Below are 144,179 nucleotides of genomic sequence, written 5' to 3' on the forward strand. Positions count from 1 at the left end.
ATATATATATATATATATATATATATATATATATATATATATATATATATATATATATCGTATATATGAGAAAAGAGAGAAATAGATTATGAATTGCGATCAGAATTCGGTTGCTTTTATAGGAAAAGTTGAAATTTGGGGCTCCGCGACTCGCGGCAAAATCCTCTTCAAACTCCGCGAGTCGCGGAGAATGAATTTACAGCTCACACCCTTGGAGTCTTTCTCTGCCGACGGTTTTATAATATATATATAATATATATATAATTAATATAATTAATTATATATTATATTATATTTATATACATAGTTAACTTGTAATTTTTAGTCCGTTGCGTCGAGCGTTAAGAGTTGACTCTGGTCCCGGTTCCGGATTTTCGAACGTCCTTGCGTACAATTTTATATTTTGTACTTTGCGTTTTGAATCTTGTACTCTTGTAATTTTGAGACGTTTCTTATCAATAATTGGAACCTTTTTGATTGTCTTTTGTACTTTTGAGCTTTTTGGTCATTTTCGTCTTCAATTCGTCGAATCTGTCTTTTGTCTTCACCTTTTATTATTTAAACGAATATCACTTGTAAATAGAACAATTGCAACTAAAAGCTTGTCTTTCTTGAGGAATAATGCTATGAAATATATGTTCGTTTTTAGCATTATCAAATATTCCCACACTTGAGCGTTGCTTGTCCTCAAGCAATATCGTCTTGAAATACTAGAATCACTTCTTTATTTTTCACACTTTGTACATCAGTGATTTCTATATGGCAGTATAAACAATGGTAGTAACGATATGGTTTACAGTCCCACATGACTATAAAAATTTAGATCCATTAAGGAAATTGGATCTTTATGAAAACATTTGATCTTTTAAAAATTAAATCTAGTTTTTACCCTAGATAAGTTTTCCGGGATAACCCTTTACCGGTGTTTGCAAAATATTTTTGTGGGTTTGGTGGGTTTCAGATTTGAAAATTTTAGCTCAAACTTGCGGTTTTGTGTCACCCACTTGCTAACCTTGTATTTGGAAAGCAACACGTCCAGTTTACTTGTCCCGTATATTACCTTTTGGTAAACTACCGTCCGGTTGAAAGGAAAGCGTTGAACAAGCAACTGTTAAGGCAATGTCCCCTTACATGCTTTTAATTATGATCTATAACGTGTCGGACGCAATTACTATCCTTGGTAGGAGCAATAGTAAAGCTCACCCTTATAATTTTTCGGTATGGCACAAGGTCCTGTCTTTGACCACTATGCAACCACCGTTCTTACGGTTGACACCCGATTTAGTTCAGGTGACCTAATGAATTCCAGGTGAATTCCTAGGATTTTACGTTCAATGGTAATGAACGCATTGAAAATAGGGTTTTCAGAAAACAAATCGGTTTGTAATTTTGATCAAAATATTTTCTCGTTCAAGCTCGAGTTTAGATATCATTGAATTCCATGAGTTTGAATTCTCAATCTTTAGGGTCAATCTCTAGGATTGAGTAATATCAGTCTTAAAAGCTAATTTTTAATCTTTAAGGAGATTATCCTTTCTGGGGATCTGATTCATTAGTCTTATCCAGCTAATTTGCATGGTGCCCCCTATTTTACAAGATAAATCCTTCTCATGGTTAGGATAAATCTGACCACTTGGCGACCCTGTTTAATGCTGAGGTCCGTGGATTTCCAACCGATTTTAGTGATGACTTTTCTAGATTTTTCGTCAACCTACAGCTGGTCTGGACGACAACTTCATGACCTAAATCAAGAAGCGCGTGTCTTTTTCGGAAGACTTTACTTCCTTTTAATGATGGAATTGATTCATCGTGTAGATCCATCTCTTCTTTTCTTTCATCGGGTAAAACAGTTTAGTTTAGTCCAAAGCAAAAGTATTTTCAGTTATTTGTTACAAATATATGTGACATATGTTTAAGATAACTTGGTAAATTTTCCCACACTTGGCTTTTATTTTCCTTTTTATCGTCCTCTATTCCAGTTTAAATGAATTTTAACATTTTAGTTTGTTTCTCAATTTATGTCCTTTCCGAGGTAACAATAATTTCGGTGTTAAAACCTAGTTTTATCGTTCATAAATATGTATAAACATGATTTTGAATTCATTTAATTGAAAATTTTAAAATTTTTTACTAGAATTGGGTAGTCAGTATATAAGACTAGGGCTGTTCTTTTTTATCAGAGAGCATTAGATTCTAATACAACTACTGCTTTACTAGTATTTTTAATGGTAACCAAGTGTTAAAATCCGAAAGAATTTAACCCCTTCCCACACTTACGATCTTGCAATGCCCTCATTTGCAAGAAATCAGTAACAATTTAAATTATTAAGGGTGATTTGTGTGAAAATGATTAAATTTTACCAAAGTTTCCAAATATATTGGCGTTTGTTTGCTGAATGATAAATGGTGCACATCATTTGTTCATTCCGTCTTGTTGTTATTTCACATATATTTTGCATCTTGTCGTCAAAATTAGTTGCTTTTGCTGAACTTAATGCCAGTCTTTGAAAATGCGTTGTTTTACCCTGTTGTGTACATAAGATAAACTGCAAACATATATACATATTTTTGAAGTTTGGTATATTACCCCACATTCAAAAATTATTAAAATCTAAGAATAAAAGTTAGATAATTATAAAAATGATTACAATATTAACAAAAGTATTAAACGTATCAATAATTACAAATTACAAAATAAAAAAATAATAAGTAAACTAAGGATGATATTGGTACCAATAGGGGTTACAGGCATAACCATAAGTGCTATAGAATGCTTCGGCAGGGTCATACGTAGGATACGGTGGCTGCATCTCTATAGACCAAGGAGGGAAGATGGGTTTCGGTGTAGGAATATAGTTTCTACCTATATGTTGGCAATGAGCTATGATTTGGTTCTGATGAACTTGCCAATCTTTAAATGCTCTCTGTCTAGCATTTTCGTATTCCTGAGAAGCTATAAACCTATGCATTTCTTGCATCTCATTCCCCCCTCCTACATTACCTTGCTGCTGGTTTCTCTCCACCTGTGGATGTCTACCATGGTATCGTACTGCGGCGTTATTTCGCCTTTTCAAAACTTTCGCACCATGGTATACATTTAAACCTATAGTATCGCGGGGTTCTGGTTCTTACACTAATAATCCCCCCCGACTTATATCCACACCGAGATATTCACCAATCAAAGTAATAAAAATACCACCTCCTATTATGCTATGTGGTCGCATCCCCCGAACCATAGCTGATAAATAATAACCCACACAATATGGTATACTTACAGCGCTTTGTGGGTCTCGAATACACATATGGTAAAACAAATCTTGTTCATTTACCTTTTCTTTGTTTTTACCCCTTTGTGTAATCGAATTAGCTAAAAACCTATGTATCACTCTTAATTCGGCTCTATCTATATCCAAATAAGAGTAATTTCCCCCTTTGAAACGGTGATGGCTTGTCATTTGACTCCACACACCGTGTGTATCAAAATTCTCATCTATCTTTCTACCGTTTAGTATCAATCCTCTACAATCGGCAGACGCTAACTCCTCAGGCGTATATATACGTAAAGCCTGAGCCATGTCCAGTAAAGACATGTGGCGCATCGAACCGCCTAACAAAAATCTAATAAAAGAACGATCGGTTAAACTAGCTACCCGATCATTCAACTCTATACTACATAACAATTCTTCACACCATACTTTATATACAGGTCTACGTATGGTGAATAAACATACCCAGTCATTAAAAGAAGAATTACCATACCTCTGTACAAGTAATTCCCTAATTGGCCCGGCCAATTCTACAGCTTCTAAAGGTCCCCATTCTATGACCCTTGGTACCTCAACAACCTTAGAATGAAGAGTATGCAAACCCCTTTGATATTTTGGATAATCTATCCAAAGTCTGTCAAATCTCAGGTTCGGGTGCAACTCTTCCAAGTGCATATCGGAAAAGGTCATGACTGGATGAGGTATATCCTGCTTGTAGTAGTTATCCACCTCCTGTTGTTCCAAATTCTCAGCAGGAGCATTGCGGGCTTGGGATGAAGATTCACCCCTTTCATTCTGCAAAACACATCAAACACAATTTTTGTGCATCCAAATATGCATTAGTGTCAGCAAAATCATCAATCAAAATAATTACAATGACATTATCAATTTATATCAAACTTAAGCTCATTTTTACATTTTTATCAAATCTACACTTTTTCAAATAAGCATATACGAAAATGTTCGCCAAGTTCATAAGCATTCAACTCAAATAACATGTCAAAATAATCATTACTAGCAATCAAACAAGTCTCAAATGGCATTATCTTTCAAAAATCAAGTTCATGAATTTTAGACTTGAAAAAGTCCACTTTAATTCTCAAAATCATGTTTAGGCTCAAAGTTTGGATCATTTAACTACCTAGACATGTTACACTACTTATTTTAGCAACAATTCATGACAAAAATCGGCCATAACCTGTTTATATCAAAAAGCCCCAAATTTGCTCAAGAACACAAACCCTAGATTATTCAAAATTTGAAGTTTAAGGCTTCTAATCATGTTAAACAGCATCAATCTAGGTTATACAAGCATAATACATAAACAATTTAAGTCTAATTACACTAAAAAGCATCAAAATCAATTTGGGGAAAAAATAGCTCAAGAACACCAAATTTCGAATTAAATGGTGTTTAGGTGTAGAAATTTACCGTTTTTCTTGAGTAATTCTTAGATAGCATCCTTCTCAACATGATTTTAGCAAAAGATTTGGTGATTAACGGTTAAAAATTGTGATTTTGGGGTGTATTTTTCGGGTTTTTCGGGTGCAGTTTTTCGCAGTTATTTTTGAGTTGGGGGTTGGACTGATCAGTTTGCAGCTCTTTATTTTTTTTCTGATTTCCGACCCCTCCGCGAGTTGCGGCGAAATGCACTTCAAACTCCGCGACTCGCGGAGTTTGTTTGTTTTTTTTTTTTTTTTTTTTTATAATCATTAACTTTTGAAAACAATTAAGAAATTAATTTTAAAATTTTGTTTCCCTTATTATTTAGGACGAGGTCGTTTCGGATCGATGTCCTAGTCCGTCTCTCGACAAAATTTTAAAATTTGTCTTTTTGTAGCGATTGTTTTAAAAGCTAAGATTTTTGAGTTTTTTAATGTTTTTGGCATACTTTAAATCAATAAGATTAAAAATAATGATAATAAAAGTTCTCGTCCCTCCCTTGGGTAAAGCAATTTCGGTTCAAAGACCTAGTCTTCAACTTACGACGAATTTTAAAAATCATATTCTTAACTTAATGAGATAAAGTAAATTTTTGTTTTTAAATTCACACAACTTAAATATGAAATTCAAAATTAATATTAAAAATTCACACCAAACTTAAAATTTGAAATGCATAAAATTAAAAATTTATATTTTAAAAATTAAAAATTCACACCAAACTTAATTTAAAAATTTATAAATTCATATCAAACTTATATTAATTTTTCAAATATTTACAATTTTAAATATATTGTTTTTACAAAGTTTACAATATTAATTTAAGATTTAAATATTAATTTTTTAAAAACATGGTAAAAAATAAAATTAAAAATCTTTTTGTCTTTTTATCCCACTTTAATCAATCAAATATTATCAAAAATATGCGCCCCTCTTTTCGGTAAAGTAATTTCGGTTCCAAGACCTAATTTAACTCATGACGAATTTTTGAAATATTTTGGGTTGATTGATTAAAGATATTTATACCTTAAGAATAAACGTTAAATTTCGTAGTGATGTAATAAATTTTTGAATGATATCAATAATTTCGGTCGCCAAACCTAATTTTATTCAATACCAATTTAATACTTTTTAGCGAACAAATTAGCGTTTATTATCAAAAGGTTAAAAATAAAAATAAAAATAAAAACTGTACAGACATACCTGTGAAATAGATTTCTTAGTTATATGATCTATCCCATTCATAAGATAGTCGGTTTAATTGGTTTTCCATGGCTACATAGGCGTAACCTCGAGCATTCAGTATCTTTTCTTCTAAACATATGAACGGTCCGTCTCTGCATAAAGTAACAAATTCGGTATTTGAATAGGTTTGATTATTTGAACATTTACCTCCATGTAACCATTTTCCGCATTTGTGACATCGTTCTAGGTGTCGTGCTCTTCTTTTCGCTGCGGATTTTGATTTTCCTTTACCAAATTGTAACTTATTATCTTCGCATCTGGATTCTTTTCTAACTCCGTCCATTCTTTCTCTGATTACTGATACTATTTCACTCGGGAGTATGTCATTATTACGTTTAGTGATCAAAGCGTGTAGCATTAGACCATGGTTTAGTTCACAGGCAGTCTTCATTTTGTAAAAACCTAAAAAAAAATAAAAATTCAGAATGGGGGAAGAAGACTAGTTCTTTAGGGTCTGCTAGGGAAAGACCATTCGGGTTCCATTTTCGAGAACTACACGAAAACAGACAATCTAACTCTAACAGAAATACATATTATCCTTTAAAGACTTGATTCTCCCCACACTTAGTTAGCTGTGGTGTCGAAATTGTGATTAACTTCGTTGTCAACTTCCATCGGACCATGTATGTAATGTTTAACTCTGTGACCATTAACTTTAAATTCAATCCCATTTGAATTTATCAATTCTATCGTTCCGTATGGGAAAACTCTTTTGACTATGAATGGTCCAGACCATCTTGATTTCAATTTTCCAGGAAATAGCTTGAATCGTGAATTGAAAAGAAGAACTATGTCTCCTTCTTTAAATTCTTTTGAACTTCTGATTCTTTTATCATGCAATTTCTTCGTTCTTTCTTTATAGATTAACGAATTTTCGTATGCTTCATGTCTTAATTCTTCTAATTCGTTTAGTTGACTTAATCGTAGACGTCCGGCTTCATGTAAATCAAGATTACATGTTTTCAAAGCCCAAAATGCTTTGTGTTCAATTTCTACTGGAAGATGACATGCTTTTCCATAAACAAGTCTAAAAGGTGTGGTTCCAATTGGAGTTTTGTAGGCTGTTCTAAAAGCCCAGAGTGCATCCTCCAATTTAATGGACCATTCCTTCGGATTTGATCCTATCGTTTTCTCTAGAATACGTTTTAAAGCTCGGTTGATATTTTCAACTTGTCCACTTGTTTGTAGATGATATGCGGTGGAGATTTTATGAGTTACTCCATATCTTTTAAGAACTTTCTCAAGTTGATTATTACAGAAATGAGTACCCCGATCACTTATTAAAGCTTTCGGTGTTCCAAACCTTGCAAAAAGACGTTTTAAAAAATTGACTACAACTCGTGCATCGTTAGTTGGGAGAGCTTGTGCTTCCGCCCATTTAGATACATAATCAATGGCTACGAGTATATATAGATTATTATGAGATTTTGGAAATGGACCCATAAAGTCAATACCCCAAATGTCAAATACTTCACATACTTGGATGACATTTTGTGGCATTTCATCACGTTGACTTATTTTTCCGGCCCTTTGACATGCATCACAGGATTTGCAAAGAAGGTATGCGTCTTTGTAAATTGTAGGCCAATAGAATCCAGCTTGATAAACTTTTCTTGCTGTTAGTTGAGGCCCATAATGCCCTCCTGTTGGTCCTGTGTGACAATGGTTTAAAATTTTACTAGCTTCATCTCCAAATACACATCGGCGTATTATTCCATCGGGACAACTTTTAAACAGATGTGGATCTTCCCAGAAATAGTGTTTTATATCACTGAAGAATTTCTTTCGTCTTTGGTACGATAATCCTTTTTCAAGGAATCCACAAACTAAGTAGTTTGCATAGTCTGCAAACCATGGGATTTCATTATAATCTATCTTCAATAGATATTCATCAGGAAAGTTGTCTTGTATGGCTGATTCATTTAGAACTTCTAATTCGGGATTTTCAAGACGAGAAAGATGATCAGCGGCGAGATTTTCTGCTCCTCTTTTATCTCGGATTTCAATATCAAACTCTTGTAAGAGTAAGATCCAACGGATTAATCTTGGTTTAGCATCTTGTTTTGAAAATAGGTATCTAAGAGCAGAATGGTCGGTATAGACCACCGTTTTTGCTAGAACGAGATATGATCGAAATTTGTCAAAAGCAAAGACAATAGCAAGGAGTTCTTTTTCAGTAGTTGTATAGTTTGTTTGTGCTCCTTGTAATGTCTTACTAGCATAATATATAGGTTGAAATCGTTTTTCAATCCTTTGTCCTAAAACGGCTCCCATTGCAAAATCACTTGCATCGCACATTAGTTCAAATGGTAGATTCCAATTTGGTGTTATCATGATCGGCGAATTAGTGAGTTTCTCTTTAAGAATATTAAAAGATTTGATACATTCATCTGAAAAGATGAATGGAGCATCCTTTTCTAGGAGTTTATTCATAGGAGTGGCAATTTTAGAAAAATCTTTTATGAAACGTCGGTAAAAACCGGCATGCCCTAGAAAACTCCTAACTCCTCTAACATTGGTGGGATGTGGAAGTTTAGCAATTACATCTACTTTAGCTCTATCCACTTCAATTCCTTCTTTTGAAATTTTATGTCCAAGAACGATGCCTTCTTTAACCATGAAATGGCATTTCTCCCAATTAAGTACTAGATTTGATTGTTCGCATCTAATTAGCATTCGTTCCAGAATAACTAGACATGATTTAAATGTATCACCGAAGACTGAAAAGTCATCCATGAATACTTCCATGCATTCTTCTATCATGTCGTGAAAAATCGCCATCATATACCTTTGAAAGGTTGCAGGGGCGTTACAAAGTCCAAATGGCATGCGTTTGTAAGCAAAAGTACCATAAGGGCAAGTGAATGTGGTTTTCTCTTGATCTTCGGGTGCTATTGGAATTTGAAAATATCCGGAAAATCCATCTAGAAAACAATAGTAACTATTTCCGGCTAATCTTTCCAACATTTGATCTATGAAAGGTAAGGGAAAGTGATCTTTTCTGGTGGCGTCATTTAATTTTCTATAATCAATACATACACGCCATCCTGTTACAGTCCTAGTAGGAATAAGCTCATTTTTCTCATTTGTAATGACAGTCATGCCACCCTTCTTAGGTACGCATTGAACTGGGCTTACCCATGGACTATCAGAGATTGGATAAATTAAACCTGCATCTAGCAGTTTAATAATCTCTTTCTTAACTACATCTTGCATATTAGGATTTAGTCTTCGTTGGCGTTGCACATACGTTTTATGACCTTCTTCCATAAGGATTTTATGTGTGCAATACGAAGGACTTATTCCTTTAATATCATGAATCTTCCATGCAATGGCTGGTTTATGAGCTTTCAACACAGAAATGAGTTGTGATTTCTCATTTTCAGTAAGAGAAGATGATATTATTATAGGTAATTCAGATTCACCATGTAAATAAGCGTATTCCAAATGGTTTGGAAGTGGCTTTAACTCTAATTTCGGAGGTTCTTCTATCGATGATTTATATCGATATCTGTCTTCTTCTTTTAGCATTTGAATTTCTTCTGTTGTTGGTTCATATCCATTAGCTATAAGTGTAGCTAACATTTCAGCTTCATCAATTGGTTCATTACCTTCTCCTAAAGAACATTCTCCTGTTCCTTGTAATTCTGGAAATTCTTCTAATAATTCTGCATGTGCATCTATAGTTTGAATATAATAACATGTATCATCTGCAGATTGTGGTTGTTGCATTGCTCTATCAACTGAAAAGGTAACACTCTCATCCTCTATACTTAGGGTCAGTTTCTTATCGAACACGTCTATCATTGCTTTAGCCATGTTTAAGAATGGTCTTCCTAATATGAGAGGAACTTGAGAATATTCTTCCATGTCCAAAACAACAAAATCTACTAGAAATACTAAAGTACCAACTTTAACTAGCATGTTCTCCATTATCCCTCTAGGATATTTTATTGATCTATCTGCTAGTTGTATGCTTATTCTGGTTGGTTTCAATTCTCCAAGGTCTAGTTTAGCGTATAGTGAATACGGCATTAGATTTATACTAGCACCTAAGTCTGCCAATGCTTCTATTGAACTAAGACTACCCAGAAAACATGGAATTGTGAAACTTCCTGGATCAGATAGTTTTTCTGGTATCTTATTCAACAGCACTGCTGAACAATTAGCATTCATAGTAACAGCCGAGAGTTCTTCCATTTTCTTTCTATTTGAGATTAGATCTTTCAAGAATTTAGCATATCTTGGCATTCCTGAAATCACATCAATGAAAGGAAGATTTACATTTATCTGTTTAAACATATCCAAGAATTTGGATTGCTCGGCTTCAAGTTTTTCTTTCTTCATTTTACTCGGGTAAGGAAGTGGTGGTTGGTATGGTTTAACATAAGGTTTATCCTTAACTGTGTTATCTTCATTAATCTTTTCAACTACCGGTTCTTTTTCCTTATCTTTTTCAGGTTGTGGTTCTTGTGGAGTAGGAATGGTTTCATCAGAAGTTACAGGTATTTCAGGTGGTTTAAGTGTTGTACCACTTCTTGTGGTAATGGCTTTAGCTGTTTCATTTCTGGGGTTAGCATTTGTATCACTAGGTAGACTTCCCGGTTTTCTGTCACCTATTAACCTTGCTAGGTTACTCACTTCTTGTTCCAGATTTTGAATAGAAGCTTGTTGATTTCTAAATGCTTGAGCATTTTGTTCATTGGTTTGTTTCTGAGATGTGAAAAACTGTGTTTGAGTTTCAACTAGCTTCGTCATCATATCTTCTAAATTCGGCTTTTTATCATCGGTTTGTTGTGGTGGTTTGTTTTGAAAATTAGGTCTTTGCTGGTTGTAAGTATTATTGGATACTTGTTGATTGCTAGGACCTTGTTGGTTGTTGTATGGAATATTTCGGTTATAATTCTGGTTTTGATTGTAAATCGGTCTTGGCGGTTGATAATTATTCTGATAATTATTTCCAGGCCTTTGGTTTATGTATGAAATATTCTCTCTTTGTTCCATTGTTAATTCAATACTGAGACAATCTTTTGTCAAATGTGGTCCTCCACACTGCTCACAACTAATTCGTATTGAGTGAATATCTTTAGTCATCTTTTCCATTCGTCTCTCCACAGCATCTATCTTTGCGGAAATGGAATCTAAGTCATGGCTAGAATCGGCTCTAGCTGCTTTAGATGATCTAACGATATCTTTTTCTTGGTGCCACTCATGTGAGTGGGAAGCAGTGTTATCAATAATTTTGTAAGCATCAGTTTCGGTTTTCTTCATAATAGAACCACCAGCTGCTATATCTATGTCTTTCCTTGTAGTGATGTCGCATCCTTGGTAGAATATTTGTACTATTTGACAGGTGTCTAAACCATGTTGCGGACATCCTCTTAACAACTTTCCATATCTTGTCCATGCCTCATATAGAGTTTCATTTGGTTTCTGTGTAAACGTAACAATTTTTGCTTGAAGTCTTACGGCTTTAGATGCAGGAAAGAATTGTTTAAGAAATTTGTCAACTAAAACGTCCCATGTATCAATCGCCCCTTCAGGTAACGATTCCAACCAATCTTTGGCTTCTCCCTTTAAAGTCCAGGGAAATAACATGAGATATATCTGTTCATCCTCCACTTCTCGGATTTTAAATAGTGTGCAGATCCTATTAAAGGTACGTAGATGTTCATTTGGATCTTCCTTCGGCGCACCACTAAATTGGCATTGATTAGTTGTAAGAATCCGAAACTAATCCTCCCGGACGACGTCTTCAACAGTTGGTCCCATTGCGATGATCGACTCCAAGTAATGTCCTTAAAATGAGCAAATGCACAGCGGAAGACTTAATTCGTACCTGAGAATAACATGCTTTAAAAAGTCAACAAAAAGTTGGTGAGATATATAGGTTTGATGCTAGCAGCGTTATAACAATGGACCACAAGATTTCCTATATAAAAAAAAATATAATACACTCGCAAGTGTATAAAATCATTCTGCTTATGTTGAGGCCTCAGTAACCAACCTTAACAATAATATAATAAGTCATCTTTGCAAAGATGGATATGTACACTCGCAAGTGTATAAATAATCCTCGAAGTACTAAACATCCGCCCACTAGTTCTTATGTCTAGTGCAGCCTACTGGATGGGGGTGTTAAACCCGATAGATCTATCTTTAGGATTCGCGCTTACATGCTATTATAACATATAACTAAATTACCTAGCACATCAATCCGCAGAATATCATTTTTAAACATTTGTGTCCATAACGTAAATCATTTATAAAAACAGCGCATGTATTCTCAGCCCAAAATATTTAAAGTTTAAAAGGGACTATATACTCACCTAATGTATTTTGTAGTAAAAATACATATAACACCATTGGTAACTTATAAGGTTGGCCTTCGATTCACGAACCTATATCATTCGTATTTTTATATTAATATATATACTCGTAATCAACCAATTTCATATCTTAATACCGTATATATTAAATATTTAGTTTGTATATATATTTGAGTCTGTTATTATTTATATAGTTATATTAATATAACTGTAGTATATAAAATAAGTATGTTTTATATTAAAAGTGTTTATTTGTTTAAAACTAATGGTTTTGTTAGAAAAATAAAAATAATAATAATAATAATAATAACTTTATTAAAAATGGTAATTTTAGTAAAAATAATAATATTGTTATTAATGATACTTTTATCGATTTATAAGATTAGTAATACTAATAGTTATAAAAGTGATATAAATATGAATATTAATCACAATCATCATAATAATAATAACACTAAAATAACAAGATTTATAATAACAATATTAATTATAATTATTGGTTCTAATACTTATAAAGATAATATTTGTAATACTAAAATATCAATAATAATAATAATGTTTCTAGTAACAATACTTATTAAAGCAATAATAATAATAATAATAATAATAATAATAATAATAATAATAATAATAATAATAATAATAATAATAATAATGGATTTCAAGTTATACCTTTAGTTTATTAAAAAGTGTAAAATGCTTGGGACGGGACTCGAACCCCCGACCTTTCGTATACACGAGTCACCCTCTAACCATTCGGCTGTAGCCGGTTTTCTGTTTATTATTACAACCCATAAACTTATAACTCGTTAACTTGTTCCTTTTATCTTCTTCTTCTTCCCAAAACTAAAACGACCAAATTATCAATTACCCAGAACGTGATTCGTAAATAGATCCAGATAACATAAATCTATATCATATGCTTATAATTTGTTGAGATAAAAAAAATAAATAAATAAATAAATAAAACGTTTTTGCAGCTTTGCTGCTGCCGCTGAAAAATAACAAAAAAAATAAATATGGTTTTCAATTTTAGGTGCGTATTAGAATTTGATTATAACACAAATTAGTTTGGTAATCGTATATAGAAATTGTTGGAATCGTTAACTGCTCTTGAAACACAAACATGAACTCAAATTTTATGATGAACTCGTTATTAGACTTTTAAATCTATAATCTTGACTTCCAAAATTCGTGATCAATAAGAGTAATTAAAACACAAAATTTTTCAGAAAGATCCAGTATAAGATTCCTAATAAAACAGAATTGATGGATTTTTAAAATTCGTTCGAGTTGGGGTGTCTGGAAAAAAAAAATTGCCGGCAGAGGGACGGTTTTATTTGGTTAATTCTCTCTCTAATCCTTCGATTAATATCAGCTGATTGTAGAGTGTGATAATGATAATCGAGTGATTATTGCAGTGACATGAGATGAGATGATAGGCTGATGTTTAAAATGAAGGTGGGGATCGACAGTTCCTCACGGGTGAGCAGAGAATGGAAAAAAAAATGACAACCTGATAGAGATTTATCTGTACATATATGCGTTATCTATCTGTCTTTATATCCTTTTTTTTGTTCTTTTATATATAAATAATTATTATTAAATATTAAATATCATAATAATAATAATAATAATACTTGTTGATTAATATTATTAATATTAATAATCATAATAATAATAATAATAATAATAATCATATTAATAACTAAAATCATGATTTTACTACTAATTATAAAAATATTAATATTGATGCTGATAACAATATATTAATATAACAAATTAGATGTATCAACATATTTAAAATACTAATATTAATAATAATGTTATTTATTTTATTAATAACGAAGTGATAATAATAATAACAATATTATTATGATAACTTATAATTACATATATTAATATTACTATTTATATTTATGTGATATTTAATGATTATAATATGTATATACAAATAGATATTATAAATTTTGACACATAATACTTTTATCTTTCTTTTAATAATAATTTAATAATTTAGTTATTATATATGTGTATATATATTCTTTTTAATAATAACCTTATTATAGTATATATTTTAATTTTACTTACAAACGATTGTTCGTAAATCGTCAGGCATGGTCAAAGGGTATTTTATTATCCAAAAAAATAGATTTCAGACTTTCTAGACTCAACATTAGGGTTTTTGCTTATCGTGTCGGAAACATATAGAGATTAGAGTTTAAATTTGGTTGGAAATTTCCGGGTCGTTACAGTACCCACCCGTTAAAGAAATTTCGTCCTCGAAATTTGGTAGAGGTTGTCATAAATAACAATAGAAATGTTTTCATGACAATTTTGAGGTGATAATGAAGTTTTATCATTATTAATAGATGTAGATAAAACATTTTGATCATGTGAAGCGTACGAGCGAAGCTATCACAAAAGAGAGTGAAATGAGTAATATGGTATCGTTTTAATTGATGACGTGGTTATGAGTGATTTCCGAAATTTAAGAAAATCTTTTGTAATAAGATTTGATTCTTTGGTGATTTAAGAAACACGATCTCTTTTGAGTTAATGCGGCAAATCTGTTGTGATTTCTTTGTCGAATATTTCACTTATAAAACTACTCTTTCTCCTATTTGCTGCGATTTATACTCTAGTTTCTATTTTGAAGCTTTATTCTTTCATTTCCTCTTCCCGTTCTCAAGCCAAGCGAGTAATGGTTCGAAATTTGTAGGTATAAGATTTGGAATGAACATGGCTAATGTTCTCAGAAAGGAATGGTAATGGTACGATTTTAATTTGTCAAATTACCAGAATATTTTAGAAAAATTAGAGTTATCAGGGTGATACGTTCTAATATGTTTGGAGATTGGATAGAATGTAAGAGCCGTGTAACATGACACATGATGATGGTACTGTGAATCATCATGCTTTATTAGAAACTTAACATGGCTTACTATAATATAATGAAGTTGATCAAGTTTCATTATATTATACTAATTCATGCATCAGTTCCCAACACTGCTTCAAAACATTCATATTTTTAAACTTAGAGATTTCAGAATTTAGAAACTAACACAGTTTCTTTTATATTGTAACGCAAATGTTACAAAGAGTTAAATGATCGCAGATAGGAATAGTTGTGAGAATACCTCTAGAAATATGGAGAATATGTATAACGAAAGATATGAAGATATCTTATAATATCTAAGATAAAATGATGGTGAAGAATATCATCTTGAAAAGTTTAGAATAAGGAGTAGAATTCTTACTAACAGTTTCAGCAGGCATTGGATCATTTGGATCCTTTGAAGACAGGTTCTGTTTTCATGATTTGTTCACGGCCTCCTTCATACTTTGCTCAATCCGTTTTCTAGTTCCAAACCTTCTATTTTTCTCAGCTTTACCACCTTACTATTCTTTGTCATCAAACTTTTGACTGTTAAAGTCGTTTATGATTTTTGCTGCTTTATCAGCATTCCAAGAACTACTTCACAGTTCAGGGTGTTTTTCAAAAACTTCATATTCGAAGTATGAAATTTTCTTAAGGATAAATGTTATAGGTGTAACTGGGAGAATTTCTACGAGATTTTCAAAATACTGATTACGGGTTTCGTAAAGAGGTAACGAGTTGCTGGTACATTTGCTGATGCTGTTGTGAATTATAAAAGGTTCTCCGGTAACGACGGCGAAAGGACAGGGTATAAATTTCGAGATTTTAAGAAAAATAGTCTTTCTAGGGAGTCGAAATGGAGCTGTGACAAAATTAACTTCTTGAAAAGGAGTTGTAAGGTTGTTTTTACTAATAAAGGATAAGGAATTCGATGCGAATACGTTTTATCTATATCTTTGGTTTCGAATGTTTTTCAGGTGTATAACTGTATGCATAAATCTTTCTTTCGTAGACGAGGTCCGGCTGGTTCAACTTTTCGATCGAGGTGTTTTCAAAAATCACGAAAAGATTTGAATGCGAATTGTAATTGCTAAGATACGAATGAGGTTTAGAATAAAATCAAGTGGCAAACTTGAAGATTAGTTTAGTTTCATATGTTATAATCAATATTTTAATTTAATTCATTTTAATTGTCCAAAGTTAGCAGTCCAATAGTCCGATGGTTCAATGATTCATATATAATTTAATATATAATATTCGAATTAAATAATACGTATCGTGACCCGTGTACCGATCTCGGTGTCGATCACAACTCAAAGTATATATATATTTTGGAATCAACTCCGACCCTGTATAGCCAACTCCCACCTTCACATATAGAGTGTCTACGGTTGTTCCGAAATATATATATAGATGGGTCGATATGATAAATCGAAACCTTGCATACGTGTCCCGTTATTTAAAGTGCGTAAAAGTAAATAACAGAAATTAAATGACGATAAATAAAATTGCGAGAATGTAAATTGCGATAAATTAAATGTTAATCAGTTAGCTGGGAACAGTTAGCCGGAACAGTTAGCGTGAAATCCTATCACAATTCCAATTAATTAATTCGTTTGTTTCTAACATTTTTTATTTTTGTCCAATGTTTTCTTCGTTATGCCACTTGTTGGATTCTGATAGGTCAAAATCCAAATATGAAATTTGAATAGAAATGGTTATTCTGTGGTGAACGGATACGTATATCGGTAGTTGTAAGTAGGATAGTAAATGATCGTTGAATCAGATTCGAAGAATGTACAGTGTAACTTATTAATGTGAAATCTGAATATTTTTCGGGTACTACCCACCCGTTAAAATATTTTCATCATTAACAGTTTGTACGAAAGAATTTTTAATTACAATCTTTATGAAAATATACTTGCATATATATTTTCATCGAATGTAATCATGGATTTAATGAGTCGATAAGATATTAAACTCATTTGATTTATCGTTAATACTAGATTACATGATCTCTAAAATATTAGAGATTTCATAATCACCATGTCGAACGAAAATATATGAGGTAGAACGTTACATAAAGCGAAGGTAATCGATGTAAAACGATATATAGAATGAAGATTATACTTGAAGTACAGATGATGATATTGAGGCGCGTGATGTTGATATCCAAGATACAGATCGTGATGTTGAGATTTACAACGTGATTGTGGTTGGGTGTTAAGAGTATTGTCGGCGTTGATGATGATTATACAGATTATGCTGCAGATGCTGCTGCTGATGTTTGTAACCTTCGCACCGTGTTCTCCAAAGTCGTCACACGAGCGCGAAGTTCGTTAATTTCTGCTAGTACACCAGGATGATTGGCGGTTGGGGTGAGCGAATGATCAAGATCCGAAATATGGGAAAGGATATAATCGTGACGAGATACTCGAGAAATGAGAGAGAAAATGGTTTCTCGAACAGGTTCGCCGGTAAGTGCTTCAGGTTCGTCGTCAATAGGGCAATTCGGTGGGTGAAAGGGATCACCTTCTTCTTGTCTCCAATAATTTAGCACACTACGAACCCATCCCCAATTCATCCAGAATAGATGATGGGAAATTGGTTGATCCATTCCAGTGACGCTGCCTTCGGAGCCCGAATGAAAATCCATATCAGCGTAGCTGTCGGAGTCGGAGGAATTTGAACTGGACGCGGAGTTCATCTTGTATAGTCGAGGAATGAATTTTTGGTTTAGGATAAATTATAGGAGTTGGGTTTGATATTATTCAATACATAACTTACATATGTATTTAAAATACTCAAAATCCCGTGATTTGCGAAGAATCTTTGAAATTCGTCAGGCAATGTCTATAGCAACAGATACGCTAGGATACAAATTTTGTCTATACACTATCGATGCACTAAATGCAGTAAGACGTGTCTAGACTTAAGAATACTAAGCAGGCAATTCCTAAGGATAATAAGCAGATGATTTCCGACTAAATATGATAAGCAAAACTTTTGACATATAGACACGGTCAAAGTCCAGACTCATTAATGTATTCTAACAACTACTAGTCAGACACACTAATGCAAGACCTGGTTCACTAAGACCAACGCTCTGATACCAACTGTAAGAATCCGAAACTAATCCTCCCGGACGACGTCTTCAACAGTTGGTCCCATTGCGATGATCGACTCCAAGTAATGTCCTTAAAATGAGCAAATGCACAGCGGAAGACTTAATTCGTACCTGAGAATAACATGCTTTAAAAAGTCAACAAAAAGTTGGTGAGATATATAGGTTTGATGCTAGCAGCGTTATAACAATGGACCACAAGATTTCCTATATAAAAAAAAATATAATACACTCGCAAGTGTATAAAATCATTCTGCTTATGTTGAGGCCTCAGTAACCAACCTTAACAATAATATAATAAGTCATCTTCGCAAAGATGGATATGTACACTCGCAAGTGTATAAATAATCCTCGAAGTACTAAACATCCGCCCACTAGTTCTTATGTCTAGTGCAGCCTACTGGATGGGGGTGTTAAACCCGATAGATCTATCTTTAGGATTCGCGCTTACATGCTATTATAACATATAACTAAATTACCTAGCACATCAATCCGCAGAATATCATTTTTAAACATTTGTGTCCATAACGTAAATCATTTATAAAAACAGCGCATGTATTCTCAGCCCAAAATATTTAAAGTTTAAAAGGGACTATATACTCACCTAATGTATTTTGTAGTAAAAATACATATAACACCATTGGTAACTTATAAGGTTGGCCTTCGATTCACGAACCTATATCATTCGTATTTTTATATTAATATATATACTCGTAATCAACCAATTTCATATCTTAATACCGTATATATTAAATATTTAGTTTGTATATATATATTTGAGTCTGTTATTATTTATATAGTTATATTAATATAACTGTAGTATATAAAATAAGTATGTTTTATATTAAAAGTGTTTATTTGTTTAAAACTAATGGTTTTGTTAGAAAAAAAAAAATAATAATAATAATAATAATAACTTTATTAAAAATGGTAATTTTAGTAAAAATAATAATATTGTTATTAATGATACTTTTATCGATTTATAAGATTAGTAATACTAATAGTTATAAAAGTGATATAAATATGAATATTAATCACAATCATCATAATAATAATAACACTAAAATAACAAGATTTATAATAACAATATTAATTATAATTATTGGTTCTAATACTTATAAAGATAATATTTGTAATACTAAAATATCAATAATAATAATAATGTTTCTAGTAACAATACTTATTAAAGCAATAATAATAATAATAATAATAATAATAATAATAATAATAATAATAATAATAATAATAATAATGGATTTCAAGTTATACCTTTAGTTTATTAAAAAGTGTAAAATGCTTGGGACGGGACTCGAACCCCCGACCTTTCGTATACACGAGTCACCCTCTAACCATTCGGCTGTAGCCGGTTTTCTGTTTATTATTACAACCCATAAACTTATAACTCGTTAACTTGTTCCTTTTATCTTCTTCTTCTTCCCAAAACTAAAACGACCAAATTATCAATTACCCAGAACGTGATTCGTAAATAGATCCAGATAACATAAATCTATATCATATGCTTATAATTTGTTGAGATAAAAAAAAATAAATAAATAAATAAAAAAAACGTTTTTGCAGCTTTGCTGCTGCCGCTGAAAAATAACAAAAAAAATAAATATGGTTTTCAATTTTAGGTGCGTATTAGAATTTGATTATAACACAAATTAGTTTGGTAATCGTATATAGAAATTGTTGGAATCGTTAACTGCTCTTGAAACACAAACATGAACTCAAATTTTATGATGAACTCATTATTAGACTTTTAAATCTATAATCTTGACTTCCAAAATTCGTGATCAATAAGAGTAATTAAAACACAAAATTTTTCAGAAAGATCCAGTATAAGATTCCTAATAAAACAGAATTGATGGATTTTTAAAATTCGTTCGAGTTGGGGTGTCTGGAAAAAAAAAATTGCCGGCAGAGGGACGGTTTTATTTGGTTAATTCTCTCTCTAATCCTTCGATTAATATCAGCTGATTGTAGAGTGTGATAATGATAATCGAGTGATTATTGCAGTGACATGAGATGAGATGATAGGCTGATGTTTAAAATGAAGGTGGGGATCGACAGTTCCTCACGGGTGAGCAGAGAATGGAAAAAAAAATGACAACCTGATAGAGATTTATCTGTACATATATGCGTTATCTATCTGTCTTTATATCCCTTTTTTTTGTTCTTTTATATATAAATAATTATTATTAAATATTAAATATCATAATAATAATAATAATACTTGTTGATTAATATTATTAATATTAATAATCATAATAATAATAATAATAATAATAATCATATTAATAACTAAAATCATGATTTTACTACTAATTATAGAAATATTAATATTGATGCTGATAACAATATATTAATATAACAAATTAGATGTATCAACATATTTAAAATACTAATATTAATAATAATGTTATTTATTTTATTAATAACGAAGTGATAATAATAATAACAATATTATTATGATAACTTATAATTACATATATTAATATTACTATTTATATTTATGTGATATTTAATGATTATAATATGTATATACAAATAGATATTATAAATTTTGACACATAATACTTTTATCTTTCTTTTAATAATAATTTAATAATTTAGTTATTATATATGTGTATATATATTCTTTTTAATAATAACCTTATTATAGTATATATTTTAATTTTACTTACAAACGATTGTTCGTAAATCGTCAGGCATGGTCAAAGGGTATTTTATTATCCAAAAAATAGATTTCAGACTTTCTAGACTCAACATTAGGGTTTTTACTTATCGTGTCGGAAACATATAGAGATTAGAGTTTAAATTTGGTTGGAAATTTCCGGGTCGTTACATTAGTCACCATGTGTAGAATTTGTCCTTTGATTTCATAATCTGGTGCATTAATGTCTGGATGAGTAATTGCGTGACCTTGGCCAGTGCGTTTAGCTCTCATTCGGTCTTCCATACTTAAAGGTTCCAGATTCTCCATAATTGAATTTGTTGAATCGGTATCACTAGATGATTCTGATTTAATGGTTCGTTCCTCAACAATCTCTGTTTGAATGATTGGTGGCTCCGGAGGAAAGTTTAATGGTTCAGGATCTACGAACCGTTCCTGAATATTCTCCGGATTCTCAATTGTGAGGTCGGGTTCAAAAAATGGATTATCGGAAATTTGAACTGAAGTACTTGGTCGACTGGATGATGATTCTAAAGAAAAATCAACGACGGTTATATTTGCTAAATGTCTTGATCTAGTTACAGGTGGTGAACGTACAAAAGGTGGTGAACGTCTTGCTCGGTGCATTCACTGAATATCCTATTAGTTTTAAAAAGGAAAGAAAAATTATAATAAGTTATCCAATCAATAGACTTTTCTGATTTTGCCCACGTTTCGAATAGCCAAAAGATGCAGCAGAGGGGCAGGATTCGTTTGGTCTCAATATAATTGAGGACCGTTTGGCTCCAATAACCCGGTCCACGTACAAATCCAACTATTACTACGAACCAGAAAATTTTGATGTCTATTAATTTAACTACTTAAAATAAATTTTCGTAATTTTAAGAAAATTTAGATAAGAAGTAGAATAAAAATCTATGTCCTAAAAACTAGAATAGCGAGAAATAAGAGAGAAAAAGAGTTCGTCGAAAAAGGTCGAAAAACGAAAAATGGTTGAAAAATAAAAGGTGACGGAAAAATAAAAGAAACTTATAAAAACTTAAAAATACTTGACTAACCTAACCTTATTACTACAACTAACTTAAAATTATAATCGCAAATTGAAATTACTAATTGGAATGATAATTGATACATAGTAAAAGTCGTCTAAAAATATTAAAGCTTACAGGAAAAACTAAATTCCAAATGGAAATAACTTAAAAAGAAATTAAAACTTAAAAAGGCGTCGCAAAATTCTAAAGTACCTAAATCTTAGTCTAAATAAAAAGCACTTAAGGAATTCTACGGCAAAGCCTAAAAATCTAGGAGTAAAAATAACTATAGCAAAAACTAAGTTTAAAATTAAATATGAGCTAAAAATACAAATATTACGCTAAAACGATTAAAAAGGGACAAAATATAAAAATATACAAAAAGTTGTAAAAATTACAATTTTTATAAAAATATTATTTTTATATTATTTATTTAATAAAACTACTAATTTTACAATTTAATAAAACTAATTTAACTAAAGTATATAAATTAAATTAAAACTTAATTATAATATTAATAATAATTAGGGTTAATAATAATAATAATAATTAATAATCCGTAATAAATGCTGAATTAGGGCTTCTGTCCGTGTGTCAGGTACCCTCCGCGAGTCGCGGTAATTAATGCAGAAAACCCCGCAAGTCGCGGGGTTCAAAAATTCAGATGACAGCTTTAAATTCGACGCGTTTTTTTCTTTATTTATTTTTTTTTTATTTTCTGTTTTTAATTTTTTCTATAAATAAAAGATAGTTAATAAAACTTATATTTTTATAAACTAAAATAAAAATAAAGAAACTTATAAAACTTAAATATTTAACAAAATCTTAAAAATGCTTATATTTTTGTTTTTCTTTTTATATTTTCGAATATTTAAAACGAATTTTTAATAGAAGTAAGCTAAAATTTTTTTTTTTTTTTTTTTTTATATTAGCGTTGCGCTTCCGGCTTTTAAGATAGTTCTCCGGCAGCGGCGTCAAAAATACTTGATGTTATGCGAGGTGTATACGAAATAGTTTATATTTTACTAGGAAACACTATTAAATACGATACAATTTTACACAAGATATTTATTTATTTATAGAATGGATATACTTAAACCTTGCTACAACACTTATAGGCAGTGTACCTAATCGTACAGTAGTGTAGTTTTTAGTAAGTCCGGTTCGTTCCACAGGGAAATCTTTAAACAAAGCTCAACGCTATATTAGTTTACTTTTATAAAAATACAAATATATATATAAGTAATATTATTATTATAAAGGGGGGTTTTTTACCGTTTAATGACCGGTTTGTCGATTTTAAGACTTTAGTCGCAGTTAAAACCTAATGTAAAATATAAAATAAATACAAGACTTAAATTAAAGCGTAAAGTAAATAACGATAATGAAATTGCGAATAATAAAAGTGCGATAAAATAAAATTGCGATAATTAAAAAGTACGATAATTAAAAGTGCGATTAAATAACAATAAATAAAAGTGCGATAATTAGAAGTGCAATTAAATATAAAATAAAGGAAATTAAATATGAAATAAAAGAATTATGCTTATTTAAACTTCCGTAATCATGATGTTTGACGTGTTGATTTTAGTTTTATGCCCATGGGTTAATTGTCCTTTGTCCTGGATTATTTAATATGTCCGTCTGGTTTTTGTCCATAACAGTCCATCAGTCATAAATATAAAGTGCGAGTGTCCTCGTCAAATTATTATTATACCCGAAGTTAAATATTCCAACTAATTGGGGATTCGAATTGTAACAAGGTTTTAATACTTTGTTTAATGAATACACCAGGTTATCGACTGCGTGTAAACCAAGGTTTTACTACTTTGCTAACAATTACACCAATTACCCTTGAATGTAATTTCACCCCTGTTTTAATTATTCTAGTGGCTATTAATCCATTCCCGTGTCCGGTTAAATGAACGATTATTCGTACATATAAATACCCCGCCCATCGTGTCCGATCGAGTGTATATGGTAATTTATAGGGACGCCCAATTGTAAATCTTTATATTAACATTAACAAACTATCATTTAGTTAAACAAATATAAAGCCCATTAATAGCCCATAGTCTAATTTCCACAAGTGTCGTTCTTTTGTCCAAACCCCAATTATGGTACAAAGCCCAATTACTCAATTTTAGTAATTAGCCCAACATCATGATTACTTTGTTTTAAATAAGCATAATAATAACTTAGCTACGAGACATTAATATAAAAAGGTTGAACATAACTTACAATGATTAAAAATAGCGTAGCGTTACACGGACAGAATTTCGACTTACACCCTTACAATATTCGCTAACATACCCTTATTATTAGAATTATAATTAAAATTAAAATTAAAATATAAATTATATATATATATATATCGTATATATGAGAAAAGAGAGAAATAGATTATGAATTGCGATCAGAATTCGGTTGCTTTTATAGGAAAAGTTGAAATTTGGGGCTCCGCGACTCGCGGCAAAATCCTCTTCAAACTTCGCGAGTCGCGGAGAATGAATTTACAGCTCACACCCTTGGAGTCTTTCTCTGCCGACAGTTTTATAATATATATATAATATATATATAATTAATATAATTAATTATATATTATATTATATTTATATACATAGTTAACTTGTAATTTTTAGTCCGTTGCGTCGAGCGTTAAGAGTTGACTCTGGTCCCGGTTCCGGATTTTCGAACGTCCTTGCGTACAATTTTATATTTTGTACTTTGCGTTTTGAATCTTGTACTCTTGTAATTTTGAGCCGTTTCTTATCAATAATTGGAACCTTTTTGATTGTCTTTTGTACTTTTGAGCTTTTTGGTCGTTTTCGTCTTCAATTCGTCGAATCTGTCTTTTGTCTTCACCTTTTATTATTTAAACGAATATCACTTGTAAATAGAACAATTGCAACTAAAAGCTTGTCTTTCTTGAGGAATAATGCTATGAAATATATGTTCGTTTTTAGCATTATCAACTCCGTTATATGTTTATAACATCTTCCGTTAATACGCGTTTCAAATTATCTCGTTCAGGTAATTTAACGCACCCGACTACAACTTGAGGGACTTGTTTTGCCAAAACCCCAAAATAGTGACTAGCACTTGACTAGTCAACCATCTTCCACCTCCATTTTTCATTTTCTTTTCTCTTTTCATTCTCTACTTTCATATTTTCTTTAAATTCATCAAAAAGCAAATCATCATCCATACTAAATCGATCAAGCTTCGAGCCAAACAAATTACATATTTGAACTCCTCGTGATTTCCTCTTCAATTCCATACCAATCTCATTGCATTTGGGTAACTTTCTAAAATCACTAATTTTTGTGTTCTTGAGATTTTTTGAGTTACAAGGTTGTTAATTAGTGTCTATGGCTCTACTCTAACAAGATTATGTGTTTGAATTGCTTGATTTGTTGTTTGGAAGTAACTTGCATGAACTAGCAAAATGGGTGTGTTTAATCTTGAGTTTTAGATGATTAAATGTTGTTAAATGTTATAAATGCATGTATTAAATGTGTTCCTAGTGTTACTAGCTTCATTTTGATGTATAGGTTGCATGAGAAAACTCTAAGAACTTGTTTAGTGATTTTTGGTGGAATTGAGCTAGGGTTTAATGAACTTGAAATGATTATTTGATGCATTGATTGCCATGATTTGTTGTTAGTAAGTTGTTAGTTGTATTGTATGCTCAATTACCTACAAAATGGCATGTCATATGTATGCATTGAATGCCTAAATCATTAAATGTGCATTGGTGAGTTTGAAGCATTAATGTGTGCATTGAATGACCACTTGGTTTGAAAACTCGGTTGTTACAAATGAGGTTTTTGATTGATGAATTGTGTTTAGTTGCATTCTACGTCAAAAGAGCTTTCCAACGATATAAGGTGCGAGTCCTAAGTGTTAGCGGTTTGTGTTTTATGCATAAAAAGGTTTTGGATTGAGACTTGAACATTTGGGACTGGCCAGGCACCAGCACCCGGCCTTTGCCGCGGCGCGGCCCTTTCCTGTCGCGGCGCGACATATAAGGGGGCCAGGTTCTGACCTCCTTGTCCCAAATGTGAAAAATGTTTGGCCCGTTCTAGACCTCCGATTCACATGAGACTTGTTCTAACATGCTTATATATGAATACAAACCTCAGAAAAATAGTTCGGGACCCGACCCGAACGTGTTGACTTTCGTTGACTTTGACCGACCAAAGTTTGACTTTTTGTCAAACTTAACCAAATGATTATGCAACCTTCCTAACTTGTTTCTGTACTTGTATCTTGCATGAAACTTGACAATTTGATTCACATGCTACATAATCGAGTCGTAACGAGCCATAGGACTAATTAAACATCTTTGACCTATCGTATTTACCGTTATTGATACGACCTATTGGTTTAGGTCAAGACTAGCACTATCCTTCGCACACGTTACTTTGTGAAGTACTTTTCATACGTGCACTCAAGGTGAGATCATAGTCCCATCTTTCAACAACTTTTATGCTTTAAACTATGGGATGAGAAACATATACGTATCATACTTTTACACTTGAACACAAGTACGAAAACGAACATTCCACGTACGGGTTTGAACAAAAAGCCTCAATTCAATTATCATTAGTTACACTTGCAGGGTGTAAACGTGAACTTATATTATGTGATCACATGGGCTTGACGAGCCTCATTCGGACGGTTCGCTACCGTTAGCGGATGAAATATATTTTCGGGTCTAGTGTATGTTCTAACACTACGCGAAGGGTGCAAAACAGTTAAGTTTGATAATTGGGTGCCCGCGAAACAAATAACAACTTTGGAATGCAAATGATTTAGATAATCATATTATATTAAATCTTGTGGTTCAAATGCAACGTTTACTAAAACACCTATGATTTCACCAACGTTTTCGTTGACAGTTTTCTATATGTTTTCTCAGGTCCTTGAAAGCTACTTGATACATGCTTCCGCACTCTTTTTGATACTTGCTTGGATGTCGAGTATACATGCATAGATGGAGCGTCTTTTGACTACTTTAAATTGTGTCGCATAGGTTTCATTCGTACGTTAAACATTGTAATGTAACTAGTCTTTCGAACTACATTTGTAAACTTGAAACATCATTTTTCTTATAAAATAAATGCGACATATTTTGGTCAAAAGTCATAATAAAGACTTATGACCACGCAACGGGACCGAAGTAGTCGGCGCCGTCAAACATGATTTGGTCGGGTCGCTACAATATGGACCATCACCCTATTAAGTTAATAGATATCAAGAAAAAAAATGTGCAAGGATGGTTAGACGGTGCTTAATTTTGAAATTTTTAAATCCGAATGTTAGTAAACAAAATGGGGACAGTGGACACGTAAATAAGTTAATTAATTATTTGTTATTGTTAACTTTAATATGATATGATAGATCTAATTCAATTATTGAACTTAAAAGAATAGGCTTTGGTGAAGAAATTCAATCAATGCGAACCGATGGTGTTCACAACTAGATGGAGCTAATTGGTACAGTGAACACCTATCACTAATGCTTACCTTGTTTGCTACAGAGTATTTATTAAGTAGATCCTTAAACTTGTATAAGTGTTGTATTTTGTATGTTAAGTACAGTCTTTTACTAACTTAGCTTTGTTGTGCAACAGAGACTTTTACTAACTTGCCCCTCATAACTAAGTTCAAAGTAATGCAACGAATTTACAGTAACTAAGCAAACAATAACCACCTTGTGAAATTTCAATCGAACATAAACTTGCATTCAAACATTCAAATAGCATCTCAGCTTATAGTTTACTGCAGAAAAAAGCAAAGATTTGGTGGTATGTCTTCCCGAATGCTAACCCAAAAGAGTACGTAAATCCAGACTTTAGCTAAAAAAAAGAGTTAAAGCCAAAAATAGGCTACAAACTTACACAAATGTACCGATGTCGCCCACAAACCCATTTCTGTCCTACTGTCGCCTATAAACTTTCAAAAAATGTGCTAATATCAACATTTTATAGTTTTGACCTGTTACATACTAATTTTGACCCGATAATTTTTTTTTTTTTTTTTTTTTTTAGAATTAAGATCCAATATACGAATGACACGTGTCGATTTTAACCAGTTTAGCCGGTAGCAAGTCATTTTTGTTTACATTGGTACACTTTTTGAAAGTTTTTGTTTACATCGGTACACTTTTTGAAAGTTTGTAGGCAACAGTAGGACGGAAATGAGTTTGTAGACGACATCGGTACATTTGTGTAAGTTTGTAGCCTATTTTTGGCTTTAACCCAAAAAAAAACCCAGTCAAAATAGGTGTAACTTACATAGTGGAGGAAATGAATAACATATGGTTATTGAAACAAGCTGGAAAAGATGGGAACATAGACCAGCAATTCAGCAATATATCGGTTCAAAGCTAGAGGTTGCAACTTCGACCCATTTACTCACATAAATGAGCCAACTCAAAGTATTTTAATCTCTAACATGTCAATTTGGGTAAACACCAATAAAAACCTAATAGTACAATTTTCATTGACGGGGTTAACACCAACAAAAACCATATTTTTTAGTAAAAAAAAGTTTTTTAGTGTATTTTTTTTTTGTTTTTTGAAATCCAAATGGGACGGGTCCCGTACATGTTTCTACAATATTCCGCCTATGCACCCAACTCACAAAATATACACTGTTAATTCTATTAGCCACTTAATACAGATCAAACTCGATATAACCAAGCTTAAGTACAGGTGTTGGTGCGAATTATTCACCACCCATTGCAAGGATTTCGATGTCCTATCAATTCAAAATGGTAAATCAACAACCGTTGAACAAAACACTCCCAATGGTCTAAGGCAGATGCGGTTGTTAAAACTTGGATATATCAAACTATATATGAGAGCCTGCTCCAACGAGTGATTCAAACACAACCAAAAAGTGCTCATGATGCGTGGATGTTTTCTGCAAGAAGTCGTTCTTGATAACAAGCGCTCGAAAACAAACGAACTCCAGGCGGAGCTTCATTCTGGAATTAGGAGACCTCTATGTTGATGCCTATTCCAGAACAATCGAGTCGATAAACACGTCCGATCAAAGAAGATGAGATCGTTTCGTTCATTTCGGTCCAATTTTTTTGTATTGGGCCAGTAATTTATAAATATGGGCCAAGAATCTTGATCAGTCAAAGTAGATGTTAAAAAACAATCGGCAAATGAAAGACTTATAAAATTCTTAAAACATAGTAAACCCATATATTAAATGATTATAAAATGTAAATATTACCGTTAGTTCATGGTTTGTAAAACTTTTGCTACACGAGTTGGTGCTAACGAAGACAGGGATCAATATGCTCATAAGCATCAACAGTAAACGGATCCAAGCCAACTATTTTTCCAACAATCCAGTTATTACTTATTACTAGCTTATTACACTATCAAACTTTATATACTTGTAGCTATGAAATTAAACATCACTTACACATATCTTTTACATAAAAATAATTACTACATTACTTGACATGTACCACACCACTCCTTGATTCATTATCCTTAATTCCACCATATTTAAGAACATAAATAATACGTGCATCCAGGGAGCAAACTGAACCATCTTACTGATAACCTGATAATAAAACTATGTTAGAGAAAATTGTGCAGTTGATCCATGTGGTTTACATGAAATGGGGTGTTTGGTCCCTGAACTTAATTTTCGGGGTTGTTGGTCCCTGTGATTTTCAAAACACGTGTGGTTGGTCCCTGACAGGGACCGACTACACATGTTTTGAACTTTCATTTTCGGGGTTGTTGGTCCCTGACAGGGACCAACCACACATGTTTTGAAAATCACAGGGACCAACAACCTCGAAAATGAAGTTCAGGGACCAAACACCCCATTTCATATAAACCAAAGGGACCAACCACACAATTTTCTCACTATGTTATGATCAGATGCAGAAAATAAAAAACATGATTAAAAGGAGATGACAGAGTACCTTGAATATTTTGAAGGGCATCCTTAATATGGTGCAATTTACGGACAACATTTTCAATTTTCATACGCTGTGTTGGGGAATCCGTAGAGCAAGACAATCCAATCTTAAGAGTTGAAGCCAAACATTCCTCCACTTTCTTTACGTCTTCTTCTGTACTTTGCAAAGAAATTGCATCATTATCCGTCACATCAGTTACTGCATGGTTCACCAAGGCTATGGAAACAAATTTATGAAGGCTAAGGCCTTCATTAAAGATATCATGTGTCGGATTTTTCCCGGTCATCACCTCCAATAATAGTATTCCAAAACTGTAGATATCTCCGCTGCTACTCATCTCACTCCCAAGACCATACTCTGTAACTTATAAGCATTAATTTTTAAAACATGTAGTTTTACATATCGAATGTGAGCATATGGAAATACAAGAACTTTACCTGGAGGTGCATAACCAATTGTTCCTTTCACCACAGATGAACTGTTTAGATATGAATCTGTTCCAAGAAATCGAGCTAGACCAAAGTCTCCAACGTGGGCCAACATATCATCATCCAATAGAATGTTGCTAGGCTTCAAGTCACAGTGAATAATGGCCGGTACACAAAAATTATGAAGATAATCAAGTGCGGATGCAATGTCAATGAGAACATTTATTCTTTGAAGAATGCTTAGTCTGGATGCATGTACTTTTGAATGTAGCCAATCTTGCAAGCTTCCATTGGGCATGAACTCATAAACCAAAGCTTTGAAATCATTGCCTTGAAAGTCAACACTTGAACACGAAGTTATTATCTTTAATAGATTCCTATGTCGAATCCTTCGCCATGCTTCACATTCTCTTATAAAGTTTTTGTAAGCTCCTTGAATTTGGAGATGCAAGACTTTCACTGCAACAAATCTATCATCATGTTCAAGAACTCCTTTATAGACAGAGCTGGACCCACCCTTGCCAATCAAATTGGCTTCGGAGAAGCCATCAGTAGCCTTAAGAAGTTGATCGAAGGAAACTTTCATAAATTGTTCATTTGTCGTTGATTGAGACGGTTGGTCTTTTCTCTTCTTTTTAAACAAAACATACACAATACATGATACAACCAAAAGCATAGAAACAATCATTAAGACTATTACAAACACCGGAATTCTTCTTTTATGTTTATTCTTCCCCTTGCATTTTGGTAACCCAAGTTCTAGCAACCCGCCACAAAGCTTCGTATTCCCCGTGATAGAGAAGTCACTTGCATTGGCAAACACTCCTTTCGACGGTACTTCACCCTCAAAATCATTAAATGACAGGTTTAATGCCTGTAATGAAAACCCATCCAAGAATCGAGGAATTTGGCCTGATAAATTATTATGAGAAACATCGAGTTCCACCAATCCCCTCATGGAACTTAATGATGGTGGTAACGTACCATGAAATAAGTTGTCGTTGATGTACAAGTATGAAAGGCTATTACAACCACTAAGACTACTAGGAATGTTACCTGATAGATAATTATTAGATAAATGTAGAGAAGAGAGCATCTTGAGGTCTCCGACCTCTGATGGAAGTGAGCCAGATAAGTTGTTTTGAGAAAGAGCCAATAATATGGATAGAGATGGAAGTTGAAGAATTTGTTTTGGTATTTTTCCACTTAGTCTATTGTTATCAAGAAATAACGCCTGAATGCGATAACAATTTCCTAGACTTGATGGAATCACCCCTTCTAGTTTGTTGGAACTTAAAACAAGTACACTGATCCCTGACAAGTTCCCAATGGCATCAGGAATTGACCCTGAAAATTGGTTTTCATTCAACCATCCAGATTGTAAGTTTTGAAGCATTCCTATTGTAGACGGGATATTTCCAGTCAACCTATTAAAACCTAAACTTAAATCAGTCAAGCCAACTAGATTACCTATACTCGAGGGGAGGTTTCCATATAATTTATTTCCTTGTAAGTTTAGAAACGATAATTGATATGAAAGATTACCAATTGACCTTGGAATTGCTCCTTCAAAATTGCAATAGCTCAGTTCCAAAAACTCTAATTTGCTGCAGTTATTCAAAGAATCAATAAACTTCATTTCATCCATTTCTGCAGTTCCAAATTGATTATAATGCAAGGATATATAATATATATCTCTTAGTTTTGAGAAGTCGATTGTCAACTTCCCACTAAAACTATTGTTACCCATTTCAAGTATTGTTAATTTAGAACAATTAGATATGGAGGGAGGAAGAAGCCCAATTAGTTGGTTCTCTCTTAATTGAAGTTCGGTCAGATGAGGTAACATTGTACCTATGGCCGGAGGAAGACTGCCAGTGAGCTGATTCCCAGGCAAAGTTAATATAGTTAGGAGTGAAAGGTTATAAATGGAAAGAGGGATGGTACCAGTTAAGTTACAGCCACCTAAGTATATTTCTTTTAAGTTATTCAACTGGCCAAAGGTGTCTGGAATGCTTCCACCAACCGGATTTTCCACGAGGGAGAGCGCTTCCAATGATGTAATATTTCCTAAGAAAGATGGAAGTCCCCCTTCTAGACGGTTATATTGCATTACTAATATAGTTAGTTTCGGTAAGAGACTGATATACTTGGGTATGCTTCCAACTAGCTCATTACTACCAAGCACAAACGTTTCAAGGTTCAAACAACCTGACAAGTTAGCTGGAATGACTCCACTAAACTTGTTGCTGTCAAGACGAATAACACGTAACCTGAACAAACGACCGAGTTCATGGGGTATGGTTTTCTGAAAACTATTGTTCCTGAGCCAAAGCTCACGAAGGAAGCTGAGGTTTCCTACATGAGGAGACAATGATCCTTCTAGCCCTTGTGAATCCAACCGTAAAGCAGTTACTCTTTTGTGGCGCTTCCCACATGTAACACCATTCCAGTCACAGAAATGGAAGGAAGTGTTCCATGAGGTAAGAGCTCCATAAGGATCAAGAGTGATGAGTGACTTGAAAGACAACAAGGCCAGGTGATCTGTCTCATTTCCATGATGATACGAAGATGAGATGGTGGCATTAGTAGTAAGAAATATAACAAGACTATAATATAGGAAAACAATGAGAGAGGAAAATGATAAGCAAGTTGGTTGCCTTGAGTTCATTTTGGAACTAAATGAGCATAAGACTACAATGCTCGTTGTTGGCTTTTTATAGGCAAAATTAACACGAACCCTCAAAATTAATTAAATAAATCAAAAATACATATGTTAAAGCTAGATGTACAAGTATTTAAAGAATTAAACCATTAAATGGATTCGTGATGGAATATGCTGAGAATTAGCGTGGAGGTTGGCGTGCCAAGATTGATTGGGATGTAGACAAATAATAACTCTACTCGAGGGTTAAGAGACTACTCATAAAAAGACCTCCGACAAATAATTACCCTACTTGTAATATTTTAATTTGCTAAGAGCATAAGACCGTGATTATTTTTCATAATGATTTATTGATAAATGGAATTGAATTCTAATCCTTCTTGTTTTGCTGACCAAATACAAAAATGGAGTAGAGTCTGATTTCTAATTCTATTAGATTACATCAGAATCTGCCGATCAAACGCGCTTAAGAGTAGTAGTTTCCAACCACTATGACGTTAAAATGCAATTGAGTACATCTTATTTGGCTTTAGATCTCAATTTTAGTGCAAACAGATCTTAAATCTTAAAGGGACAGCAACATTTATTTCTAAGGAACGTTTTACGTGGGAAAGACGGTCGATATCGTTTTGGCTTATGAGTCAACTGAAAGTGAAGCTGAACCACAAGAAAACTATCTGTCTGAATAAAAACCAAAATGGAAAAACTTTGACTGGAGAAAAATTTATGTTTCCACATGTAGTGACAAAAAGTGTTTAAAGTTGTGTTCAGAAATGGAAGTCAAGTCAAAAAAAAAAAAAAAAAAAAAAAAAAAAAACTAGTCAAGTCTTCTGACCCCTGCTTGGGTTTAAAGAGTCTTGCTCAAAAGCCTTTCTCAATCTTAAACCATTATTAAATTTTTCATCCAGTCATTTTAAAGTAAAAAATGAGGATAATTTTAAGTTTCGACAAAAAGAGTTACTTACCTGTTTAAGTAGTAAAGAATACCACTTTGAACAACTTAACCATTCCAACCCATTAGTTAAGCTTTCCCCGCAATTTACACGATGTAGACATATAATTCAAACTTGTTTAAAGTTAAAATCAGTAATTTATAGTCAACACTCACTTTAGTTAATCATCTAACAAAATTAAGTAAATTATATATAAGCTAATTAACTTATTACACCATCTAACCATCAATTTCATCGCCAAGCATAAACCATCAACTTTGACTAAACTCGTCAACACTCATAGAATCCAAGCTCAGTTTTTTTTTTTTTTTTAAACGAAAACTCGTATAAAAACGAAAACGTTTTCCAACAGAAAACGTCATCAACCAAAGAATACAAGGATGGAACCGATGAGGCTCGTACCTAGAAAACGGTAAAACAAACTATATATACCGAACATCACCGAACGGAATCTAACCGAAACCGATCAAACTTACAAATATCAATCACAAATCCGAGACAAAAAACTCCAACCTAATCACAAAAACAATTAAAAGCGTCGAATGAAACAAAAAGAACGGGACCAACGCCATACCTTCTTATGTACCCTCATCATACCTTAAGTTAATTATCCTAGCTCAGTTATGTTAGAAATCATACCTCAAGTTTATTATTGGCAAACTTCTTATCTTCGGCAATTTAAGTCCCTCATCATTCCTTTATCACCCATTCACACCTAAAACTCAATTTGCTTGGCATTTTTTATAATTTTCATGAAACAATAACAAACCATGTGAAATAGTTTGTAATTATCTGTTGTAACCCATTACGGAAGAAGATTTCAGCATCATATCATCTTGTTCCCTCCATCTTTTGGTAAGAACCCTAATTTTTGAGATTCTTTGTTAGGGTTTTGAAGCTCTAGTGATTTTGGGTAAATTGTGTTTTAGTGGTTATAGATGTTTTGAACCATAAATATAGTTAAGATGAATAAGATATGGTTAGTGCAACAAGCTGGAAAAGATGGGAACATAGACAAGCAATGTATTGGTTCAAAGCTAGAGGTTGCAAGTTCGACCCATTACTCATAAGAGTTATCTTTCAATCTCTAACATGTCAATTTGGGTAAAATAAAATATAACTAAAAAGAAAACAGATTAAATGGAACAAAACTCACCCAAGATGTGGCAACTCAAGGTGGAACAATTTGTAGTCATTTGATCATAATATCTAAAGGTGGCAACTTTGACCTTTTTATGGGTCAATGGGTCGACTAACTTAAGATGTTATAGTTGGGGTTTTGAACCCTATTAAAGTTCTGGATGGTTGGCTTAAACTCTTTGTGTTATATACTTATATGTATAGAAATCATATGCTTATGATTAAAATAGTTCAATGGTGTTTTGGTTTCAATTTGGTGAAATGGGCTATGTGGAAAAAGATGCCATTTTAATTAGGGTTCCTAGTGAAACCCTAGTTACGTGCCAATTTATTTATGATAAGTTGAATTAGAAAGTTACATGAGGGACAAGGGAGAGTGTCTAATTTGGAAGAAGTTGTGACATGGAGGATTGAAAATTTAACTTATGTTTTCTGTCATATAAGATGGGTCATTCTATATTTTGGAAAATCAGGTGCGCAAGCTAAGTATTTAATGTAATATTTAAACGTGTTAGGTGTCAAATTGGGCGAACTTAAAAATATGTCAGGTAACCATAAGATTACGGTGTAATTTTTGGTGAAATTTTTCATGGGAGATTTTTATCAGGTGGAAAAGTTGATGGGATCGCATTTTACGAAGGGATTTCTATGGTGGGATTTCATCCACCGTAATTTTACGACGGCAATATTTTACAGTGTCACAAAATAAAAATTTTTAGGGGTTTCATTTACGATGAACAATCACGAATGCTTGTTTGATTAAATATTATTGTTGCAATCAAAAGTAAAAACTCAATCCCTTATAAGCGAGAGATCATGACTACTATGGTGAATAATGTAAACCTTAATTTTTTTTTTTTTTGGCATCATTTGACTTGATTGTCACAAAATTTTGTTAGTGTAAAGTTGTGAACATGCAGTTATCTTGTCCTGAGCTAAATATAGGTCATCTGTTTGAATAAAGATAATAAACTTGTATAAATGTTCTAATTTGTATCGCTTTTGTTAAGTGCAGTCTGTGTAGTTGCAACACTGTATATCCCCATATTTAACGAGTTCAAAGCAATGCAACGGAAAAAAGCACTAACTAAGCAAACAATAACCACCTTATGAAAATTCAATCAAGCATAAGCTCAAATTTAAACATTTAAACAGCATTTCAGACTAAATTTAATCAGCAGAAAAAGCAAAAAGATTTGGTGGCGTATCTTCCAAATGCCAACCCATAGAGTTAACGTAAATCCCATACTTCAGCTGAAAAAAACCAGTCAAATTAGGTGTAAGTTACAAATGGAAGAAAGAATAACATATGGTTAGTGCAACTAGCTAGAAAAGATAGGGACATAGACAAACAATGTATCAATTCAAAGCTAGAGGTGGCAAGTTCGACCCATTTACTCATAAACGAGCCCACTCGAGTTATCATTAATATCAAACATTTGGGGAAAATAAAAACTAACTAAGAAAACGGATCAAATGAATCAGAAGTCACCCAAGAAGTACTTAATAACTTACTAATCGCTTTAATGAGTTAGTCATAATAAATATTTAACAAACCTTGTACAACAACCACGGTGAAAAAAAAAATCAACAAAATGTTGTTCCAGGCACAAATTAATTAACGAATTCAATTATTTTAGCAGAACATCTAACGGATTGTAAGCAAAAACACCTTGAAATTTCCATTTCTCAAACTAACGATTGCACATATTAACAATGACGAAAAGGACCCACATACTAGGTGTCTTATATATCCATTCAGACCAATTGTTATGAAGTGAGGCATTTAATTGCATCTATAAGTTTCAGATAACTGCATGTTCCAAAGCAATTTCAAGCATAAAAAATTGTTTTTAATGAGGATGCAGCCGGTCCAAACATAATGTTGATTGGATATAACGCGATGAAAATTTACTGTCATATTGCTTGCTATAGTGCCAAGAAAATTGCCCGCTTATAAAACGACAAGATCTCCCATTTCTTTAAAGTGCATTCTATGTATACTTTATAAGGTTTCCTTGCTGCCTAAAACTTGAAGTAAATATTGCAATTCAAAGGGTTTCACTAGATCTCATTATTATCTTATAAATCTCATGTAACCATATTATTCACCTATTTTCTTTATGGATATATAATATGTATGACCAGAGCATGACATCTCATTTGCCACCAAAAGCCAACATATTCCCTGAAAAATAAACTGAGGTATTCATTTGCCACCAAATGCCAACATATTCCCTAAAGATGGTTAAGTACTAAGCTTGTTCTACTTCCAACTAAAAGAATAGCCATTAAAAAGTTACAAAAAGAGTCCAAGCTTCCAACTTTTCACAAGAAAAAACTTTCACACTTAGCGCATGCTCAAACAACTAGAAAATATCAACCATGTCACTGGTTATTATTATAAAATGAAAATGAATCAAAAAAAGAAACCATATAATTGCCACTAATCTAATGAATTATTAATATTAACACTGACAAATTACAATTCACATAAATCATACACCTGCTCACACACCATAAGAAAGACTATAATTTGATATCCTTAGATTACCTTTCCTTCTTAAAAATATTCTGTCACCTAGTAACTGTTACAACACATTTGTCATCCTTTCGCATCATAAAGTGGACGTTTTCAAAGAACGCATTGCATATTAAAGTATAATTGAACTAATCACATCCGGTAAATTAAATTATTCATGGTAGAACAATGTAAGCATTCTGAAATCGGTATACACCATCAACGATATAAAAGCCATATAATTTAAAAAACGAATCTATTAAAATAGATCTAAAAGCTTTAAATTGGGGAAGTTGACTTACTTCTTGTGCCTCTGAGCAAAAGTAGAGTTCTTGCGGTCTTCCTCTGAAATCATTTCATTTTTCAGGTAATCAGATACAATTAATAAATATAATAAATAAATACATATGATTATACACGTATATATATATATATATACATATATTAACCGTGATTAATTGATAGATACGTTAAATATGTTTGATTATTGACAATTTTAATATATAGAATATTACCGGTGAGACCGAGAGAAAACTTGGTGATGATAGTGCCGGTGACGGCAAATCCAACGAGGAACGGCCAGTTCCTTTCAAACTCCCGCTTGAAAAATACACCCCATGGATCGAACTTCCTCATTTTGTTTCGTTTGTATTGTAATCTCGCTTCCGTGCCCTAATTTGTGATTTGCAGAACGGCGTTTTTTTTTTCTCGAGTCTATATGGGTTGCGTTGGGTCCGGTCGGGTTTAGTTAATAAGGTTACGAAAGTAAACTAATCACTTGCATAAGTTTTTTGCTTTTACAACTGAAGTACCCAAAGTTTCTTTTATTGATAATAGACACATAACTAATCAACTTAGTTTTACCAACCAATTCAAAATGAAGTTAAGAATTTAGTGATATGATTTTTTTCGTATGTAAAATAATATTAAAAAACTGGTGCGCACATTTTATTGATAGCGTAAAGATAACATAAATTGAGAGAGTAAACAACAAAACAAAACAATAAAGTAGATATAAATTTAACCTATGAGTACCGTATATTCATAGTTATATTATTAGTTAAGAAGTGTGAAGGGAATTGAGTTTATTGATTGAGGCATGGATTTAGTGCTAGAACAATTGTTAATTTTTTTGGTAAATCAAAGAGGAAGAAATAAAGTTCAAGAGAAGATTTAGTGACGTTATAGCGATAAGAAAGAGAGATGAAGTACAGAAGCAGATATAGAGAAGACTGAAAAGACAAAATTATTCTCATGTGCCTTGCATGTGAGAAATTTTAACAGAAATATTTAACGATCGTTAGTGATATAAACTATTGGCATAATTTGTGCAAATTACTGTGACTAATCACATTTAAAAAGTACAGAGATCACTAGTATAGTTTTAAGTAAATGACTGAGACCAACCACATATATTTTCCAATTTATAGGGCGGATATAAATGGTCCATAAGAATTTGCATATCACGATGTCGCTTCTAAAGGAATTTATGGTTCGTTTAATAAAACTAAATGATTTATCGATGAATGGTTCTGAATGATTCACAAGTTCTAATTAAAGTTGTTTATGAATGAAAATAACCTGCTTGATAATAATCTTGATCGAATAATGTGAATGATGTAAAATTATCTTAATAACTTTTGAAATGAATAAAAACTACAATATAGTAGTTTAATAATTGTTCTTGATATAATTTGAAGAACATATTACATAAAATTTATGTGTTTAATGTATAAGAAATAGTTTCAGTTCTGAATGGTTCAACACCGAACGTTAAACCATTCAGCACTATCTGTCATTCAGAGGTAAATAATAAACCCGCCGAATGTTAAATATGATCATTTCATTCCACTAAAAGGTAACCAAACTCGGCCCTTCCATAATTTAAAATTTTTTAAAAAAGGAAGGGGTATTTTGAAATACAAGAAATTTGTTACTGCTCGATATACAATTGTTACAAGCGAGTCAAGCCACAAAATCCTGAACACTCGAACAGTGGGGTCCCTGCTCCGCCGTCTTCCGTCGTCGCTAGCTCGCCGGTCTCCGTCGGCCCCCGTCGGCCCTCCTTCTGTTTACCGCGTTGTATCGACTATCCAATTGTCTTTCTACACACTTCACACACTAATCGTGAGCAATCTTCTTCGCAGACGCCATACTACGATTTCTCGGTTTATTAGCATTACTATTTTCTCAATCAATCAATCAATCAATCCGTTGATAATTTAGTTTATATACTTTGAGCTATACAATACATGTTAGTGAATTGCATGCCATTTTTAAACCACTGGTCGATCCATCATCAGGAATCAGCATATTTCATTTTGTGTTGCAGTAAATGTCTGTTGTAGCATATAGTCAACTGGCTTTCACTCAGAGCCCTAATTCACTTTGTTTTCGTTCTTTACGCCAATCCACGGTTGGCCCCTTCGGAGCTCTAGCATCCAGGTCTCTCTCTTGTTATGAGTCGTTTCTCAATAATTGTTGCAATCTCATACTCTTCACACACTTTTTGTTGCTACTATGCCAATAAATTCCCAAACTCTTATTATATTTGCAGTTGTTGCTCAAATAATACATGAATTTTTCAAGCCCTTCTGTTTCTGTATCTTACTTGTATGTGTGTAGTGTGTATTGTATTGTTGTATAAATAACCTGAATCCTAGTTCCTTTGCTTTTATTTATTTTCAGGAAATTGTTATTTAACGGTCGCATACGTTTTTTACCAGGTAAAAAATGATGTATGCTAATACTACATAGGTTCTATAGAATACTATTACTGCTTATGTTGATCATTAATTTGGATCAGCTTTAATCTTCTTAAAACGCTAATACATTGGTTTTGATGCAGTGCCCCTTATTAAAACAGTTAATTGTGCAATGAAATCGTATAAGTTATGTGACCTAACACCAACAGAGGTTGATAATCTTAAAGCTCGGCCACGAATAAATTTCTCGTCCATTTTCAGTACGGTGAGTTGCTTTATTCTTAAGATGTCTTTTAGGCTTTTAATCTGCCTATATGTGTATTAATTATCTTATTGTTGTTGTGGTATTAGAACAGATAGGTGATGCTGAATAATTGGAATTTTTTTTGGTCTCAGGTCCAGCCCATTGTTGATGATGTTCGTAACCGAGGTGATGATGCTGTTATAGAGTATGTGCTTCTATTTGTATATATGTTAAAATTTATTGGTGCATCAGGATTCAATCTTTTTTCGTAACTAACTGGTGTTTTACATATCCGTTTGCAGATATACTTCACGATTTGACAAAGTTAAATTAGAAAAGATAATTGAAAATGTCAACGAACTTCCAGATCCAGAGGTATATGTTTGAATAAACCAATGTATTTCCCTGCAATATGATCAGCTTTGCAGTGCTTTTAGCAACACTTTCTCATAATTTTTACATTTTAACTTGAATATATATGAAAAAAATCTAATGACAACCCTTACGGTTGTCTTTAAGGAATTAATTGTGCTAAAATTTGTGGTACATTTTGTTAGTTATTTCTAGAGGATGGGTAGTTATTTTCATTGTACAAGAAAATATTGCATGTCATAATCTCTTAATGACAACCAAGGGTTGTCATTAAAAAAGTTCATATATTTATTTTATTTAAATAATTTTAGCTCTAACTTTATTTCAGCTTGATGAAGCTGTTCGTGAATCGTTTGATGTGGCATACAGCAACATCTATGCATTTCATGCTGCACAAAAACCAGTTGAGAAAGTTGTTGAGAACATGGAAGTAAGTTATATGTCATACCAATTTTGTTTTCCCTGAACTTTCGAGTTGATATTATTTTATTAATTTTATTATGTGTTGTTCAGGGTGTGAGATGCAAACGAGTAGCAAGGAGCATATCTTCCGTTGGTCTGTATGTTCCAGGAGGGACTGCAGTTCTACCTTCGACAGCTCTTATGCTTGCTATTGTAAGAGATGATAATTATCTTGATCACAATATCTAAAGGTGGAAACTTTGACCTATTTATGGGTCAATGGGTCGACTTGAGTTGTATTTTTTGTTCAGTCAAATAAAAAAGTTTTGATTAAATAGGAACAGGTCATACAGGCTGAAAGTTGCTCAACACCTCTATTCAATACATACAGCAGTCCTTAATCTGTTTAATTTGAACATTTGGATTTTATAGTAATAAAGTTGTTTTTGTAATCATAGTTGATGCATTAACGTTGTATTTTAAAGTCTACATTATTGGACAAAAGATTTTATCAGGTTAATACAGCCACCTGACCCGCCCATTGTGCCACCTCCAATTATGTCTAAGTAAGTTGGTGCAACCTAACGTTTTAGCTTAATGTGTATACCAGCCAGCACAGATTGCTGGATGTAAAACTGTAGTGCTCGCTACTCCTCCTTCTAGTGATGGCAGCATCTGCAAGGTATTTGCTTTAATCTGAATAAATAGTCGTTAATCGTAGATTAGATATTAAATTTGTTTTCAAAGTCTAATATGTGACATCATGTAGGAGGTACTGTATTGTGCGAAAAAAGCTGGAGTAACCCACATTCTTAAAGCTGGAGGAGCTCAGGTTTTTCATATTTCTAACTAGAAGATTGTGTTTCTTTAAAAAAAATTTATTTTTTATCTTTTGTTTTATTTATTTATTATTATTATTATTATCTATATATCTGCTGGTTTTGGTTATTTTAGGCAATTGCTGCCATGGCATGGGGAACATCATCTTGTCCTAAGGTATCACCTTAATCAAAGGATTTATTTAAAAAAAAAAAAACTACTGTTTTATTAGATAAATAAATAAATAAATTATGTCTTAATTGTGAACTTTATAATGTCAGGCTGAGAAGATATATGGACCTGGAAATCAATACGTGACAGCTGCAAAAATGATTCTCCAAGTACGTAGGTCTCCTAAACATTATCTCATGTGACGCATGTACACAATGTTGTGCACGAAAAATTAAATATAATATTCATGCTGTTGTGAACTATTCTTGTTTTCGCAGTTTATTTAAACCTATTTTATTTATTTATTTTTTTTTTTTTGACAGAACAGCGAGGCAATGGTCTCTATTGACATGCCTGCGGGACCCTCGGAAGTGCTTGTCATTGCTGATAAATATGCTAGTCCTGTTCACATCGCTGCAGATCTACTTTCTCAGGTGAAAGTTTGAGTTTTAATTTTTTAATGAAAGGTTATCATGACATCATCGTTTTTTTTTACTCAATTCCCATATTTTGATTTTCAGGCAGAGCATGGGCCCGACAGCCAGGTGGTTTTGGTGATTGCAGGTGACGGTGTAGATATTAATGCAATTGATGAAGAAATTACTAAGCAATGTAACAGTCTCCCGAGAGGAGAATATGCTTTAAAAGCTCTTAGCCACAGCTTCACTGTGTTTGCACGTGATATGGTTGAGGTTAGTTTTTTTTTTTGTTAATGTTCTTCATGCATCGTGCAGTTAAAATATAATATCTACATATTCCAACTGGTTTATATGCCTTTTTCTGTGCTCTGAACTCAACCTAACGTTACAAATTTCAGGCAGTTACATTTTCCAACTTGTATGCACCCGAACATCTCATCATTAATGTTAAAGATGCTGACAAGTGGGAGAGCTTTATAGAAAATGCAGGTAAATTTTAAATGTCATGTTGACACTTCAAGTTATGTGGGCCCTTCTATCTCAAGTAACCAGTGATACCATTTGCTTAACCAGGAATATATTGTATAAACTTATTATATTTGTTTGTTTATTTATAAAAAGGTGTAAAAATGTGTAGAAACCACCACACACAGACCTACATTTATCTCTCTCGTGTTGTATTTTTTGCAGGCTCCGTATTTTTAGGGCAGTGGACTCCTGAGAGCGTGGGAGACTATGCTAGCGGAACGAACCATGTTCTTCCAACTTATGGATATGCACGTATGTACAGTGGGGTATCTCTTGATTCTTTTTTGAAGTACATAACAGTTCAGTCTTTGACAGAAGAAGGGCTCGCAAAACTTGGTCCTCATGTGGCAACCATGGCTGAGGTTGAAGGTTTAGATGCTCATAAGAGAGCTGTAACTCTTCGACTTGCAGACATCAAAGCAAGACAGGTTGTGTGAGTGACTTTCTTGTACGAGCTCCCTATTGATTTGTGTGTGCAAGTGAACTAATTTGGTGTCATTTACGCTTGGAAAACTAGTAAGGTAGGTAGTGTTGTTTGTCCTTGTTATAAAAGAGTGTTCAATTTTGAAAGTTGCCAGGTTGTTGATCGGATTTCAGAATTCAATAAATTATGTATTATTACACTTGTAAAGTTAAGCCATATTGCTGACTTTTCTTTATTAGCCCATAATGAAAATTGACATTATTCAAAATTATAATTGTTTTACTTGAACTTTAGTATGACCGAATACTAATTACGGGTAAAATTAATCAAATTAGATTTCGATTATTGATGTAACTTCTATGATATCCCAACTAACAATTAGAAAAGATAATTTTGAATACTAAAATCAGGAAAATGGTTGATCAAAAAAATGAGGCAGTTATTACGTGGTTTCCATGTCATGTGTCAAGTCACTCATAAATAATGAAGCATATGATACACCATTGATTTCCATACACATGCTTATGCATCAATATCCTTTACATAATCATTCATAAACACTGAAATCCCAACTAACATGAACATGACCGAGAGAGGAGGTGATAAGAGCTACTAGTACGAATTTTGTAGATGGTGTTTTGAGTTTTAACCGCGAAAGATGATCAACAATTTAGTTCTGTCAAATGTATTGTATGTGACGTCCAAACTTGAAGGGGGCCAGTTTGTTCAAATGAATCTGAAAGCAGGCTCAAGTTTTCCAAACGCGTACTGATCCATCCACGGATGCAGTTATCATACAGTTATCTTTTGGATGATAACTAACACTTGTTACCTGCCAACAAGAAAATTGAATTGTTTGGTTAGATATCAACATGACAATAATCCACGTATTACACAATGTCTCTTTCGTTTATCAAATAAGATTCCAGCCCAAATTTACTTGCCTTTTGACTAGCAACTATCATATGAAGCTCATGAGTCATGACATTAATTTCGGTTAAGTACAGATTTATAAAATAGAAATAGAATCTAAAAGACGCTTACGACTGAGGAGTGAGCACGGAAACTTTTGACTACTGAAGCATCCACCAAATCCCAGAAATAAAGATTGCCATCTTCGGATCCACCGACAACATGAGCATCTGTGTTTGTAAGACAGCAATCCATTTTGAATGACTAGCCAACAAAAGCCAAGTGTTAGTTTAAAAAAATAATAGATACCAAATGAGTTTTGGGTTGAATAAAGATTTTTCCACTCATTTTTACAAATAAGTGGCAACTTTGGTGGGTTAGACGGTTAACAGGTCATTAGTTCTTATATATAAATAATATGTAAATGTAAATGTAAATGATTTATGTTCTTAACAAACTGATCTTACCTTACATGTATGGCCTTTATATTCTTGTAGTAATTCACCCGTAGTTCTGCAAAGTAAAAGACCAGTCAATAGTCAATACACAGTCGCATCTTTTTAACCAGATATGAATAAGAAGAAAAAAGAAAAAGAAAAAAAAAAACAATTTACCGGTCCAAAAGCCGCAATGTAGAATCCAGACAACTGGCTAATACACAGTTACCGTCATTTGACAGTGAGATACAGTTGACAGGTTGTCCCAAGTCATCAGATAATTCTCTGAAAAGGGAACACAAATAAAGTTATGAAACATATTTCAGTAAGAACTCAAAAGTCTCACAATGAACGTAGTGGTCTACTTTAGAGGTGGCAATTTCAACCCGTTAACTTATAAATGGGTCAATTTGTGTTAATTAGTTACATACCTACCAATTCGGATGTCAAATGTTCTTACAGTTCCATCAACACTTCCCGCAATGATTTCAGTTTTTGTTAAACAAACAGACATGACACTGTCTAAAAAGGTGTCAATGATCTGCAAAACAAATAGTACTCATTCATTCTTTCAGCACAAAAACGGACAAAAACTTTGGATTATCTCTAAACTGGAAAAACAAGAAACCTACTTGAATTGGCTCAGTGCTGTGAGATCTACAGTCCCAGGCACGCAAGGAACGGTCATAACCTGCTGACACAACTACAGATGAATATTCATTGAACTTCACAGCATTCACCTGATAAAAAAGGATTAATCAATAGCAAGCTTATAAAATCACAATCAATTTAAAATTACATCCTTTCTATCCAGTTATAATCACACTAACTTTAAAGTAAACAGATATGAGTTATTGATACAATAGTGTGATTATAGATATGGGATTCATAAAACTCATGGTACAGGTATCCATATGAAAAGGCCAACATAGTTCAGTGAACACAATTTCTTATCTATTTGCCTACTGAATAATTAAAGGTGATAAGGAACTATCTTTAATACCTCACTGTCATGGCCTCGGAACTTTCGAATCACGCGACCTGTTGATACATCCCAATAAAATACTTGACGGTCACCACCACACGAGCAGATTTTTGAATTATCACTGCAATAAAGCCACATAAGGTAAGTTATCTACAGCTTAAAACAGAACACAAAGATCCCCTGCTAAGTCACAACAAGAACTAGACAGATGATAACGATAACAAGATAAATAAAGATACATTTTTGACTATTTCATTGGTAAAAAATAGATCCAGATAACTGACATCAATTTTTCTTTTCTTTTCAACATCCTAAATGCTTAAACAACTTTTAAGAATTAGATTTGGATGATTTTCCAATCAAATTAATGCAACAAAATATTCTAAAACCATATCTGAACATACTGCTGAGAAGAAAACATACCCTAAAGTATGAATTCCTTTCTGTATGACCAATTGTTATACTTTCTTAACTCTGCAATGCAACTAGAGTCTACACTTTACAACTTTCAGTACACACGCTCATTGTTGGAGATGACCAATTGTATGTGCTTAGTATCATCTAGGCTAATAGAAATGCGAATTGCGCATATTATTGAACCTCTTGGCTGATTTACCATTAGCTATTGTCCAACTTTAAGCATTGTTTAGGATTATTGAATGCTGGACACAGGTAAAGTCAAATGCAGCAACAAATTAAGTCTACTAATAGCTGCAGCTTTGCTAACTATAATCAGATTCATATGTGTGTGTGTGTGTGTGTTGCAGACTTGCAGTTAGGTTTAAGTTTAACACGAGTTATACAATACAGTAACAAGATTTAGAAGAAGAGGGAACAGAGTCACCGGTTCAAATCACATGTACACATATGTATATAAATAGAAATAGTATGTATATGTATAGCTTACGATGTAACATGTACGTCACGAACTTCACGGCCGTGAGATTTGTAGGTTTTGATATGAATTCCGCGGTGTGGATTCCAAAGGCGAATAGTTCGATCTTTACCTCCGGTTAAACAATAATTACCATCTCCGTTAAACCTCGCCGTTAAAACTGCACCTTCATGTCCTTTCAATACGTTCGCTTCTTTCGACGGTAAATCGTTGGCGCTCATCGTTCTCCGGCAACGACCGTCTCTCCTTCAGTGATGTTTTATTTACCCAATCGATCAATTTGGACCGGCTGTGTGATCCTAATACAATTTGGGTTAGACCAGGCCCATTTTTAAAATTTGGGCCAATAACAAGTTAGTTCAACAGTAACCTATTATAGTAGTATATCCATTCGATCATGAGGGATTGTAATGGTCACCCCATCCAGTAAATATTCATTCGATTCACTCGATTAATAATGAATATGGATGAATGCAAATGAATATCGATAAGGATATGGGTAAACTTAAATGGATATTAATATTGATATAGATATTGATGAAAAGTTTATCCTTGAATATATCGTTTAACATCCGAAATGCATATATACAAATACATAAATATAGATATATGAATTATACATTTACTGCATAGTTAGAAGTTCAAACGAGAACCAAAAAGGACAAAAACTGCGAGAAACATTAAATTAGAAGAATTTTCACATGTGGCCATGTGGGTAGGTTGAATCACATATATATGTTGATGGAGAGTAAAATTGAACAAAAAGATAGTTTGAAAAAAAAACCTATAATTTAAATATATGATTAACTTAAATATATAATTTCTCGTTCACATGTGCAAAAACTAAAATGATTGTCACATGTGAGTAGGTTGAATCACATATAAATGTTGATGTGTTTGTGAACATGCGAACATTTCATATAATTCACAATTGAACATGTAATTTGTGGTTGTGAACATCTGTTTGCTAATAATATTATCATTTAGATAATATTTATATGTTACTTGTTGAATATAAATGCATATAAACCATGTAATTAAAAAGTTTTCGCACTTTTAACACTTTTTGTGGTTCTCGTTTAAACCTACCCAGTGTTGTAAATCTCCCGAGATCTCCCTCGAGATCTCGTTTTTAGAAGGCAACCGAGACGAGATGTTCATCTCTCGAGATTTCTTGGTCAACGGGGTCAAACTTAGTCAAAGCCACAATTTCTCGGGTTTTCTTGCTAATTTGTAAGATTTTCTTGTAAAATTCGTAATTTCTAAGATTTTCTCGTTCATTTCTTGAATATTTTTGTAAAATCTCGTAAAAACGTATTTAAATATACATATATTTATGTTTTTATGTATATTATTATTAGAAAAACTATAAAGTCAACGTAAGTCAACATCCGAGATCTCCCCGAGATTATTCCGAGATGCCGAGATCTCTTTAAAAAAGTCCAAACGAGATCTCTCCGAGATCTGAATTCTCCAACCTTGAACCTACCTCGTCATTTAATTTTATAAATCCATTTATCGCTATGCATTCTTATTTCTAACAACCACCGTAATGAATTAACGATGATATATTATAATAAAACACATATATCTAATAAAATTAACATACAAAATACACATTTAATTTGTCATAATATGTTTGATAGTAATACAACAAATTGTGTTCTATTTAGATTTTAAGTATGTCATGTTATAAACTTTTGTTATATTACGTTTTTGTTTTAATCGCATGTTTGGAAATATATCTATTTACATGGAAAGTTTTGATTGATGTTTCAAAGTATATTTAATAGTTAAATGAAAGTAAATACAATAATAATATAGAATCGTGTAAAAATCTGATTGTCGAATTTCTTCTTTGTCCATCATGTATTTGCTTGACGCCCTAATTTTGTCACTTTTAACGCCTCGTTAGGGGCATCAATAGTGTCAAAATCCGAAGTCCGCCACCTCGTTGTCAAAAAAATTAACGCTGCGCTGCAGATCGTCTTAGGGCTTTTATTTATAAATTTTATCCAGTTATTACTAGGATGATTAATGATTAATCATATAATGCACCAACACAACTTAATATCTTACAAGTTCCAACAGTTAATAAAATGCTTAACTTGTGACCATTATCAAACACAAAAGATCAGCAGTGACTGAAGAGGATGACACGAAACAGGGGATTCTAACTTGCCCAGTGCAAAACCTGACACAGAAACAAACAGTTGGCTGTCTATAGGCTGATTCAATTACAGTTTACTTGGACCAAAAAATTCAAAACGAAAGTAATTGTTCAATATCATAGATGCTAAAGTATGTCTCTCAAAATTTAGGTGTTTCAACTAATTGACAATGAAGTATACAAAATGCTAGATCTTAAAAGGATAAGCATAAACAGAAACCAATAGACCAATCTTAGTGTAGAGCAATACCACCACCTGAATACTCGACTTCATGTGCAGGTGGTAAAGACGAAACCCAATCAGACGCATGAGTCGGAAGAAGACCAAGTGTGTTCAGCTTCCAAACATACTTATTTCTAGCAACCATATAGTGAATTAGCTATGATATATTATGATAAAACACGTACATATAACAAAATACACATTTAATTTGTCATAATCTATGTTTGATAGTAATTCAACAAATTGATCTATGTTTGATAGTAATTCAATTTGATAGTAATTCAACAAAATGTGTTCTATTTTCGAAATTTTTACACCTCGATTCTATATTATTATTGTATTTACTTTCATAGGTGTAAAAATCTGATTTGAGTGTCGAATTTCTTCTTTGTCCGTCATGTATTTGCTTGACGGCCTAATTTCGTCACTTTTAATGCCTCGTTAGGGGCTTTAATACTGTCAAAATCCGCCACCTCGTCGCCAAAAAATTGACGCTGCGCTGCAGATCGTCCTACGGCTTTAATTCTTAAACTTTATCTAGTTATTACTAGTATGATCAATGATTAATCATACATACAATGCACCAACACAACTTCATATCTTCCAAGTTCCAACAGTTAATAAAATGCTTAATTGTGACCATTATCAGACACAAGATCAGCAGTGACTGAAGAGGATGACATGAAACAGGGGATTCTAACTTGCCCAGTGCAAAACCTCACACAGAAACAAATAGGCGCCTGTCTATAGGCTGATTCAATTACAGTTTACTTGGACCAAAAATTTCAAAAGGAAAGCAATTGTTCAATACCATAGATGCTAAAATATGTCTCTCAAAATTTAGGTGTTTCAACTAAAAAATACTGTAATTGATAACAAAGTATACAAAGGGCTAGATCTTAAAAGGATAGGCGTAAAACAGAAAGCAAGAGACTAATCTTAGTGTAGAGCAATACCACCGCCTGAATACTCGACTTCATGTGCAGGGGGTAAAGACGAAACCCAATCAGACGCATGAGTCGGAAGAAGACCAAGTGTGTTCAGCTTCCAAACACCAAGTAACATACCTCCTAAATTTAAGGCAATATACATTAACTTGGGTGCAAGTAGATCAACTTTATTATCCTTATAAGGTTCGAAAACCTTCCCAACCCCTTGAAGGGCACTTAACGGTTGCCAAAGAGCTGAAAATGTTATTCCAATGCTAAACAAATGAACAGTGCTTCCAGCCATCCACATCATGAACCCCATCATCATCAAATTCTTAAATGGAGCTTGGGCCACTTCCCATGCTTTCTGAGACTTCCAGTTTGATTCAGCGTCTTTCTTTTGACGACTCAGAGTTGAATCATCTTGATCATGTGACGCACGAGTGAAACCTGGTGGGTCCGGAATGTCACGAGACGAATGACCGGATGAATTGTCTGTGAAGTCAACAGCCCATTTTCTAGTTCCAATCACTCCTTTCCCCTTTTCCATCTGCAAAGGCAATTTTAATAAACAACGTAAGTGGGCAATGTATAACCATTGTTGTGGATGACAGACCATTACTTCAAATAAAAAATGATTACTAAATTATAGATAAAACGGGGTAGATGGTTTAGTTCGTTCACAATATGATGACTTTTGACCTGTTTACTTTTGGGCTAGTATAACTTCTTAAAAAACGTATTAACGCGTTAGAGACAGGACCAAACAAAACCCGGAATTGAATCAGTTAGAAACAATTGGGTCGAAATTGTATTTGTAATCTATTATAATATGAAATCTCTGCGCAATTCCTTGAAAAGCCAATAAAGTATGGTGATACAAGGTTTTTACTTCTAATTACAAGGCTAACAATACTCAAAAATCAATTTCACTTTCAGAAGCTGCTTTAAAAATATGTAACACCTGATAGATATCTAAAATGATGCACTGCACAAGTTGAAGCATTAGATTGTACGAGCAATTCACTGATCATGCTATTATCAATTCACTCCTAAAGAGTACTATATGACTACTTGTTACTGTTAGAATATGGACAAGAATACAAGTACAAGTGCAGGTCAAACAACCATATTGGGTTGTTTGACTTTTGGGATCAGATTTTGTCTTCATCACTTCCCATTTCTACAAGGCAACAAGAATAACAAGATTTCCTTAAATGTGTCTTAGGGGTTCCAAAAGAGAAATTGGAGCCAACCTAGTTAAAGAAATAGCTGTTACTAGATTAGGTGTATATATACACACATCACTTGTAAAACATCTCAATTCAATCTGTATCAATTTATCAATCAATACAAATATCAAAATATTTTACTTATCTTGTTCATTAAATTCATCATGGTATCAGAGCTGAAGGTTTGAGTCCTCAAACATCTTCATTAGCTTATCATTTACCATTTTCTAACTGGTCACCATGTCTCACGACGGCAGCCAATCACCACCATCAATTCAGTCCCAAACCAACCAAATCAGTGACTTAACAAGTCAAATTGCTGACTTGTTAAGAAATAGCATGAACCTGCAACAACCAAAAATTTCAGACACCTTGAAAATTGGTTCGAGTCTTAACAGCTCAAATTATGCTTTATGGTCAAGAATGATGAAGGTAGTCATTGGAGGAAAGTCCAAGGCTCTCCTAAATCACTTGACTACAAACCCACCAGATTCCACAGATGAGAAATATGATCAATGGGAGCAAGAAGACTTAATTGTCTTTTCTTGGCTTATACAAAACATAGAACCCAGCCTTGCAAGCAACCTTACCTCATTTTCAACATCAAAACTGTTATGGGAAGCCTTAACTACCACTTACAGCAGTGGTGTTGATAAGCTTCAGATTTACGATCTTTATGTTAAAGCTAATGAGATTAAACAAGGTAACATGAATCTTGAAGAGCTATGGATACTGAAATCAGAGAACAATCAAACAAGGGAACATACCTAATTTTGTAGTGTGTGTTACTTCTATCTCAGGAGCAGACAAACAATATATAGACAAGCAATATATAGATACATGAAGTGTAACCCTAGAAGTTTCTAGTGTTAACTATACATTAAATGCCCAACCATTACCAACCAACTGTATTTAACACTCCCCCTCAAGCTGGAGTATAGATATTGAACATGCCCAGCTTGCCACAAAATCGACGGATACAATATCCGGGTAATGCTTTCGTGAAGATATCGGCTAACTGTTCATTACTTTTGACATGAGATAATCTAATAATCCCTTCTTCTAACTTTTCTCGAGTGAAATGACAGTCAACTTCTATATGTTTGGTTCTTTCATGAAAGACAGGGTTGCTTGCGATATGAATGGCCGCTTTGTTATCACACCACAAGTCCACTGGCTCGGACTGAGCAAAGCCAATTTCGCCAAGAAGATTACGAACCCATATAAGTTCACAAGTGGTCTGTGCCATGGCTCGATACTCGGATTCCGCACTCGAACGAGATACCACATTTTGTTTCTTACTTTTCCAAGACACAAGATTTCCTCCAACAAAGACACAATAACCTGTTGTAGACCGTTTAGTTGTGGGATCACCATTATAATCAGCATCAGAAAAACCCTCAATGGTGTGATGACCATGATTCTGATATAAGATACCACGACCCGGAGTACCTTTTAAGTACTTTAAAATATGAGTGACAGCATTCCAATGTGAGGTTCTTGGAGATGATAAGAACTGACTAACAACACTTACGGGAAAGGCAATATCAGGACGAGTGAGGGTAAGGTAATTCAACTTCCCGACAATTCTTCTATACTTTTCTGGATTGATGAGTTCTTCTCCGTCATCTGCCTTCAACTTTACATTCGGTATCATCGGTGCTTCACATATTTTTGCATCAATCAAACCAGAATCACTGAGCACGTCTAAACAATACTTTCTCTGAGATAAGAAAATGCCTCTTTTGTTTCGAGAGACTTCAATACCAAGAAAGTATTTCAAAGGACCAAGATCCTTTGTTTGAAACTGAGTACTTAAGAATGTTTTCAACCTATTAATTCCTTCTTTATCACTACCGGTGATAACAATATCATCCACATAAACAACAAGTAAAATGCACCCAGAGTTCGATGAAGCGAAGAATACCGAGTGGTCATATGCACTTCTTCTTAAGCCAAAGTCCCGTACCACAGCATTGAACTTCCCAAACCAGGCACGAGGGGATTGCTTCAAACCATATATTGCTTTTCGTAATCTGCATACTTTACCAGACTCCCCCTGAGCAACAAACATAGGTGGTTGCTCCATATATACTTCTTCGTGCAAATCTCCATGTAAAAAGGCATTCTTCACATCAAGTTGATGAAGCGGCCACTGATACGTAGCAGCTAAAGAAACAAATAATCTGATAGATGTGAGTTTAGCAACAGGAGAAAAGGTCTCAGAATAATCTACCCCGAGCATAACCCTTAGCAACCAACCGAGCTTTCAACCGTGCCAAAGAACCATCGGGATTAACCTTTATCGTGAAAACCCACTTACAACCAATTGCCTTTTTCGAAACAGGTAAGTCAACTAATGCCCAAGTGCCATTATGATCAAGTGCATTCATCTCCTCAATCATAGCGGCACGCCATCCAGAATGAGCCAAAGCTTCACCAACAGTTTTCGGAATGGAGACAGAGTCTAGAGTAGCAACAAAAGAGCGAGAAGCTGCAGACAATTTATCATAAGAGACAAAGGAAGCAATAGGATAAGTACATGTACGTTTACCTTTCCGAAGAGCAATGGGTATATCAAAATCTGAATCTGACTCTGAAGATTGAGTGTCATGAATATCACTAGAAGCATTACTTGGTGACTCGACCTGAGGATCTACCGACGCTGATTGAGGTACAGAAGCAGGCTCTGATCTAGGACGGGGACGCCGACTGTATACATACTGAATGCGATCAGACTGGTCTGGTGGTGCTGGAATTGGAGGGAGTACTGGAGGGGGTACATCAACAATATATGCCAATAAGTCATCATTCTCTTCATAAGTGCGAGAGGTAGACACGGGAAAGAAGGGTAAATCTTCCTGAAATGTGACATCTCGAGAAACAACATAACGCTGAAGAGTAGGAGAAAAACATCTATATCCTTTCTGAAGACGAGAGTATCCAAGAAAGACACATTTAATAGATTTTGGATCTAATTTGATTAAGCGAGGTTGAGTATCTCGGACAAAACAAGTGCTACCAAAAATCTTAGGCTCAATCGGGAATAGACGTTTTGTAGGAAACAAGACACCATATGGGATGTCACCATTAAGAACTGTAGATGGCATACGATTTATAAGAAAGCACGCAGTTGAAACGGCATCGGCCCAAAATGGTTTTGGAACTTTCATTTGAAATAAAAGTGCTCGGGCCACCTCAAGAAGGTGTCTATTTTTTCGTTCCGCAACCCCATTTTGAGCTGGAGTATCAACACAAGATGACTCATGAAGGATACCATGTTGAAGCATATAAGATGTAAATGATTCTGAGAGAAACTCTTTCGCGTTATCGCTTCGCAAAGTTTGAACGGAAGTTTGAAATTGTGTTTTCACTTCGGCAACAAAAGAACAAAAATGAGTAAATACTTCAGAACGATTTTTCATTAAATAAAGCCATGTAACGCGAGAATAATCATCAATAAAAGTAACAAAATATTTAAAACCAGTCTTCGAGGTAACAGGACACGGACCCCAAACATCAGAATGTACTAACTCAAATGGGGACGCAGCCCGCTTGTTAACTCTAGGACTTAAATGGACTCGCTGATGTTTGGCAAATTGACAAGACTCACAATATAAAGATGACAAACTAGAAAACTCGGAACATAATTTTTTCAAACTCTGAAGAGACGGATGACCTAATCGACAATGCATAACGAGAGGAGATGATGATTTCGAGCATACTAACGAACGTGGTATTTTTGTGGTTTCAAGTATGTAAGGTCCATCAGATACCCGTCCTCTACCAATAAGCTGCTTCGTCGATAGATCCTGAAAGATACAAAAATCGGAAAACATTAAGGCAACACAGTTCAAATCACGAGTAATTTTACTCACCGATAGCAAATTAAATGAAAAGTTGGGAAGACTTAAAACGGAGGATAAAGATATAGATGGGGCAAGTTTGATTGTGCCGGAACCAAGGACTGGAGAGGTGGTGCCATTTGCAATCGTGACATAAGATGATTGGGTATTGAAGTCAGAGAAAAGGTGATGATTACCTGTCATATGATCTGAGGCACCAGAATCGATGACCCATTTGGAGGTCGATGATAACAGACAAGTGCTAGAGTTACCTGTTTCGGCAAAGGCAGCAGTTCCAGTAGCATCAGGTTTCACAGATTCTTTCAATCGAGCATATTCAGCATACTCATCCGCTGAGATCGTGAATGTAGAAGAGGAAGCAACGTGTGCGGAGGAATTCTTCAGATTTTGAGCAAGCAATTTCTTGCAAGCACGTTTAGTATGCCCAAGTTCATGACAATAGTGGCACTCAACATCAGAACTAGGGACCCGTACTTCAGTTGCCCTATCAGTATGACCACCTCTTCCTCGGTAACTTCCTCGATAACCTCCACGAGTCCTACCGAAACCTTTAAACCCTCCACGACTGACAAGAGCGGTGTTGTGATCAGAAATTTGAGGTGTATTAACACTCTCATGACGGAGAACTCGAGAAAACGTTTCTTGAAGAGAGGGAATTGTAGACTCGTTCAGAAACTGAGATTTAATAGCATCATGTTCTGGTCGCAGGCTAGTGAGAAAGCTCATGACAGCTATTTGTTCACGTTGAGTCTGCATGGTTTTAACATCAGTACTAAGAGGAAGCAGAGAGTTAAACTCTTCATATATTTTTTTTGAATTCCATAACATATGCAGTTAGAGACCGATCTTGTTGTTCACCGCGATGAAAGGCTTTGCACACGCTAAAGATTCTAGAGATATTCTTTTCCCCAGAATATAGAAAATCCAGATAATCCATAAGTTCTTTTACATACTCACAATGGTTAACCAAAGAAATAACCGAAGATTCAATGGAGTTCATAATCTGAAGAAATAGTCTAGCATCATTTTGTAACCAAATATCACGTGTATCATCATTAGGAGGTTCCGAAGTGAGATGAGAAGCTTTTCCCATACTCCTAAGATACACACGAATGGTCTTACTCCATTCAAAGAAATTAGATCCATTAAGTTTATTATCGGTCAATCGAGCCGCAATCGGGATAATCTCACTTAAATTACCATTTACTTTCTTCTCATCACCCATAACTAATAAAATAAGATCAAATATATACGGGGTTTTATTTTAGATATACCAGCAGCCAACACAAGCAAGGCAGTAGCAGAAAAAAAAAATTAGTTCACCAGAATACAAGACGGACACAAAATTTAAAGTACCAGTATGCAGCAATACTCACCCGGGGTATAACCGGAATTTTAAAACGAGTGTACCAGAAAAGAAACGGCAGCAAACGGAGGTGGCACGCGCCGGCGCGTGGGAAACCGTCGGTGAACAGTGGCGGCGCGTGGCGTGCGTGTGGTGGCCGGAGACCTTTTTTTTTTTTTCAGGTTATGCAATTCGGCACTTCCTGAGATGATTGGCGGTGGTGGTGAGACTTGAAAATCACTCGACGTGGGTGATTTGTAGAACCAGATGTACAGAATTGCACTCACAGGGTGCTTACTAAAACGAACCAATTGTACTCACAGGGTACAATACTCACAGGTACAGCTCTGGTACCATGAAATCAGAGAACAATCAAACAAGGGAACATACCTAATTTTGTAGTGTGTGTTGTATGTGTTACTTCTATCTCAGGAGCAGACAAGCAATATATAGATACATGAAGTGTAACCCTAGAAGTTTCTAGTGTTAACTATACATTAAATGCCCAACCATTACCAACCAACTGTATTTAACAGATACGTATGCAAGGGATTTGGGGGGATCTTGAAACTAAAGATCCAAACCCCATGGAAAATCCAGCAGATTTCACAAGGTACAACAAGATTCGTGCTGAACATAAGTTATTCCAATTTCTAAATGCTCTTGACAAACGGTATGACACAATCAAAAGAGAGCTACTCCGCCTGACGCCATTGCCGACGGTAGAGGAAGCATATGCAACCGTTAGAAAAGAGGCTGCTCATCGACAAATTCTAGGGCTATCACCGAATGACCCCTCAACCAATCAAGACATTGCAACCGGATTGGCTACAACTGATGGCAAGAGGCATTCTGTTCATCTAGCTCAAACAAATCGAAGCAAATACCCATCAAAAGTGGACAAATCAAAGCTAACATGTACCAAATGTGGTAAATCAAGACATACAAGGGAACAATGTTTCGAAATCAAATGATACCCTGATTGGAGGACAAAGCCAGGAAAAGCAGCGACGGTAGAGGCAGCCGGAGTAGCACCTGAGGCGGCCGGAGCAACCACTACCACCAGCAATTCTGACATCGGCTTTGGTGGCATCGTCACAAACCAACAAAAAGGTATCCCTTCTCCCTCTTACTTTTATCACGAATCAAACAAATCGACAAAAAAAAGATGGAAGGGAACACATAACCATCACCAATTTAGATGGTACAGATAACCAGATCTATTCTGGTGTAAACGTTACAGAAAGAGAAGAAAAGAGAGTTTCTCTCTCTAACCCTTCTCAGTGTTCGAATAAAATAGGCAGACAAAGGGATGGATTAGGGTTAATGTGATGACCCGGAAATTTCTGACCAAATTTAAACTTAATCTTTGTATGATTAACATTTCCGACACGATAAGCAAAGTCTGTAAAACTGAATCTCAAAATTTTTGAACTATTCAAATACCTTTCGGTTGTTCTCGACGATTCGCGAACAATTATATGTATATAGATACATATATATATACTATAACTTGAAAACATAACAATGTATTAATTGTTTAATACCGTACATGTAACATCCCGCGTTTTTCCGTTAAATTTATTTTTAACACCGTTTTTTTTTTTTTTATATAATAATATCTTTCGTATTTAAATTCGTCGACTCCGTTGACGAACGTTCATAATATTCTCGTTATTTAATTATAACATCACTCGTTTACTCTAACGTTTTAAAATATTTCGTTTGGTTAATTCCCGCACCCGACAACAAACTTGAGGGACTAGTTTCGCCAAGGTGCCAAACATTTGACTAGGTCAAATGGTCAACACCTCCTCTTATCCACTCATTTCACCTCCCACTTTCTTTTTTTCTTCTCTCCACCATTTTTGAACTCAAAACACCCATTCACTAAATTCATCATCTATTTCCATTCAAGCAATCAAACATCAAAACAAATTATATATTCGTGATCCTCTCTTCATCCTCTTCGATTTGGTACCAATTTCATCACATTTGGGTAACATTTCTAAATCACTAGATTTCTTTAAATTCATGTTCTTGACTTAAAAGTGTGTTAATTAGTGTCTATGGCTCATTGTGATGTTGTGTATGTAATTTGTATGCTCGATTTGTTGTTTTTGGTGTAACTAGCTTGAAAATGAAAAATGCATGCTTAATCTTTGATTTTGGATGATCATATGTTGTTTAATTGTTAAAGTTCATGTATTAAATGTGTTACTAGCATCATTAGCTTCAATTTGATGTGTAGGTTGATTAAGAAAACTTCAAAAACATGATTATTGATGTTGAGATGTTTGACTAGGGTTTGATAGTTCTTGACATGAATTTTTGGATGCTTGAATGCCATGAAATGTTAATTGTTAGTGTTTAGTAGTAATGTATGCTTCATTACCTTCAAAACGGCATATCACATGTGTGAATTGGATTCCCGAAACTTAAAATGCATTTGATGAACTTGAAACTTTGAAAATGGATTCTTAATGATCACTTGACGGAAAATCGGTTATTGAAATTGATGTTTTTGTTTGATGAAACGTGTTTAGTTGTTTTCCTTGTCAAATTACCTTTCCAACGATATATAGTATGCATTTTGGATGTTTTCGGTTCATAAAATATGTTAATTTGAGTTTTGGTTCGTGACTTAGGTCTATTTTTCTGCAAACAGCAAAAATTCCAGGTATGCGCGCCGTGCAACCTCAGCGCGCCGCGCAAAACAGAAATCCCAGATATTTGCCCCCTTTAGTTGAGTTCTGACCCGGATTTACACTAGGGTGCGCGCCGCGCAACCCATAGCGCGCCGCGCATATGCCCAGCTCATTTTTGTTTTTATTTTTCCTTTCACAAAATGTTTCCCGCTTAACCGTAACTCCGATTAACATGAAACTTGGCCATTCTGCTCATAAATGATTTCTCATCATGGGAAAATTGTCGGATACCCGACCCGACCCCGTTGACCTTGACTTTGACCAAGTTTGACTTTTAGTCAAACTTAACCAAACAATTATACGATCGTTCTAACATGCTTAATTACTTGTATCGTGCATGAAACTTGACTAATTGATTCACATGCTACATAATCGAGTCGTAACGAGCCATAGGACTAATTGAACATCTTTGACCGTTTGTGTTTACCGTTATTGATATAACCTATATGTTTAGGTCAAGACTAGCTTTGTCTTTGCACGCGTTTACTTGTTGAAGTACTTTATTAACTCTTGCACGCAAGGTGAGATCATAGTCCCACTTTTACTCTTTTTGAACTTATATTTGGGATGAGAAAACATAAACGATTCTTTTGAACTAAGTGAACACAAGAACGGGAAAACAAACATTCTACATACGAGTTTAGAACAAAAATCCTCAATTCGATTATCATTAGTTACACTTGACGGGTGTAAGCGAGAACTTATGTTATATGGCCATATGGGTTGACAACCCTCATCTCTGACGGTTCGCTACCGTCTACGGATGAAATATATTTTCGAGAATCAGTGTTTGTTCTAGCACTATGGATGGGGTATACAATGGATGGAATGTTAAGCTTTGATAATTGGGTGCTCGTGAATATTAACTTTTAGAATGTATTACTATTATTTCAACTTTGCAAACCTTGTGGTTCGACTTACTTACTTTTACTCACTTACTTACTTAAACCTATGATTTCACCAACGTTTTCGTTGACAGATTTCTATGTTTTTCTCAGGGCTTGCACGATATGTGAAACATGCTTCCGCTTACTATTTGATACTTGCATTGGATGTCGAGTATACATGCATTTCATGGAGCGTCTTTTGACTTTACTTTAAACCGTGTCGTCTAGATTTCATTTGTACTTATAACCTTGTAACTTAACTTTTGGTTGAACAATTCTTGTAAACTTTGGAAACAATCTTTATTTTGAAATGAAGGCGACATATTTTGGTCAAACGTTGTCATAAAGACTTATGACCAGGTGATGGGACCCATGTAGACGACGCCGTTACTTGACGATTTGTCGGGGTCGTTACAAGTGGTATCAGAGCCTTGGTTGTAGGGATTTAGAGTTCATTTGTGTCCACCCCGAGTCATAGGGTACATAGGTGAATCTAGACTACAACCGGCATATAGACTGAAGTAGGAATTACTTGACTATTTGTGCATTTATACTCGAACTCTTCTATCATATCTAACTCGTATTCGATCTTGATCTTACGTTGATAAATTTTGTTGACGCGCCACCTTGACTTTATAAAGTAATGTTAAATGCACATGTAAATCAGGGTAATATAATTTCCGGGATTATATTACGGTGATTCACATGGACGTTCCGACATTATGACGTAAAGAATTTAAGGCGAGTCAAGGAAAAATTTCCTCTCTATCCTTATTCCATACTCCGGTTAGTATTGTTGAAAATACTAACCAACGATATTCTTGTGTCATGAAGGAACAATGGCTCACCAAGGTCAACACAATACTCCTCTCGAAACCCTAGAACAAGCTCTTCAACGAATGATAACCACCGCCGTGGGTACGGCCGTGGCCGATCACTTTTCTAACAACAACAATCATGGAGCCGGTAATTCAATCGAAGGTTGCTCCTACAAGAACTTCATGAAGTACAATCCTCCCACTTTCGATGGAACCGGGGGACCGGTTACTCTCACCCGATGGTTTGAACAAATGGAGACCGTTTTTAACACAAGCGGTTGTCGAGACCAAGATAAGGTCAAGTTTTCCACCCTCACTTTCACCGGTATTGCTCTCTCATGGTGGAACACGTATGTACAATTAGTGGGAAGCGATGAAGCCCACACACTCTCTTGGACCGAATTAAGAGAAAGAATGATCACCGAATACTTCCCGCGCGACGAGACTCGAAGGCTCGAACAGGGTCTAAGGAATTTAAAAACGGTCGGAAATGACCTCGAAGCTTATAATCAACGGTTTACCGAACTAGTCTCGATGTGTCCAAATCTCATGACTCCCGAATCCCTAAGAGTCGAACTTTACATGGATGGCCTCCCTAAGAGCATTCAACACAGGGTAATGACACCTCGACCCACTAACCTACAAGAGGCTTTAACAATGGCCCGCCATACTTTAGACACGGCGAATGAAATGGAAACGTCGGCACCAATGGTCGAGAACCAATCGAGCGGCAATAAAAGAACATGGGAAGCCTCTCAATCAAGCAACCACAACCACAACAACCTCTCCAAGAAGCCTTTCGCCTCCAACGACAAGAAAGGCTATACCGGAAAACTACCTTTTTGTAACGAATGCCGCAAGCATCACTTTGAAGGATGTGGCAGGTTCCGCCACCGGCGCCAAGGAAGTGGTCACATCGCCAAACATTGTGGAAGTGCCACCCCCATCACTCAAAAGGGACCCAACCCACGAAAGTTGGTCACTTGCTACGCATGTGGCCAAACGGGTCATTTTAGGAATGAATGCCCAAATAAGAAAATCAACCCCAACGCACGCCGTTGAACTTTCAACATCAACGCCTAGGATGCCCGAGACGACGATGGACTAGTCACGGGTACGTTTCTTCACAACAAACCGTATGTTTCATACTTATTCGATTCAATTACCGCTAGACGTTTTACAACCAAGACTTTGACTTGTACTCATTACATTCCACCTTTTTCCCTTAGATACTACTTAGGCAATTTAAGCGACCAACGGAAAGATATTGTGTGTCTATAAATTCTATCGGAGGATATACGTTAAGAATATTGACTTGACACCTATAGAACTAGGGAGCTCAGAACCTATTCGTTAAGGAGAAATTGTTTCCCTACAACTAGGTATAGATTATTGTGAACTAAATAATTTTCGGTTGAAAACCGATACCCTCTTCCTCGTATCCATGACCACCTGATTACTTGCATGAATCCCGTGTGCATTCCAAAACGACCTCCGTTCCGGTTATCATCAATTGGGGGTTAAGGGAGACGATGTCTCCTAAGCCATTTCCGAACTCGCAACGTTAGTTGTAAATCTCTCTTAGTACCGTTTGATTTATTTAGGACTCCGTCCGTATTCATGAACCTCCTAAACCACGAATGCAACTTATCTAGACAAATCTGTTATCGTATTTATAGATGACATCTTAACTTATTTAAGTAAAGAAGGAAAACGAACAACATCACCATCTTACGCTCGAACTTTTGAGAAAAGAGCAACTTTATACCAAATTCTCCGAGTGAGAATTTCTGTTGAACGAAGTCCAATTTTCTAGACCATGATGTTAATGGTCAAGGCATTACAATCAATCTCGAAATCAAGCCACATGTAATCAGGAAACTCTCCCAACTCAGACTTGTATTCGTAAAAATCTTAGATCTCACCGGTTGTTACCGAAGATTCATTTCTGACTTTTCTCGTGTTACACAACTTTAAACCTCTTCATGTCTGAGCCTTGAACGTGATTCTTCACACCAACCTTCCTAGCTAAATTCGTATAGCACTAGATGGAACTCAAACATGGAAATATTTCTACTTGAACGCCGAAAGGCATACTCTCTCGACTCAAAATCAACGTAACTAAAATTCGTTATTTTGCGCGAAGAATTCGAATACTAAATTGTGGATCCGATCAACTTTCTCGTCATCACGTACCACACTACATACCTATGTTATTTCACCGTTACCGTCTGATATTACTGGAATTTAAGATAACACACAATCCAACGATACTTCACTCTTCTTTGACTTAACGCCCTTGCGTTGCTGATAATCGTCCAACCATTATTCAACCCCGAACTATACAATTACGTGTACTATCTCGTTTCTCTTTCAGACTTCATTTTTTTTTTTGACAACTAGAGGCACGTTATGGCAACCTCGAGATGTAAGCTCATCCTATTCTAAGTCCTCGTTTCACTCCTATCTTTATCGCTCGCACTTCCGTTTAAGGGAACTCCTTGTAACATTTCTCCATGGATAGAGAAATTCCTCATATTACCTTAGTATTCGCCACGAGGGTGAATAGTCCTAACGAACATTCTTTTTTCGAACCCTAACTGACTTGTTCAAACATATCTTAAGAGATCCTATTCTAACACGGTGTACCATTGCCAATTACCTCGGATCAAAATACTCGTATCGCTTCTAGTTTTGCAAGAAACCTTGGAAACCCACTTGGACATACGTACCGCGTATCTCCCACAACCGACGAACCGAGCAAACGAACGATTTACGTCTTGGAAAGACATGTCACAAACTCGTATTGTCACCTTTAGTAGATCACTCTTACAACAGTAGATACCACTCGTGTGTTCACACGCACTTTCCGAAACCCTATATGACCGCTAATGTCATACCCCTGTTCATTTAACCAAAGCATCAACCACCGAAATCTGAACTCCATCAAGAAACAACAATTGAGATCGTTCAAGTCCGAGAAGGGCTCGAGACAACCCATTGTCGCCAGAAGAGTTATACCAAACTTAGATGAAAACCTCACCAACCCCAGTGTGTAACCGCGTAATATTGAGAAACCGCACCTTGGAAGGGTGTAATCCATTTTGGGAAATCGAGAAAGGCTATATCCGCAATATTGAACCTTTTGAAACCTTGGGGCGTATTGGAACCGCTTCCTACCGTTTAGAACTTCCGACTCAATTAAGTTTCCGTTTACCCTACATTTCGTGTAACAAACTTAGAAACGTGTCCTGCGGAACAGGAACGTGCAATCCTGCTAGATACATCAACTATCGATGACAAACTACTCTTCATAGGAAAACCAGTTGAAACCAGGGATCGTAAAAACCAAACCTTAATACAACGTAAAATCCCGACTATCCGAAATCGTGAAAATGTCCAAGGACGTATCCTCACTTACTTATAGCATTGACAACGAAAGGTCTCGAGCAAGAGACATCGACTATTACTTCCAACTAAATTTCGGGACGAAATTTCTTTTGAGGTGTGGATAATGTAACATCCCGCGTTTTTCCGTTAAATTTATTTTTAACACCGTTATTTTTTTTTATATAATAATATCTTTCGTATTTAAATTCGTCGACTCCGTTGACGAACGTTCATAATATTCTCGTTATTTAATTATAACATCACTCGTTTACTCTACGTTTTAAAATATTTCGTTTGGTTAATTCCCGCACCCGACAACAAACTTGAGGGACTAGTTTCGCCAAGGTGCCAAACATTTGACTAGGTCAAATGGTCAACACCTCCTCTTATCCACTCATTTCACCTCCCACTTTCTTTTTTTCTTTTCTCTCCACCATTTTTGAACTCAAAACACCCATTCACTAAATTCATCATCTATTTCCATTCAAGCAATCAAACATCAAAACAAATTATATATTCGTGATCCTCTCTTCATCCTCTTCGATTTGGTACCAATTTCATCACATTTGGGTAACATTTCTAAATCACTAGATTTCTTTAAATTCATGTTCTTGACTTAAAAGTGTGTTAATTAGTGTCTATGGCTCATTGTGATGTTGTGTATGTAATTTGTATGCTCGATTTGTTGTTTTTGGTGTAACTAGCTTGAAAATGAAAAATGCATGCTTAATCTTTGATTTTGGATGATCATATGTTGTTTAATTGTTAAAGTTCATGTATTAAATGTGTTACTAGCATCATTAGCTTCAATTTGATGTGTAGGTTGATTAAGAAAACTTCAAAAACATGATTATTGATGTTGAGATGTTTGACTAGGGTTTGATAGTTCTTGACATGAATTTTTGGATGCTTGAATGCCATGAAATGTTAATTGTTAGTGTTTAGTAGTAATGTATGCTTCATTACCTTCAAAACGGCATATCACATGTGTGAATTGGATTCCCGAAACTTAAAATGCATTTGATGAACTTGAAACTTTGAAAATGGATTCTTAATGATCACTTGACGGAAAATCGGTTATTGAAATTGATGTTTTTGTTTGATGAAACGTGTTTAGTTGTTTTCCTTGTCAAATTACCTTTCCAACGATATATAGTATGCATTTTGGATGTTTTCGGTTCATAAAATATGTTAATTTGAGTTTTGGTTCGTGACTTGGTCTATTTTTCTGCAAACAGCAAAAATTCCAGGTATGCGCGCCGTGCAACCTCAGCGCGCCGCGCAAAACAGAAATCCCAGATATTTGCCCCCTTTAGTTGAGTTCTGACCCGGATTTACACTAGGGTGCGCGCCGCGCAACCCATAGCGCGCCGCGCATATGCCCAGCTCATTTTTGTTTTTATTTTTCCTTTCACAAAATGTTTCCCGCTTAACCGTAACTCCGATTAACATGAAACTTGGCCATTCTGCTCATAAATGATTTCTCATCATGGGAAAATTGTCGGATACCCGACCCGACCCCGTTGACCTTGACTTTGACCAAGTTTGACTTTTAGTCAAACTTAACCAAACAATTATACGATCGTTCTAACATGCTTAATTACTTGTATCGTGCATGAAACTTGACTAATTGATTCACATGCTACATAATCGAGTCGTAACGAGCCATAGGACTAATTGAACATCTTTGACCGTTTGTGTTTACCGTTATTGATATAACCTATATGTTTAGGTCAAGACTAGCTTTGTCTTTGCACGCGTTTACTTGTTGAAGTACTTTATTAACTCTTGCACGCAAGGTGAGATCATAGTCCCACTTTTACTCTTTTTGAACTTATATTTGGGATGAGAAAACATAAACGATTCTTTTGAACTAAGTGAACACAAGAACGGGAAAACAAACATTCTACATACGAGTTTAGAACAAAAATCCTCAATTCGATTATCATTAGTTACACTTGACGGGTGTAAGCGAGAACTTATGTTATATGGCCATATGGGTTGACAACCCTCATCTCTGACGGTTCGCTACCGTCTACGGATGAAATATATTTTCGAGAATCAGTGTTTGTTCTAGCACTATGGATGGGGTATACAATGGATGGAATGTTAAGCTTTGATAATTGGGTGCTCGTGAATATTAACTTTTAGAATGTATTACTATTATTTCAACTTTGCAAACCTTGTGGTTCGACTTACTTACTTTTACTCACTTACTTACTTAAACCTATGATTTCACCAACGTTTTCGTTGACAGATTTCTATGTTTTTCTCAGGGCTTGCACGATATGTGAAACATGCTTCCGCTTACTATTTGATACTTGCATTGGATGTCGAGTATACATGCATTTCATGGAGCGTCTTTTGACTTTACTTTAAACCGTGTCGTCTAGATTTCATTTGTACTTATAACCTTGTAACTTAACTTTTGGTTGAACAATTCTTGTAAACTTTGGAAACAATCTTTATTTTGAAATGAAGGCGACATATTTTGGTCAAACGTTGTCATAAAGACTTATGACCAGGTGATGGGACCCATGTAGACGACGCCGTTACTTGACGATTTGTCGGGGTCGTTACAGTACATTAAACTTATTGGTTTAAATATTTATTTGAATATATATGATAAGTTGGAATATTAATTATATGAATAACTTGCGACGTATATTTAAAACGTGTTTATAAATGTTGAATATATATTAACTTGGTCATAAAACGATTTGTTATTATATATATATTAACAAATAGCGAGACAATGATTTATAGAAGTAAATGACCAAAACACTCGAAAGTTTAAGATACACTTTGAATGATATAGTTTATTGATAATTTAAGACTATATTTTGACAAAGGTACGAGTCACAAAAGTAAATTGCGAGTTTTCTAAACGTACGAAAATGCGTTCGAGAAACCGGAACCGGGACATAAGTCGGGTGACAACGTACGAGTCATCGGAACGAAAATTACAAGTCAACTATGCACGAGAATATAATATAATATATAATTAATTAATATAAATTATATATATTATATATTAATAAATAAATATGTCGACAAACAAGAAAACAAAAGTTTGTGAGCTGGATCAGAGGGCCATGCGATCGCATGGCCTTGAAGCACAAATCCCATGCGATCGCATGGGGTGCTTTTTCAGAAAAGGTTCTATAAATTGCACGATTTCAGTTCAATTACACACATATATTTATCTATACTTCGTTTATAATTATTATTTATATTATTTATATTATTATTATTATTATTATTATTATTATTATTATAATTATTAAGATTAATATTATTATTATTAATCTTATTATTTTTATTAGTAGTATTATACATAAAATATTACGATGAGGTTATGAGTGTGTCACTTTCAAAATGGTTTTCAAGCGGGATAGAGCTAAGGAAATTATGGGTTATTGCCAAGGAGGTTATGGGTAATGTTCGGGGGTATATTTGTAAATCAAACTTAGTGTTTATCATCCCCGTTGCGTCTACGTACTTTCCTACAATATTGAATCTCAATATTGATACGTAAGCACTCATATTTTATCTTTTATATATTAATTGTGTATCCATGTCTAGTGCTCGAGTATATATATTTATACATGCTTGTATGCTAAATTTCGTCGTTAAACAGTTTATGATGAATCACGAATTAAATACATATATTACTGGTAAAAGGTATATATGATATGCATGTTTTTGGAAAGCTGGCGAAAAATCAATGACTTTTCATTTAGATATCGAATAGTTTCGATGAACGGATTAAAAGATATGATCAATTGAATTATGATTAACGTTAATTGAAATTGCTTTTGAATCTACAATTAAGATTTAAACAACCTGTTTATGAGATTGATAAAATACTACTAGCCAAGTAAATGAATCCTTATATAAGGCACGTCTCGTTTTGTTGAACAATTGTCAAAGTTGACTTTTTGAAATGACTTTTGATAACTTTTGTATGTCGATCTCGAGCATTAGGATTGTGATACACTATAACCCAACCTAGTTTATTAGACATGTATTGACCAACATATGTTCTCTAGGTTGAGATCTACGGTTAATCTTGCATTCCGAGTTACGGTCACTTTTTGATGAATGACCTTATGTGTTGCTAAGGTGAGTTTCATTTGCTCCCTTTTTAATTGCTTTTGCAATATATATTTTTGGGCTGAGAATACATGCACTTTATTTTAAACACAATGGATACAAGTACATACTAAATTCTACGCTGAGTTTGAACCGAAAATCCCTTAGCTTTGGTAACTAGTAACTGCCAGTTATAAGAACTGGTGGGCGCGAGTAGTAGTATATGGATCCATAGGGCTTGATATCCCCGTCCGAGCTAGAGCACTAGCCTTTTAACGGACGTATGCTATTTGAGAAGCGTACACGTTGGTTTGCGTGTATTATTAAGATGATTATACAAAGGGTATAAAATAGATATACGTTAAGTTTAGTTACCAGGGTGCTCAATTTCGTAGAATATTTTGATAAACGTTTCTGGATGAAACAACTGAAAACTTGTGATTCACCTTTATATACAGATTATGCGCAACATTAAAACTATAAACTCACCAACCTTTGTGTTGACACTTTTAAGCTTGTTTATTCTCAGGTTTCTAGAAGTCTTCCGCTGTTTGCTTATATGTGATACAAGCTATGTGCATGGAGTCATACATGCTTTATTCAAGAAAACTTTGCATTCACAAAATCATCACCGTGTATCTTATTTTGACTTCATTGTCAACGGATGTATTATGGTAAACTATTATTTATGGTGATTGTCTATATGTAGAAATCATCAAACGTTGAAAACCTTAGAAATTGATATTCATTTATTGTGTATCTTTTGAAAAGAATGCAATGTTTACAAAACGTATCATATAGAGGTCAAATACCTCGCAATGAAATCAATGAATGACGTGTTCGTCCATATGGATTTGGACCGATCGTCACAGTTGGTATCAGAGCGTTGGTCCTAGTGAACCAGGTCTTGCATGAGTGTGTCTAACTGATAGTTGTTAGGATGCATTAGTAAGTCTGGACTTCGACCGTGTCTGCATGTCAAAAGTTTTGCTTATCATTTTTTTGTCAGAAATTACCTACTTATCATTCCTAGTCTAAACACGTTTTACTGCATTGATTGCATGAATAGTGTATAGACAAAATTCGTATCTTAGCGTATCTGTTACTGTAAACTTTTCCTGACATCTTCCGAAAATTTCTCCGTGATTTATGAAATTTGGTATTATATATACATATGTAAATTATGTATTGAAGAATACCAAACTAAATTCTATAATCTAATTCATATCAAAAATCATCTCCCTAATTATACAAGATGGATCCCGTATCTAGTTCAAATTCCTTAAACTCTGACAACTATTCCGATATGGATATTCACCTGAATTTCGAAGACAGTGTAACCGGAATGGATCAACCAATTAGCCATCATCTATTCTGGATGAATTGGGTATGGGTTCGTAGCCTACTTAATTATTGGAGACAAGAAGAAGGCGATCCCTTCCATCCACCACATTGCCCTCTTGGCGAAGAACCTGAAGCACTTACCGGCGAACCTGTTCGTAATACCATTTTCTCTCGCATCTCCAGAATATCTCGTCATGATCATATACTCTCTCAAATTCTGGATCTTATTCATCCGCTCGTCCGAACCGCCAATCATCCCGGTGTAGTAGAAGAAGTCAACGAGCTTCGCGCTCGGGTAGTGGCTTTGGAGAATATGGTGCAAAGGTTACAAGCACCAGCAGAATCACCGGCATCAACAGTACCACCGACAACAACACCAACAGTACCATTACCACCACCAACAACATCCGCACCGCAAGCCTCAACATCACAACATGTACCTTGAACGTCAATGTCATACGCACCATAGATACCAAGGAGTACCAACAACAATAACCGATAAAGTATTGATTCATAACTTCATTGGAGAAATATTCTGCGGCGATTATGTAATCTCTAAAGTCTTAGAGATAATCTATTCCAGCCGTAACCGTAAATCAGATGAGTGGACCGAAATGATAGAAGGAATAGTAGAAACCCTGACCGGAATGGTACACGATTTACAAGCTAGACTTGTTTTACCAGCAGCATCAACAGTATCGTCAGTATCACCAACACCGGCAAAACCTGTAGCACTACAAGTTCCGCCAATTTCATAATCACCAACATCATCACAAATCAACAACGCGTATATTATATCAACGAGTTATGAAGTATTAACTCATTTTCCCTGAAGAAATTATATGTATATTTTAATTATATATATATGTATGTGAAATTTGAAAACAAAATAAATCTTTTCGTACTAAGCTATTACATGTGAATCATAACTGGTAGGTACTACTCGGTTAGTTCATGTTACTAATATGCTATACATCCTTCGTTAATAACTTAACAATCGTTAACTACAATCTCTGTTTCAACTCAATGAATTCCATTTCCTAATAAATCAAGTGTATTATTCAATTACATAATTGATTTTACATTTTTCATTTTCGATGTACTCGAAACTTTCTAGAAAACATCATCTGTGCCTTGTAAGGTTCACAAAAATTCCACGAGCATCAACATCCTTCACCGAGGAATATCAATAAGAATAAATAATGAAGAATTGATTTCATTAGTGAAATACTCCGCGAAGATTAGGTAATCTTTAATGTTTTGGAGATTATTCATTTCTAATTCAAGCCAAAAATCAAATGAGCTTAATATGATATTAACTCATTAAATCTGTATTACATCTGAAGAAAATATACATACAGATATTTTCATAAAGACTGTAACGAAAATTCTTTGTATAAAGTATTAATTGTGAAATTTTTTTTTTAACGGGTAGGTAATACCCGGAAAATATTTAAGTTTGCAATTAATATGTTACACTGTACATTCTTCAACTTTGATTCAAAAATTATTAACAATACTCACAACTATATACAATCATTTTCATACAAATTCAATTACATATTCTGATATTGACGGATCAGAATCCAAGTCATAACTCTGAACCGGTGACATCATTCTTAGATCTCTACATCTTTCAAAGCTATACTTTGACTTCAAATCTGTGCAAGATCCATTAGCATTGTTTTTACCGAAAATAACCTTGCAATTTCTTTTCAAAGTATCCATTATTATCAACCGTTCAACCAGTCAACGACGACCTTTCAGACTTGTAATTTGGCATATACGTTTTTTTTTTTGTTACTGGAGAACCTTTCATGTTCCACCACATTAACAGTAAATGTACCAGCAAATTCATTAATCTATGACTTAAAGTCTCTCCGAAAAACCATTATAATTGTTCATTGAAACCCTATCATGTACTCATCCACATCTTGTAACGGTAATTGCCATACCAACTACCGGGAATTAGCAATCAGTATTTCGAATTTCGCAGCAATTCTACGCCAACAGTTATATATATACATATAATGTTTATCTCCTAGACTTATTTACTTCGAAGGTGAAGTTTCTGAAAAACACCCAAACTGCGAAACTAGTTCTCCGAATTTTGGAAAAATGCTGATGAAGCAGCAAAAACTGTAAACGACCTTAACAGTCAAAAGTTTGATGATAAAGAATAGTATGGTGGTAAAGCTGAGAAAAAGAGAAGGTTTGGAACTGGAAAACGGATTGAGCAGACCATGAAGGAGGCTGTGGACAAATGATTCAGTATCTACTGAAGTCATTAACGAATACAAATGATTCAGTATCTACTGAAGTCATTAACGAATACCTTGCTCCTGACTCAAAATCTGTTACGAACAAATCTTCTTAATCATCCTTCGATATTAGAAATTCTAAGATATTATCATATCTTTCATTATAAATATCTTCGATATTTCTGAAGACATCTTCATAACTATTATCATCCGAAATTATTTATCTCTTCACGCTATCTGTGTTACATCATAAAAGAAACTATTTTAGTTCTAATTTCTGAAAATTTCGAAAAATGGATGTTTTTGAAGTAGTGTTGGGAATTGAAGCATGAGTTAATATAATATAATGACATTTGATCAACGTGATTATATTACAGTAAGTCATGCTGAGTTTCTAATGGAACGTGATAAAGGTTCAAATATCATACCATCATCATGAACCATGTTACATAACTCTTTCATTCTATTTAACCTCTAAACATATCAAGAAAATATTTTTCTTGATGATTCGGTCTTTTTCGAGGTATTCTGGTAATTTGACAAGTCAGATTGTGCCATTACCGTTTCTTTCTTAGCATATTAATTATGTTCATTCTGAAATTCATACCTACGAATTTTGGACCATTATTCGCTTGACTTAAAGTCGGGAAGAGAAAACGAAAGCATGAAGCTCCGAAATATAATGAAAAATATAAAGCCCGAAAACAACCCCGAAATTACAAACCGTGTATATCAATGCGTATAGCAATATAAAGACACGGGAGAATGAAAAACAATATAACCCCAAGGTAATAGTAGAAGAAAATAACCTCCTCTGGTGGCAGATGAAAAAGAAGAATGAATGATATGATAGCCAAGAAAATATCAAGAATCAGAACTGGATGAAGCATTTTCACAAATCTTTTGTAAGTATGAAATAAGGAAGAAGATTATAGGAGTGGTGAAAATAAATGAAACGGAAGAGGTCAATTTATAGAAAAATATCAGACATAGCAATCGAGGCAAATTACGCATTTAATCAAAGGAAATCCTAATTTCCTTAAATTCCGAAGAATCAAATCTTATTTAAATTATGAAGATATTCTATTCCTTAAATTCCGGAAATCAATCGTTACTACGTCAAGAGATAAGACGAATCCCTATTCTCCATTTCACTCTATTACGATAACTTCCCTCATACGCTTCGAGTAATTGGATTTTTTTTATCCATATTATTCAACGGTGATAAAAATTCTATTTATCAACACATATTCGTCATGAAAACATTTTTATTGTTAGTCATGACGACCTCACTCAAATTTCGGGACGAAATTTCTTTAACGGGTAGGTACTGTGATGACCCGGAAATTTCTGACCAAATTTAAACTTAATCTTTGTATGATTAACATTTCCGACACGATAAGCAAAGTCTGTAAAACTGAATCTCAAAATTTTTGAACTATTCAAATACCTTTCGGTTGTTCTCGACGATTCGCGAACAATTATATGTATATAGATACATATATATATACTATAACTTGAAAACATAACAATGTATTAATTGTTTAATACCGTACATTAAACTTATTGGTTTAAATATTTATTTGAATATATATGATAAGTTGGAATATTAATTATATGAATAACTTGCGACGTATATTTAAAACGTGTTTATGAATGTTGAATATATATTAACTTGGTCATAAAACGATTTGTTATTATATATATATTAACAAATAGCGAGACAATGATTTATAGAAGTAAATGACCAAAACACTCGAAAGTTTAAGATACACTTTGAATGATATAGTTTATTGATAATTTAAGACTATATTTTGACAAAGGTACGAGTCACAAAAGTAAATTGCGAGTTTTCTAAACGTACGAAAATGCGTTCGAGAAACCGGAACCGGGACATAAGTCGGGTGACAACGTACGAGTCATCGGAACGAAAATTACAAGTCAACTATGCACGAGAATATAATATAATATATAATTAATTAATATAAATAAATTATATATATTATATATTAATAAATAAATATGTCGACAAACAAGAAAACAAAAGTTTGTGAGCTGGATCAGAGGGCCATGCGATCGCATGGCCTTGAAGCACAAATCCCATGCGATCGCATGGGGTGCTTTTTCAGAAAAGGTTCTATAAATTGCACGATTTCAGTTCAATTACACACATATATTTATCTATACTTCGTTTATAATTATTATTTATATTATTATTATTATTATTATTATTATTATTATTATTATTATTATTATTATTATTATTATTATAATTATTAAGATTAATATTATTATTATTAATCTTATTATTTTTATTAGTAGTATTATACATAAAATACTACGATGAGGTTATGAGTGTGTCACTTTCAAAATGGTTTTCAAGCGGGATAGAGCTAAGGAAATTATGGGTTATTGCCAAGGAGGTTATGGGTAATGTTCGGGGGTATATTTGTAAATCAAACCTAGTGTTTATCATCCCCGTTGCGTCTACGTACTTTCCTACAATATTGAATCTCAATATTGATACGTAAGCACTCATATTTTATCTTTTATATATGAATTGTGTATCCATGTCTAGTGCTCGAGTATATATATTTATACATGCTTGTATGCTAAATTTCGTCGTTAAACAGTTTATGATGAATCACGAATTAAATACATATATTACTGGTAAAAGGTATATGATATGCATGTTTTTGGAAAGCTGGCGAAAAATCAATGACTTTTCATTTAGATATCGAATAGTTTCGATGAACGGATTAAAAGATATGATCAACTGAATTATGATTAACGTTAATTGAAATTGCTTTTGAATCTACAATTAAGATTTAAACAACCTGTTTATGAGATTGATAAAATACTACTAGCCAAGTAAATGAATCCTTATATAAGGCACGTCTCGTTTTGTTGAACAATTGTCAAAGTTGACTTTTTGAAATGACTTTTGATAACTTTTGTATGTCGATCTCGAGCATTAGGATTGTGATACACTATAACCCAACCTAGTTTATTAGACATGTATTGACCAACATATGTTCTCTAGGTTGAGATCTACGGTTAATCTTGCATTCCGAGTTACTGTCACTTTTTGATGAATGACCTTATGTGCTGCTAAGGTGAGTTTCATTTGCTCCCTTTTTAATTGCTTTTGCAATATATATTTTTGGGCTGAGAATACATGCACTTTATTTTAAACACAATGGATACAAGTACATACTAAATTCTACGCTGAGTTTGAACCGAAAATCCCTTAGCTTTGGTAACTAGTAACTGCCAGTTATAAGAACTGGTGGGCGCGAGTAGTAGTATATGGATCCATAGGGCTTGATATCCCCGTCCGAGCTAGAGCACTAGCCTTTTAACGGACGTATGCTATTTGAGAAGCGTACACGTTGGTTTGCGTGTATTATTAAGATGATTATACAAAGGGTATAAAATAGATATACGTTAAGTTTAGTTACCAGGGTGCTCAATTTCGTAGAATATTTTGATAAACGTTTCTGGATGAAACAACTGAAAACTTGTGATTCACCTTTATATACAGATTATGCGCAACATTAAAACTATAAACTCACCAACCTTTGTGTTGACACTTTTAAGCTTGTTTATTCTCAGGTTTCTAGAAGTCTTCCGCTGTTTGCTTATATGTGATACAAGCTATGTGCATGGAGTCATACATGCTTTATTCAAGAAAACTTTGCATTCACAAAATCATCACCGTGTATCTTATTTTGACTTCATTGTCAACGGATGTATTATGGTAAACTATTATTTATGGTGATTGTCTATATGTAGAAATCATCAAACGTTGAAAACCTTAGAAATTGATATTCATTTATTGTGTATCTTTTGAAAAGAATGCAATGTTTACAAAACGTATCATATAGAGGTCAAATACCTCGCAATGAAATCAATGAATGACGTGTTCGTCCATATGGATTTGGACCGATCGTCACAGTTAAGGACCCCTCACACGTGGGCTGACTTATTAAAAGGAAAAAATAGCACTTGGGCTGGACATGGGATAAGTGTTGGGTCGAAAAATGGAAAAATCAATAATGAAATAAAATGTAACAGGCCTAGTAACTCACAGCCCATGGGTAATAAATCTTCTAAATATGGACTTGGGCTGTTAAAAAGGGATGTTGGGTCTGTTGGGCCCAAGAAATCTGTTGGGCCTCATAAGTCAGTTGGATTTTGTAATGGACACAAAACCAAACCCAAATTTTTTAAATCCGAGTCCACAATTTCGTGTCAAAATATGTATTCCGTTCTAGATAAATTACATGATAACGATAATTTTCTAAAGCAAACGTTGCCTCAAATATCTCAAAATCTACATCTTGGATTCTTGATTGTGGGGCAACGGACACTATGACTTTTGACAAAAACGACATCATTTTTCAAACGAACCCTAGGAAAAGTAAAGTACAAACGGCTAATGGTGGGATTGTTCAAGTTGAAAGTGGCGGAACTATTGAAATTTCACCTACAATTAAACTACCTAATTGTCTATATATTTCAGCTTTATCTCATAAGCTGTTATCGGTAAGTCATGTTACAAAAGAACTAAACTGTAAGTCCTGATTTATCCGACTTTCTGCATCTTGCAGGACATCCGGACAGGACACCTGATTGGACGTGACACTGAAAATGGGGGGTTATACCATGTTGACGAAGTTTCTCAACAAGGCACCGTGACACTTGCTCATAGAACACCTTCGAGGGAAGCTTGGTTATGGCATAGGAGGTTGGGTCACCCATCAGCCGGATATTTGCATGCTTTATTTCCTAGTTTATTTCCATCTAATGTTAATTTGAACTGTGAAACTTGTATTTTGGCTAAGAGCCATCGTTGTACGTTTAAACCTAGTAATTCTAGAACGGATGCTCCTTTTGTTTTAATTCATTCTGATGTATGGGGACCGGCTCCGGTTAATGGGGGAAAAATTATCGGTATTTCGTTTTATTTATTGATGATCATACCCGTATGACTTGGATCTATTTTTAACTCACAAATCAGAAGTTTTTGAAAAATTCTCCTTATTTTATAAAATGATAAAAACACAATTTAATAAAAACATACAAATTCTAAGATCCGATAATGGAGGCGAATTTGTCAATGCTTCAATGAAAATGTTTTGTGAAAATAACGGAATCGTTCATCAAACCTTGTGTGCACATACCCCCGAACAAAAGAGTTGCCGAACGGAAAAATCGGCTACTCTTAGAAATGACACGAGCCTTGATGATTGAATCGAAAGTTCCAAAGAGTTTTTGGCCCGAAGCTCTTGCTTCCGCTACCTACCTTATTAACCGCCTTCCTACCAAAGTTTTGGGTACGAAAACTCCCAAAGATACTCTCTCCAAATTCCACGCTCTTCCAACATCTTTTAGCATTGAACCTCGGATATTTGGTTGCTCGGTTTTTGTTCACATTCCGAAAAATGAACGCACCAAATTAGATCCATGCGCGGAAAAGTATGTTATGATTGGTTATGGCATAAAACAAAAGGGTTATCGTTGTTATAGTCCGAAACGACGTCATGTCTTTACCACTATGAACTGTGACTTTATCGAAACCGAATATTTTTACAATACCCAACTTACGAGTGAGGGGGAGAAAGAGGATAGTGACACTCTAAGTTGGATACAATGAACCCATGATCCCGAAAATATCCAAATACCCATATCAATTCCCGATAATATCCAAACTCCACCTTCAAATCCCGAAATCACACAAAATTCTGAACCAACCACTGAGCCCACTATTTTTTTTTTTGAAAGCAAGCTAATTTTATTGATAAGGAAATGATACAAAGAGGATTACAATACGAGTAACACTAATTTGAGTGAAACTCGAGGACCTATACTAGACATAAAGTAAGAAACTAACAAGATGAATACCCTAATTTCGGAGCATTATTATCAAACTTAACATCAATCGCCAATAACCATGCCATCTTTATCAAAGTTACCAAATCCAGCAGCAATCCATTGAGTCCTAAAATACTTGAACTCGTGTGGTTGCCATTGATCGATTACTTCTTTTCCTGGAGGATTATGTTTATCCAAATAACTTTTTAGTTTCTTTTTTTCTGAATTCCGTAAGTTCCACCTATCATCAAATTTATCATTTATAGATTCTTCAATTATAATCTCATCAGTATTACCATCAGTATTACCCTCATCATCTACTAATACATAAAAAGGATTGTTTGTTTCAATTCTATCTTTAGAATATGTCTTATTATTACCTTCACCATCAATGCCCTTCCCTTTATCTCCTTTCCTCAAAACATTATGATTTTGACTTTTCTGGGACTCCACATTCCAATCTGTTTCCTCCACATCAATATTGTCTTTAATACCATAATTATTCTTAACTGCATTTTGCTTGATACCTTTTGCTTCGGTTGACTACCTTTGACTTTTATTATTATCAAAATTCAACTTCTGAAAAACCCTTCCTTTCTTACCAACAACTTTAAAGCCGTCCTCAACACACTGGTTATTTAAATCAACTGTTTCACCATCATTGTTGATTTTCAAAGCGTCTTTTAACACTTGTGCCGATACTTCATCTTCTGTTTTAGGCCTAATTTTACAAGTATTAAAAGAGTGGCCAAACACTTTGCAATGAGTGCATGAAGGCGGTTTCCATTGATAGGTCACCTCAAGTTTACCCACTTTGGCTGGAAAAGAACCAATCACAGGATAGGAAAATTCGACAAACCAACCACCGAGCCCACTATTGACCTCTCAAATACTGAAACCGTTGTTCAAGACAATCCAATCTCCGATGACACCAATTCCCCAATTCCAAATGAAACTACCCCAAGTGAAACTCCCGAAAGATATGTCTTACCACAACGAACCACTAGAGGTGTACCGCCAAAACGTTACTCTCCAGAAAGAGAAGCTCAACGATCAAAATACCCCATTGCTAATATTGCACAAGGAAACTTATCAAGAGAAGCACAAAAGTTCAATGAAGCTTTGTATTCCGAAAAGATTCCAAACACCATTGATCAAGCAATGAAATCAGAAAAATGGCGAAAGGCCATGGAAGAAGAAATAAAAGCCCTCAAGAAAAGTGAAACATGGGAAAAATGTACTATTCCGCCAGGAAAGAAATCGGTAGGGTGTCGATGAGTGTTTACAATCAAAAGAAAACCGGAAGGTACTATTGAACGATATAAAGCTCGTCTTGTTGCCAAAGGTTATACTCAAACATATGGAGTTGATTACTCTGAGACGTTTTCACCGGTTGCAAAAATTGATACTATTAGAGTTCTTTTCTCTATCGCTGCAAATGAAGACTGGCCACTTCATCAATTTGATGTGAAGAATGCTTTTCTTCACGGCGAATTAAAGGAAGAAGTATATATGGAAGCGCCACCCGGATTTGCGGGAAACTTCAATGATAGGGAAGTTTGTCGACTTAAAAAATCTTTGTATGGGCTAAAACAATCTCCACGGGCTTGGTTTGGGAAATTTACATTATTTATGAAAAAAATATGGTTTTAAACAAAGCAATTTGGATCATACCCTTTTCTTGAAACGAAAAAAGGATCTTATCACATGTTTAATTATTTACGTCGATAACATGATAATAACGGGAAATGATAAAGAAGAAATTTGCAACTTGAAAACAAATCTTTTTAAGGAATTTGAAATGAAAAATTTAGGTCAACTTAAATTTTTTTAGGTATTGAAGTATTAAGATCCCAACAAGGAATTTTCATTTGCCAAAAGAAATACATCCTTGATCTTCTCGCAGAAACAGGGATGATTGATTGCAAACCAGCAGAGACTCCAATGATTCCAAATTTAAAGTTATATATGGAAGAGATGCCGAAGCTAACCTTGCTGATAAAGGACAATACCAAAGAATAGTAGGAAAGCTTATCTATCTGGCGCATGCTCGACCGGATATAGCACATGCAGTGGGAGTGGTGAGCCAATTTATGCACAAGCCACAAGCTCATCATATGGAAGCTGCAATGAGAATTATTAGATACTTGAAGAATACACCGAGTCATGGGGTTGTATTTAAGAAAAATGGACATCTTGAAACACAAATATATACTGATGCGAGTTGGGCTGGCGAAAAAGGAGATAGAAGATCTACATCCGGATTCTTCACAATTGTTGGGGGAAACTTAGTCGCATGGAGAAGCAAGAAACAAAAGGTAGTATCACTTTCAAGTGCCGAATCCGAGTTTAGAGGAATAGCAAAAGGAGTGGTTGAAGCCTTATGGATAAAGAAGCTTTTAACAGAAATTAGATTCCCTCCACAAAGACCTATTCAAATACTTTGTGACAATGAGGCCGCAATTGCCATCTCGGAGAATCCTGTTCAACATGATCGAACTAAGCATGTGGAGATTGATCGACACTTCATTCGAGAAAAATTAGATAGCGAAATCATTTCTTTACCGTCAATCAGATCAGAAGACCAGTTAGCCGACATTCTTACCAAATCGGTTAATGGAAGACTTTTCAGTGAAGTCCTCGGCAAGTTAAACATTGGAAACCCCACTGTTCAACTTGAGGGGGAGTGTTAGAATATGGACAAGAATACAAGTACAAGTGCAGGTCAAACAACCATAGTGGGTTGTTTGACTTTTGGGATCAGATTATGTCTTCATCACTTCCCATTTCTACAAGGCAACAAGAATAACGGATCAAACTGCAAGATTTCCTTAAATGTGTCTTAGGGGTTCCAAAAGAGAAATTGGAGCCAACCTAGTTAAAGAAATAGCTGTTACTAGATTAGGTGTATATATACACACATCACTTGTAAAACATTTCAATTCAATCTGTATCAATTTATCAATCAATACAAAGATCAAAATATTTTACTTATCTTGTTCAATAAATTCATCAGTTACAGGCTCCTAAACGGGCGCTTTTGTCTCATGTGGCAATCTATAACGCCGAAAACGCCACTTATTTTGCCACATCACTCACAACCTTCCTACCATACAACATTTTTTAATATTTTACCCTTTCTCATTCAAATTATCAATCATATTATGCCACATAACTCACAACCCCAACCCCCTAACCCACAAAACCTCTCATCCCACAATATTGTCACGTCATATTCAACCTACCCATGAAATCCTCACAAGTCACAACCACTCCACGTCTCACCGACTCAACGTAACAAGTTAGACCGTGTATACAAGAGTAAAAATACTAGCCCTCTTGGGTAACCCAAACAGGAAAAAAAACTTATCACTTAAATTTAAAAACTAAAAGAGTTAATAATCAAACATTTTTTTTGTCAGTTTCCTTCGCGAAGCCACCAAAACTAATGTTCGAAACCTTAAAAAGGTAAACGTTTCAATCGGATTATAATTCAATTACACTATGATAAAATCATACAACTAAAGAGATTAATTTTACTTGTGATAACAATTCAAAATTATACAAACAATAGAGTGTTTACGTTACCTCAAATACTTATGTCGCTTCATTTAATTCAATTCATAAAAGAAGTAAGGTCTACGTTAGATCTAAAAGTCAAAGCAAACGATAGTGTTTGTAACTGAAGGTAAAATTCAAGGTATTTTAAAATCATGATGAATACAGGTAGAGAGTTATACGTACCTAAAATAATCGAAGAGAGAGATACAGATGTGATCAAACGAGGGACGGAGTGGTCGAGATCTACCTTCTCAGAGACTAACGAGGATGAATCGACTTCAACTATGAAAATAACAAAACAGACCATCAACTGTATGATATCTTACAGTTTAGTCCTCAAACCTTTTTTTCCTGTTTAGAGTGAAGTGATATATATATATTTAGTGTTTTGCTATTTGAATTTATTATGCAATTTTTACTTGTATATTAAGTTGGTTAAGGTTAGTTTGGTTTTCGGGTGTCTTTTTGTTGTTTCCTCTTTGTTTTGTTGATATGTTTCTAGTCTTTGGTAGTTAGCGTCTTGGTTAAACATTAGTTTGGATTATTTGTTAGCTTCGGTTTTGTTTGTTTGAGCCAAGTCACTATTGTTTATATCCTTGTTTAGTTCTTTTATTTTTCTGAGAAAATAAGTCGTTTATATAGTTATCTTTTTTTCGCTAAAATAAAGAGAAAAAGTAAAAGGAAGTTACATGTAGGAGATGAGTAGTTAATATGAAAGTACAAGTTATTTATGCATCTCTAAACTCTTAAAGATAGTCGTTATCTTAAAATTTTTCATTATATTTATAACACAAATATATTGATGATTATTATATATATTTATTATTAATACTCATATAAATATTAATTAATATTAATATCATGTAAAGTAGAAAATCTTCATTGTTTTTTTTTTTTCTTTTTTTTTTTACGGCGAAAAAGAGAATATTATAAATAACAAAAGATAACTTCATCAAATAAATGAAGAGTATCGATAACGAGTACAATGACGGAAACTAGTCGATCATGAATGACAAATACAAGAAGACTGTGAATTCTAATAACATAAAAGAAAAGGATTTTGATCCCAAATGCAAGCTTGAAGACCATGCTCCAATGAAAATCTTCATTGGTGGTGGAGTAATTTGGAGTTGTTTGACGTCGGGTTGACATTAATTTGATTTTCGGTTTAACTGTAGTGTGCCGGGTTATTTTTTTTCACTGCTCGGACTTGTTTTTTGGTTGTTGGGTAACTTTTTTGTTTGTATAACGAGTTGATTTTATTAGTTGTTTGGTTTAGACTTTGGTTGATTTGTTTGTTAAGTTTCTTGTTAAGTGCTTGATTTGCAAGTAGATAGTTTTTAGATTCACTTTGTTTGGTTTCGTTTACGTGGTTACATTCTATTTGCTAGACTTGTCAGTGTATTGTATTTTTATTTAATCCTTTCAAATTTGAGGAAAAATTATGGTTTATTCTAATGAAACTTTTTTTTTTTTTTTTTTTTTTTTTTAATACAGAGTAATGTGAAAGAAGTTGTTTCAAAGTACTTTTTGGATTCCATGAAGATCCATTTATGCGAACTGCTTTGAATATTTTATGTTCAGTTTCCTAGAAGTTTACGAAGGATGATATAATAAGGAGAAAAAAGAATTGCAACTATTTAACCCTTGCTGCATCACTTCCATTTCTATTTCTATTTCTATCTACATAACATAATTAGGTCAGGATAACTAATCTACACTACCAAGGTAAAAATATGTGCACCTTAGAGAAACAAGGTAACATTTACATCCTAACCCTAACTGGCGACAACGAGCACCGATTAAACCCTACGCTACTCGACTCAATAACCGCCGTAATCCACCGTATCCGATCGGAAGCCACCACTTCATCTGCCCTCATCACCACCGCACACGGCAAATTCTTCTCCAACGGCTACGATCTAGCATGGGCTCAATCCGATCCGAAACGCCATATTATTATGTCTTCTAAACTCCGATCACTCGTCCGAGACCTCATTTCTCTCCCGATGCCGACGATCGCCGCCGTTACCGGCCACGCTTCAGCCGGCGGTTTCATCTTCGCGCAAGCTCACGATTACGTTCTGATGCGAAAGGATAGAGGATTTATATACATGAGTGAGATGGATATTAGGCTTGTGGTGCCTAATTGGTTCGTGAAGTTGTTGAAGAGTAAAATTGAATCTCCGGCGGGTTTGCGTGATGTTTTGTTGAGAGCTGAGAAGGTCACGGCTGAGACGGCGGTGGCGAAGGGGATTATCTATTCGGCGTATGATAGCGCGGCGGAGACTGTTAAGGCGGCCGTTAGACTTGGTGATGAGTTGGTGATGAGGAATTGGGATGGACACGTGTATGCTTGTAATAGGAAGGTATTGTTTGCTGACGTGTTGCATGCGTTAGACTTTGACGAGACCGTCGAGGATGTAGCTGCCGCTAATATTGTCTCTTCCCGTCTATAGAATTCTTAAATTATCAAACTTGTCATCTTAATTGTTCTTATTTTTAATTAATGTAATACGGAATTACGGAGTAACAATACAAGTATTATTGATGATCGGAAAAGTGATTGTTGAAAGCGTCAAGCTTAAAGTTTTTCCATGGTTGGTGAATGCGCACAAAGCCGAAAGTCTTCAATTTTACGTTTGGAGGTCTCAACCTTGGGATGTCATTTGAAAGCTCCTATGTAACAGGCTACTGAGAATAGTCCTCCTTCAAGTTCTTGGTCTGTTTACTAGTGTGTTTATGTAATTGTTCAAGTTAGCTTGTAAAGCTTTTGGCTAGTTCATGTATTTGCTCTTTGTAGTGCTACTGTAATGACCCATTCTAATGTGGTCTTTTTAGTTGGCAGCTTGCTGCTTGTACTTGTATTTAGTTTTCACTTTTTGTGAAAAGATATCAATATATCCCATCTGTTGCCAAAAAAACAAAAAAAAAGTATTACTAGTAATATCTTTTTTCTCTTTTATTTTATTAAATAATTAAAAAAAAATCGTAGTTGAGTGATCCTTTTAATAAAAAGTGATACGGAGTAAATCTTACCCATCTCTAAAATTCTGCTCGATTTAAGATATTAAATATGTTGTTGTAATCCCTTGAATTAAACAATTTACTGACCAATCAGAGCGCATCATGTGGCGCAACAATTAATGTGATTGAAAAACTCAATTGTGCATGTCAAATTCAATCACATGTGATTGAAAAAAATCAATTTTTTTTTTTAAAAGAAAAAAATTTCAATTTTTTTTAGTTAATCCAATTGATTGTTAATCAAATTGATTGTTTTACCGCATCATGGGGGATGTCTGCGTCTCATCACAAGGCTCATTTTAAGTTGTAGGTCATAGGGCGGGCATCTTTATCTGATCAAGGGCTAGGGCACAGGGGTCGTAGTACTATCCAGGTGCGAAGAACCCGAAGGTGACTGCAATGAGCAGAAATCTCACTCATTAATACAATACAATTATATGCAACAAACCTAGTGTTAGAAATTGGGTATAAACTGAATGTCTAGATTGAATCTTGAAATCGTCTAGTCACTTTCTCTATAAAGTATTTCGACTCAACGATTGCCTTGGTTTCAGTAAACCTCACTAAATCTTTACAAGGATCAGACAAGAACACAATTAGAGTTTTCGGCAATGAAATCTCTAATAAAATGTCCCAAATTCGGATTAGATAAACCTGCTTATTAGCAATTGAAAATGAGCGGTTATAACCTCTCATTTGAGCGGGAAAAGATGTTATATGAAATGATATAACTGTTGGCTGAAAACTTGTTGGCAAACCCGTTGTTAAGTATAACTAACCAACTCATGCACTCAAGTAATCACAATTATCTAAAATGAACGTTGGATGACACTAAAATAACCAAAAAATCCCCCCTATTTTATCAGTTGGCTAAAGAAACCAACGACAAGTCATTAATCCCCACTAACAAAGTAAGACGATTAACATCTTAAGTGACGTTGATTGTGGAACTTCAGAGACTTCATGCTTACGTAGCTCATTTTTGTCTTTCAGCGGCCTGCAAAAGAGATCAAATGGATAAATTTAGTTAGTGAATATACAAAAACAATTGAAAAATCTAAGCTAATGCCTGTGAAATGTTCTACAGAATGATCAGATGCAGTACAATTAATTGAACAAATCCTGCAAGCATCTGTAAATATAGTTTTCAACTTCTATAAGACAATTTTACCGAACACTAATAAGCCACTTCATAAGTTTAATAATAACACTTAAAGATATACTAAAGTCCTCCATCAGTGCAAGTATCACACACTTATTACCCTTTAAAGAGTTAGGTTAAGGTTTGGGTCCTCTTTAAAGTACAACCAAGTGAAGAAGGCAAGTACTGGCAGCCTTTAAAACCTACCCACTAAACAATGCTAATCAAAATAAGAGGGATAAAATATTGAAGTGAAAGCCAAACCTTTTGAAGTTTTTGTAACACCGAATCTTCAAATGCTTGATATCTAGTACCAAACAAATCTCCACTCAACTTTGTATCACTACTCTTCACAGGCTCACGTGCTGTCGGTTGAAGTGGTATAACAAGCAACGGATTCGAATAATCTCCAAGAACAGTTCCAGTCGCAGCAGCAACCTGCCAACAATAAAAACCAATCAAAACACACATTCATGTAAAAACTTAATAATAAAAATGATTCAAAATAATATAATAATAAAACTTACAGCTTCTTCTTTTGTACCCATAACAATAAGTGCCAATCTTTTTTTGTTCGAACTCCTGATGACAACATGTTTAACCGAACCAAACATTTCAAATAACTCCCTTAATCTTTGTGCGGTATAATCGACACCACTCGTCTCCCACGAAACCTTAAGCATCGTCTCCTTTTCAAGGCCGCCAACTGTACTACTTTTTTCCCCATCTACACTTTCTTTTTTTAATGGTGACACTTTAGTTGGTGTAGTATACCCCTCCATTTTATAACCAAACATTGCACGAATTCGATCAACTTCTATTTTTAGTTTTTTAGCAATAATCTCTTCTTCACTTCTAGCAGCTTTTTTAGCAAAAGCAGATCGCTCCCGTTCTTCTAGGTCATCCATCATTCTTTGACGTTTGGAGTCACGTTGTGATTTGCGTTGAAGTTGTTGTCGTTTTGCACGAATAAGGACGTGATAAGATTTTACTAGTTGTTTGAAATTGGCGTCAGCATTGGGGTCACCGGGTCTTTTGTCTGGATGTACTTTTTTTGATTTTCTTCGGAATGCTTTTGTTATTTCTCTTTCTGTAAGCTTTGATCCTTCTACGCCAGATGGCAACCCAACGATAAGATAATGATCAACAACCATTTCTTTTCTTTTTTTTTTTCTTTCTGCCAAAACAAGAAGTAAACAGGCGAGTAAGTAATATGAGATAGAACACAACAGAAATGATACTATACTATACTATAGCATTACAACGTCCCTAAATAATATTAAAACAACCATAAACTGCATAGAAACAGCACTAATAAAACATTCGAAGAACAACCTTAAAGACTGTGTAAAGCAACTGTAAAAGTTTAAAAGCAATAGTAAAAATCAAAACAACTGCATAATTGATTCAATTAAGATAATTTAGTTCATCAAATGTGAAAAAACAGGTTATATATCCTACTACACTTGAACAAATTGATGATCAAAAATTACATAACAAGTACAAAAGATCAACAACAATATCAGATATAATAATTAGCCATTTGATTTGATGTTCACATACACAATTCGAAACTTCAAATTCACTGGCAGATAACCTAAAACGTTAAAAATTAGTATCTTCGTTCTGCTATAGCCAAATTTGGCAAAATAACCATTTGATTTGTAGTTCACAAAATAGAAATCACAATTGCTAATAATATGTCATCAACTTAAAATATAACACGGAGGGGCAAATCAGTAATTTGGTAACTCCAATAAAACAGTTAAAAGGAGAAAAAATTAGCCAAATAGTCATCTGATCGCTATTTTTTAATTCTTCAAAAACAATTAGGGTTTCAATTCTTCATACAATTAAGGTTTCTAATCCATAATTGAACCGCAAACATCTTCAAATTCATCTTTTAGATGCAGAATATTCATCATTCTTTGAAGATTCATCACACATTGTTGAAATTTCAACTGAAGAGAGTAGATTCATCCGTTATGCAATGCCCATTCATTCATCAGAAACGAATCAGGGCTCCAGATTGGGATCGAAATCATCAAAACACAAATTATTGAGCGAATTCAAAAATAATCAATTAAGTAAGGTGAAAATGGCTACTTTTCGATTTTCTACTTTTTGTAACAGATTTGAGATATAGAAAGAAATCAAAAATTCTAATTCTAATAACTAATTACATATTATCAACATCCATTTTTCAATCAGAATCTGCGTTTTTCGCCAAACAATATGTCATTATTTAAATCGCAAATCATAAATCATAAACTAAGTGACATTTATGCATGTTTTTTCGCCTAATTATTCAGACGCCACGTAATATCGCCCCTAAAAAGCATAAACTAAATCGTAAAATTAACTAAAACATGAATCGATTTCAGATCCAAACATGAGCTGAAACTTCAAATTCAGGTATCAATTACCAAAATTGAAAGTCAAATAGCAGTAATTTCCTCAGATTTAGTATTAATTTGAGCATATATTCGTCACGCAGGAGGTTTGTGGGTTTGGTTACATTTTCGTTCTACGGAATGTTGTGATTGCTTCAAAGGTAATGTGTTTCTTAAAACTATGTACTCTGTTGCTAGACCGATATCCAAAAACTTTGTGGTAGATGAACGTTTGGTGTGGATTGAAATCTCGGGACTTCCAGTTTGTGCTATTAAACGAGTAGCAGGTACTTTTGGCAAAGTGGTGCTTTTTGATAATGCGAGTTATAAGGCTTTGGGTGTGGGGCGAGCTTGTATTCTGACCCGACAAAATTCTATTATTTCAGAGGAGAGATTAATGTCACAATTTATGGGTCGAGCTTTGATGTCACTGCTAGGGAAACTGGGGCATGGCATTTAGAATTATCGGTTCAAGAAGATAGTGACAGTGAGGTGGAATTCGTTGATGAATCTGAGTTACGTGGTAATATGGATGAGCAGCATATTGATCAGGCTCTTAATAAAGAGGCTGAGTTGGTGAAAGATGATGGAGTACAAGCTTCTGATGACGAAATGGATGGTTCTATAGGTACTAAGAATCAAGAGAAGGTATCTAAAGAATCGATTCCCAACAAAGACGATGTTCATACCTCTCCTCAATCCAATAATGGTGCAGACATGAAGGGTGAAACAGAAGGAAATAAGAAGGTATACGGGTTTTCCATTCTTCATGAACTTGATCAGGTGATAAATGATGATAATCATGATGAGGGTGGGAATGTTGGAGGGTCGAATATATTTCAGGATTTGATCAACAAGATTGGTGCAAATATCATAGACAAATGAATTGCCTCTCGATTAATATTAGAGGGAGTAATTACTGTTTCGAATGGAGATGTTAGAACCTTTTCGTATAAAATCTATGTGGGGTAATTACTGTTTCGAATTTGCGTGTACGCTTTCTAGAGGGAGATCCCAATGTGGCATTCTATCAGTGTGGGATCCCAATGTTTTCGTTAAAGACCAAATTTGGTGTTGTGATTCCTATGTTACTGTTAAAGGCAAATGGTTGGGTTTTGATGGGGATATATGTTCGTGGTCAATGTTTACGGGCCTCAGAAAAAATTCGTTTGTGGAAAGTTTGTTGGGCTTCAAGTGTAACATGATGGCGCCTATATTTTTTTGGGCGACTTTAATGAGGTAAGGTCAGAGGAGGATCGGCTAGGTACGGTGTTCAATGAACAAAGTGCAGCATTATTTAACACTTTTATACATGATATAGGCGTTTTTGACTTACCTTAAGAAAATTTATATGGATGAATAACTCGGGTTCTAAGATGAGTCGGTTGGATAGAGTTATGGTTTCGTCAGAAATTTTAGACGCATTTCCGGATGCTAAATTGAATAGGGGCTGGTCGGATCACGTCCCGCTTCTCTTTCATGTGGAGAAACTTGACTTCAGTCCCGTGCCTTTTAAACTATTCAACTCGTGGATGTCAAGAGCTGGTTTTAAGGAGACTGTTAAGAAAATTTGGAGTGAAGATTGCGCTAATACGGGGATTGTTAAAAAAAATTATAGACGCTGAAACTTGGCATTAGAAATTGGTTGAAAGATGTTCGAGATAATGAAAAACCGAGAGCAGATGCTTTGAAATTGCGTTTTGCTGATATTGACTCAAAAATAGACAATTCGAATGCCTCATGTTACGAGTTAGAGGAACGGTCTCACATTTTCGCTGAGTTAAATGAAATTACAAGTAGAGAGGAGATGGATATTTGTCAAAAAGCTCGAGTTAAATGGGATGTCGAAGGCGATGAAAATTCGAAATTTTTTCACGCGCTAATCAACCAAACGCGTAATAAAACTGCTGTCAAAGGTGTGTTGATTAATGGTGACTGGTGTACGAGTCCATCGGATATTAAAACTGCTTTTTTCAATTTTTATGCCGCTAAATTTGATGTTGTTCCGTCGAATGTGGGTTCTCTCAGTCTCGTCCCGAACAGAGTGCTAACAGCGGCTGATGCTGCTAAGTTGGAGTGTATTCCAGCGGAACAGGAAATTAAGGAGGCAATTTGGGATTGTGGGAGTGCGGCAGATAGGCAAAGTTAACATCTTTTTATGGAGACTTGCGGCAGATAGGCTTCCAGAATTAGCAAATAAACCCTAATTATACATAATTAAATTCGAAACATAATTAAACGAAAAAATACCTAATTATGCACAAATAAACCCTAATTATACATCACGAACGATTTGAATCGAAGGAATAAGATACAGAATTAGCAAACAACAAGCTGCAATAATTAATTTAGAGTAATAAAAAACGATGTATAAATTGGATCAAAGATGCGATAACTTACCTACAGTTGCAGAGAAAACGGAATAAGAATAATAAATTGAAATTGTATCTACATCTATACATACGCTAATGACCGGATATTTATTGGCTCAACATGTGGGCTTTTTCTTGTTGGGCTACAGATTGGGTTTTTGGACTAACAAGTTCGGAGAATTCGGAATAAGTAGTACGGAGTATATGTATCGTAATACCATAAAGAACCCGGATAATTGTCGTATAAAATAGTCAAATGACATTTTGCATTGGAGGCGTAACACTATGGCCTTTTGAATAATCTTTTTTTCTTCTTAAGAAATAGTTAAGTAATGTGATTGAATTCCCAAGTGATTACCAAATGTTTTGGAATTTAAAATACACCTATGGGAGGGGAAAAAGCCCGTATTCGATGGGAAAAACTGAACGATATAATACAAGTCCCGGGCCGGGTATGAGATTGTTTTTTTTATAGATAATTCAGGTTCGGATTTGAGTCTGGGTTTACCCAGCTTCTATCCCGCCCCAAATACTCGAGTAATAACAACAATAATAATTAAATTAAAAATGAATAATATTAAAAATAGAAATTTATTATTGTGCATGTTACGTATATTGCATTCACTTGCAATGTAGTTGCAAATCAATGTCTCGTTGTGGGTTTATTTTATTTTATTTTTTATTTTTTTAACGGCCAAAAATTATTTTATAAATCAAGCGCTCCCTAGCAAGACGCTAAGAGAAAATTACAATGGCATAGAGAGCCAATAGTTCCAATTAGAAACTAAATGACTCCTATGCTTAATCCAACGAACTGAAAGTAATCTAGTTACATCAAACAAACTACTAAGATTACAAAAACAACGTCATTTCGGTACCGCCACGACACCCATAACAAAGTGCAAACGATAGCGACGATCCGACTTTGACAAGTAGTAGATAATCGCACCCTCTCTAACCAATCCATAAAAGTATCCCATTAAGTAAACACCGGCATGTGACAATCTAACCATACCCGAAATTTGTGCCAAATACTTGTCGCTACCGAGCACTCAAAAAATAAATGATCCTGTGTTTCGACCCCATTAAGACATGAAGGACACACTATGGAATTAATCTCTATACCTTTCGCGGATATGTTCCAACGAACGGGAAGCGCATCAAGTCTAAAACGCCACACAAAAAAACATTAACTTTCCTTGGAAGGAATTTGAACCAAATAGTAGAAATATTAGACGAAGGTAGATTAGACCGATCTATAACATCTCTAGCCACTTTAAATGTGCAGTTACCGTCATTTCTCAATGTGCACACCTAACTATCCTCGCGATCCATGTATTTATATGCTAGGTATGGAGCTCGTGCGTTGCACGGTGGATTAATATTTTTGCAAAGATTGCGTATGTATAATATTAATAACATAACATTAAAACAGAGATTATGTTTCATCTATATGATGAGAATGAAACATAATTAATAAATAGATTATACTTGACGGATCTCATAATAATGACACATACTTCAAATAATTACAAAAAATAACATTTAATATATATAATAGTTCATATATATCATACAAGTGAAAATTATCTAAAACATTTCTTCAATTAAGTCTATAAGTGTTGCAAGACTTCTTTTTATACAACATTTTTTGTTGTATTGGATAGTTTGTTATTTTTGACTAAGATTAATATCTTTATTCCTTGACGATTAGTAACCCGACATAGTGCAACGTATAGTTGTCCATGACTAAAGACAGGTTTTGGAAAAAATAAGCCGACGTGCGATAGTGATTGTCCTGGACTTTTATGGATTGTCATTGCAAAGCACACCGACAATGGATATTGTCTTCTTTGGAATCTGGAATGTATTCTCTTGTCTGATGATATGATAAGCATACGTGATTAAGCTGTTAAAATTTTTGCTTTGATTATTTTTTCCCGTAAGTGAACAATTTGTAAACGTGTATCGTTACACAAACCTCCTGCCCTGATCAATATTTCGAAGTAACATAACTGGTACACCAACTTTGAGCTTCAGATTGTGCTTTGGTAAGCCGCCAACTTCAATACTATTTAGGAAATCGGTAGTGTACAGTTCACTATTAAAGTCAGCGTCTCTCTGTGATGCACATATACTGTCGGAGCTCAAATATGACCGTTCTTCACATTCCAAAAACTGCATCATTCTATCATTAATGATGTTAACTACTTCATGGGTTGGAGCAAGAATTGCACTTTGCTGATAATATTCTGGATTACCAAGATTAAGAAGATAATCTGGATAAATAGTTGAGATGATAGAACCAATTAGATCATCAACATCTGTTATCAAAAGATCTGGTGGAATTTCAATACCAAAAACTCCATCTTCATATTCACCGACATTACTGTTGCCTATGTCTAGTATCCATTGAGCAAAATTTCTAGTATCGTCATCAGTTAAAGTCGTTTGAATACCACATAATCTCATGTTAACGGTAAGTTTTAAAACAGTAACATGATCCCACAAATAGGAAGAATTTAGAGATGGAGCTACTATATCTTCTATTTTACCTTTTTGAATAACATGTAATATTTGTCTAAAATCGCCACCAAACACAACTACTTTACCCCCAAACAGAGTATCCATGCTATCATCAATGCCTTGACGACATATATCACGCATAGAATGATCAAGTGCTTCAATGCACATCTTGTTAACCATCGGAGCCTCATCCCAAATAATAAGTTTTGCCCTCCTAATGAGCTCACCCAATTTGTTGTACAGAAAAATAGTACACAATGACTCATCTGTAGGATGAAGGGGTATGTGAAAACGTGAATGAGCCGTCCGACCTTCGGATACAACAACGCTACAATGCTGCTATCCCACTGGATGTAACATTTAAAACAATTTCTCCTTTACTGCGTAATGCAGCTAAGAGTGTTTGCCAAAGGAAGGTTTTTCCAGTACCACCATAACCGGTCAAAACGAACACATCTCCTTTTCCCTGATCAATTGCTTTTACTATTTGATCGTATGCATGTAACAACCCAAACCAAAACACAAACGAACCCGCGGAAAATATCAAATAAAAAAAATTTGTTTGTTCAGCATCTGGCGCGGCGCGCCAGACCCCTGCGCGACGCGCCAAACTGGTCTGTCCCAAAAGTCTTGAAATGCGAAAAAGATTGGCCACTTCCCGACATAATTAGACAAAACGCTTTTAACAACATATTCAAATATGTAAAACTAACACATTCCATTAATAAAAATGAGTTTTACGAAGTGGGGCTCACATCGGCCGTTTTACGAGTTTAATACAAAATATGAGTTTCGACCATCAAAAGTTTAAGTACCAAACTACACTACGAGCATGGTGTTTGGGATTAAACTACCCAAGTCTCGGTCAAACTCCAAAAGCTAATATCTCTAAAAGCGTTCCCTAACAACAACGGGATCTTTAATCCAAGATGATGCCCTTACCCTTGTCCACAACCGAACCTATAAAAAGGTAAACAACGAGAGGGTAAGCTAACGCTTAGTGAATGCAATAATTATACACATACATATATAATATACCTACTTGCAATCACTTACTCAAACACCGCATACATGCTAGCAACACAATTAGCTTATAATCTCGAATACGAGCTAGGAATCTCCAATACCACAAGCTAGCATAGCAACGCATATAAATATAACTCGAATAATATAATATGCTTACACTTACAACACAATAACCATGGTTAACCAATCGTACAAGGGAATGGCGCTCGCGAAAACGCCATCGGTGTTCATAACATCCGTTAGGGTACTTAACACCTCGTATCACTAACCCCTAGGGTGGCACCTTAACACCTCGGCACTTCACCCCGAGTGGCATCTTAACACCTCGATGCTTCACTCATTATTTTACGGAGTGGTGTCTTAACACCTCGACACCACACCCCTAGGTGGCATCTTAACACCTCGATGCTTCACCCCAAGTGGCATCTTAACACCTCGATGCTTCACTCATCACGTGAAACGTGGTGTCTTAACACCTCGACACTATGCATTTCACGCTACAACAAATAGATACATTATATACCTACACATATAATTATTCCACTCACCTCAAAATCTCTTGTGAAAATATACCCGAGCTTGCAAAACCTCAATGTAACGTACCTATCACATTATACATATTATCAATCACAAACTCAAGTTGGTCAACGAATTCTTTCACCATTCTAAAGTCATTTTGACCCAAAGTGCAATTTCAACCCATTTGCACCCTTAACCCTAATTTTGGGTCAACTCATACCAAAACCCTAACGTTAGCCATGATAGGTTTAAAACACATCTCAAAACAGGGTTTAGACATTAATCACAAACATTAACTAACTTAAGTCCACTTTGACCCATTTGACCAATTTAAGGTCTACACACCCATTTCGGGTCATCCACTAACCCACTTAACACCCCTTTATATATATAAGTGTGCTAGTAATTTTACTAACCAATTTAAGCTCATAAACATAAATTAATACTTTGAAAGTTAGTCAACTTTGAGTCTACATGACCCAAATTCACCCAAAAACCCCTAATTCACTAACAAATGGGTTTTATGTGCAACAGTACCCAAACCCTAACCCTTAATACAATTAAAGTAAGAAATTAGGTTTTATAACTTACCAACACAATCACCACGTAGCTAGTGACTAGATAAACGACTTTAGAACTCGCACTAAGACCCGATTCAACCTCCTTCTTCCTTTAATGGACCTTTCTCACTCTAGAACTTCCTCTCTCTCTAGGATTTAATGGAAAGTGATAAGGTAGATGGAAATGGAGTAAATGAGACTCCAACAACTGATCCCAAGCCTTAAAGTCGGGTCCCATGTGAATTTACCAAAAAGCCCTTAAAATATCTAATTTAAAAGCAAAAGATGAGCTGTCAGCCCGTAATGGCGCGGCGCGCCTGATGTCAAAGCTAAGGGGTATAAAATACTATTAAATTTTAGCAGGAAATACTATTAAATACGATACAATTTTACACAAGATATTTATTTATTTATTGAATGGATATACTTAAACCTTGCTACAACACTTATAAGTAGTGTACCTAATCGTACAGTAGTGTAGTTTTTAGTAGGTCCGGTTCGTTCCACAGGGAAAATCTTTTAATCAAAGCTTAACGCTATATTAGTTTTATTTTATAAAAATATGAATATATATATATAAGTAATATTATTATTATAAAGGGGGGTTTTTACCGTTTAATGACCGGTTTGTTGATTTTAAAACTTTAGTCGCAGTTAAAACAAAATGTAAAATATTAAATAAATAAAAGACTTAATTTAAAGCGTAAAGTAAATAACGATAATGAAATTACGATAAATAAAAGTGCGATAACATAAACTTGCGATAATTAAAAAGTACGATAATTAAAATTGCAATTAAATATAATAACAATAAATAAAAGTGCGATAATTAGAAGTGCAATTAAATATAAAATAAAAGAAATTAAATATGAAATAAAAGAATTATGCTTATTTAAACTTTCCGTAATCATGATGTTTGACGTGTTGATTTTAGTTTTATGCCCATGGGTTAATTGTCCTTTGTCCTGGATTATTTAATATGTCCGTCTGGTTTTTGTCCATAACAGTCCATCAGTCATAAATATAAAGTGCGAGTGTCCTCGTCAAATTATCCTTATACCCGAAGTTTAAATATTCCAACTAATTGGGGACTTAAACTGTAACAAGATTTTAATACTTTGTTTAATAATTACACCAGGATGTCGACTGAGTGTAACCCAAGGTTTTAATACTTTGTTATCAATTATGCCAAGTGTCCTTGTACATAATTTCACCCATGTTTTAATAATTCTAGTGGCTATTAATCCATTCCCGTGTCCGGTTAAATGAACGATTATTCGTACATATAAATACCCCGCCCATCGTGTCCGATCGAGTGTAAATGGTTATTTATAGGGACCCCCAATTGTAAATCTTTATATTAACATTAACAAACTATCATTTAGTTAAACAAATATAAAGCCCATTAATAGCCCATAGTCTAATTTTCACAAGTGTCGTTCTTTTGTCCAAACCCCAATTATGGTACAAAGCCCAATTACCCAATTTTAATATTTTTAGCCCAACATCATGATTACTTCGGATTAAATAAGCATAATAATAACTTAGCTACGAGACATTAAATTAAAAAGGTTGAACATAACTTACAATGATTAAAAATAGCGTAGCGTTACACGGACAGAATTTCGACTTACACCCTTACAACATTCGCTAACATACCCTTATTATTAGAATTAAAATTAAAATTAAAATATAAATATAAATATATACTACGTATATAGATAGAGAGATTGATATTATGGATGGAAAAATGGTGCACCAAAGCTCGATTTTTATAGGCCTGTGATCTGGAAAAGGGGCTCATGCGATCGCATGGATTTATGCCTTCCAGGCCATGCGATCGCATGGCCAGCTGGGGAGAGCCACTTTTGGTTGTTTTCTTCTGCCGACGTTTATTTAAATATAATATAATATATATATTAATTTTAAGAATTAATTATATATTATATTATATTCATATGCATAGTTGACTTGTAATTTTTAGTCCGTTGCGTCGAGCGTTGAGAGTTGACTCTGGTCCCGGTTCCGGATTTTCGAACGTCCTTGCGTACAATTTAATATCTTATACTTTTCGTTTTGAATCTTGTACTTTTGTAATTTTGAGACATTTCTTATCAATAATTGGAACCTCATTGATTGTATTTTGTACTTTTGAGCTTTTTGGTCGTTTGCGTCTTCAATTCGTCGAATGTGTCTTTTGTCTTCACCTTTTATTATTTAAACGAATATCACTTGTAAATAGGACAATTGCAACTAAAAGCTTGTCTTTCTTGAGGAATAATGCTATGAAATATATGTTCGTTTTTAGCATTATCAAATATTCCCACACTTGAGTGTTGCTTGTCCTCAAGCAATATAGTCTTGAAATACTAGAATCACTTCTTTATTCTTCACACTTTGTACATCAGTGATTTCTTTACGACGGTATAAACAATGGTAGTAACGATGTGGTTTACAGTCCCACATGACTATAAAATTTAGATCCATTAAGGAAATTGGATCTTTATGAAAACATTTGATCTTTTGAAAATTAAATCTAGTTTTTACCCTAGATAAGTTTTCCGGAATAACCCTTCACCGGTGTTTGCAAAATATTTTTGTGGGCTTGGTGGGTTTCAGATTTGAAAATTTTAGCTCAAAACTTGTGGTTTTGTGTCACCCACTTGCTAACCTTGTATTAGGAAAGCAACACATCCAGTATACTTGCTCCGTATATTACCTTTCGGTAAACTACCGTCCAGTTATAAAGGAAAGCGTTGAACAAGCAACTGTTAAGGCAATGTCCCCTGACATGCTTTTAATTATGGTCTATAACGTGTTGGACTCAATTACTATCCTTTGTAGGAGCAATAGTAAAGCTCACCCTTATGATTTTTCGGTCTGGCACAAGGTCCTGTCTTCGACCATGCTATGCAACCACCGTTCTTACGGTTGACACCCGATTTGGTTCAGATGACCTAATGAATTCCAGGTGAATTCCTGGGATTTTACGTTCAATGGTAATGAACGCATTGAAAATGAGTTTTCAGAAAACAAATCGGTTTATAATTTGATCAAAATATTTTCTCGTTCAAGCTCGAGTTTAGATATCATTGAATTCCATGAGTTTGAATTCTCAATCTTTAAGGTCAATCTCTAGGATTGAGTAATATCAGGCTTAAAAGCTGATTTTTTATCTTTTAAGGAGATTATCCTTTCTGAGGATCTGATTTATTAGTCTTATCAAGCTAATTTGCACGGTGCCCCCCATTGTACGAGATAAATCCTTCTCATGGTTAGGATAAATCTGACCACTTGGCGACCCTGTTTTATGCTGAGGTCTGTGGATTTCCTGCTGATTTTAGAGATGACTTTTCTAGATTTTTCATCAACCTACAGCTGGTCTGGACGACAACTTCATGACCTAAATCAAGAAGCGCGTGTCTTTTTCGAAAGACTTTACTTCCTTTTAACGATGGAATTGATTCATCGTGTAGATCCATCTCTTCTTTTCTTTCATCGGGTAAAACAGTTAATTATCGTCCAAAACAAAAGTATTTTCAATTATTTGTACAAAAATATGTGATATGTATTTTGAATAACTCGGTGAAAATTTCTCACACTTGGCTTTTATTTTCCTTTTTATTGCCCTCTATTCCATTTTAAATGAATTTTAACATTTTGGTTTGTTTCTCAATTTATGTCCTTTCCGAGGTAACAATAATTTCGGTGTTAACACCTAGTTTTATCGTTCATAAATATGTATAAACATGATTTTGAGTTCATTTAATTGAAAATTTTGAAAAATTTTACTAGAATTGGGTAGTCAGTATATAAGACTAGGGCTGTTCTTTATTATCAGAGAGCATTAGATTCTAATACAACTACTGCTTTACTAGTATTTTTAATGGTAACCAAGTATTTAAAGTAAAAATTTTAAAAATCCGAAAGAATTTAACCCCTTCCCACACTTAAGATCTTGCAATGCCCTCATTTGCAAGAAATCAGTAACAATTTAAATTATTGAGGGTGATTAGCGTAGAAATGATTAAATTTTACCAAAGTTTCCAAACATATTGGCTTTTTTTTTAAAAGGTTATAATTTCTAAAACATATATTAATAAAATTTTAAAAATTTGCTTTTTTTAGCAGCGAGGTCGTTTCGGATCGTTGTCCTAGTCCGTCCCTCGACAAAATTTTAAAATTCGTCAATTCAAAGCGTGATTTTTAAAAGTAAAGATTTTTTTTTTTGGTTTTTTAATGTTTTTGGCATACTTTAATTCAATAAGATTAAAAATAATGATAATAAAAGTTCTCGCCCCTCCCTCGGGTAAAGCAATTTCGGCTCAACGACATAGTCCTCAACTTACGATGAATTTTTTAAAAATCATATTTTTAACTTAATGAGATAAAGTAAATTTTTGTTTTTAAATTCACACCAAACTTAAATTTAAAAGGCATAAAATTAAAAATTCATATTTTAAAAATTAAAAATTCACACCAAACTTATATTATATTTTTGTTTTCATACAAACTTATATTAAAAATATTAATTTTTCAAATATTGACAAACTTAAATATATTGATTTTACAAAGTGCACCATATTAATTTAATATTTATATATTAATTTTAAAAACATGGTAAAAAAATAAAATTAAAAATCTTTTTTGGCTTTTATCCCACTTTAATCAATCAAATATTATCAAAAATATGCGCCCCTCTTTTCGGTAAAGTAATTTCGGTTCCATGACCTAATTTAACTCATGACGAATTTTTGAAATATTTTGGGTTGATTGATTAAAGATATTTATACCTTAAGAATAAACGTTAAATTTCGCAGTGATGTAATAAATTTTTGAATGATATCAATAATTTCGGTCGCCAAACCTAATTTTATTCAATAACAATTTAATACTTTATAGCGAACAAATTAGCGTTTATTATCAAAAGGTTAAAAAAAATAAAAATAAAATAAAACCTGTACAGACCTACCTGTGAGATAGTATTCTTAGTTATATGATCTATCCCATTCATAAGATAGTCGGTTTAATTGATTTTCCATAGCTACATAGGCGTAACCTCGAGCATTCAGTGTTTTTTCTTCTAAACATATGAACGGTCCGTCTCTGCATAAAGTAACAAATTCGGTATTTCAATAGGTTTGATTATTTGAACATTTACCTCCATGTGACCATTTTTCGCATTTGTGACATCTTTCAAGGTGTCGTGCTCTTCTTTTCGCTGCGGATTTTGATTTTCCTTTACCAAATTGTAACTTATTATCTTCGCATCTGGATTCTTTTCTTACTCCGTCCAATCTTTCTCTGATTACTGATACTATTTCACTCGAAAGTGTGTCATTATTACGTTTAGTGATCAAAGCGTGTAGCATTAGACCATGTTTTAGTTCACAGGCAGTCTTCATTTTGTAAAAACCTAAAAAAAATAAAAATTCAGAATGGGGGGAGAAGACTAGTTCTTTAGGGTCTGCTAGGGAAAGACCATTCAGGTTCCATTTTCGATAACTACACGAAAACAGACAATCTAACTCTAACAGAAATACATAAAATCCTTAAAAGACTTGATTCTCCTCACACTTAGTTAGCTGTGGTATCGAAATTGTGATTAACTTCATTGCCGACTTCCATCGGACTATCTATGTAATGTTTAACTCTGTGACCATTAACTTTAAATTCAATTCCATTTGAATTTATTAATTCTATCGTTCCGTATGGGAAAACTCTTTTGACTATGAATGGTCCAGACCATCTTGATTTCAATTTTCCAGGAAATAGCTTGAATCGTGAATTGAAAAGAAGAACTCTGTCTCCTTCTTTAAATTCTTTTGAACTTCTGATTCTTTTATCATGCCATTTCTTCGTTCTTTCTTTATAGATTAACGAATTTTCGTATGCTTCATGTCTTAATTCTTCTAATTCGTTTAGTTGACTTAATCGTAGACGTCCAGCTTCATATAAATCAAGATTACATGTCTTCAAAGTCCAAAATACTTTGTGTTCAATTTCTACTGGAAGATGACATGCCTTTCCGTAGACGAGTTTAAAAGGTGTGGTTCCAATTGAAGTTTTGTAGGCTGTTCTAAAAGCCCAGAGTGCATCCTCCAATTTAATGGACCATTCCTTCGGATTTGATCCTACGGTTTTCTCTTGAATACATTTTAAAGCTCGGTTGGTATTTTCAACTTGTCCACTTGTTTGTGGATGATATGCGGTGGAGATTTTATGAGTTACTCCATATCTTTTGAGAACTTTCTCAAGTTGATTATTACAGAAATGAGTACCCCGATCACTTATTAAAGCTTTCGGTGTTCCAAACCTTGCAAAAAGACGTTTTAAAAAGTTGACTACAACTCGTGCATCGTTAGTTGGGAGAGCTTGTGCTTTCGCCCATTTAGATACATAATCAATGGCTACGAGAATATAGAGATTATTATGAGATTTTAGAAATGGACCCATAAAGTCAATACCCTAAATGTCAAATACTTCACATACTTGGATGACATTTTGTGGCATTTCATCACGTTGACTTATTTTTCCGGCCCTTTGACAAGCATCACAGGATTTGCAAAGAAGGTGTGCGTCTTTGTAAATTGTAGGCCAATAGAATCCAGCATCATAAACTTTTCTTGCTGTTAGTTGAGGCCCATAGTGCCCTCCTGTTGGTCCTGTGTGACAATGGTTTAAAATTTTACTAGCTTCATCTCCGAATACACATCGGCGTATTATTCCATCGGGACAACTTTTAAACAGATGTGGATCTTCCCAAAAATAGTGTTTTATATCACTGAAGAATTTCTTTCATTTTTGGTACGATAATCCTTTTTCAAGGAATCCACATACTAAGTGGTTTGCATAGTCTGCAAACCATGGTATTTCATTATAATCTATCTTCAATAGATATTCATCAGGAAAGTTGTCTTGTATGGCCGATTCATTTAGAACTTCTAATTCAGGATTTTCAAGACGAGAAAGATGATCAGCGGCGAGATTTTCTGCTCCTCTTTTATCTCGGATTTCAATATCGAACTCTTGTAAGAGTAAGATCCAACGGATTAATCTTGGTTTGGCATCTTGTTTCGAAAATAGGTATCTAAGAGCAGAATGGTCGGTATAGACCACCGTTTTTGCTAGAACGAGATATGAACGAAATTTGTCAAAAGCAAAGACAATAGCAAGGAGTTCTTTTTCAGTAGTTGTATAATTTGTTTGTGCTCCTTGTAACGTCTTACTAGCATAATATATAGGTTGAAATCTTTTTTCAATCCTTTGTCCTAAAACGGCTCCCATTGCAAAATCACTTGCATCGCACATTAGTTCAAACGGTAAATTTCAATTCGGTGTTATCATGATCGGCGCATTAGTGAGTTTCTCTTTAAGAATATTAAAAGATTTGATACATTCATCTGAAAAGATGAATGGAGCATCCTTTTCTAGGAGTTTATTCATAGGAGTGGCAATTTTAGAAAAATCTTTTATGAAACGTCGGTAAAAACCGGCATGCCCTAGAAAACTCCGAACTCCTCTAACATTGGTGAGATGTGGAAGTTTAGCAATTACATCTACTTTAGCTCTATCCATTTCAATTCCTTCTTTTGAAATTTTATGTCCAAGAACGATGCCTTCTTTAACCATGAAATGGCATTTCTCCCAATTAAGTACTAGATTTGATTGTTCACATCTAATAAGCATTCGTTCAAGATTAGCTAGACATGATTCAAATGTATCATCGAAGACTGAAAAGTCATCCATGAAAACTTCCATGCATTCTTCTATCATGTCGTGAAAAATCGCCATCATGCACCTTTGAAAGGTTGCAGGGGCGTTGCAAAGTCCAAATGGCATGCGTTTGTAAGCAAAAGTACCATAAGGGCACGTTAATGTGGTTTTCTCTTGATATTCGGGTGCTATTGGAATTTGAAAATAATCGGAAAATCCATCAAGAAAACAATAATAACTATTTCCGGCTAATCTTTCCAACATTTGATCAATGAAAGGTAAGGGAAAGTGATCTTTTCTGGTGGCGTCATTTAATTTTCTATAATCAATACATACACGCCATCCTGTTACAGTCCTAGTAGGAATAAGCTCATTTTTCTCATTTGTAATGACAGTCATGCCACCCTTCTTAGGCACGCATTGAACTGGGCTTACCCATGGACTATCAAAAATTGGATAAATTAGACCTGCGTATAGCAGTTTAATGATTTATTTTTTAACTATATCTTGCATATTCGGATTTAGTCTTCGTTGGCGTTGCACATACGTTTTATGACCTTCTTCCATAAGGATTTTATGTGTGCAATACGAAGGACTTATTCCTTTAATATCATGAATTTTCCATGCAATGGCTGGTTTATGAGCTTTCAACACAGAAATGAGTTGTGATTTCTCATTTTCAGTAAGAGAAGACGATATTATTACAGGTAATTCAGATTCACCATGTAAATAAGCGTATTCCAAATGGTTTGGAAGTGGCTTTAACTCTAATGTTGGAGGTTCTTCTATCGATGATTTATATCGATATCTGTCTTCTTCTTTTAGCATTTGAATTTCTTCTGTTGTTGGTTCATATCCATTAGCTATTAGTGTAGCTAACATTTCAGCTTCATCAATTGGTTCATTACCTTCTCCTAAAGAACATTCTCCCGTTCCTTGTAATTCTGGAAATTCTTCTAACAATTCTGCATGTGAATCTATAGTTTGAATATAATAACATGTATCATCTGCAGATTGCGGTTGTTGCATTGCTCTATCAACTAAAAAGGTAACACTCTCGTCCTCTATACTTAGGGTCAATTTCTTACCGAACACGTCTATCATTGCTTTAGCCGTGTTTAAGAATGGTCTTCCTAATATGAGAGGAACTTGAGAATCTTCTTCCATGTCCAGAACAACAAAATCTACTGGAAATACTAAAGTACCAACTTTAACTAGCATATTCTCCATTATCCCTCTAGGATATTTTATTGATCGATCGGCTAGTTGTATGCTTATTCTTGTTGGTTTCAATTCTCCAAGGTCTAGTTTAGTGTATAGTGAAAACGGCATTAAATTTATACTAGCACCTAAGTCTGTCAATGCTTCTATTGAACTAAGACTACCCAGAAAACATGGAATTGTGAAACTTCCTGGATCAGATAGTTTTTCTGGTATCTTATTCAACAGCACTGCTGAACAATTAGCATTCATAGTAACGGCCGAGAGTTCTTCCATTTTCTTTCTATTTGAGATTAGATCTTTCAAGAATTTAGCATATCTAGGCATTCCTGAAATCACATCAATGAAAGGAAGATTTACATTTATTTGTTTAAACATATCCAAGAATTTGGATTGCTCGGCTTCAAGTTTCTCTTTTTTCATTTTACTTGGGGTAAGGAAGTGGTGGTTGGTATGGTTTAACATAAGGTTTAGTCTTAACTGTGTTATCTTCATTAACCTTTTCAACTACCGGTTCTTTTTCCTTATCTTGATCAGGTTGTGGTTCTTGTGGAGTAGGAATAGCTTCATCAGAAGTTACAGGTATTTCAGGTAGTTTAAGTGTTGTACCACTTCTTGTGGTAATGGCTTTAGCTGTTTCATTCCCGGGGTTAGCATTTGTATCACTAGGTAGACTTTCCGATTTTCTTTCACCTATTAACCTTGCTAGGTTACTTACTTCTTGTTCCAAATTTTGAATAGATGCTTGTTGATTTCTAAATGTTTGAGCATTTTGTTCATTGGTTTGTTTTTGAGATGTGAAAAACTGCGTTTGAATTTCAACTAGCTTCGTCATCATATCTTCTAAATTCGGCTTTTTATCATCGGGTTGTGGTGGTTTGTTTTGAAAATTAGGTCTTTGCTGGTTGTAAGTATTGTTAGATACTTGTTGATTGTTAGGACCTTTTTGGTTGTTGTATGGAATATTTCAGTTATAATTCTGATTTTGATTGTAAATCGGTCTTGGCGGTTGATAATTATTCTGATAATTATTTCCAGGCCTTTGGTTTATGTATGAAATATTCTCTCTTTGTCCCATTGTTAATTCAATACTAAGACAATCTTTTGTCAAATGTGGTCCTCCACACTGCTCACAACTAATTCGTATTGAGTGGATATCTTTAGTCATCTTTTCCATTCGTCTCTCGACAGCATCTATCTTTGCAGAAATGGAATCTAAGTCATGGCTAGAATTGGCTCTAGCTGCTTTAGATGATCTAACGATATCTTTTTCTTGGTGCCACTCATGTGAGTGGGAAGCAGTGTTATCAATAATTTTGTAAGCATCAGTTTCGGTTTTCTTCATAATGGAACCACCAGCTGCAATATCTATGTCTTTCCTTGTAGTGATGTCGCATCCTTGGTAGAATATTTGTATTATTTGACAGGTATCTAAACCATGTTGCGGACATCCTCTTAATAACTTTCCAAATCTTGTCCACGCCTCATATAGAGTTTCATTTGGCTTCTGTGTGAACGTAACAATTTCTCCTTGAAGTCTTACGGCTTTAGATGCCGGAAAGAATTGTTTAAGAAAATTTTCAACTAAAACGTCCCATGTATCGATCGCCCCTTCAGGTAACGATTCCAACCAATCTTTGGCTTCTCCCTTTAAAGTCCAGGGAAATAACATGAGATATATCTGTTTATCCTCAACTTCTCTTATTTTAAATAGTGTGCAGATCCTATTAAAGGTACGAAGATGTTCATTTGGATCTTCCTTCGGCGCACCACTAAATTGGCATTGATTAGTCACCATATGTAGAATTTGTCCTTTGATTTCATAATCTGGCGCATTAATGTCTGGATGAGTAATTGCGTGACCTTGGCCAGTGCGTTTAGCTCTCATTCGGTCTTCCATACTTAAAGGTTCCAGATTTTCCATGATTGAATTTGTTGAATCCGAATCACTAGATGATTCTGATTTAATGGTTTGTTCCTCAACAATCTCTGTTTGAATGATTGGTGGTTCCGGAGGAAAATTTAATGGTTCAGGATCTATGAATCGTCCCTGAATATTCTCCGGATTCTCAATTGTGAGGTCGGGTTCAAAAAATGGATTATCGGAAATTTGAATTGGAGTACTTGGTCGACTGGATGATGATTCTAAAGGAAAATCAACGGAGATAATATTTGCTAGATGTCTTGATCTAGTTACAGGTGGTGAACGTACAAAAGGTGGTGAACGTCTTGCTCGGTGCATTCACTGAATATCCTATTAGTTTTTAAAAGGAAAGAAAAAATTATATAAGTTATCCAATTAATAGACTTTTCTGATTTTGCCCACGTTTCGAATAGCCAAAAGATGCAGCAGAGGGGCAGGATTCGTTTGGTCTCAATATAATTGAGGACTGTTTGGCTCCAATAACCCGGTCCACGTACAAATCCAACTATTACTACGAACCAGAAAATTTTGATGTCTATCAATTTAACCACTTAAAATAAATTTTCGTAATTTTAAGAAGTATTGATAAGAAGTAGAAAAAATTCTAAGTCATAAAAACTAGAATGACGAGAAATAAGAAAGAAAAAGAGCGCGTCGAAAAAGAAAAGATCGAAAAATAAAAGGCGTCGAAAAATAAGAAAGAAAAAAAAAATGACTATAAAACTTAAAAAAAACTCGACTAACCCAACCTTATTACTATCACTAACTTAAAATTATAATCGCAAATTGAGATTACTAATTGGAATGATAATTGATACATAGGTAAAAGGTGTCTAAAAATATTAAAGCTTACAGGAAAAACTATATCCCAAATGGCAATATCTCAAAAAGGTATTTAAACTTAAAAAAAATGTCGCAGAATTCTAAAGCACTTAAATCTTAGTCTAAAGAAAAAGCACTTAAGGGATTTTACGGCAAAGCCTAAAAATCTAGAAATAAAAATAACTATGGCAAAAACTATGAATTAAAAATAAATATGAGCAAAAATTACAAAAGTTACGCTAAAACAATTAAAAAGGGATAAAATATAAAAATATACTAAAAGTTGTAAAAAGTACAATTTTTATAAAAATATTATTTTTATATTATTTATTTTATAAAACTATTAATTTTATATTTTATAAAACTAATTAAACTTAAAAATACAAATTAAATAAATAACTAAATTAAATATTTAACTAATTTAACCTAATTAGGGTTTAAATATAATAATAATAATTATAAACCGTAATTAATGTAGTACTCACTCAACTGTGGCATGTCAGACGGGCTCATGCGATCGCATGAGTCCTAAGTTATCCAGCCATGCGATCGCATGGGCTTGGGTTTCGGGCCACAGAGTGGGCTGCTACAGTACCGGACTCGAGTGTTTTTATTTATTTATTTTTTTTTGCTGTGTTGAATTTTCTGTTTTATTTATTTATGTAATATATTTATATAAATTAAATTAAACTTATATTTTTATAAAATAAAGAAAAATAAACTTTTATAGAACTTAAATATTTAACAAACTCTTAAAAATATTTATATTTTTATTTTCTTTTTATATTTTCGAATATATTAAAACGTATTTTTACAAAAGCGTATTTTTTTTTTTTATATTAGCGTTGCGCTTCCGGCTTTTAAGCTAGACGGTTCCCCGGCAGCGGCACCAAAAATACTTGATGTCAAAGCTAAGGGGTATAAAATACTATTAAATTTTAGCAGGAAATACTATTAAATACGATACAATTTTACACAAGATATTTATTTATTTATTGAATGGATATACTTAAACCTTGCTACAACACTTATAGGTAGTGTACCTAATCTTACAGTAGTGTAGTTTTTAGTAGGTCCGGTTCGTTCCACAGGGAAAATCTTTTAATCAAAGCTTAACGCTATATTAGTTTTATTTTATAAAAATACGAATATATATATAAGTAATATTATTATTATAAAGGGGGGTTTTTACCGTTTAATGACCGGTTTGTTGATTTTAAAACTTTAGTCGCAGTTAAAACAAAATGTAAAATATTAAATAAATAAAAGACTTAATTTAAAGCGTAAAGTAAATAACGATAATGAAATTACAATAAATAAAAGTGCGATAAAATAAACTTGCGATAATTAAAAAGTACGATAATTAAAATTGCAATTAAATATAATAACAATAAATAAAAGTGCGATAATTAGAAGTGCAATTAAATATAAAATAAAAGAAATTAAATATGAAATAAAAGAATTATGCTTATTTAAACTTTCCGTAATCATGATGTTTGACGTGTTGATTTTAGTTTTATGCCCATGGGTTAATTGTCCTTTGTCCTGGATTATTTAATATTTTCGTCTGGTTTTTGTCCATAACAGTCCATCAGTCATAAATATAAAGTGCGAGTGTCCTCGTCAAATTATCCTTATACCCGAAGTTTAAATATTCCAACTAATTGGGGACTTAAACTGTAACAAGATTTTAATACTTTTTTTAATAATTACACCAGGATGTCGACTGAGTATAACCCAAGGTTTTAATACTTTGTTATCAATTATGCCAAGTGTCCTTGTACATAATTTCACCCATGTTTTAATAATTCTAGTGGCTATTAATCCATTCCCGTGTCCGGTTAAATGAACGATTATTCGTACATATAAATACCCCGCCCATCGTGTCCGATCTAGTGTAAATGGTTATTTATAGGGACGCCCAATTGTAAATCTTTATATTAACATTAACAAACTATCATTTAGTTAAACAAATATAAAGCCCATTAATAGCCCATAGTCTAATTTCCACAAGTGTCGTTCTTTTGTCCAAACCCCAATTATGGTACAAAGCCCAATTACCCAATTTTAATATTTTTAGCCCAACATCATGATTACTTCGGATTAAATAAGCATAATAATAACTTAGCTACGAGACATTAAATTAAAAAGGTTGAACATAACTTACAATGATTAAAAATAGCGTAGCGTTACACGGACAGAATTTCGACTTACACCCTTACAACATTCGCTAACATACCCTTATTATTAGAATTAAAATTAAAATTAAAATTAAAATATAAATATAAATATATACTACGTATATAGATAGAGAGATTGATATTATGGATGGAAAAATGGTGCACCAAAGCTCGATTTTTATAGGCCTGTGATCTGAAAAAGGGGCTCATGCGATCGCATGGATTTATGCCTTCCAGGCCATGCGATCGCATGGCCAGCTGGGGAGAGCCACTTTTGGTTTTTTTCTTCTGCCGACGTTTATTTAAATATAATATAATATATATATTAATTTTAAGAATTAATTATATATTATATTATATTCATATGCATAGTTAACTTGTAATTTTTAGTCCGTTGCGTCGAGCGTTGAGAGTTGACTCTGGTCCCGGTTCCGGATTTTCGAACGTCCTTGCGTACAATTTAATATCTTGTACTTTTCGTTTTGAATCTTGTACTCTTGTAATTTTGAGACGTTTCTTATCAATAATTGGAACCTCATTGATTGTATTTTGTACTTTTGAGCTTTTTGGTCGTTTGCGTCTTCAATTCGTCGAATCTGTCTTTTGTCTTCACCTTTTATTATTTAAACGAATATCACTTGTAAATAGGACAATTGCAACTAAAAGCTTGTCTTTCTTGAGGAATAATGCTATGAAATATATGTTCATTTTTAGCATTATCAGCGCCACTGGCCCGCGCGGCGCGCAGATTGCCCTGTCTAGATTCTTCTCTATTTTACAATACACAACGAAAACCCCCACAACTTGAATAACTTAATTACACATATGTACAATGAAATATTTGGGTCTTACAACTCTCCCCCACTTATTCGGATTGCGTCCTCGCAATCCAAGCCGCATGACAAGAAGGAAGATAAACCAACACGAACTCTTCGGGCTCCCAAGTAAACTCGGAACCTTTACTACGACGCCATTGAACTTTAAAAGTCCTCACCTCTTTATGTCTCAACCTTTTGAACTTTTCATCGAGTATGGCCATCGGTTCCTCAGTATACTCTAACTTATTATTTAGCTCAATCTCGTCTAATGGTACCCAAGATGAATCATCCGCGAGACACTTACGGAGATGGGAAACATGAAATGTATTATGGATCCCCGCAAGCTTCGGGTAATTCCAAACGATACGCGACTTCACCAACACGAGCTAAAACCTTAAATGGTCCATGGCGAAACCTTAAGCATCACCATGTCACCTTCTTGAAATTCGATCGTTCATCTACGTTTGTTGGCATACGACTTTTGCCTATCTTGAGCCTTTTTCAAATGCTCTTGAATCATATCAATTTTGCTATTCGTCTCTAAGACCAAATCGGTACTCCCGATTTCCTTCTGTCCCACTTCACCCCAACAAATCGGGGTTCGACACCTATGCCCATAAAGCATCTCATATGGCGGCATCCCGATACTAGTATGATAACTATTATTGTACGAGAATTCCACCAAAGGTAAGTGCTCGTCCCAACTACCACCAAAATCAATAATACATGCCCGTAACATATACTCCAAAGTTTGATTCGTACGTTCGGTTTGACCGTCCGTTTGAGGATGATACGCCGTGCTCAATTTCAATTGTGTACCCATATCTTCATGAAACTTTTTCCAAAACCGAGATGTAAAACGAGTATCTCGATCCGAAATAATCGATATAGGAACTCCGTGTCGAGAGATGACTTCCTTGATAAACAACTTAGCCAAGGTCTCCGACGATATCGCTTCCTTAATGGGAAGAAACAAATCACTTTTCGTCAATCGATCAACTATCACCCAAATTGAATCAAATTGGGTTCTAACCGTTTTAGGTAACTTTGTAATGAAATCCATGGTAATGTGCTCCCATTTCCATTTCGGGATTTCTAACGGTTGTAGCTTACCATACGGCTTTTGGTGCTCGGCCTTAACTTGCAAACACGTGAAGCATTGCTCAACATACTTTACAACATCACGTTTCATGCCCGGCCACCAATAATCCTTCTTCAAATCAAGATACATCTTCGTTGTGCCTGGATGAATGGAATACTTTGACTTATGTGCTTCATCAAGTAGCACTTGTCGATACTCACCCATCTTAGGCACCCACACTCTTCTTTGAAAGGACAACAAACCACGCGAACCCATAGTAATGAATTCCGATTGCCCCACAATTCGCTCCGCATGCTTGTTGCGAACGTAAGCCTCTATTTGAATCACACCAAGTTTTTCAAGAAAATCGTTAGTAATAATCATACGTAACAATCCCAATCGTAACGTCGGGTGATGACTCTTTATACTTAACGCATCCGCGACCACATTCGCCTTGCCCGGATGATAAAGTATTTCACAATCATAATCTTTTACCACATCCATCCACCTACGTTGACGATAATTCAAATCTCGTTGATTAAAGAGATGTTTCAAGCTCTTATGATCCGAATAAATCGTACTCTTAACACCATACAAGTAATGGCGCCAAATTTTCATCGCATGCACAACCGCCGTCAATTCAAGATCATGAGTTGGATATCTCGTCTCGTGTTCCTTTAATTGTCAAGAGGCATAAGCGATGACTTTACCCCTTTGTATAAGAACACACCCGAGCCTGTTTAGCGAAGCATCACAATAAACTGTCATGTCTTCCACTCCTTCCAGCAAAACTAACATCGGAGCTTGACACAACTTCTCTTTTAGCAATTGAAAAGCAATTTCTTGCTCGTTCTCCCAAGTAAATCTCGCGTTCTTCCTCGTCAATTTCGTCAATGAAGAAGCGATCTTAGAAAATTCTTGGATAAACCGACGATAATAACCGGCCAATCCGAGAAAACTTTGGACTTCCGTAGGCGTAGTCGGTTGTCTCCAACTCTTCACCGTCTCTATCTTCCCCGGATCTACTTGAATACCATCTTCGTTCACAATATGGCCAAGGAATTGAACCTCCCTTAGCCAAAATTCACATTTGGAGAACTTAGCATATAACTTCTCCTTTCGTAACGTCTTCAATACTTCACGCAAATGACGTTCATGTTCGTTCATACTCTTCGAATAAACAAGTATATCGTCGATGAACACAATTACCGACTTGTCCAACATAGGTTGGCACACTCGATTCATAAGGTCCATGAATGCCGCCGGTGCATTCGTAAGACCAAAAGGCATAACTACGAATTCAAAATGCCCATAACGCGTTCGAAAAGCCGTTTTCTCGATGTCTTCCTCACGGACCCGCATTTGGTGATAGCTGGATCGTAGGTCGATTTTAGAGAAATATGTTGCACCTTGGAGTTGGTCAAACAAATTGTCAATCCGAGGTAATGGATAACGATTCTTGATCGTCACTTTATTTAACTCCCGATAATCGATGCACATCCGCATACTACTGTAGTGACCCGAACTTTTCCATGTTTATATATATTAATTGAGATTGATATTTACATGATTAAATGTTTCCAACATGTTAAGCAATCAAACTTGTTAAGACTTGATTAATTGAAATATGTTTCATATAGACAATTGACCACCCAAGTTGACCGACGATTCACGAACGTTAAAACTTGTAAAAATAACATGACGATATATATATGGATATACATATGGTTAACATGAGATTATGATAAGTAAGTATCTCTATAAGTATATTAACAATGAGTTATATACATATAAACAAGACTACTAACTTAAGGATTTCGAAACGAGACATATATGTAACGATTATCGTTGTAACGACATTTAAATGTATATATATCATATTAAGATATATTAATATATCATAATATCATGATAATATAATAATTTAACATCTCAATAGATATAATAAACAATGAGTTAACAACATTAATTGAAAGGACCCGTTCATATACATTATAAACGATTCACAATAGTTGATTACATTGCGAGGTATCTGACCTCTATATGATACATTTTACAAACATTGCATTCGTTTTTAAAAGACAATCTTTCTTTACATCAAAAATTGACAGGCATGCATACCATTTCATAATATCCACTATCCAACTATAAATTGATTTAATAATAATCTTTGATGAACTCAATGACTCGAATGCAACGTTCTTCGAAATATGCTATGAAAGACTCCAAGTAATATCTTTAAAATGAGCAAATGCACAGCGGAAGATTTCTTTAACACCTGAGAATAAACATGCTTTAAAGTGTCAACCAAAAGGTTGGTGAGTTCATTAGTTTATCATAATCATTTATTTCCATCATTTTAATAGACCACAAGAATTTCATTTCCAGTTCTCATAAATATACGTCCCATGCATAGAGACAAAAATAATCATTCATATGGTGAACACCTGGTAACCGACATTAACAATATGCATATAAGAATATCCCCTATCATTCCGGGATCCTCCTTCGGACATGATATAAATTTCGAAGTACTAAAGCATCCGGTACTTTGGATGGGGTTTGTTAGGCCCAATAGATCTATCTTTAGGATTCGCGTCAATTAGGGTGTCTGTTCCCTAATTCTTAGATTACCAGACTTTAATAAAAAGGGGCATATTCGATTTTGATAATTCAACCATAGAATGTAGTTTCAATTACTTGCGTCTATTTCGTCAAACATTTATAAAAGCGCATGTATTCTCAGTCCCAAAAACATAAAGGGTAAAAAGGCAAATGAAACTCACCATACTGTATTTCGTAGTAAAAATACATATAACGTCATTGAACAAGTGCAAGGTTGGCCTCGGATTCACGAACCTATATTAATTATATATATTTATATGTTGGTCAATATTTGTATAGCAATTTAGGTCAGGTCATAGTGTAATCCTATCCTATAGCTCGAGTCTGACTCTACAGTATAGTAACATGTTATATTACTCATGCTCAATTAAGATTCTAGTAAAAGGTGACGTGTGAAACAACGTAACACAAATGGTTTCATAATCATAAAATAGTATTTTAGGTTTTTTTTTTTTTTTTTTTTTTTTTTTTTATATAGAGAAAATCAACACAAAAAGTTAACTGAAAAGTTAACAGGAAAAGTCAAAGTTCAAAGTCAAAAGTCAAAGGTTAAAGTCAAAAGTCAAAGGTCAAAGTAAAAATGAGGTCGCATGCAAATATATAATAACTTATACAAAAATAATTTTCGGTCAAACATGACTAAACGGGCCACTTCAGCTATTTTTAGAAAAATTATCGGAACTCCGATTGATAAACGGCCAAAGATAAAAGTTACACATTACCAAAAAGATTAAGCATAAATATTACAGAAGTAAACTAAACCTAGACAACTCGTAGTTGCCAACGCGTTTTCGGCGTTTCAAAGTTAATTTTTCAGCTTTAATAAATTTACAAAAGTGACCGAGTAGCCTACTTTGGAGATTTTTAGAAAATTCCTCAAAACTCGTATTGACAAACGGTCAAAGCCTGCAAATTCTCGTTACCACAAAGATATAACATGATTTTTGGCAAGAGTAAACACATATCAGGCCGACCATGACAACTGATACAAAACTGACATTTTTAAATAAAAAAGTTTCAGCTCTTTTTAGAATTTTAAAATGTGACCAAACCGTCAACTTTGATGATTTTTAGAAAAATCGTCGAGACTCAAATTGACAAACGGCCAGAGTCGTTTGTTAGACCTTACAGCAAAGAATTCATTGTATTTTTTTTTATATATGAAACAACGCAGATCAGCGAGAATTTTAGTTCCCGTTTCGACATTTCATCAAAATTTGCAAAACTTCTTTCGTCCATAACTTGACAACCGTTCAACGAAACGAGACGTGCTTTATATGAAAATTCATCTACTCGACGAGTAGAATCCAAATAACCACTTTTTATAACCCAGAAAATTAGTTCACTAATTATCATCAGCAATTTTAATTACGAAATTAATTATGCAATTTGTTTATTTCATAACTTTCTAACCGTTACTTGGATTCAAGTGATTCTTAAACCAAAATTCAACTATTTTTCGCTAGCTTTCCAACAACATGCATATCTTATACCTTATCTCAATCGTATATGTAACTAATTCAGGAATCAACATAACCTATCTAATGACAATATCAAAAGTACAAGCATGCATAATCCTATATACTCGAGCACTAGTCAGAGATACACTATTAGTATGTAAAAATTAAATTATGAGTACTCACATATCAATATTGAGATTCAATATTGCAGGAAAGGTACGTAAACGCAACGGAGATGATAAACACTATATTGACCTCACGAGCATACCCATGAACCATACTCAATCACCTCCATAGCTATAACCCATAATTTCCTTAATCCTATCCCACTCGAAAAAACAACTTCGAAATCACTCGGACAGCACTCCGTCGTAATATTTTATGTATACTAATAATATCTTGAGATAATACTGAGTAAATATATATATGTAAATCGATTGAGAGAGTTTAGAGAAAACTATTTTCAAGTTTCTATGAAATAATGAAACCTATTGAATTCTATTTATAATAGATTTTTAAATTATTAAAGTGAATTATTAAAGTATGAATTATTAAAGTAAATTATTAAAGTATGAATTATTAAAGTGAATTATTAAAGTATGAATTATTAAAGTGAATTATTAAAGTATGAATTATTAAAGTGAATTATTAAAGTATGAATTATTAAAGTTAAAGTAAAGTAAAAATAAAGTAAAGGTAAAGTTTAAGTATAGTAAAAGTATAAAACTATGTACGTATAATACGCGTATAAATATATATAATATTAATTTAAATCGTTATATATATTTAATAAAATAAAATATAAATATCGTTATCTTTATCATACTAGTTAAGTAATGAGTTGTCAAAAGTGGTTCTAGATATTTATAAAAGTTATATACGTTTTAATAATAAAGTTCGTTTTAAACTGAAAACGTTTTTGTACGTTTGAAACTAAATAGATCAATCGAGTCTTTATGAGATTCAATCTTCCACTATCCTTTGTCTAGTTCTCAATGATTGACAATTTGTTCATATTTATAAATCACTTTACCATTTTTCGAATATTGTTAAAATGAAAAGATTTCTCAAATCAACGTGGGCCTTTCAACAGAGACTTGTAATCATAATTTAATATATCTGATAATTCAATTATTTGATCTTATCTTCTAATTCCATTGATAAACATTTTGAAACAGATACAATCATATAAAGTATTTAATCTAATATTTTGTTTACGTTTCAAGTTATAATATATATACACATATACATATATAATCATATTCGTTTAATGGTTCGTGAATCGTTGGAACTTGGTCGAGGTTGAATGAATGTATGAACATAGTTTAAAATTCTTGAAATTTAACTTAACAAATATTGCTTATCGTGTCGGAAACATATAAAGATTAAAGTTTAAATTTGGTTGGAAATTTCCGGGTTGTCACATTAATTGAGATCGTTAACTTAAAGGTTTCAAAACAACACTTACATGTAACGACTAACGATGACTTAACGACTCAGTTAAAATGTATATACATGTAGTGTATTTAGATGTATTAAAATACTTTTGGAAGACTTCAAGACATATATCAAAACACTCATACTTAATGAAAATGGTTACAGTTACTTTCCCATTCTTTTCTTTCATCAAGAATTCTAGTCGTATTCTTACCCGTATTATACACAGCTTCAAAACGTACTTACTATGGGTATATACCAATAGGAACTAGCATGGGATTCCACTCTTGATTATGTCATGTATGACTAATCAATTTTAACTTCTACCATGAGCTAGTCAACTAACTAGAACTCCTTTTAACCCCACTCACCACTCACCAATTACCACTCATCATTCACTCCATTTCACTTCCAATTCTCTTTCTAATTCTCTCTCAACACACACACACACACTATTATGAACGTATTTTTCCAGTAGTTAATCATCATCTTCATCAAAAATCACTTCAAGAATCAAGCTATAATCATCATAGGAAGAACACTTCAAGAACACTTCAAAAATCCCTTCAAGTTTACTAATTTACTTCCAAGCTTTCTAATCCATTCCAAGTAATCATCTAAGATCAAGAAACCTTTGTTATATACAGTAGGTTATCTTTCTTATTCAAGGTAATATTCATATTCAAACTTTGATTCAATTTCTATAACTATAAACTATCTTAATTCGAGTAAAAATCTTACTTGAACTTGTTTTTGTGTCATGATCCTACTTCAAGAACTTTCAAGCCATCCAAGATCCTTTGAAGCTAGATCATTTCTTATCACTTTCAGTAGGTTTACCTACTAAACTTGAGGTAGTAATGATGTTCATAACATCATTCGATTCATATATATAAAACTATCTTATTAGAAGGTTTAAACTCGTAATCACTAGAACATAGTGTAGTTAATTCTAAACTTGTTCGCAAACAAAAGTTAATCCTTCTAACTTGACTTTTAAAATTAACTACACACATGTTCTATATCTATATGATATGCTAACTTAATGATTTAAAACCTGGAAACACGAAAAACACCGTAAAACCGGATTTACGCCGTCGTAGTAACACCGCGGGCTGTTTTGGGTTAGTTAATTAAAAACTATGATAAACTTTGATTTAAAAGTTGTTATTCTGAGAAAATGCTTTTTATTATGAACATGAAACTATATCCAAAAATTATGGTTAAACTCAAAGTGGAAGTATGTTTTCTAAAATGGTCATCTAGACGTCGTTCTTTCGACTGAAATGACTACCTTTACAAAAATGACTTGTAACTTATTTTTCCGACTATAAACCTATACTTTTTCTGTTTAGATTCATAAAATAGAGTTCAATATGAAACCATAGCAATTTGATTCACTCAAAACGGATTTAAAATGAAGAAGTTATGGGTAAAAAAAGATCGGATAATTTTTCTCATTTTAGCTACGTGAAAATTGGTAACAAATCTATTCCAACCATAACTTATGAAAGGACCCGTTCATATACATTATAAACGATTCACAATAGTTGATTACATCGCGAGGTATTTGACCTCTATATGATACATTTTACAAACATTGCATTCGTTTTTAAAAGATAAACTTTCTTTACAACGAAAGTTGACGGCATGCACACCATTTCATAATACATCCAACTATAATTGACATAATAATAATCTTGATGAACTCAATGACTCGAATGCAACGTCTTTCAAAATATACCATGAATGACTCCAAGTAATATCCTTAAAATGAGCTAATGCACAGCGGAAGATTTCTTTAATACCTGAGAATAAACATGCTTTAAAGTGTCAATCAAAAGGTTGGTGAGTTCATAGGTTTATCATAACAATCATTTCAATATATTAATAGACCACAAGATTTCCGTTTATAAATATATGTACACTCGCAAGTGTATAAAAGTATTCTATAAGTTGTAGGCACCCGGTAACAAGCCTTAACGTTCATGTTTTACCCTCTGAAGTACACCAGATCAGGTGTGTTTAAAATAACCTCGAAGTACTAAAGCATCCCATAGTCAGGATGGGGTTTGTCAGGTCCAATAGATCTATCTTTAGGATTCGCGCCTACCGTACATAGACAAGTAGTTTAATGTTACCAAGCTAAGGGTATATTTCTGGTTTAAACCTAGAATTAGTTTTAGTACTTGTGCCTATTTCGTAAAACATTTATAAAAACAGCGCATGTATTCTCAGTCCCAAAAATATATATAAAAGAGAGCAAATGAAACTCACCATACTGTATTTCGTAGTAAAAATACATATAACGTCATTTAACAAGTGCAAGGTTGGCCTCGGATTCATGAACCTATATTAATTATATATATTTATATGTTGGTCAATATTTGTCTAACAATTTTTGGTCAAGTCATAGTGTACCACAATCCTAATGCTCGAGACTAATATGCAAAAGTCAACAAAAGTCAACTTGACCCAAAATGACTTTTAAAATTTATACGTGTTTATTATATAACTTAACTATAGTCGTTTTATATATTTAAATATATTTATTAGATTTTATAATAATAAAAGTCATTTATTAATAAAAATTTATATTAACGTTTATATATGATAAAATATACTTTTATATATCTTAAGTAGTAAAATTTATAAAGTTCACTTAATATCGTAAAACTATAGTGGTAAGTATTATTAATGTAATTATATTACGCGTGGTGAAAAATATCTTTGTATCCCCTATTTATTTGATAAAATAATATTGATCATAATAATAATAAGTAAAAGTTGTATTATTTTGTAATAATAATTATTATTATTCTATAAAAAAATAACAATATTTATATTTACTAAAAATGTTATTATGATAAAATGATAATACTAACATAATAGTAATAATGATATTTTATAATAACAATGATATTTCTATTAAAATAATAACGAAGATAGTAATAATAATCATTTTAACAATAATACTAAAATTCAGTTGACTATAACTTCAAATCCGTTCATCGAAACCATTCGATATCTAAATGAAAAGTTCTTAATTTTTCGCTAGCTTTCCAATGACATGCATATCATATACCCTATCTCAGTAGCATATGTATCTAATTCAAGATTCAACAAACCTATCTAAGGACAATATCGAATGTACAAGCATGCATAATCCTATATACTCGAGCACTAGTCAGGGATACACTATTGATATATAAAAGTTAAGTTATGAGTGCTCACGTATCAATATTGAGATTCAATATTGCAGGAAAGTACGTAGACGCAACGGAGATGATAAACACTAGATTGACCTCACGAGCATACCCATGAACCATACCCATCACCTCCATAGCTATAACCCATAATTTCCTTAGCTTCAACTCATTAAAAAAACTATTTTTAAATCACTCGGACATCACTCCGTCGTAATATTTTATGTATACTAATAATATCTTGAAATAATACAGAGCAAATATATATATATATATATATATATATATATATATATATATATATATATATATATATATATATATATATATATATATATATATATATATATATATATATATATATATATAAATCGATTGAGAGAGTTTAGAGAAATATATTTTCAAGTTTCTATGAAATAATGAAACCTATTGAATTCTATTTATAATAGATTTTTGAATTATTAAAGTATGAATTATTAAAGTGAATTATTAAAGTATGAATTATTAAAGTAAATTTTTAAAGTATGAATTATTAAAGTGAATTATTAAAGTATGAATTATTAAAGTGAATTATTAAAGTTAAAGTAAAGTAAAAGTAAAGTAAAGGTAAAGTTAAAGTATAGTAAAAGTATAAAAACTATGTATGTATAATACGCGTATAAATATATATAATATTAATTTAAATCGTTATATATATTTAATGAAATAAAATATAAATATCGTTATATTTATTATACTGGTTAAGTAATGAGTTGTCAAAAGTGATTCTAGATATTTATAAAAGTTATATACGTTTTAATAATAAAGTTCTTTTTAAACTGAAAACGTTTTTGTACGTTTGAAAATAGATTAATAGAATATTATGGAAACCAATTCTCCACTAGCTTTTGTCTAACTTTCGTAAATGACACTTTTTATTTTTATTTATAAATAGCTTTACAAATTATTCCGAATATCGTTAAGAGGAATAGATTTTCTCAAATCATAGTAGACCTCTCAACAGAGACTTGTAATCATAATTCAATGTTTTTGATAATTCAATCATTTAATATATATATTTTTTTAATTTTGTCGATAATCATATTGAAACAAATACATTCATATAAATCATTATACATTTAAATACTTTGTTAACATTTTCAATTTATAACATATACACATATACATACATATTCATATATGTTCATTTAATGGTTCGTGAATCATTGGAATTTGGTCGAGGTTTAAATGAATGTATAAAAATAGTTTTAAATCCTTGAGATTTAACTTAACAAACATTGCTTATCGTGTCAGAATAATATAAAGATAAAGTTTAAATTTAGTCGGAAATTTCCGGGTCGTCACAGTACCTACCCGTTAAAGAAATTTCGTCCCAGAAATTTGATAGAGGTCGTTATGGCTAACAATGAGAATGTTATTATGACGATTATGAAGTTTTATCATGTCTAAAAAGTATGGATAAAATAATTCGATTACTCGAAGCGTATGAGGGAAGTTATCGTAAATGAAGGAAATAAGATTATAGTGATTCGTCATATCTTTTGACGTCATCACAATTGATCTCCGAATTTAAAGAAAATCTTTGTAATCTATGTTGGATTTGATGCTTCGGTGATTAAGGAGATTATGATTCTCTTCGAATTAATACGATAATCCATCTTGATTTCTTTGACAGGTATTTCACTATAAATCCACCTCCTTCGTTTCCTTACAACTCACACCTTCTATTCTTTCTCCCTCAACTCATATTTTAAAGTATTTGTCAATATGCTTCATCCAGTACTGATTCTCGATATACTCCTCACTTTCATAACTGTCGTTCTTCTTTTTCATCTGCCTCCGGAAGAATCTATTTACTTCTACTATACTCTCGGTTTTATAGTGTTTTTAGTTCTTCCGTGTCTTTATATTGCTATATGCATCGATATATACGGTTTATAATTTTTTGGGTGGTTGTTGGGTTTTATATCTTCCCTTATATTTCAAAGCCCCTGCTTTTGTCTTCTATAATCATTGACATCTACAGTTAATGCTCCCTTCTATTTGCTGCGATTTATACTCCAATTTCTATTTTGGAGTTTTGTCCTTTCGTTTCTTCTTCTTGCGATTAAGCAACGTTTGTAATGGTCCAGTATTCGCAGATATGAATTTCAGAATGAACATAGTTAATGTTCTAAGAAGGAAATGGTAATGGCACGATCTTGATTTGTTAATTTACCAGAATACCCTGAAAAGACTGAATCATCAAGAAAATATATTCTTGATATTTTTAGAGATTAAATAGAATACAAGAGTCGTGTAACATGAAACATGATGAAGGCATGGTCTGTGAATCGTCATGTCCCATTAGAAACTCAGCATGACTTACTGTAATATAATCACGTTGATCAAGTGTCATTATATTATACTAACTCATGCTTCAGTTCCCAACACTACTTCAAAACATTCATAATTTAAACTCGAAAGTTTATAGAATATAGAAACTAATAGTTTCTTATATGATGTAACACTGATAGCGCAAAGAGATAAATGACTTCAGATAAGATTAGTTGTGAAAATATCTTCAGAAATATTGCAGATATTTATAATGAAAGATACGATAATATCTTAGAATTTCTAATATTGATGGATGATGATGAAGATTTGTCTGTAAAGGTTTAGAATAAAGAGTAAGGTATTCGTTAATGACTTTAGCAGGCACTGAATCATTTGGATTCTTTGAAGGTAGATTTAGTCTTTATGATTTGTCCACAGCCTCCTTCATAGTCTGTTCAGTCCGTTTTCCAGTTTCAAACCTTCTCTTTTTCTCAGCTTTACCACCTTACTATTCTTTGTCATCAAACTTTTTACTGTTAAGATCGTTTACAGTTTTTGATGCTTCGTCAGCATTTCAAGAACTAGTTTGCAGTTCAAAATATTTTTCAGAACTTCACATTCAAATTATGTAAGTCCAGGAGATAGACGTTTTACGTACACATATAACTGTTGGCGTAGACATGCTGCGAGATTTCAAAATACTGGTTACTGTTTTCTGATGATTCATATGACAATTCTCGTTACAAGATGCGAATGAGTAAATGATGTGATTTCAATAAATATAATGATTTTTCGAAAAGTCAAAGATAATTGAAGTTGTTGGTAAGTTTATTGCTAAGGTGGCGAGATATGAAAGGTCCCCAGTAACGATGACGAAAGGGCAACGTATCTATCGAGGTTATAATAAGACTAGTCCGACTGAAAACTCGAAGTTGACTTGCTGGAGCTGTGACAAAACTGTCTACTTTGAAAAGGAATTGAAAAGTCATTTTAGCTAATAAATGCCAAAGGGTCTGACACGGATACGTGTCGAACTATGACTTTGGCTTCGAGAGCATTTTAGGTACATAAATGTGGGTAATATGTGGTTGGATCATCATCTCGATTGTTCATTATTTGAAGTGTCTTCGAAAACTTCGGAGAGTTTGAACACAGTTTGTAATCGTTAATATACATATGATGTTCTTACACAGTTTTGAAGTCAAAATATAGCTTTGAAAGATGTAGGAATCTAAGTGTGATGTCTTCTGTTAAATCATGACTTGGATTTTGATTTGTCAAAATCAGAATACGTAATCAAATTTGGGTGAGAATGGTTGTTTTGATTTCTATACAAGAATGTATATTGTTGTGAGATTTTGGGAGTATAGTTGATGATTTGCTTAATCAGATTCGAAAAATATAACATATTAATTGTGAATTTATATATCTCTCGGGTATTACCTACCCGTTAAATTTTTTTTTCACAATTAATATTTTGTACAACAGAATTTTATTACAGTCTTTATGAAAATATATATGTGCATATTTTCTTCAGATGTAACATAGATTTAATGAGTTAATATTAAATTAAACTCATTTGATTTATGGTTGAAACTAGAACTGAATAATCCCTAAAGACTTTAGAAATTACATAACTTTTACGGAGTATTTATTCAATAAAATTGAAATTATGAATTAATACTTCGTTATTTGTTGGTGTTTGTAACCCTTGCACTATTCTCTAAAGCCACTACTCGAGCGCGAAGCTCGTTGACTTCTTCTATTACACCGGGGTGATTGTCGATTCGGACGAGCGGATAAATGAAATCTAGAATTTGATGTAGAATATAATCGTGACGAGATACTCTGGAAATGAGAGAGAAAATGGTGTTTCGGACCGGTTCGCCGGTAAGTGCTTCAGGTTCATCGTCAAGAGGGCAATGTGGTGGATGAAAGGGATCACCTTCTTCTTGTCTCCAATTATTGAGGAGGCTACGAACCTATCCCCAATTCATCCAGAATAGATGATGGCTAATTGGTTGATCCATTCCGGTCACACTGCTTTCGGAGCTTGAGTGGGATTCCATATCGGAATTCGAGGGACTTCAACTAATGACGAATTCCATTTCGTTCGATTGAATAAAGGATTTTTCGATATGAAATGATTTTTCGGCTATCGGGTGGTATTCTAATTACATAGAATATCTATATATATATAGCGCAAAAGATTTCGTAGATTACGGAGAAAATTACGTGATATGTCAGGCAAAGTTTACAGTAACAGATACGCTAAGATATGGATTAGCAGATACGCTAATATATGAATTTTGTCTGTACACTATTCATGCAATCAATGCAGTAAGACGTGTCTAGACTAAGAATGATAAGCAGACAATTTTCGACAAAAATGATAAGCAAAACTTTTGACATGCAGACACGGTCGAAGTCCAGGCTCACTAATGCATCCTAACGACTATCAGTTAGACACACTAATGCAGACCTGGTTCGCTAAGACCACCGCTCTGATACCAACTGAAAGGAGCCGTTCATATACATTATAAACGATTCACAATAGTTGATTACATCGCGAGGTATTTGACCTCTATATGATACATTTTACAAACATTGCATTCGTTTTTAAAAGACAAACTTTCTTTACAACGAAAGTTGACGGCATGCACACCATTTCATAATACATCCAACTATAATTGACATAATAATAATCTTGATGAACTCAATGACTCGAATGCAACGTCTTTCAAAATATGCCATGAATGACTCCAAGTAATATCCTTAAAATGAGCTAATGCACAGCGGAAGATTTCTTTAATACCTGAGAATAAACATGCTTTAAAGTGTCAACCAAAAGGTTGGTGAGTTCATAGGTTTATCATAACAATCATTTCAATATATTAATAGACCACAAGATTTCGGTTTATAAATATATGTACACTCGCAAGTGTATAAAAGTATTCTATAAGTTGTAGGCACCCGGTAACAAGCCTTAACGTTCATGTTTTACCCTCTGAAGTACACCAGATCAGGTGTGTTTAAAATAACCTCGAAGTACTAAAGCATCCCATAGTCAGGATGGGGTTTGTCAGGCCCAATAGATCTATCTTTAGGATTCGCGCCTACCGTACATAGATAAGTAGTTTAATGTTACCAAGCTAAGGGTATATTTTTATTTTAAACCCACGTAGAATTAGTTTTAGTACTTGTGCCTATTTCGTAAAACATTTATAAAAACAGCGCATGTATTCTCAGTCCCAAGAATATATATAAAAGGGAGCAAATGAAACTCACCATACTGTATTTCGTAGTAAAAATACATATAACGTCATTTAAAAAGTGCAAGGTTGGCCTCGGATTCATGAACCTATATTAATTATATATATTTATATGTTGGTCAATATTTGTCTAACAATTTTTGGTCAAGTCATAGTGTACCACAATCCTAATGCTCGAGACTAATATGCAAAAGTCAACAAAAGTCAACTTGACCCAAAATGACTTTTAAAATTTATACGTGTTTATTATATAACTTAACTATAGTCGTTTTATATATTTAAATATATTTATTAGATTTTATAATAATAAAAGTCATTTATTAATAAAAATTTATATTAACGTTTATATATGATAAAATATACTTTTATATATCTTAAGTAGTAAAATTTATAAAGTTCACTTAATATCGTAAAACTATAGTGGTAAGTATTATTAATGTAATTATATTACGCGTGGTGAAAAATATCTTTGTATCCCCTATTTATTTGATAAAATAATATTGATCATAATAATAATAAGTAAAAGTTGTATTATTTTGTAATAATAATAATTATTATTCTATAAAAAAATAATAATATTTATATTTACTAAAAATGTTATTATGATAAAATGATAATACTAACATAATAGTAATAATGATATTTTATAATAACAATGATATTTCTATTAAAATAATAACGACGATAGTAATAATAATCATTTTAACAATAATACTAAAATTCAGTTGACTATAACTTCAAATCCGTTCATCGAAACCATTAAATATCTAAATGAAAAGTTCTTAATTTTTCGCTAGCTTTCCAATGACATGCATATCATATACCCTATCTCAGTAGCATATGTATCTAATTCAAGATTCAACAAACCTATCTAAGGACAATATTGAATGTACAAGCATGCATAATCCTATATACTCGAGCACTAGTCAGGGATACACTATTGATATATAAAAGTTAAGTTATGAGTGCTCACGTATCAATATTGAGAATCAATATTGCAGGAAAGTACGTAGACGCAACGGAGATGATAAACACTAGATTGACCTCACGAGCATACCCATGAACCATACCCATCACCTCCATAGCTATAACCCATAATTTCCTTAGCTTCGACTCATTAAAAAAACTATTTTGAAATCACTCGGACATCACTCCGTCGTAATATTTTATGTATACTAATAATATCTTGAAATAATACAGAGTAAATATATATATATATATATATATATATATATATATATATATATATATATATATATATATATATATATATATATATATATATATATAAATCGATTGAGAGAGTTTAGAGAAATATATTTTCAAGTTTCTATGAAATAATGAAACCTATTGAATTCTATTTATAATAGATTTTTGAATTATTAAAGTATGAATTATTAAAGTGAATTATTAAAGTATGAATTATTAAAGTAAATTTTTAAAGTATGAATTATTAAAGTGAATTATTAAAGTATGAATTATTAAAGTGAATTATTAAAGTTAAAGTAAAGTAAAAGTAAAGTAAAGGTAAAGTTAAAGTATAGTAAAAGTATAAAAACTATGTATGTATAATACGCGTATAAATATATATAATATTAATTTAAATCGTTATATATATTTAATGAAATAAAATATAAATATCGTTATATTTATTATACTGGTTAAGTAATGAGTTGTCAAAAGTGATTCTAGATATTTATAAAAGTTATATACGTTTTAATAATAAAGTTCTTTTTAAACTGAAAACGTTTTTGTACGTTTGAAAATAGATTAATAGAATATTATGGAAACCAATTCTCCACTAGCTTTTGTCTAACTTTCGTAAATGACACTTTTTATTTTTATTTATAAATAGCTTTACAAATTATTCCGAATATCGTTAAGAGGAATAGATTTTCTCAAATCATAGTAGACCTCTCAACAGAGACTTGTAATCATAATTCAATGTTTTTGATAATTCAATCATTTAATATATATATTTTTTTAATTTTGTCGATAATCATATTGAAACAAATACATTCATATAAAGCATTATACATTTAAATACTTTGTTAACATTTTCAATTTATAACATATACACATATACATACATATTCATATATGTTCATTTAATGGTTCGTGAATCATTGGAATTTGGTCGAGGTTTAAATGAATGTATAAAAATAGTTTAAAATCCTTGAGATTTAACTTAACAAACATTGCTTATCGTGTCAGAATAATATAAAGATAAAGTTTAAATTTAGTCGGAAATTTCCGGGTCGTCACAGTACCTACCCGTTAAAGAAATTTCGTCCCCGAAATTTGATAGAGGTCGTTATGGCTAACAATGAGAATGTTTTTATGACGATTATGAAGTTTTATCATGTCTAAGAAGTATGGATAAAATAATTCGATTACTCGAAGCGTATGAGGGAAGTTATCGTAAATGAAGGAAATAAGATTATAGTGATTCGTCATATCTTTTGACGTCATCACAATTGATCTCCGAATTTAAAGAAAATCTTTGTAATCTATGTTGGATTTGATGCTTCGGTGATTAAGGAGATTATGATTCTCTTTGAATTAATACGATAATCCATCTTGATTTCTCTGTCGGGTATTTCACTATAAATCCACCTCCTTCGTTTCCTTACAACTCACACCTTCTATTCTTTCTCCCTCAACTCATATTTTAAAGTATTTGTCAATATGCTTCATCCAATACTGATTCTCGATATACTCCTCACTTTCATAACTGTCGTTCTTCTTTTTCATCTGCCTCCGGAAGAATCTATTTACTTCTACTATACTCTCAGTTTTATAGTGTTTTTAGTTCTTCCGTGTCTTTATATTGCTATATGCATCGATATATACGGTTTATAATTTTTTGGGTGGTTGTTGGGTTTTATATCTTCCCTTATATTTCAAAGCCCCTGCTTTGGTCTTCTATAATCATTGACATCTATAGTTAATGCTCCCTTCTATTTGCTGCGATTTATACTCCAATTTCTATTTTGGAGTTTTGTCCTTTCGTTTCTTCTTCTTGCGATTAAGCAACGTTTGTAATGGTCCAGTATTCGCAGATATGAATTCCAGAATGAACATAGTTAATGTTCTAAGAAGGAAATGGTAATGGCACGATCTTGATTTGTTAATTTACCAGAATACCCTGAAAAGACTGAATCATCAAGAAAATATATTCTTGATATTTTTAGAGATTAAATAGAATACAAGAGTCGTGTAACATGAAACATGATGAAGGCATGGTCTGTGAATCGTCATGTCCCATTAGAAACTCAGCATGACTTACTGTAATATAATCACGTTGATCAAGTGTCATTATATTATACTAACTCATGCTTCAGTTCCCAACACTACTTCAAAACATTCATAATTTAAACTCGAAAGTTTATAGAATATAGAAACTAATAGTTTCTTATATGATGTAACACTGATAGCGCAAAGAGATAAATGACTTCAGATAAGATTAGTTGTGAAAATATCTTCAGAAATATCGCGGATATTTATAATGAAATATACGATAATATCTTAGAATTTCTAATATTGATGGATGATGATGAAGATTTGTCTGTAAAGGTTTAGAATAAAGAGTAAGGTATTCGTTAATGACTTTAGCAGGCACTGAATCATTTGGATTCTTTGAAGGTAGATTTAGTCTTTATGATTTGTCCACAGCCTCCTTCATAGTCTGTTCAATCCGTTTTCCAGTTTCAAACCTTCTCTTTTTCTCAGCTTTACCACCTTACTATTCTTTGTCATCAAACTTTTTACTGTTAAGATCGTTTACAGTTTTTGATGCTTCGTCAGCATTTCAAGAACTAGTTTGCAGTTCAAAATATTTTTCAGAACTTCACATTCAAATTATGTAAGTCCAGGAGATAGACGTTTTACGTACACATATAACTGTTGGCGTAGACATGCTACGAGATTTCAAAATACTGGTTACTGTTTTCCGATGATTCATATGACAATTCTCGTTACAAGATGCGAATGAGTAAATGATGTGATTTCAATAAATATAATGATTTTTCGAAAAGTCAAAGATAATTGAAGTTGTTGGTAAGTTTATTGCTAAGGTGACGAGATATGAAAGGTCCCCAGTAACGATGACGAAAGGGCAACGTATCTATCGAGGTTATAATAAGACTAGTCCAACTGAAAACTCGAAGTTGACTTGCTGGAGCTGTGACAAAACTGTCTACTTTGAAAAGGAATTGAAAAGTCATTTTAGCTAATAAATGCCAAAGGGTCTGACACGGATACGCGTCAAACTATAACTTTGGCTTCGAGAGCATTTTAGGTACATAAATGTGGGTAATATGTGGTTGGATCATCATCTCGATTGTTCATTGTTTGAAGTGTCTTCAAAAACTTCGGAGAGTTTGAACACAGTTTGTAATCGTTAATATACATATGATGTTCTAACACATTTTTGAAGTCAAAATATAGCTTTGAAAGATGTAGGAATCTAAGAGTGATGTCTTCTGTTAAATCATGACTTGGATTTTGATTTGTCAAAATCAGAATACGTAATCAAATTTGGGTGAGAATGGTTGTTTTGATTTCTATACAAGAATGTATATTGTTGTGAGATTTTGGGAGTATAGTTGATGATTTGCTTAATCAGATTCGAAAAATATAACATATTAATTGTGAATTTATATATCTCTCGGGTATTACCTACCCGTTAAATTTTTTTTTTTCACAATTAATATTTTGTACAACAGAATTTTATTACAGTCTTTATGAAAATATATATGTGCATATTTTCTTCAGATGTAACATAGATTAAATGAGTTAATATTAAATTAAACTCATTTGATTTACGGTTGAAACTAGAACTGAATAATCCCTAAAGACTTTAGAAATTACATAACTTTTACGGAGTATTTATTCAATAAAATTGAAATTATGAATTAATACTTCGTTATTTGTTGGTGTTTGTAACCCTTGCACTATTCTCTAAAGCCACTACTCGAGCGCGAAGCTCGTTGACTTCTTCTATTACACCGGGGTGATTGTCGGTTCGGACGAGCGGATAAATAAAATCTAGAATTTGATGTAAAATATAATCGTGACGAGATACTCTGGAAATGAGAGAGAAAATGGTGTTTCGGACCGGTTCGCCGGTAAGTGCTTCAGGTTCATCGTCAAGAGGGCAATGTGGTGGATGAAAGGGATCACCTTCTTCTTGTCTCCAATTATTGAGGAGGCTACGAACCTATTCCCAATTCATCCAGAATAGATGATGGCTAATTGGTTGATCCATTCCGGTCACACTGCTTTCGGAGCTTGAGTGGGATTCCATATCGGAATTCGAGGGACTTCAACTAATGACGAATTCCATTTCGTTCGATTGAATAAAGGATTTTTCGATATGAAATGATTTTTCGGCTATCGGGTGGTATTCTAATTACATAGAATATCTATATATATATAGCGCAAAAGATTTCGTAGATTACGGAGAAAATTACGTGATATGTCAGGCAAGGTTTATAGTAACAGATACGCTAAGATATGGATTAGCAGATACGCTAATATATGAATTTTGTCTGTACACTATTCATGCAATCAATGCAGTAAGACGTGTCTAGACTAAGAATGATAAGCAGACAATTTTCGACAAAAATGATAAGCAAAACTTTTGACATGCAGACACGGTCAAAGTCCAGGCTCACTAATGCATCCTAACGACTATCAATTAGACACACTAATGCAGACCTGGTTCGCTAAGACCACCGCTCTGATACCAACTGAAAGGACCCGTTCATATACATTATAAACGATTCACAATAGTTGATTACATCGCGAGGTATTTGACCTCTATATGATACATTTTAAAAACATTGCATTCGTTTTTAAAAGACAAACTTTCTTTACAACGAAAGTTGACGGCATGCACACCATTTCATAATACATCCAACTATAATTGACATAATAATAATCTTGATGAACTCAATGACTCGAATGCAACGTCTTTCAAAATATGCCATGAATGACTCCAAGTAATATCCTTAAAATGAGCTAATGCACAGCGAAAGATTTCTTTAATACCTGAGAATAAACATGCTTTAAAGTGTCAACCAAAAAGTTGGTGAGTTCATAGGTTTATCATTGAAATGTCCCGTTCTTATTGATTAAAAACGTTCCATATTAATTGATTTCGTTGCGAGGTTTTGACCTCTATATGAGACGTTTTTAAAAGACTGCATTCATTTTTAAAACAAACCATAACCTTTATTTCATAAATAAAGGTTTAAAAAGCTTTACGTAGATTATCAAATAATGATAATCTAAAATATCCTGTTTACACACGACCATTACATAATGGTTTACAATACAAATATGTTACATCGAAATCAGTTTCTTGAATGCAGTTTTTACACAATATCATACAAACATGGACTCCAAATCTTGTCCTTATTTTAGTATGCAACAGCGGAAGCTCTTAATATTCACCTGAGAATAAACATGCTTTAAACGTCAACAAAAATGTTGGTGAGTTATAGGTTTAACCTATGTATATCAAATCGTAACAATAGACCACAAGATTTCATATTTCAATACACATCCCATACATAGAGATAAAAATCATTCATATGGTGAACACCTGGTAACCGACATTAACAAGATGCATATATAAGAATATCCCCATCATTCCGGGACACCCTTCGGATATGATATAAATTTCGAAGTACTAAAGCATCCGGTACTTTGGATGGGGTTTGTTAGGCCCAATAGATCTATCTTTAGGATTCGCGTCAATTAGGGTGTCTGTTCCCTAATTCTTAGATTACCAGACTTAATAAAAAGGGGCATATTCGATTTCGATAATTCAACCATAGAATGTAGTTTCACGTACTTGTGTCTATTTTGTAAATCATTTATAAAACCTGCATTTATTCTCATCCCAAAAATATTAGATTTTAAAAGTGGGACTATAACTCACTTTCACAAATTTTTACTTCGTCGGGAAGTAAGACTTGGCCACTGGTTGATTCACGAACCTATAACAATATATACATATATATTAAAGTATGTTCAAAATATATTTACAACACTTTTAATATATTTTGATGTTTTAAGTTTATTAAGTCAGCTGTCCTCGTTAGTAACCTATAACTAGTTGTCCACAGTTAGATGTACAGAAATAAATCGATAAATATTATCTTGAATCAATCCACGACCCAGTGTATACGTATCTCAGTATTGATCACAACTCAAACTATATATATTTTGGAATCAACCTCAACCCTGTATAGCTAACTCCAACATTCACATATAGAGTGTCTATGGTTGTTCCGAAATATATATAGATGTGTTGACATGATAGGTCGAAACATTGTATACGTGTCTATGGTATCTCAAGATTACATAATATACAATACAAGTTGATTAAGTTATGGTTGGAATAGATTTGTTACCAATTTTCACGTAGCTAAAATGAGAAAAATTATCCAATCTTGTTTTACCCATAACTTCTTCATTTTAAATCCGTTTTGAGTGAATCAAATTGCTATGGTTTCATATTGAACTCTATTTTATGAATCTAAACAGAAAAAGTATAGGTTTATAGTCGGAAAAATAAGTTACAAGTCGTTTTTGTAAAGGTAGTCATTTCAGTCGAAAGAACGACGTCTAGATGACCATTTTAGAAAACATACTTCCACTTTGAGTTTAACCATAATTTTTGGATATAGTTTCATGTTCATAATAAAAATCATTTTCTCAGAATAACAACTTTTAAATCAAAGTTTATCATAGTTTTTAATTAACTAACCCAAAACAGCCCGCGGTGTTACTACGACGGCGTAAATCCGGTTTTACGGTGTTTTTCGTGTTTCCAGGTTTTAAATCATTAAGTTAGCATATCATATAGATATAGAACATGTGTTTAGTTGATTTTAAAAGTCAAGTTAGAAGGATTAACTTTTGTTTGCGAACAAGTTTAGAATTAACTAAACTATGTTCTAGTGATTACAAGTTTAAACCTTCGAATAAGATAGCTTTATATGTATGAATCGAATGATGTTATGAACATCATTACTACCTTAATTTCCTTGGATAAACCTACTGGAAAAGAGAAAAATGGATCTAGCTTCAATGGATCCTTGGATGGCTCGAAGTTCTTGAAGCAGAATCATGACACGAAAACAAGTTCAAGTAAGATCATCACTTGAAATAAGATTGTTATAGTTATAGAAATTGAACCAAAGTTTGAATATGATTATTACCTTGTATTAGAATGATAACCTACTGTAAGAAACAAAGATTTCTTGAGGTTGGATGATCACCTTACAAGATTGGAAGTGAGCTAGCAAACTTGAAAGTATTCTTGATTTTATGAAACTAGAACTTTTAGAATTTATGAAGAACACTTAGAACTTGAAGATAGAACTTGAGAGAGATCAATTAGATGAAGAAAATTGAAGAATGAAAGTGTTTGTAGGTGTTTTTGGTCGTTGGTGTATGGATTAGATATAAAGGATATGTAATTTTGTTTTCATGTAAATAAGTCATGAATGATTACTCATATTTTTGTAATTTTATGAGATATTTCATGCTAGTTGCCAAATGATGGTTCCCACATGTGTTAGGTGACTCACATGGGCTGCTAAGAGCTGATCATTGGAGTGTATATACCAATAGTACATACATCTAAAAGCTGTGTATTGTACGAGTACGAATACGGGTGCATACGAGTAGAATTGTTGATGAAACTGAACGAGGATGTAATTGTAAGCATTTTTATTAAGTAGAAGTATTTTGATAAGTGTATTGAAGTCTTTCAAAAGTGTATAAATACATATTAAAACACTACATGTATATACATTTTAACTGAGTCGTTAAGTCATCGTTAGTCGTTACATGTAAGTGTTGTTTTGAAACCTTTAGGTTAACGATCTTGTTAAATGTTGTTAACCCAATGTTTATAATATAAAATGAGATTTTAAATTATTATATTATCATGATATTATCATGTATGAATATCTCTTAATATGATATATATACATTAAATATCTTTACAACGATAATCGTTACATATATGTCTCGTTTAAAAATCATTAAGTTAGTAGTCTTGTTTTTACATATGTAGTTCATTGTTAATATACTTAATGATATGTTTACTTATCATAGTATCATGTTAACTATATATATATCCATATATATGTCATCATATAGTTTTTACAAGTTTTAACGTTCGTGAATCACCGGTCAACTTGGGTGGTCAATTGTCTATATGAAACCTATTTCAATTAATCAAGTCTTAACAAGTTTGATTGCTTAACATGTTGGAAACATTTAATCATATAAATATCAATCTCAATTAATATATATAAACATGGAAAAGTTCGGGTCACTACAGTACCTACCCGTTAAATAAATTTCGTCCCGAAATTTTAAGCTGTTGAAGGTGTTGACGAATCTTCTGGAAATAGATGCGGGTATTTCTTCTTCATCTGATCTTCACGCTCCCAGGTGAACTCGGGTCCTCTACGAGCATTCCATCGAACCTTAACAATTGGTATCTTGTTTTGCTTAAGTCTTTTAACCTCACGATCCATTATTTCGACAGGTTCTTCGATGAATTGAAGTTTTTCGTTGATTTGGATTTCATCTAACGGAATAGTGAGATCTTCTTTAGCAAAACATTTCTTCAAATTCGAGACGTGGAAAGTGTTATGTACAGCCGCGAGTTGTTGAGGTAACTCAAGTCGGTAAGCTACTGGTCCGACACGATCAATAATCTTGAATGGTCCAATATACCTTGGATTTAATTTCCCTCGTTTACCAAATCGAACAACGCCTTTCCAAGGTGCAACTTTAAGCATGACCATCTCTCCAATTTCAAATTCTATATCTTTTCTTTTAATGTCAGCGTAGCTCTTTTGTCGACTTTGGGCGGTTTTCAACCGTTGTTGAATTTGGATGATCTTCTCGGTAGTTTCTTGTATAATCTCCGGACCCGTAATCTGTCTATCCCCCACTTCACTCCAACAAATTGGAGACCTGCACTTTCTACCACAAAGTGCTTCAAACGGTGCCATCTCAATGCTTGAATGGTAGCTGTTGTTGTAGGAAAATTCTGCTAACGGTAGATGTCGATCCCAACTGTTTCTGAAATCAATAACACATGCTCGTAGCATGTCTTCAAGCGTTTGTATCGTCCTTTCACTCTGCCCATCAGTTTGTGGATGATAGGCAGTACTCATGTCTAGACGAGTTCCTAATGCTTGTTGTAATGTCTGCCAGAATCTTGAAATAAATCTACCATCCCTATCAGAGATAATAGAGATTGGTATTCCATGTCTGGAGACGACTTCCTTCAAATACAGTCGTGCTAACTTCTCCATCTTGTCATCTTCTCTTATTGGCAGGAAGTGTGCTGATTTGGTGAGACGATCAACTATTACCTAAATAGTATCAAAACCACTTGCAGTCCTTGGCAATTTAGTGATGAAATCCATGGTAATGTTTTCCCATTTCCATTCCGGGATTTCGGGTTGTTGAAGTAGACCTGATGGTTTCTGATGCTCAGCTTTGACCTTAGAACATGTCAAACATTCTCCTACGTATTTAGCAACATCGGCTTTCATACCCGGCCACCAAAAATGTTTCTTGAGATCCTTGTACATCTTCCCCGTTCCAGGATGTATTGAGTATCTGGTTTTATGAGCTTCTCTAAGTACCATTTCTCTCATATCTCCAAATTTTGGTACCCAAATCCTTTCAGCCCTATACCGGGTTCCGTCTTCCCGAATATTAAGATGCTTCTCCGATCCTTTGGGTATTTCATCCTTTAAATTTCCCTCTTTTAAAACTCCTTGTTGCGCCTCCTTTATTTGAGTAGTAATGTTATTATGAATCATTATATTCATAGATTTTACTCGAATGGGTTCTCTGTCCTTCCTGCTCAAGGCATCGGCTACCACATTTGCCTTCCCCGGGTGGTAACGAATCTCAAAGTCGTAATCATTCAATAATTCAATCCACCTACGCTGCCTCATATTCAGTTGTTTCTGATTAAATATATGTTGAAGACTTTTGTGGTCGGTATATATAATACTTTTAACCCCATATAAGTAGTGCCTCCAAGTCTTTAATGCAAAAACAACCGCGCCTAATTCCAAATCATGCGTCGTATAATTTTGTTCGTGAATCTTCAATTGTCTAGACGCATAAGCAATCACCTTCGTTCGTTGCATTAATACACAACCGAGACCTTGCTTTGATGCATCACAATAAATCACAAAATCATCATTCCCTTCAGGCAATGACAATATAGGTGCCGTAGTTAGCTTTTTCTTCAATAACTGAAACGCTTTCTCTTGTTCATCATTCCATTCAAATTTCTTCCCTTTATGCGTTAATGCAGTCAAGGGTTTTGCTATTCTGGAAAAGTCTTGGATGAACCTTCTGTAGTAACCAGCTAGTCCTAAAAACTGGCGTATGTGTTTCGGAGTTTTCGGGGTTTCCCACTTTTCAACAGTTTCTATCTTTGCCGGATCCACCTTAATACCTCCTTTGTTCACTATGTGACCGAGGAATTGAACTTCTTCCAACCAAAATGCACACTTTGAAAACTTAGCGTACAATTCTTCCTTCCTCAATACTTCTAACACCTTTCTCAAATGTTCACCGTGTTCTTGGTCATTCTTTGAATAAATAAGTATATCATCAATGAAAACAATGACAAACTTGTCAAGGTATGGTCCACACACTCGGTTCATAAGGTCCATGAACACAGCTGGTGCATTAGTTAAACCAAACGGCATGACCATAAACTCGTAATGACCGTAACGTGTTCTGAAAGCAGTCTTTGGAATATCATCTTCTTTCACCCGCATTTGATGATACCCGAAACGTAAGTCAATCTTTGAATAAACAGACGAGCCTTGTAGTTGATCAAATAAGTCATCGATTCTCGGTAGTGGGTAGCGGTTCTTGATGGTAAGTTTGTTCAACTCTCGGTAGTCGATACACAACCTGAATGTACCATCTTTCTTCTTGACAAACAAAACAGGAGCTCCCCACGGTGATGTGCTTGGTCGAATGAAACCACGCTCTAAAAGTTCTTGTAATTGGCTTTGTAGTTCTTTCATCTCGCTGGGTGAGAGTCTGTAAGGAGCACGAGCTATTGGTGCAGCTCCTGGTACAAGATCTATTTGAAATTCAACGGATCGATGTGGGGGTAATCCCGGTAATTCTTTCGGAAATACATCAGGAAATTCTTTTGCGACGGGAACATCATTGATGCTCTTTTCTTCAGTTTGTACTTTCTCGACGTGTGCTAGAACAGCATAGCAACCTTTTCTTATTAGTTTTTGTGCCTTCAAATTACTAATAAGATGTAGCTTCGTGTTGCCCTTTTCTCCGTACACCATTAAGGGTTTTCCTTTTTCTCGTATAATGCGAATTGCATTTTTGTAACAAACGATCTCTGCTTTCACTTCTTTCAACCAGTCCATACCGATTATCACATCAAAACTCCCTAACTCTACTGGTATCAAATCAATCTTAAATGTTTCGCTAACCAGTTTAATTTCTCGATTCCGACATATATTATCTGCTGAAATTAATTTACCATTTGCTAATTCGAGTAAAAATTTACTATCCAAAGGCGTCAATGGACAACTTAATTTAGCACAAAAATCTCTACTCATATAGCTTCTATCCGCACCCGAATCAAATAAAACGTAAGCAGATTTATTGTCAATAAGAAACGTACCCGTAACAAGCTCCGGGTCTTCCTGTGCCTCTGCCGCATTAATATTGAAAACTCTTCCACGGCCTTGTCCATTCGTGTTCTCCTGGTTCGGGCAATTTCTAATAATGTGGCCCGGTTTTCCACATTTATAACAAACTACATTGGCATAACTTGCTCCGACACTACTTGCTCCGCCATTACTCGTTCCGACACCATTTGTTCCTTTCGTTCTATTAACCCCTGGTCCGTAGACCTCACACTTCGCCGCGCTATGACCATTTCTTTTACACTTGTTGCAAAATTTGGTGCAGAACCCCGAGTGATTCTTTTCACACCTTTGGCATAGCTGCTTCTGATTGTTGTTGTTGTTGCGGTTATTATTGTTGTTGGGATGATTGTTGTAGTTGCTGTTGTTGTTGTTGTTGTTGTTGTTGTTGTTGTTGGGCCGTTTGTTGTAGTTGCGATTGATGTTGCGATTGTTGGGATAATTGTTGCGATTATTGTTGTAATTGCTGTTGTTGTTGTATTGGTGATTCTTATCACCGTTTTCCTCCCACTTTCTTTTGACTTGCTTCACATTGGCCTCTTCAGCAGTCTGTTCTTTAATTCTTTCTTCAATTTGGTTCACGAGTTTGTGAGCCATTCTACATGCCTGTTGTATGGAGGCGGGCTCGTGTGAACTTATATCTTCTTGGATTCTTTCCGGTAATCCTTTCACAAACGCGTCGATCTTCTCTTCCTCATCTTCGAATGCTCCCGGACACAATAGGCACAATTCTGTGAATCGTCTTTCGTACGTGGTAATATCAAATCCTTGGGTTTGTAACCCTCTAAGTTCTGTCTTGAGCTTATTGACCTCGGTTCTGGGACGGTACTTCTCGTTCATCAAGTGCTTGAATGCTGACCACGGTAGTGCGTACGCATCATCTTGTCCCACTTGCTCTAGATAGGTATTCCACCATGTTAACGCAGAACCTGTGAAGGTATGCGTAGCGTACTTCACTTTGTCCTCTTCAGTACACTTACTTATGGCAAACACCGATTCAACCTTCTCGGTCCACCGTTTCAATCCGATCGGTCCTTCGGTTCCATCAAATTCCAAAGGTTTGCAGGCAGTGAATTCTTTGTAGGTGCATCCTACACGATTTCCTGTACTGCTAGATCCAAGGTTATTGTTGGTATGTAGCGCAGCCTGTACTGCGGCTATGTTTGAAGCTAGAAAAGTACGGAATTCCTCTTCATTCATATTCACGGTGTGTCGAGAAGTCGGTGCCATTTCCTTCAAAATAGTTAAATGGAACAAGTTAATCATACAGAATATTAAGAGTAGTTAATAGTATTTCGTAGCATAATATGAACTCATTTATAAAAGCTTTTTCTTCATATTAGCGTTTTATAAGTTTAAATTCGGGTAGTACCTACCCGTTAAGTTCATACTTAGTAGCTAATATACAATTCAACTACTACAATTCTATATGAAAAACTGATTATAATAATATTTCGCGTTCAAACTTTTATACAATATTTTACAAACTTACAATACCGCTTATTTTACATAAAGCATGAAATATAGCACACAATAACTTTGATACAAGATAGTTGTGAAGATAATTCTAGCTAGTACACAAGTCGTTCAGCAAAGGCAATAAAGACACGTAATTCATACGTCCAGAAACAAGTCATGCATTCTGGTTTTACTAGGACTACTTCCCATCCTTGGTCTTGTGCAACATAACCGTTATGGCCGTTGATAAGACAGCGTGTTGTAACGTCGTCAAAGGGACGAGGGTTACGTAATGTCCAACAGTCCCGTAATAATCTAAAAACCTCATTTCTTACCCCAATTACCGACTCCGTCACTTGTGGAAACGTTTTGTTTAATAGTTGTAGCCCGATGTTCTTGTTCTCACTTTGGTGAGAAGCGAACATTACTAATCCGTAAGCATAACATGCTTCTTTATGTTGCATGTTAGCCGCTTTTTCTAAATCACGAAGTCCAATATTCGGATATATTGAGTCAAAATAATTTCTTAACCCGTTGCGTAAAATAGCATTTGGGTTCCCCGCAATATATGCGTCAAAGTAAACACATCGTAACTTATGGGTTTCCCAATGTGATATCCCCCATCTTTCAAACGAAAGTCTCTTATAAACCAAGACATTCTTGGAACGTTCTTCGAATGTCTTACAAACTGATCTCGCCTTAAATAGTTGTGCCGAAGAATTCTGGCCGACTCTAGACAAGATTTCATCAATCATGTCTCCGGGTAGGTCTCTTAAAATATTGGGTTGTCTATCCATTTTGTGTTTTTAAACTGTAAAATAGACAAGAGTTAGATTCATAAAAAAATACTTATTAATACAAGCAATTTTTACATATATCATAAAGCATAAGAACACTATATTACATATATTACACCACACGAATACAACTATCTTATTTCGACTCGCTCGTTTCTTCTTCTTCGGTTTTGGTTCGTTTTGCCAAGTTTCTAGGGATGTATGATGTTCCCCTAATACGAGCCGTCGTTGTCCACATTGGTTTAGAAAAACCTGGTGGTTTAGAGGTTCCCGGGTCATTATTACAACTTAAGGACTTCGGGCGTTGACGATACATATAAAGTTCATCGGGGTTGGAATTAGATTTCTCTATTTTTATGCCCTTTCCCTTATTATTTTCTTTTGCCTTTTTAAATTCAGTTGGGGTAATTTCTATAACATCATCGGAATTCTCGTCGGAATCCGATTCATCGGAGAATTGGTAATCCTCCCAATATTTTGCTTCCTTGGCGGAAACACCATTGACCATAATTAACCTTGGTCGGTTGGTTGAGGATTTTCTTTTACTTAACCGTTTTATTATTTCCCCCACCGGTTCTATTTCTTCATCCGGTTCCGATTCTTCTTCCGGTTCCGATTCTTCTTCCGGTTCTGACTCTTCTTCCGGTTCCTCTTCGGGAACTTGTGAATCAGTCCACGAATCATTCCAATTTACATTTGACTCTTCATTATTATTAGGTGAGTCAATGGGACTTGTTCTAGAGGTAGACATCTATCACATAATATCAAACGCGTTAAGAGATTAATATATCACATAATATTCACATGTTAAAAATATATAGTTTTCAACAAAATTTGTTAAGCAATCATTTTTCAAGTAAACACGGTCGAAGTCCAGACTCACTAATGCATCCTAACAAACTCGATAAGACACACTAATGAAAAATTCTGGTTCTCTAAGACCAACGCTCTGATACCAACTGAAATGTCCCGTTCTTATTGATTAAAAACGTTCCATATTAATTGATTTCGTTGCGAGGTTTTGACCTCTATATGAGACGTTTTTCAAAGACTGCATTCATTTTTAAAACAAACCATAACCTTTATTTCATAAATAAAGGTTTAAAAAGCTTTACGTAGATTATCAAATAATGATAATCTAAAATATCCTGTTTACACACGACCATTACATAATGGTTTACAATACAAATATGTTACATCGAAATCAGTTTCTTGAATGCAGTTTTTACACAATATCATACAAACATGGACTCCAAATCTTGTCCTTATTTTAGTATGCAACAGCGGAAGCTCTTAATATTCACCTGAGAATAAACATGCTTTAAACGTCAACAAAAATGTTGGTGAGTTATAGGTTTAACCTATGTATATCAAATCGTAACAATAGACCACAAGATTTCATATTTCAATACACATCCCATACATAGAGATAAAAATCATTCATATGGTGAACACCTGGTAACCGACATTAACAAGATGCATATATAAGAATATCCCCATCATTCCGGGACACCCTTCGGATATGATATAAATTTCGAAGTACTAAAGCATCCGGTACTTTGGATGGGGTTTGTTAGGCCCAATAGATCTATCTTTAGGATTCGCGTCAATTAGGGTGTCTGTTCCCTAATTCTTAGATTACCAGACTTAATAAAAAGGGGCATATTCGATTTCGATAATTCAACCATAGAATGTAGTTTCACGTACTTGTGTCTATTTTGTAAATCATTTATAAAACCTGCATTTATTCTCATCCCAAAAATATTAGATTTTAAAAGTGGGACTATAACTCACTTTCACAAATTTTTACTTCGTCGGGAAGTAAGACTTGGCCACTGGTTGATTCACGAACCTATAACAATATATACATATATATTAAAGTATGTTCAAAATATATTTACAACACTTTTAATATATTTTGATGTTTTAAGTTTATTAAGTCAGCTGTCCTCGTTAGTAACCTATAACTAGTTGTCCACAGTTAGATGTACAGAAATAAATCGATAAATATTATCTTGAATCAATCCACGACCCAGTGTATACGTATCTCAGTATTGATCACAACTCAAACTATATATATTTTGGAATCAACCTCAACCCTGTATAGCTAACTCCAACATTCACATATAGAGTGTCTATGGTTGTTCCGAAATATATATAGATGTGTCGACATGATAGGTCGAAACATTGTATACGTGTCTATGGTATCTCAAGATTACATAATATACAATACAAGTTGATTAAGTTATGGTTGGAATAGATTTGTTACCAATTTTCACGTAGCTAAAATGAGAAAAATTATCCAATCTTGTTTTACCCATAACTTCTTCATTTTAAATCCGTTTTGAGTGAATCAAATTGCTATGGTTTCATATTGAACTCTATTTTATGAATCTAAACAGAAAAAGTATAGGTTTATAGTCGAAAAAATAAGTTACAAGTCGTTTTTGTAAAGGTAGTCATTTCAGTCGAAAGAACGACGTCTAGATGACCATTTTAGAAAACATACTTCCACTTTGAGTTTAACCATAATTTTTGGATATAGTTTCATGTTCATAATAAAAATCATTTTCTCAGAATAACAACTTTTAAATCAAAGTTTATCATAGTTTTTAATTAACTAACCCAAAACAGCCCGCGGTGTTACTACGACGGCGTAAATCCGGTTTTACGGTGTTTTTCGTGTTTCCAGGTTTTAAATCATTAAGTTAGCATATCATATAGATATAGAACATGTGTTTAGTTGATTTTAAAAGTCAAGTTAGAAGGATTAACTTTTGTTTGCGAACAAGTTTAGAATTAACTAAACTATGTTCTAGTGATTACAAGTTTAAACCTTCGAATAAGATAGCTTTATATGTATGAATTGAATGATGTTATGAACATCATTACTACCTTAATTTCCTTGGATAAACCTACTGGAAAAGATAAAAATGGATCTAGCTTCAATGGATCCTTGGATGGCTCGAAGTTCTTGAAGCAGAATCATGACACGAAAACAAGTTCAAGTAAGATCATCACTTGAAATAAGATTGTTATAGTTATAGAAATTGAACCAAAGTTTGAATATGATTATTACCTTGTATTAGAATGATAACCTACTGTAAGAAACAAAGATTTCTTGAGGTTGGATGATCACCTTACAAGATTGGAAGTGAGCTAGCAAACTTGAAAGTATTCTTGATTTTATGAAACTAGAACTTTTGGAATTTATGAAGAACACTTAGAACTTGAAGATAGAACTTGAGAGAGATCAATTAGATGAAGAAAATTGAAGAATGAAAGTGTTTGTAGGTGTTTTTGGTCGTTGGTGTATGGATTAGATATAAAGGATATGTAATTTTGTTTTCATGTAAATAAGTCATGAATGATTACTCATATTTTTGTAATTTTATGAGATATTTCATGCTAGTTGCCAAATGATGGTTCCCACATGTGTTAGGTGACTCACATGGGCTGCTAAGAGCTGATCATTGGAGTGTATATACCAATAGTACATACATCTAAAAGCTGTGTATTGTACGAGTACGAATACGGGTGCATACGAGTAGAATTGTTGATGAAACTGAACGAGGATGTAATTGTAAGTATTTTTGTTAAGTAGAAGTATTTTGATAAGTGTATTGAAGTCTTTCAAAAGTGTATAAATACATATTAAAACACTACATGTATATACATTTTAACTGAGTCGTTAAGTCATCGTTAGTCGTTACATGTAAGTGTTGTTTTGAAATCTTTAGGTTAACGATCTTGTTAAATGTTGTTAACCCAATGTTTATAATATCAAATGAGATTTTAAATTATTATATTATCATGATATTATCATGTATGAATATCTCTTAATATGAT

General features: G+C 33.8%; 9 protein-coding genes across 10 annotated transcripts; 2 read left to right on the forward strand and 7 right to left on the reverse strand.

Moving 5' to 3' along the window:
* Window positions 1-29,525: 29,525 nt before the first annotated feature.
* Window positions 29,526-33,558, reverse strand: LOC139899607 (LRR receptor-like serine/threonine-protein kinase EFR). The gene is made up of 3 exons (XM_071882426.1): window positions 30,390-33,558; window positions 29,956-30,309; window positions 29,526-29,585 (listed from the first exon to the last, which is right to left on the reverse strand). Exons 1-3 carry the CDS (start codon window positions 33,049-33,051, stop codon window positions 29,575-29,577), a joined length of 3,027 nt encoding a protein of 1,008 aa, XP_071738527.1. The 5' UTR covers window positions 33,052-33,558; the 3' UTR covers window positions 29,526-29,574.
* A 4,399-nt stretch (window positions 33,559-37,957) lies between these two features.
* On the reverse strand, window positions 37,958-38,376 carry LOC139895879 (ATP synthase small subunit 6, mitochondrial-like). The gene is made up of 2 exons (XM_071878424.1): window positions 38,175-38,376; window positions 37,958-38,004 (listed from the first exon to the last, which is right to left on the reverse strand). The coding sequence occupies exons 1-2, from the start codon at window positions 38,293-38,295 to the stop codon at window positions 37,958-37,960; spliced, it is 168 nt and encodes a 55-aa protein (XP_071734525.1). The 5' UTR covers window positions 38,296-38,376.
* Window positions 38,377-39,588: 1,212 nt separating this feature from the next.
* Window positions 39,589-44,004, forward strand: LOC139895880 (histidinol dehydrogenase, chloroplastic-like). 2 transcript variants are annotated; one of them, XM_071878426.1, is made up of 16 exons: window positions 39,589-39,786; window positions 39,992-40,104; window positions 40,348-40,385; window positions 40,508-40,629; window positions 40,761-40,813; window positions 40,911-40,983; window positions 41,309-41,410; window positions 41,494-41,595; window positions 41,993-42,064; window positions 42,152-42,214; window positions 42,337-42,378; window positions 42,483-42,542; window positions 42,696-42,806; window positions 42,894-43,064; window positions 43,190-43,280; window positions 43,482-44,004. In XM_071878426.1, the coding sequence occupies exons 2-16, from the start codon at window positions 39,995-39,997 to the stop codon at window positions 43,754-43,756; spliced, it is 1,485 nt and encodes a 494-aa protein (XP_071734527.1). In that variant the 5' UTR covers window positions 39,589-39,786; window positions 39,992-39,994; the 3' UTR covers window positions 43,757-44,004. The 2 variants fall into 2 exon arrangements, with proteins under 2 accessions (XP_071734527.1, XP_071734526.1); XM_071878425.1 differs by having other exon boundaries at window positions 39,589-40,104.
* Window positions 44,005-44,183: 179 nt separating this feature from the next.
* Window positions 44,184-47,227, reverse strand: LOC139895881 (uncharacterized). The gene is made up of 8 exons (XM_071878427.1): window positions 46,985-47,227; window positions 46,096-46,198; window positions 45,725-45,832; window positions 45,524-45,633; window positions 45,270-45,377; window positions 45,123-45,168; window positions 44,788-44,919; window positions 44,184-44,575 (listed from the first exon to the last, which is right to left on the reverse strand). Exons 1-8 carry the CDS (start codon window positions 47,191-47,193, stop codon window positions 44,492-44,494), a joined length of 900 nt encoding a protein of 299 aa, XP_071734528.1. The 5' UTR covers window positions 47,194-47,227; the 3' UTR covers window positions 44,184-44,491.
* A 3,060-nt stretch (window positions 47,228-50,287) lies between these two features.
* Window positions 50,288-81,960, reverse strand: LOC139895882 (uncharacterized). Its single transcript, XM_071878428.1, has 2 exons — window positions 81,862-81,960; window positions 50,288-50,844 (listed from the first exon to the last, which is right to left on the reverse strand). The coding sequence occupies exon 2, from the start codon at window positions 50,842-50,844 to the stop codon at window positions 50,305-50,307; it is 540 nt and encodes a 179-aa protein (XP_071734529.1). The 5' UTR covers window positions 81,862-81,960; the 3' UTR covers window positions 50,288-50,304.
* Window positions 52,452-53,615, reverse strand: LOC139899797 (uncharacterized mitochondrial protein AtMg00810-like). Its single transcript, XM_071882633.1, has one exon. The coding sequence runs from the start codon at window positions 53,613-53,615 to the stop codon at window positions 52,452-52,454; it is 1,164 nt and encodes a 387-aa protein (XP_071738734.1).
* Window positions 81,961-83,374: 1,414 nt separating the features above from the next.
* LOC139895883 (enoyl-CoA delta isomerase 1, peroxisomal) lies at window positions 83,375-84,479 on the forward strand. Its single transcript, XM_071878429.1, has one exon. It carries the CDS (start codon window positions 83,415-83,417, stop codon window positions 84,135-84,137), a length of 723 nt encoding a protein of 240 aa, XP_071734530.1. The 5' UTR covers window positions 83,375-83,414; the 3' UTR covers window positions 84,138-84,479.
* A 909-nt stretch (window positions 84,480-85,388) lies between these two features.
* Window positions 85,389-87,001, reverse strand: LOC139895884 (uncharacterized). The gene is made up of 3 exons (XM_071878430.1): window positions 86,374-87,001; window positions 86,111-86,284; window positions 85,389-85,702 (listed from the first exon to the last, which is right to left on the reverse strand). Exons 1-3 carry the CDS (start codon window positions 86,998-87,000, stop codon window positions 85,682-85,684), a joined length of 822 nt encoding a protein of 273 aa, XP_071734531.1. The 5' UTR covers window position 87,001; the 3' UTR covers window positions 85,389-85,681.
* A 5,416-nt stretch (window positions 87,002-92,417) lies between these two features.
* Window positions 92,418-93,305, reverse strand: LOC139899798 (uncharacterized). The gene is made up of 2 exons (XM_071882634.1): window positions 92,593-93,305; window positions 92,418-92,490 (listed from the first exon to the last, which is right to left on the reverse strand). The coding sequence occupies exons 1-2, from the start codon at window positions 93,303-93,305 to the stop codon at window positions 92,418-92,420; spliced, it is 786 nt and encodes a 261-aa protein (XP_071738735.1).
* Window positions 93,306-144,179: the final 50,874 nt, after the last annotated feature.

The sequence above is a fragment of the Rutidosis leptorrhynchoides genome, chromosome 3 (genome assembly GCF_046630445.1).
Source record: "Rutidosis leptorrhynchoides isolate AG116_Rl617_1_P2 chromosome 3, CSIRO_AGI_Rlap_v1, whole genome shotgun sequence".
In the NCBI taxonomy this organism is placed as follows: Eukaryota; Viridiplantae; Streptophyta; class Magnoliopsida; order Asterales; family Asteraceae; genus Rutidosis; species Rutidosis leptorrhynchoides.

Coding starts and splice junctions, on each gene's coding strand:
- LOC139899798 (XM_071882634.1), bottom strand. CDS start 93,305: ATGTGCATTGAAGCACTTGATCATTCTATGCGTGATATATGTCGTCAA. Junction 92,491..92,592: donor AATATTGATCAGGGCAGGAG/GTTTGTGTAACG, acceptor TCATATCATCAG/ACAAGAGAATACATTCCAGA.
- LOC139895883 (XM_071878429.1), top strand. CDS start 83,415: ATGTGCACCTTAGAGAAACAAGGTAACATTTACATCCTAACCCTAACT.
- LOC139895879 (XM_071878424.1), bottom strand. CDS start 38,295: ATGAGGAAGTTCGATCCATGGGGTGTATTTTTCAAGCGGGAGTTTGAA. Junction 38,005..38,174: donor GTTTTCTCTCGGTCTCACCG/GTAATATTCTAT, acceptor AAATGATTTCAG/AGGAAGACCGCAAGAACTCT.
- LOC139895884 (XM_071878430.1), bottom strand. CDS start 87,000: ATGGTTGTTGATCATTATCTTATCGTTGGGTTGCCATCTGGCGTAGAA. Junction 86,285..86,373: donor TGGGTACAAAAGAAGAAGCT/GTAAGTTTTATT, acceptor TATTGTTGGCAG/GTTGCTGCTGCGACTGGAAC. Junction 85,703..86,110: donor TGTTACAAAAACTTCAAAAG/GTTTGGCTTTCA, acceptor TCTCTTTTGCAG/GCCGCTGAAAGACAAAAATG.
- LOC139895882 (XM_071878428.1), bottom strand. CDS start 50,844: ATGGAAAAGGGGAAAGGAGTGATTGGAACTAGAAAATGGGCTGTTGAC.
- LOC139899797 (XM_071882633.1), bottom strand. CDS start 53,615: ATGGAGCAACCACCTATGTTTGTTGCTCAGGGGGAGTCTGGTAAAGTA.
- LOC139899607 (XM_071882426.1), bottom strand. CDS start 33,051: ATGAACTCAAGGCAACCAACTTGCTTATCATTTTCCTCTCTCATTGTT. Junction 30,310..30,389: donor AATTGGTTATGCACCTCCAG/GTAAAGTTCTTG, acceptor TATAAGTTACAG/AGTATGGTCTTGGGAGTGAG.
- LOC139895881 (XM_071878427.1), bottom strand. CDS start 47,193: ATGAGCGCCAACGATTTACCGTCGAAAGAAGCGAACGTATTGAAAGGA. Junction 45,833..46,095: donor TCCGAGGCCATGACAGTGAG/GTATTAAAGATA, acceptor CTTTTTTATCAG/GTGAATGCTGTGAAGTTCAA. Junction 45,634..45,724: donor ACAGCACTGAGCCAATTCAA/GTAGGTTTCTTG, acceptor TTTGTTTTGCAG/ATCATTGACACCTTTTTAGA.
- LOC139895880 (XM_071878425.1), top strand. CDS start 39,995: ATGTCTGTTGTAGCATATAGTCAACTGGCTTTCACTCAGAGCCCTAAT. Junction 40,630..40,760: donor TCTCGTCCATTTTCAGTACG/GTGAGTTGCTTT, acceptor TTTTGGTCTCAG/GTCCAGCCCATTGTTGATGA. Junction 40,814..40,910: donor GGTGATGATGCTGTTATAGA/GTATGTGCTTCT, acceptor ATCCGTTTGCAG/ATATACTTCACGATTTGACA.